The 121,970-nt window shown below is 38.4% G+C and overlaps 1 protein-coding gene and 1 long non-coding RNA gene across 2 annotated transcripts; one reads left to right on the forward strand and one right to left on the reverse strand.

Annotated features, from left to right (window-relative positions):
• The first annotated feature begins 9,044 nt into the window (after positions 1 to 9,044).
• On the forward strand, positions 9,045 to 30,810 carry LOC105481538 (uncharacterized). Its single transcript, XR_987019.2, has 3 exons — positions 9,045 to 9,089; positions 17,190 to 17,260; positions 30,639 to 30,810. It is a non-coding gene; the product is annotated as an uncharacterized lncRNA (long non-coding RNA).
• A 15,375-nt stretch (positions 30,811 to 46,185) lies between these two features.
• LOC105481537 (hydroxyacid oxidase 1) lies at positions 46,186 to 102,128 on the reverse strand. The gene is made up of 8 exons (XM_011741186.2): positions 101,907 to 102,128; positions 96,204 to 96,355; positions 79,672 to 79,927; positions 71,355 to 71,530; positions 60,201 to 60,292; positions 50,502 to 50,660; positions 50,320 to 50,389; positions 46,186 to 48,449 (listed from the first exon to the last, which is right to left on the reverse strand). Exons 1-8 carry the CDS (start codon positions 102,041 to 102,043, stop codon positions 48,379 to 48,381), a joined length of 1,113 nt encoding a protein of 370 aa, XP_011739488.1. The 5' UTR covers positions 102,044 to 102,128; the 3' UTR covers positions 46,186 to 48,378.
• Between the last annotated feature and the right edge of the window lie 19,842 nt (positions 102,129 to 121,970).

Raw genomic sequence — 121,970 nt, forward strand, 5'->3', positions numbered from 1 at the left:
CCAAATGAAGCTCCATGTTTCATTCACCTTTTGAGCTTTCTTCAAATGATCAAGATATCAGAACACTTCCTACTCACCAGCCTTCCCCATAAGCAACACATTTACCACCTAAGGGCAGGAAACTTTACAAAATCGGACCATTAATTGTTTTGACCTTAGCTGCAAAATGGAATGTCTCGGAGGTCTTTTTAAAAAAATTACTGATACCTAGGTTTCGCCAGAGATTATAATATAAATTGTCTGCATGCAACCCAAGAATTAGAAAGCTGAAAAAGCTCCCCAGGTGATTCCAATGTTCAGTGACAATTGAGAACCACCAGTTAGAGGAAGACCCTTCTGAATGTTCTCTTCTGTGATTCCTCTCCTTCTTTAAGTGCTTCATCATACTTTGCAACCCTTAGTTCCCAAATTCTGGACCTTGTTTTTCAACAAAATTCCTGAGAAAACTCTTGACTTCCCACAAAAGTTGGAGAATACCTTGGTCCCTTTCAGCATCTAATTACCTCCATTAACCCAAGATGCAACTCATCCTTACAGAATCCCAAGGGGCAAAAGCTGGTTCTGGTTTTAAGACCAGAGAAGAAAGTAGAATGTTTGAATCCACTTCAGGCCTTGAATGCAGGATGCTGCAAATAATTTTCTCACTATTTACCTAAGAAATAACCACACCTTGTCAGAGGGAAAATTAATATATACCTGAAACAACACAGTCCTATTTAACATAAGAAAACAAGTTCCTCCTGTTAACGAGACCTTAACCCTGCTCCTTGTGAAATAATAAATAAATCACTTCAAGATGATGATGTTAAGGCACATCTGATCCTTTCAAGACCTGGCTTATTTTGCAAGAGAAACAACAGTAGTAGAAGAAGACTTCTATTTTAGTCATCTGGACTAGCGCTAGCAGTTCTATCTATGTGGTTTCAAACCTTCATAATCTTTGCTCTTATAAACAGAAGAGAGGTGTCTCACTTTATTACACCATCTCATCAAACAGAGACACTCCATATGTCTATCTTCATAGTTATTTATGGAAAAAAAAAGGTCTAGCTATCAGCTATTCTCACAATTTTAGCTTGTGTATGAATTACCTGGGATCTTGTGAAAATGCAAATTCTGAGTCATGAGTGGAATCAAATTCTAAATTTTTAACAAGCTCTGGGAGACATCACGTTGCCAGTTCACAGACCACACTCAAGTATCAAGGATCTAGATATTATAGATAAATAAGAATAATGACTACAAAGCACTTTTCATCTCTTCCCTTTGATCTCATGCTTGTCCACAGAATTAAAATGGTTTTATTTCATTTTTCCTCCCACTTTTTTATTCACAAAATCTATAATATTTAGAGAATTCTATTACTCTTATACTTTTCATTTCATCTTTTTTTTGTTATGGCAAAACGTCTTCTGAACTTCTTTGTGTTATAAGAGTACAGATGAGTTCGTGAAAGAAAGACTGATAGGAAAAAAATCCAAGATCCCACAAAAAGGAATTAAATCTTTTTTACCAAAAAGACTAAATATTTCACAAATATGTGTTCTTCTAGAATTGCTATCACAAAACATACAGAACATAATACTTACAAAATGACTCATCCTGGGAATATTATGGTTACATGTTAGTCGGTAGTTTACTGGTTGTATTGTTTTGTTTTATTTTAGTAGCCAACCTATTATTCAGGTCTTTAGGATATAGGGGAAAAAAATATGCCATTAGAAACATAGTACCTCTTAGCTTTGGGGTGAGGAATCTATATGTAGTCTAATTAGCTATAGGAGATAGAAATTATATTCATTGTTCTAATATTTCTTTGAAGCATCCTTTGTCATTATGATCCTTGGCCATTCCAGTGTATTATCTTCAATGATAAAACCAACTAAAGTATCTTCTTGACCTTCTTTGTACATTAATACCAGTTCAATAAATTACTGAAATGTTTTCAATAGTAAATTATTGAGTTAATCACAAGACAGTGAATAAAATTTATACGTTTCTTTTGTCTTTTATAAGTATAAAGAAAAAGTCTACTGAAAGAAAGAGCAGAACAAAATATTGAAAACAACTGAAAAGACACAAAATATGTCTTCGTAATCTTGGCTACTTACTACAACCAGGTTAAGCTTTTTAAAAATCCACTTTTATTCCAAACTTATTTTAAGCATAAAAAGGCACTGAGCAAACATGACTCAGTATTTAACAAATTATATCATTCTTAGCACTGTTAGGTTAAAGTCACTCCAAAGCATTTCCAATTAAAGTTTCTATAATTGATTCATATTTGAGCACATAGAGAAAACTTTACCCCAAATTGCTCTAAAAGTAGTTCGCTACACAATGTATCACCCTGGAGAAAAAAAGAAAGTGACTGTTTCTTTTGCCTCCATGGTATCAGGCAGTCTAATCCTACAATATTTCCAAACCTCACCCATCCCAGAATAAATAAATGTATGAGATGACATTGCAAATTGGATGCCCAATGTTCACAAAAGCTGACTCTTTCATAAGAGTCACCCTTACCACAATCTTTACCTTGGAAATTACATCTGAAGTGGCTGGATCAATCCGTTCAAGCAGCATATGTTGAAATTTTAGTCTAACTCCATGGTAACTATAGCAATGTTTATTTCATTACAAACTACAATAATCAACATAAAGAACTTTGGACATAAATATTTGGTAACAATAGTGAAATTTCCTAAATCTGGTGACTATTGTTCTGTTGGCTCCCGGAAGGCCATGAAGAAATACAAAGAACAGGTAATGACATCCTCAGTTAGACTCCAGAATTGAAAAATGACTTAATAAGATTCTTCCCATTTGCCTAGAAGTTAGAAGATATGGACTCTTGTCCCACTTTCTCACTGACCATTCTGTTGAATTTGAGCAACACAATCAACATAAATGAGCCTTAGTAAATGTACTTATGAAATAACAAATGGTTGGTTTCAATATATCTGAAGTCCTCTACATCAAGAAAAATATAAATTGTTTAATTGCATTTTTTTTTTTTTTTTTTTTTGAGACGGAGTCTCACTCCATCATCCAGGTCGGAGTGCAGTGGTGCGATCCTGGCTCACCGCAAACTTCACTTCCCAGGTTCACACCATTCTCCTGCCTCAGTCTCCTGAGTAGCTGGGACTACAGGTGCCTACCACCATGCCTGGCTAATTTTTTGTATTTTGTTTAGTAGAGACGGGGTTTCACCATGTTAGCCAGGATGGTCTCGATCTCCTGACCTCGTGATCCGCCTGCCTCCGCCTCCCAAAGTGCTGGGATTACAGGTGTGAGCCACCGCACCCGGCCATTTAATTGTATTTTTAAAGCAAAGTTATATTGTGTGCCTTACCCATTTCCCCTTCTCCAACGATCTCATTCTTGATCTGAAGCTTTTTGGAAAATTTCAACAACTAACTCTGAATTATTAATTATACTTCTGGCCTTTTCCAGACAAGGGAATATACAATAGCCTACAAATGTGGTAAACAAATTATTAGTCAACAAATACTTATTGAGAAACTACTAGAGACAAAGTACTGTATAAAACTGATTAGTATTAGAGCCTCACTGGAACCAATTATGGGGCATAACTGGTAATATTATTAAACAGTGAAGCTCCCAGGTAATGGATTAGAATAGAGATATACACCTTAAAGAGGCAGGAGACTCTCCATCTAAGCCTCCATCTAAGCCAGAGGGACAGTGTTAGCATACTTGAGAAAGAAATGCATTTGACAGCAACAGCATTGGCCAGACTTAGAAGCACAGAGATATAACCTTAAGAACCTGTCTCTAGCACAATTTAGATCCACTAGTACCCCTTTTGAAGAGTCCTCAAGGATAAAAGAGCTATAACTATCAGGATAACTTGTAACTAGAATTTAGTTCTTCCAACTAATTCCACTTTCATGGTATCCATGCCCACTAAACTACCCTCTGATTCTAATTTGACATCCCACATATCTGTCACTGTTAAGCATGGAAAATATAATCCCCCTAGAATAAAAATAATAGATTTTTCTGCCTGGGATTAGCAGTCCTTGGTGCACTGATAAATCTGTATTCTGAGCTTCTTGAAATGTTGGCAGGAAGAAGGGGCTGTCTATAATGAACTCCTTATAATAATGCCAGACTTTCCCAAGAAAATCACACATCATAACTGGGCTTCTTTCCCCTCAAACTTCAACACATCTATTTATTCTTTATCTCTGTTCGCTCTTATTTCTTCTTATTCTTATCCTCTTCCATCTCCTTCAATTTGCCCCAACAAAGATAATGAACTGACGTGGGCTTGGGTTTTAAAAATATTTGGGATTAGATAGATGTTCGAAGAAGGCGTTTCAAAGAGAGGGGCAATTAAATTGGGTTGGCGGATTAAGTAGACCAGCCCCAGCCAGTTTAAGGAGTGATGCTAAGTGAGGTGAGACTAGAAGCTTAAGCCATGTCCAGATCATAAGGATTTCCAAATGGCATTAAGGAATCTGGCCCCAGGCAGTTGACTATGAGAGTTCTTAGGATTTCTTGAAAAATAATGACATAGACAAAAGTTGAATTTTAGGAAGATTATGTATATTAAAGACAACCATACATGAAGCAGTATGTGTGTAGTATTAACTATAAACTATACTTAACACAAAAGTACATAGGTCAGTACTTTGAACTTCAATCAAGGAGATTACACATTCCTCTTTAGTGAATGGAGGTAAGGAACTTGTAGAAAATGACTAATGTTTACTCACAAGGAGACAACTTTAAGGAGCTGGAGGGATGTGGGTATGTCCATGAGTAATGGAAGGAGGAAAGAAAAGAAAGAATAGAGATTTCTCTAATTCATCCAGTACCTTTCCTCAGGGGTAGAGTTGGCTTTCAAATGACCAGCAAGTCAACGTTGGCAGCAACTCAGCCACCAGAGCAATATCCAGGAAGCCACTGGAATCACAGAGCATTTTGAAACACATGTGTCTGGATTTCAGTGTTATTCCTGAATAAATTTGTAGTCTTCCCTCAACACCTTCTATGAGAAATGGAAACTCTGGAGACACAAGGCAAGGAGGGACAACTGGACACACCAGCTGAATCATAACATCCGGTGAAGACTTCTCTGCTATCACAGAATCTGAGAGATGGCTAATACTCAGACCAGCTCCTAAGAGTAACTTTTCTACAGGAGGGTGAAACGACCTCAGGATTTCAGCTCAGGAGAAATATGTCTGTATGAGTAGGAGAGATATGGAGTTGTGTGTAAGCATATGTGTGCGGTTTTCGAAGCAGAGGACAAACACAAAATCACATAGCATCCTGGTCTGATGGGTTTCCCTGACTTGGATGTTTCAGTGATGCAGTTTGGCCCTAGAGCCTTCATCTGAGCTAAAGTTCCCTCCCTCCCTCCCTTTTAACTTCAGCTCAGTGTTTTGCTTGAATCTGAGTCATAAGCTCCTTAAGCTGGCAGGAAGCGGATAGTTGGGCTGGCAGCTTGCTCTCCCCCAAGCAGAGGGAGTGTCTTGGCTGACACCTAAGCAACCTTTTCCATCCCCAGACTCTGTAACAGAACCAATGAGCATTAGAAGAATGGAAGGTTGGGCTATACTCTCAGAGTAGAAGAGAAAAACCATCCTATAGAAATCCAAAAGCTCAAGCTATGGTTTTAAAAAAAAAAATGGCTTACGGAATTTCCTCAGCCACTCGTGAAGTCCTTACAATATTTTGTGTTTATCCCACAAAGCTTGTCTATATACACTCTTAATCTAGTTCCCACCCCAGCTCTACAGGTCTTTATTCTCCATCCAGTTTCTGAATGATTTCCCCCCCACTTATAAACTCCATCCTTCCCTCTACTTCTCCTAAACCACAGCCCCTCTAACAGTTAAGTTCATACTCTCAAAATTTGCCCTGTAGGGACTTAGAACAGAAAACTACCAAGTATGACGCCTTGGCATGCTCAGTACTTTGAAATGGCGGAGATAGAAAAGGCCTCTGCAACAAGGTCTCTCCAACCTTTTCCCTCTTCCTTCTCTCGCCTAAGACATGTCATAGAAACCAGATTCCTCTCCCAAAGGTGGGTCATAGAAATTAGAACTCCTCTACCTCAAAGCAAACCATAAAACTTAGAAAGGCCACTCTCTGACTTACCTCCCCTGAAAGTAGGCCATAAGACCTTCATTCCAGAGGGTCCTACCCCATATCCAGGGGGAAATAATGCTACACAGAGAGAAGAATTGCTCTGGAGGAATCTGAACAAATAGGTCTTGCTAGGGTATCCTCTTTCCTCAAGTTTATTACCATTAGATCATACCTGTTTTGTCCAATCGTGTTTCTCTACAACTATCCACTTCTTTCATTAGACTTAGCATAATAACACACAGCTTTCTCTGGGTCTTCAGCTCTTCATTTCTGGAGGCTCCTATGTCATGTATAACTTTGTTAAATAAATATGTGATGTGTTGCTCTTGCTAACTGGTCTCCTGTTATAGGAGTGTTAATCATGACCCTTGTGATGGATGAGGGAAAGGTACTTTTTTTAATCCTTTCAGGCCCCATTCATGGGCAAAGTAATAAGCTGCAATCTGAAGGAATTAAGGAAAGGCCTCTCTCCTGCCCAGTTCCAGAATTCCCGCTTTACTGCATGATGAAGAGTACAGATGTGATCAGAGAGGAAGGAAACACTGAGACATTATCACTCATAGATACTCCAACTCCCATCAGTTGTCAAATTAACTTCAACAAAGATCAAGGGCACAAGCAAAGAAGGAACCAGATTTTGGGGAAGCAGAAAAACTAGGAGAGAAAAGTCTGGCATATGAAGATTATCATACCTAATGATTACTGCAATGTGGGTGACCTTGGAAGCTGTAGTTCAGGAAAAGGGAGGGTGGGGGTCTGAACACCTGGATGGAGAGAATCTGCCAAAAGAGCCAAGGGGTGTTGAAAAGTCATGGCAGAATGTTGGCAGCAATCCTTACCTCCTTCATAGTTTTTCCTTCCACCAATCTGGTTCCTTAAGTTTAGGACTGAGACTTGGCAGGCTCTTTGCATGCAGACCCCAATAGAAAGTCTGTCTCACCCAAGACAATTCCAACACTCTGTATGCCCCTTTCCCAACTCCTTCTGACTCCCTTGCAACCTCCCACCATCATATGCCTTTCCCTGGCCCTCATCCTAGCCTACTCAGACCTCACTTCTAACATGGGGTAAGACTTTAAGCCCAGGGCCCCTGGCCTTTTTTCTACCTGATGATTCTCTGCTTCTTCCTGTCTACACCATCACCTGATACCTTCTGATTGCTCAGACCAGAGCTCTACTGTCAATCAAGTCGTTGACCTCCAGAAGGCAGTCTTCAGTCTTTGGCTTTCCAATTTAAGGAAAGTAAAAACAAAACAGGACAAAAAAAATCCCTAAAATATTTGAAACAGGTTCTGTTTGGAAAGTTACAGCTGGTGAATGCTGAATGTGTAAAATAACGTCCCTCACTGTCCTGGAGAGAACTTTGCAAAGCAGCTATAGTTCCTATATTAGAAATATATGCAGTTTTGTTATGAATTGAGCTCTTTCTTTTTACAGACACTGGCTCTTTGTTTATTTCAGATATGAGCAGCTACACAGCTGCTCCCCCGTTCAATATTTGCAGCATATTAGTTATGAGAGATAACATTGAATTATTAATATAAATAATGTGTTAATACTGACCCACCTGTATGTGAAAAGAGTCTTGGAAAATAGTTTCATGCTTATTTAAAAATGATATTCAGAATGAGATTTTCACAGGGGAGAAGAGGACACATTCATAAGCACCAGGTTCAAGAAAGTCCATCTCTTTTTTTCAAATTTGTTCAGATGAGATGTGCTCTTCAGTCTTTCCCCACATGTCCATTCTGAACATTTGAATGCCAATCTCCTTGCAGACAGATTGATCTTAAAGGAACTCAACCAAACTAAGTTTTGTGGCTTGGTGTTGGAGCATTGCAGACCTTATCTGACAGTCTGGGTTTAGAAATATAAGGAATAGAAGCAATCAATCAGAGAGCAAGAAACTTAATAACAAAGTCTGGTAGGAAACAGAAGTGATTGCAGGAAAACTTCATTCGTTCAAAGAGTTGAAGAAAGACTAAAATGATGAAATGTGACTTACAGAGGAAAGAGTTACATGAGAATCTAAATTCTTACAATAATTCTGTCTCTAATGAGATATGTCACCTGAAGCAGAACTATTTATTTCTAAAGTCTCATAATATAATATCCCATGGATGATGTACTGTTCTATGTTCTTTTCTGAGTTCAGCCTCAGAGAGGTGATGCAGTCAAAGGGACGTCGTTTATACAAAAATAAGACTCCTCAAAATAAATTCTTTATTTGCATTTTTGTGAAATTCTTGAAGAGAACAGAGAATCTCCAGTAATACTTTTTTTAAAATCCTCTTTACTTTTATCCACTGAAAGACATAGAAGAGACTTCCAAGATACTTTCTTCAAAACAGCAAAAGAATATTTCCCTCTAAACCTCCTGCCTTCCAAAAATTGACTCCTACTTTTGGCTCTTCACCACTTCACCACTTTATTATGACAATTGGTTGGCTGCTTTTTGCTAATCCTTTCCCCTTCTCCTCTCACCTCTCAGATCCCATCCTTTTATGGTCATGCTCTGGTTCTGCATCGCAAATGCCAGAAGGACTGGGCAGACCCTCCTTAGGTGACAGAACCGAAGGGGGCCAGAGTCCTATTTGTCCTGCAGTGGATGTGAGAGAGTGAACATGCATAGAGCAATGCTTTGTATTGGCATGCCAGACCTCTATTGCTTCCAATAGGGATGGCACCATGTATGAGAGGCTGAAGAAAAGACCGAGTCAGAAATTGAGACATAGAGTTTACTAGGGGAACTTCCATACAGAGACAGTCCAGTGGCAATTGCTGGACAAGAGAACTGCTATCATTTGTAAAAAGCATGCAGGTTGTATAGCATTTTCACATAGCAACTTCTGCCTAGCAACCTCCATTTAAGCCAAACAAAGGCCCTCTGTTCCCTGTATGGCCTGCATTCCAAGGGATGGATTGGAGATTCAGATGTCCTTCATAGATAAGGAGTGGATCTTCAGGTTGGCCATTGCTGGGTTCCCTAGTCTGGGACTCTGAACACACTTTCTTCTTAGACCATAGGGTCGTTCTCCTAAGCAGGACTCCTAAGAATATGCTTAAGTTATTGCTGTCAGGTGCATCTGTCATTCACATGTCTGTTTTGACAATGGCTCATGCATGATCTTAAACGGAAATGATATTTTAAAATATATAGTATATTCCAAAGGATTTTCCAAATAGAAACCCTAAACTTCGATGAGTTATTGTCAAGTATTCTATCTTGAAGTAGACTATATGGCATTCAATGAAAATTAATGCATTAGAGCAACGTGCATTTGTGTGTATGATTCTCATGCATATCTTCCTCTCCTCCAATACTCTGTTCTTTCAATACCTTGGTTTCCCCAGACTTTCAGCTATCTCTCCTCTACCCAAGTTGCCCACCAACCCCTGCCTTAAGGTTCTCTCCTCGTGAGCCTGGAAACTTTCTCAAGGCAGTAAGCTGTGGCAATTATAGGACTTCCCACATTTTAATTTGCTATCGCTCAAGAATCATTGTTCTGTGGCACTTGGTGACCAATGTCTTAAACACTTTTTTACCCAAATATTTTGTCTGATTGTTTGTTTGTTTGTTTTTGAGATGGAGTTTCACTCTGTTGCCCAGGCTGGAGTGTAGTGGCATGATCTCAGCTCACTGCAACCTCTGCCTTCTGGGTTCAAGCAATTCTTCTGCCTCAGACTCCTGAGTAGCTGGGATTACAGGAGTGCACCACCACACCAGGATAATTTTTTGTATTTTTAGTAGAGATGGGCTCTCACCAGGTTGGCCAGCCTGGTCTCGAACTCCTGACTTCAGGTGATCTGCCCGCCTCAGCTTCCCAAATTGTTGGGATTACAGGTGTGAGCCACCGTGCCTGGCTGTCTGATTGTTCTGATTATTTCAGTTAAACAGGTAAATACAGTTCTTAATCCATCTCAACCAGAAGGAAAATTCCCACCAGCTATGGATTTAGCAGAAACTCAGGCTATATTTGAACTCAATTGCTAAAGATCCACAGGTTCAGATACATAACAGCCCTTCTGCCACCAGAACCCGATCTCAAAGAAAATCCCATAACCTTCACTATGATTTGTGCTTTCATCACAGTGTACAGTCTTGCTCAGGGAGAGTGACCTCGTCGTGGGTGTGTTAGTTTCCAAGGACTGCTATCACAAATTTCCAGAAACAACAAAATTTCATTCTTTCACAGTTCTGAAGGCTAGACGTCCAAAAGTATGGTGTCAATTTATAATTACCTGGAGGCAATTCGAATGTCTTCATTTTATTCTAACACACAGCATCCAGCATTGTACTTTGCTCCTCAAATAAGCTCTACAGCGTTTATATAATGTTTAATTTAATTGTAACAGCTAAAAGGCTTTTCTATGAAGGTGATTTCAGCCTCCAGTCTTCAATTTAGGAATTCCTAAAAAATAGCACCAGTTGTACCATTCTAACATGCCTGTAAGGAACACCTGACTAGGGAACAAACTATTTTTCCCACCTGTGTGGAAGTTACTGGAATGCTAAGCTGGAGAAATTTCACTATCTTGTAAGCCACAGAGAAAGAAAAAGTGGTCTGTATAAAACTATTAGCTAAAGCTAAGACAGAGTCAATCATAAAATGCATTCCTGACTTCAAAGATAATTAAAAAGTGAAAGACAGTGGATTCAGATTCAAACATATACAGTGTAGAAACATGCTTTGTTTGTGAGCAAATGGAGATTGCTATCTTGCAAGTGACTTTTCACCCTGTCCAGAAAGTTTCCCCAACTTTTTATACTATGAGATTTGCCCGTCTTCCAACCTCCTCACTCCCAGACATCCAGCTATACTACATCTCACAGGTCCAACGTAGCTTGGCCAGTCTTATTTAAAATTTAAAACAGAAATACTGAGGCTAGGATTCTTTGTAGCCAAATCACATTAATGGCAATTGTCTGACACGTGGTGCTGGGGTGTCTCATAACTTTCCTTTAGACTACTCTTTCCAAAGGCTAAGGGGTTTAATCCTCCCTTGATTCCGCAAAATACCCCAACATCATTCCAGTAAACTCTTTTTTGTGGCTTAAGTCAGCCAGAGTTTATTTTTTGTGGCCTGAAACCCAGAGAACCTTAACTAACACAACGCCCTAAGAACATTTTCAGAAAGATATGCAAGAAACTAACCTTAATTATCTCTGAGAAATGAACTAGGTGTCCTAATGGTGTAGAAGGCAACTTCTGCTGTTACTTCATAACAATGTGTATGCCTGGATGTTGCGTTGTAATGGTTTGGAGCAAAGAGTTGTCGGAGCAAAGGCTTTCCAGTTCAGAGTTTAGGAGTTTAGTCTGATTTGGGGTGTTCATTTTTACACACAGTGAGCATGTATTACTTGCATACATTTTTCAGCTAGGTTTTTTTTTTTTTGTGTGTGTGTGTGTGTGTTTGTACTGTCATATTTGAAAAGGAATAATACGATGGTAGCTTTCTGATTTTTCATGGCTCGCATTTGTTCCTATCCTGGTCCAGCTCCCTTATTTCACAGACATACAAACTGATCCTAGAGTAGTTAGGACACAGCCAACCATCTTACAGCTACCGTGAGATCATTGCTTTAGAACAGCCTAGAATTAATCTTATTGATAATGTTCCTGTCTTAAAAATAATGATATTATTTTTAAATGTAGTAGATACTAAGTGATCAAACATCTTCCTCTGAAGTTGCCTTACATGTTCTCCTTCTACGTCATACTCCAAATTTACTCAGCTTGAAGTTTTTGCTGGTTAATAATCTCCTACTTTGAAAAGAAAGTCAAGCTTAGATGGATTTGTTATTGATCACACTTGAATGTGAATTATCTTAATTGGGTTAAATGTAGGCAGACACTTGGATAAAATCCCTCTCAGTGAATGAACTGGGTGTTCTGATGGAACTATGATAAATGTAGACTATTGGACATCACGTAGGAATACTCTTGTAGCTCCCTCCTTCATCTTTCCCTGCCACTACCACCTAAAAAGAAAAAAATTAATATGGTCAGAAAAAAATTTATCCCCTGGAAGGAAATTAGCACAAGTCAAGACAAATAGACTAAATTAGCCATTTGTGGAAATAGTTCATTCTGGGAGTTGGCCTGCAAATGCCTTGTCGTTGGAGCAAAGGGTTTCCAGTTCAGAGAGGGCTCAGGAAAATTGGACAGCATGTCATAATTATAAAGCAGTAAACTCTGCAGTTGTATTTTACCTTGCTTAGGATGATGTCATGGTGCTTTAGCAACTGACTTTAAAATAAGAGAGTGTAATAGTGTATTATTGTTCGTCCAGGACTGTCTTGAGAATCAGAGAACCACCCAGGATCACTCTGATTCTACACGAGGGATCACAGTAATTTAAACAGGCAACAGGTGCTTCCTAGACCACTAAACTTAGTGGAAATGGGGTCACAATGAGAGAGAAAGGAGGGAGGGAGAAATGAGTGAAAGGATGGAAAAAGGAAGTGACAAATGAAAGGAGGGCAGAGGGGGAAAGAGTAATGGTAAAGAAATGAGGCAAAAAGGAAGGAAAATCCCCCTCTCCAAAAACAAACATAATTCTGCCCCTCAAAGTGTTAGAATGTCGGGGCAGGGTCATGATCCTCTCTTCTGGTATACTGTAATGATATTCTTAAACAAGTTTCCTGATACAAATGTACACTATTTTGTAGTGTGAATCTAAATATGGAAGTTATCAGCTCACTCCACCTTGTTTAGGACAATGGGGTTTTTTGGTTAAGTTTGCCTTCCTGTCTCAGAACTTCACTTCCCAGCCATGGCCCTTCGTGGTGCCCTGGATTTTTGTTGATATGTGCAGTATGCCTTGCTTTTTTATACCCTTGAGGCTTTTGGTACTCTATTCGCTCTAGGTAGAATGAAAAGTCTGCCTTTCAACCCCCCACAACCATCACCCCTTTTGTCTTGCTGTCTCAACCAGTGAGACACTGTTCAAACAATATTTCTTCTGTAGAATCACACACGCCTCTTCATAAGAGAATGATTCATTAAGATTCTATTGGCGTATATCAAATAAACTGTGGTTGTCTGAGTGAATCTCTCTCTCTTTGTAAATATTGAGCTCCTAAGGAACAAGCACCTTCTCATATTTACCAGCATGTATATATACCAGTCTCCCATGTACACTCATAAGTTTATCCTTAAAAGTACTTGAATTAATGAAGAAGGAAACAGAAACTATTTTCTGGAAAATGCACTCAAGACTTGAAAGTAACATAAAAAATTTCTTGGCTATTTTAAAATTATTTAGGGTGACTGTTAATTTGCAGAAAATGAATAGCAATGTGAATGATTCCTGCCCATAGCAATGCAAATGAATTACACAAATCCCTGCAAGTCAAATTTTCATTTGAACCAGTGAAGATCTTACTGGTCCGCATGGCCGGGTGGGGTGGCTCACGCCTGTAATCCCAACACTCTGGGAGGGCAAGGTGGGTGGATCATCTGAGGTCAGGAGTTCAAGACCAGCCTGGCCATGGTGAAACCTCCTCTCTACTCAAAATACAAAAAAAAATTAGCCTGGCATGGTGGTGCACGCCTGTAATCCCAGCTACCTGGGAGGTTAAGGCAGGAGAATCGCTTGAGCCCAGGAGACGGAGGTTGCAGTGAGCCGAGATCATGCCATTGTACTCCAGCCTGGGCAACAAGAGTGAAACTCCTTCTCAAAAAAAAAAAAAAAAAAGATCTTACTGGTACCCTCATTTATTAATGAGTCATATAAAATCTTTGACATGCATTCGTTTTATATTTGGATGAGAGTCATGATTTTACTATTTTTGAAAATTATGCTTTAACACTGTAATAGAACATTTTTATTGAATATGTCTGTGCATAAACTACCAGATAGCATAGGTTGAGGGTGTGTTAATAGAATATAGAGAATGTTTTCTATTAAACTTAACATAATAGCTGTAAGGCAATGTGGAAGTGAAATTAATGTATCTGTTAAAATCATAATACTACATTAGAACACCAACAGAATAATATAATAAGGTCCTTTAAAGCAAATGGTTTCCAGGTTTACATATACACATTCACACATGCACACACTACATATATACCTACAAATAAATATGTGCATGTATATGTGTTAAAATGTAACTGATACGGTGAAGTCGATATGTTTTCCATAAAGTAATTACAAGTTTATAGGTTTCTGCATCACAAGTATGTATCACACTCTATTAAACATGTGGTCATGAGAGCACAATGTTAACTCTATTGCTTAACTCTTTTAATCACTCTTACTCATACTTCCCTGTTATTTGCTTTTCCATCATTTTCCTTACTAAAGCCTATGTATCATCCTCCTGCCAGACATCCCCCTTCCACTTATTTGAGTGGAAATAGGAACTTTCCCAATAAAGGCAGCTGAACAGACGGCATTAAGCAAAAACGTTTCAAATCTAATGGCCCATTAGTCACACTCAACCGATGATCCACTGAAATGACTGACCAGGTAACTAGGTCAGCTAGCTCAAGGGAAGCATTTACCACACAGCTCTCACTTTTCCAAACCCAAGGACCACAGCTTCAGCCTCCATTCACAAAAACAGGATATGGACCCAGGAGCCATGTGGCTCATTACCTGTGTGGTGGGAGTTTCTCATGGACACAGGCATGCTTCAGAGGACTGGGAATACACCTTTCTCTAAGATTGAAGTTTAGATTCTCTCTAACTTTAAGAGAAGGGTACCGCAAGGTCAGCCTTGCAGTCTAGCACTTTTGTTTTGTTTTGTTTAAAGCACTACATCATTTCTTAAGATACATATTACATGTGATTAAAACTTTATCCTATTTTTCTCCCTCTCTTAGCTGGCATTCCTTGGGAGTGGAAAAAAAAAAATCAAAGGCATTCCCACACAAAGGTCCACATTGAAGTATGTTTAAGTGTCAGATTAAAACTAACAAAAGGCAGGAAATAAGGAGTTAGACTTTAACTCAGTCCTGAACTCACCCTATTGTGCCTAGGTACCAAGGGGTCAGGAAAGAACCTCTAGGTTCAGAATTAGCTGCTTCTGTTTCCTTTCACTGCTGAGATATTATGCTTCAAAAAAATATTAAATTGACAAGAAGCCCCCAAGTGCCTATAACCCCCACAGGGTGGTAATCTGTGCATATCTCTAGTTTTAAAAGACATGATTCAACCTTACACCTCTTCAAAAGTACAAAAACATCTGTTACCTTTGGTAAATCCCCTTTCCTATGTATCTGTTTTCTGGCTGTACTGAGTTATTTCCCTTTCAAAAAAATAAGTAAATCAGAAAAAGAAAAGATGCCAGAAGTAGGAAAAAGCAATGATTTCTTAGCAGATGGCAATCAGCAGCTTATTTATTTCTGGGTTTCTCTGCTAAGGAAAGCACTTTATTCATATTCAAACTTAATTTTCTAATCTAGGATGACGTCCAGTACCAGGTACGATTCTGACTCTTCCTGGTCATTTTTCAAATTCATCCTATGAATTTGAATAATTGCAACTGCCTACAGCTTATTCGCAGGGGGAGAGTGCACCTCCTCTGCAAATGTAGACTGCCTTTGGGACCTAGAGCATCTTTGCCTAGAGTTCTCTCAAAGAAGTACTGGCATAGACACTACTCAGGTATGCGTGTAAGTCTGCTGACTGGAACTGGGAATGCATTTTGTATTCCCAGAGTTAGCCTTCTGTGATCCACAGTATTGCTGAGGAAATTGGCAAGGGTTATTAAGACTCCAGGTACCACGAGTAGCAAAGGACATCCCTGGGGAGAAATAGTCAAGGTTCTAACAACTCAGGGTCTGTGACACTCTTGTCCTTGGATGCTCTTCATCTCATGCTCCACAACTTGAGACAGATAGATGTTCTAGCAGATTCTCTCCAGATATTGAAAACTGCAGATGACTGGAAGTTCCTGCTAGTAAAAATCTCCCAGATGAATTTGCAGAGCAAACCTGCACCTCCCACCAAAGAGGACAAGAGAACTCATCCTCTTTTCTCATCACGTCTGTCAGTTTATATCCTTCTTCAACCCCCCAAAGAAGGGAGCAAATCATCATTCTTCCTTTGACCAAGAAAAACAACGCCTTTCTTTACTTCTAATAGTAGGAGCAACATTATGAGATAAAAATGAAAAACATCCAACCAGTCACAATGTTTAAATAAGAATTGTTGATGCACTGTCTCCATCAGTTGGGTAAAAGTTTAAAATTGTTTCCTGCTTGCCGGTTCGCACCTCTCACCCCCTTTTCTCCACATGCAAACACATATCTTTCATTTTCACTTAAATCTTACAAGAGGGAAACTCAGGCATTGAGAAGACTGTTCAGTGTAAGTGCCTCCAATAAATAAATAACTCAGTACTTTCAGAGAATAATAAAGGCTATAAAAAAGGAAATAGTTAGAAGCGTCATGTAATTTATCATCCCAGCTGGTTAAGTTTTGAGAGAGACAGAGGTCAGAACAAATGCTAAACTGGACTGGGCACCAGGACAAGAGCCTCTATCTGGGGCTCTCCCAGACAAACCTGAAGGTGGGAGGTCTCTCTCCAGGTAAAGTGATAATAATTTCTGGAGTGACTTTCAGAACTTTGTACTTAGAGAGGCAGTGGGAGACAGAGGACTGAGCCCAGTCTTGCCTGGCTGAAGTGAGCTTTGGAAAGAGCCACACAAAATTCAAATGCAGGCTGGATTTGAGGGGCCAGAGAAAATAGGTAGATATTTAGTTTATTACACTAGATATTTGAGACGTAATAGAGGCTTATACTGGCTGGTACCAATAGGATGAATGTGAGGGATTATTGATGTGAAATGAATAGATCTCAAAACCTCATGTCTATAAACAGGGTGAATCAGAGGTGATTTTTCTGAGTAACTGAGTGATGTCTTTAGCAGTATTTTGGGAAAAACTAAGGCCAAAAGGTTGAGTAACATACACAATTTTGCCAACTAATAATGTGACCTCCAGATCTACTTTTTAGTAAAAAGATGACTCTATTTCAATGTGATAAGGGCCATGAAGGGGACATGAACAAGAAACTCTGAGGTCGTAAGAACTGATTCTACTTTTGCCAGGTGTGGTGAGACCCTGGACTACAATCTAAAGATGGACCCTGCTCGCTCAATCTCTAGTTTTATTACCTCTGGTGAGTACTTGCCCTTTTCTGGGCCTCAGTTATAAATTTGAAGCTCTCACATCGGTATGTTCCTTCATTGCTCCGTACCTTGGAATATGCAGCTCTCTCTAACAGAGTGCCCTTTTCCATCTTGTCTACCCGAGAAGCCCTTTGTCATGCCCAAAGTTACCACCTCTATGAGACTTTCTCTGAAAAATCATCCTTTGGAAACATAGCCTACCAATCACCTGTATGTGGATTTCTTGTGGCAGATACAATTCTGCCTTCCCAGACACCTTCCAGCCAAGGGATAGCCATGTAACACGGCTTAGCCCAATGACACATAATCAGAAATCTTTTGAAATGGGGATTCAAGAAGACCTTTTACTTCTCTGGTTAAAAGTAACAGCCATCACACTCTTTTGCCCTTTTTCCTTCTTTCTTCAAACCACCTCGAACACCATTATAATTTTGGAGATAAATCAGCCATCTGGCAACCATGTTGCTACCAATGACAGAATGAAATCCAGCAAACTAAGTTGTGGAAGATATGATCAGTAGATTCATTTATGTCATTTTGAAGCACTGAAGCAGCCCTGTACCTAATTTTATTCTTCCTATTATAAAGACAGATAAGTCCCTGCTTTCCAACCCCTGTGAGCAAGTCTTTTCTTGAAACTAAAAGCATACATAATTGACACACTATCAGTTAGCTATTGCTAGGTAACAACCCCCAAATCTGCAGGTCACCTAGGTAGTCCTGCTGATCTGGTCCATGTTTCTGTTGAGCTGTCCAAACATCTGGAGGCCACATTGCCAGGCTGGCTAGACTAGGAAGGCCTCAGCTGGGACAGCTGATCTCTACTCCATGTTCTCTGTCATCTCCCACCTGGCTAGCCTAGGCTTTCGCACATGGGAGCAGAAGAGTTTAAAGAGAATGTGGAACATGCAAGTCTCCACCATCACATCTACCATGTTATTGGCCAAAATGAGTAACTAAGCCAGCCAGATGCAAGGGGAGCCGTGGAGTATTGGAGGCATGACCGCTTGCACTCAATCTGTCAAACAATTGTAAAGTGTGAGAGTTTGAGAACAAGGATTGTGAGATATTTGTAACTCCTATATAGTAAGCCTTCCCTAACCTTATTTTTAGCCAAATGTTTGCTCTGCTTAATTCACAGGGCTATTGAAAGAACCCTTTATTTCTGAGTCCACAGTAGATCAAGTGGGAGGCCTTTTGAGATGCAAGGAAACAGATTACCACACACTGAATTACTGCTGGTATAATTAGATTTTTGAAAGTATACTTGCAGAGCAAGGTTTTCATCCATCTCCAGGGACTTTGGAAGAAGACAAAAAAGGAAATCAATACATAGAAGAGCTTTAGCTCCTGGGTGAATTTGAAAGTTGAGTTAACATAGAGTGATTATTTACCTTGCCATCCAGTTATGATTACTTGTTACCAGTGGATAGCATGTTGTACTTCAATCACCTATTTGAGATAATACTTATTTTTTTCCTGGGAGCAAACTCTCCCACCTGGTCTACACAGGATTTTTCAAGACCACTTTTAGCAAACCATCCTCATTGTTCCCCAGAATAAAGGATAAAGAAGCTTAGAAAACTTGTGAGATCATGTCTTCTACAGGAAAATTTTTGACCTCGAACAAGTTGGAAGTAGAGAACAGTGTGTCCACCATCTGGGGAATAATCAATGAACATCCTACTCCTAATATATGATGCATCAGAGGCTGGCTAAATTCTCACCAGTTTCTTAGGCACACAGCCACAATACATTCCCCTGATACTCTGCATCTGGGTGGGAACATATGACTGTTTTTTGCCAATGGAATGTGATTGGAAGACACACCTTTTGGTATAACGCAGGGGTCTGCAAACTATAGCCTACAGGGCAAATGTGGCCAATCACCTGTCTTTGTAAATAAAGTTTCATTGGAACATAGCCACCCTACTCATTTACGTATTGTCTAAGGCTCCTTTCACACTATATCGGCAGAACTATGTAGTTTTTAACAAAGATTAGGTGGCTCTCAGAGCCTAAAACATGTACTATCCTTTACAGAAAAAATTAGTTGACTCTTGGTTTAAGGCATATTAAAGTGAGTGCCTGTTCCATTTGCTCCTCTTCTGCTATCTGAAAGATGTCAGGCCAGTTTTTGAAGCCACGACTGGATCTTGCAGAGCCCCATTATGAAAATAATTGTGTCGCTGAATGGATGCACAAAGCAGAGGCTCCTGTCCAAACAACAGACCCATTCTCTTGGAATTCACATTGGACCATGATACAAGCAAAAAAATAAAACTTTATTGTGTTGAGGTACTGAGACCTGGGGATTGTGTGTTATAGCAGCAAACACTACTTACCTTGACTAATATAAATGAACAAAGCGCAATGCTCTACACAAATATGATATTTAAAAATTGAGTAATTGCAGCATGGAAAAACAAAGGCATCGGTCTAAGACCTATAGCAAAGCTTGGAAGCGACAAGAGTGGTTATCATTTCCCCCAGCATTGTGATGAATTGGCAGAGAATTACCGCAGACCAATTCTAGCACCAACCTTAAGGTCCTTCTCATGTGATGTGACTCCAGGAAAATTGAAGATTCAAACCCAAAAGAATATCTCCTTGCTGGCTTGTCACTGATACCTGCCTCATTTTTTTTTTATTATTAAAGGTTGCTTTGTTGTTGAAATGTGAACACCCCAGAAAATCATTAGCTACTCAGTATGAGAAAGGATCTCATTATACTCTTTTTAAAGGAGAGCCAGACAAATAAGCCAGAAATATATTTTTATTCTCTCAAGATAGTTAAAATCTTAGACACCTGGAAGAGAGGGCTATAAAAAGAAAGGTAGGAAGGTCTTGCAAAAATAGATGGCTGTCTAACTTTGCCCCCTTCATTGGTACAAGGCATGACTCAGGAACCTGGCAATCGTCTTGAACTCAGAGGCCAAGATGTTTTCCTAACTACAGTGCCCTATATTCCTTACCTGCTTTGTCACTTCCTCTTCAACGTGAGTCACTTCCTCTGAGAATTCTTCAGATCCATTTCAGATCTATTCTTCCTTTGTCTTTCACAACCCCTGCAATTAATAAATGCCTCGGGAAAGCACTTATTATACTATATGGCAAGTGTAATTTTACTCATCTGTCTCTCCTGCCAGACTTCAGTGCAGGGCCATTTCCTGGCATAATTTCTGGAATACAGAATATATCCCATAAATATTTGTTGAGTTAAAGATAAACTGTTCTCTAGATGAAAGGGCCTCCAGATCTGGTTAAGATTTAAAATTTCTTGAGGAATACATAAATATGGACTCCCAGACCTACTGAGTCAGGATCTAGAATTTAGACGATGAAACTGTTATTTTTCACAAAGTGATGGTGGAGCATCAAGTTTTACTCTGCAAGAATCTAGTCAAGCATTAGTCTTTCTTTGGTGGTTGGTACTTGCAAACCTCACACATACCATGAAAACAAGGTGGAGAATCCATTCATTTATGTATTGAGTCATAGTTATTGAGTGTTCCTTTTGTGTCAAGCACTCCTCTGGGCTTTGGAAGTAGAGTAATGAATAAAATAGACAAGAATCCCTGCCCTCATGAAATTTATATTCTAGAAAGTTAAGCAAAACAAATTAAGTGCAGATTATGTTGTAATAAGTGCTGAAGAAAAAATTAAGCTAGGAAAGGATCAGAAAGCATTAGAGAGGGTCCAATTTTAGGTAGAGCAGCCAGGGAAGGCCACAGTAAGAAGGTGTCATTGATTCAAGATCTGAAGGAAATGAGAGTGAGAATCATATTTGGGGGAGAAGCATTCAAAGATAAAGAACAAGTAAATAGATCCTAGGAGAGCAGCACCCCTGGAACGTCTGAGGAGGACTCAGGAGAATAGGAGTGAGTAAGAGAGGGTCAGTGATAGGAAATAGGATCCCAAAGCATGGAAGAGGTCACATCACACAGGACTGTGTAGGCCACCGTAAGGTCTTTGCAATTCCTCAATGTGAGACGAAAAGCCTTTAAAGGGTTCTGGGCCAAGACTTGGCAAGGTCCAATTTACCTATTAACAGCATTTCTATGGCTACTGTGCCTAAATTAAAGTGGGGACAGGGGCTGACGCAGGGAAATCTATTAGAAAACGTTTGTCCTAAATCATGTAAGTGATGCTAGTGGAATAGACCAGGGTGTACCCATGGAGGTGCTGAGAAGTTTTCGGATTCTAAATACATTGTATTTTAAAGGCAATTCCAATAGGTTTTGCTTGTAGCTCAGGTGTAGAATAAGAAACAGGAGAATCAAAGGCAACTCCAAAGCTTGGGGGCTGAGCAAATGAAAGGATGGCATTTTCATGTAACCCGATGGAGGAGATAGGAAATTGAGTGGCTAGGGGATGGATGTAGAAGCTCAGTTGTGTTAATTTGAAACACCCAATTGGAGACCTAAATGAGGATAGAAGTCATCAGTAACCTATGTGTTTCTTCCTCACTGATCTTCTCTGGCTTTGACCTCCAATGCCCTAATTCAAATATCTACTTTCTAAGCAAAAGCATAATTGCATATGTTGGTAAAATTGCTTTTCGAAACCATAAAGCACTATCAAATGAACATTATTATTATTTATACATGGAAATACTAGGATGATGCCATAAACCCCAAGAAGGACCTTTCATTTGGTATTTTGAAAATCAGGCTCTAAGAAACATGAGTTCACTGTACCTCAGGGTTTCTGGGCCAGAGGAATACAGACTGGATTTTTGCAGCAAATATAGTGCCCTTTATGGAAACCTTCACAGTTTGCTAAACTTTTGGAAAATTAAACACCCATCATTAAATTGTAACCTAAGGGGACATGAAGAAACAACTAACCGTGCACACCCACCTCTTCTCTCCTGGGAAGTAAAAGCATTATGTGCAACTAAAGGAACTACAAGTTCAATTGAGAATATGTAAAAACCCATGGGTTTCCTTTTTAAAGAAACCAGAGTCCATACTTGAAATCCATCTCCCACTTCCATCCCATCTCGCAACCACCAGCTCTGCCCTCATTCCCACTCGTCAAATCTTGGTAGAAACAGCTGTCACCACAAAAGTCATACTGGGCCAGGACAGACAGCTGGCTCTGTGATTCACAAACAAATTAACCTTGGGATTTTATTTTGAGCAAAGGGGCTTCCTATCCTATGTCCTTCATGGCCATCCATTTTTTTGCCTTTGGGTAAACACACACCAACTCAAATGTCACACACGGCTGAAGGACATTTGGAGTTTTCAGGGTCACTACCCACTATTGCTTTTAAAAAATATTTCTTCTTAATCAAAGGCCTTTATCTCTTGACAAATTTTCCAGTGAAGAAGTGTACCTAGTTTAAGTAGCCAGACTCATGCCTGGGGTTTCGCTTCTCAAAGAGGGATGGGTGTGAACATCGTTGTTCCATTAACAATTTAAGGATCAGTTCTCAAAGTGTAGTCATAAGGCGTAGCATTAACAGATGACATAATGTGATATTTAAAAGTTTTAAGAAACCAGCAAATATATGTCTTGCAGCACAGCACCATCTACTGACCAGACAGAGAAAGAATATGGGGGTGGGAGCAGAAAGGAGTGAGAAAGAAAGGGTGAGAAGGACTGAGAAGGCTGAGGGGAAGAGGAAAGGGAAAAGAATGGAAGAGGAAAAGAAAGAAAAAACAGGACTTTAGATTTCTGTTAATGCAATTCCACATTCCACAGATAAAGAAACAGAGCTCAGAAAGTTTAGCTGAATTCGCCAAGGATACAAAAGTCTCTCAGTTCTCCTATTTATAAGGAAAATTATTTTCACATCTTTGAGGTTTAAAAAAGAGCTATCCTGATGTAGAATTTGAGAAATTAACCAACATATATCAATGGAACTCATTAGAGAGTGCAGATATAGACCCATATGTTGAATCCATTATTTTTCTACCTTTGTACAAAGGGAATTCAATAGAGAAATGATAATCTTTACAGCAAACTTCATTGAAACAGTTTTGCAAAACACATGTAACCTCAACTCATAGTTCACATCTTGTGTGAAATTTTTATGCACCTTGTATAAAAATTCAATATGTATTATAAACCCAAACAAAAAGTATAGAACCCTAGCCAGGCGTGGTGACCCATGCCTGTAATCACAGCTACTTGGGAGCCTGAGGCAGGAGAATTGCTTGAACCCAGGAGGCAGAAGTTGCAATGGACTGAGATTGCGCCATTGCACTCCAGCTTGGGCAACAAAAGTGAAACTCCGTCTCAAAAAAAATAAAATAAAATAACCCATAGAGCTATAAAACTTCCGGTAGAAAACATAAGCGGAAAAATTCATGATCTTGAGTTAGGCAAAGAAATCTTGGATATAACATCAAAGAGAAAATCTTGGATATAACACCATTAAAGAAAACAATTATAGACACTATCAAAGATTAAGAATTTCTGCTCTTTAGCAGACACTGTGAAGAGAATGAAGACAAGCTATGAACTGGGAAAAATATTTATAAATCATGCATCTGATAAATAACTTGTATTCCCAAGATATATTCAACTTTTAAAACACAGTAATGAGAAAGTCAACAACTGCATTTAAAAATGGTTAAAAGACTTGAATAGACAAAATGTTCAATAGCGGTAGTAAAGAGGAAAGTGGAAATTAAAACCACAATGGGATACCACTACCTACCAATAAGAAGGTTTAAATGTTTAATGTCCTAACAATATTAAAGTATTCAAAGTGATTGGAAATATTTTATATTGCTGTTGGTAATAAAAAATAGCACAAACATGGAGATCATTAAAAAGCCAGGAAACAATAGATGCTGGAGAGGATGTGGAGAAATAGGAATACTTTTACACTGTTGGTGGGAGTATAAATTACTTCAATCATTATGGAAGACAGTGTGGCGACTCCTCAAGGATCTAGAACCAGAAATACCATTTGACCCAGCATTCCCATAGTAGCTCCAGTAATAAAGTTAGGAATAACCCCCTTCCACTTCCGAGTTCTGGAAGTAACTCAAGGGACTCCTCTGACATCCGGCATGCTCCTCCTCACATGACAAAAACTATTTCAATTATATATCAAAATTTTTCATCAATAAATACAAACATTCTTCTTACTCTTTCAATCCTGTTAGGAAAGGATTATAAATCCCAAAGGATTATAAATATACCCAAAGGATTATAAATCATTCTACTATAAAGACACATGCACAGGTATGTTTATTGCAGCACTGTTTACAATAGCAAAGACTTGGAACCAACCCAAAGGCCCATCAGGGTTAGATTGGATAAAGAAAATGTGGCACATATACACCATGGAATACTATGCAGCCATAAAAAAGATGAATTCATGTCCTTTGCAGGGACATGGATAAAGCTGGAAACCATCATTCTCAGCAAACTAACACAAGAACAGAAAATCAAACACCGCATGTTCTCACCCATATGTGGGGGTTGAACAATAAGAACTCATGAACACAGGGCAGGGAACATCACACACTGGGGCCTGTCGGGGGTGGGAGGCTAGGGGAGGGATAGCATTAAGAGAAATACCTAATGCACACAACGGGTTGATGGGTGAAGCAAATCACCATGGTATACATATACCTATGTAACAAACCTGCACCTTCTGCACATGTATCCCAGAACTTAAAGTATAATAAAAAAAAAAAATGGCACAACCACTTTAGAAAAGTCTGACAATTTCTTTATATAGCTAAATATACATTTACTATATGACACAGCAATCCTACTTCTAGGTATTTACACAAAAGCGATGAAAATTTATGTTTTTTTAAAAAACTCTGGGCCAAGTGGTGGCTCATACCTGTAACCCCAGCACTTTGAGAGGATGAGGCAGGAGGATTGTTTGAGCCCAAGAGTTCGAGAGCAGCCAGGGAAACATAGCAAGATCTCACTGTACAAAAAAAAAATTAAGAAATAGACAGTGGTGGTGTGCACCTGTAGTCCCAGCTACTTGGGGCACTGAGATGGGAGGATCACTTGAGCCCAGGAGGCCAAGGCTGCAGTGAGCTGTGATCGTACCACTGCACTTCAGCCTGAGCAACAGAGAGAAACCCTGTCTCAAAAAACAAAACAGAACAAAATAAAATTGTGTATGACCGTTTATAATTCCTCTAGGTGTGATCACCAAAACTTTGTCTCTCAATAAGTAAAGAGGTAGATAAACTATGGCATAAGGAATGCTACTCAACAATAAAAAATGAAGGGGCTAGTGACTCACCTAACAACATGGATGACTCTCAAAGGCACTATGATGTTACGTGAAAGAAGTCAGTCTCAAAGGGCTATATACTGTATTATCCCATTTAATGGCATTCTGGAAAGGGGACATCTTATAGGGATAAAAAACAGATCAGTGGTGGGTGGGGCTGGGGTGGGAGGAGACGTTGGCCACAAAAGGACATACGAGAATTTAGGCGACTAGGGGGTGAGAAAAACTGTTCCATATCTTGATTGAGACGATGATTACACAGCTGTAGGCATTAGAAAAAACTCTCAGAGCTGTATAACAGAAAGAGTAAATTTTGCTGTATGTAGATTATAACAAAAAAAATGTTGAAAATGGTCTGTAGTCTGGAATACATTTTTCAAAAACATGGAATTAAAAGTATATTCTACTCTCATACACTGTTTATATAAATAAATTTGTTCAAAAAAAGGAAATAAAGAAAATAAAATGAATAGTGATTCATGCCTCAAATATCCTATAGTTTTAAATAACGGAAACTTAATTGGTAAGTTTTTAGTGCAATATGCATAGTTGGTTACATTATGAATATTTTAAGAATCAAAATTTATTATAAAGAGTAAGACTAGGCACAGTGGCTTATGCCTATAATCTCACCACTTCAGGAAGCCAAGACAGGAGATTCACCTGAGGCCAGGAGTTTCAGACCAGGCTGGGCAACAAAGCGAGACCCCCATCTCTACAAAAAGTAAAAATTTTCCAGCCATGGTGGCTCATGCTTGTAGTCCCAGCTGCTGCTTGGGATGCTGAAGCAGGAGGATTGCTAGAGCCCGGTAGTTCAAGGCTGCAGGGAGCTATGACGATTCTACTGCACTCTAGGCTAGCTGACAGAGCAAGACCCTGTCTCAAAAAATTATGGATAGTGGATTGGGCTTACATTTGATGCAATCTTTGAATATGCTTTTAACATGAATTTTTATGCATATGAAATGGCTCTAAAAATTTTTTCTGGTAGCTTACCTAATACAAATAAGTGAATATACAGTTCTGAGTGCTTTCTCTTTCTTTTCAAGCTTAAAAATTACATTCCTATCAGCCTTCATGGAGCCATACATTTGTTCTTACAACCTGCATGACATCTCTGCTCCAAAGAGTTCAAATGTTGCCCCATATAGGCAGAACATTTATTGACTTTAATTTAGGATGCCAGGAGTGAGAGTAAACCGACGAGAAGTGGGAGAAAAACTGTTAAAAACTCTCACAACAATGAAAGCCAGTTTGCCACATTAATATTTATCTTATCAGTGGTTTCCTTGCTGCTTCCCAAGGTCTCTAGTCCACTATTAAAGTCTGCCTATTTGACAATTATTTTCTGCATATCTGTTATGTAAGGTATTGTGCTAAAAATAAACTCAGGATATTGTGGCGAATTGAAAGACAAAGGAACTATCCTAAAACAGCTCACCATCCTAGGGAGGATATATAAACACATACATTCAGAAAGTATGGCACAATAGTATCAGAATGATGATGGGAAGCTTCAGGAGCACAAGAGAGGAAGTCAGGGTCACCAAAGGGAGGGGTATAGAACATGGTCAGTAAGAAAAAAACAATTATGAGGGTATAAGCATTAACCTGGTTTATGTCCACTAACTATCCATTCACCAGGTTGATTGAGGAAAACGGGCAGTAAGAGAAGAAAACATGAGCAAAGACTTAAAGGCTTAGAAGTCTTTGGCTTTCTGTAATCTTGTAATTAAAGCTTTGCCACATGATAAAGATTATGCTTGGAAAACATAAAAACTCAGTAAAACTTTTAAAAAATTCAAAGCTTGGTTTAATTGATCTGTAGCTATCCATTTGAAGTCATCCAATTGGTGTTAACTGAAAACAGAGAGGCCAAGTTTATCTAGAGAAAATGCTATCCCTAAATGATATAATTACTTGGTCTTTAATTGGGGAAAATACTTTGGTATTAGAGTGACAGTCTAGAAAACTGAATTTTCACAGAATGTCGTCAGTGGAGTAAAAAGCAAAGTGTGATAGTCTTCATAACCTTTCTAGTTTTGACATTGTACATTTGAAGGTAGAATCTGACCGGACTGATTACTGATAGATGTTGTTTTAGAAATAGATAGTTACTCTCTTACTTTTCATGAATTTCCTGCAACAGAAATATCTTGAACATTTAGACATGCCATTTCTTTGCATTTAAGTTCATCATTGGTAGAAAAAATATCCATTCATTCAGCAAGTCTTTATTTACTGCCTACAATGCGCTGTAATTCAAAATCCTCATTTGTATTATGTACTTGAGTAATAACTCTCATCAGTCATATAAAGTCTTAAGATGTACACAAAATTTCTTAACCAGTAGCTTAATTGCTTAAGTAAGCTCTCCCTCAGACCTCAAAAGCTATAATAAAATGAGAACTAAAATGTCGCAAAGCTAGCCGTATTTTTGATCCATGCCATTTTTAAGATGGCGTTTCAATAAATATTATTCTTTTACCATGCCGTAAATTCACCTCTCTATAACTTTAATAGCTTAGTCATAATTTTATCGTACTCAATTTTAGTGAATTTGTATGTCTTCAACCATCAGTATTTGCCTTTCCAAAATATTCATAGTAAGTAATTCAGAAATAGAATCTTCACACCTACAATGATCTGGTCTTCAACAAACTCGACAAAAATAAACAATGGGGAAAAGGCACGTCAACAAGAAAAAAAAATCCCATTAAAAAGTGAGTTAATGCCATGAATAGACACTTCTCAAAAGAAGACATGCAAGCAGCCAAGAAACATGAAAAAAATGTTCAACATCGCTAATCATTGGAAGGATGAGAATCAAAACCACAATGGGATACCACCTCAAACCAATCAGGATGGCTATTATCAAAAAGTCAAAAAAATAACAGATGTTGGCAAGGTTGTAGAGAAAAGAGAATGCTTATATACTTGGGTGGAAATGCAAATTAGTTTATCCACTGTGGAAAGCAGCTTGGAGATTTCTGAAAGAATGAAAAATAGAATTGCTACTTGACCTAGCAATCCCACTACTGGGTACACACTGAAAAGAAAATAAATTCTTCTACCAAAAAGACAACTACACTTGCATGTTCGTCACATCTCTATTCACCATAGCAAAGACATGGAATCACCCGAGATGCCCATCAGTGGTGGATTGGACAAAAGAAATGTGTGGTATATATACACCATGGAATACTACACAGCCATAAAAAAGAACAAAATCATGTCCTTTGCACCAACGTGGATGCAGCTGGAGGCCGTTATGCTAAGTGAATTAACACGGAAACAGCCAAATACGGCAAGTTCTCACTTTTAAGTGGGCGCTAAATATTGGGTACGCAGAGGCACAAAGATGAGAACAATAAACACGGAAGATTCCAAAAGGGAGGAGGGAAAGGTGGGGAAAGAATTGAAAAGCTATGTACTGGGTACTATGTTTACTGTTTAGGCAATTCTTCTACAGCTATTTAGCTAGAAACCATTTCTTCGGTTCCTCATTTCTCCTCTGCAGTGATGCAGCATGGGGCTGTATGAGATATCCTTTCACGTGGATAATGTATTGCTTTGGGCAGAAGAAAGCACTCCTACAATAAATCCTCTATGTGAGCTGCTCCATTAGGAACTTGAAAAACTGGGCAAAACAATGCAAGAAGCAAGCATGAAACTTGAGGCCGTTATCAATGCCAACACACAGTTAAATACATGAAATCACTACCAAGTATGTCTGCCCAAGCCAGCCGATGGACCAACTTCTCACTCACTGTCTTTTATTTGTATAAGCCAAGAGGGAAACACAAGAAAAAACATCTCACCTTTACGTTTATAAGGCAAGAACAGAGGACAAGAAAAAGGTAAATTTTGACAAATATTCGCTATTTATTTTGGGTAGTTATTGTTAACTCTTAGAAGTTCAATCAAAAGACATGTGGGATTCCACCTATCTTGGGCAGGGCTAGGGAATGTTCATCCTCATTTTCATTATATCCTCTTTGAAGCTACACACCCCACGTCCTCAATTTTCATTACATATATCCAGAACTGATCCTCGCAGTAGCCAGAGAAGCAGCATGTTGCAAGAGACTCACTGATGGGCAATTGCTTCATTACCTCCTCCCCACTCAATAACTACAGAGATTTTGTTCAAGTCCACTCTGTAAATGTCATAGTTACAGACGGGTACCCAACTTAATTCAGTGCTAATGCCTTCTACAAATCTGCTTGGAAATCTTGACTAGTTCTGAACCTACATATCCTAGTCCTTAAGTCCCACTAGGACTAAGAACTTGATGTACAGAATGAAATGTATTCCTCATCTGCAACTCCTGCCCTCATTTCCACATCTACAATAGTCTCCATCGATCCCAGGTTGTTTCTTAGAAAACTGGGTAGAGGATAGTGCCTGTACAGGGAAGATGGCTGAGCTCCATTCAGAGGCTCTTGTCATGTTGTATGCCCATCCACAAGCTTCAGTGGACTTTGTTTCACATTGCTTGCACCTGTGACTCCATTCAGAAGACTGACCTTGGGCAACTGGAGCCACTTTGCTGCCCAGAAAGTCAGAAGTACCTGGGAACTTACAGCCTTCAAGGGTGACCAACAATTCTAGTTTGTTTAAGACTAAAAGATTTCTCAAGATAATTGAGTGCTGAAAGCCGGATGGTGCCAGGAAGACCGGGACAACTGGTCACCCAATGCATCCCCACACCAAACTCCAAAAATTTAGACAGCCCTTACCCTCAAATGGGGACAAACTTTTGGGCAAAACTATACCCCAGAGCTCCTTGCAGGACCCAGCTGAGGCTGGCATTTCCTTTGCTTGTCATCTTCCATTCTGTGTCTGGTTTCCTCCCTCTCACCTCCCCATGTCTGCTGGAAGTACTTCCTTCATAAGTCTTAGGCACCCATTCTCATCACAGGGGAACATTTCTGGGGATCCCCACTGAGGACACCTGCCTCTCCGTGAATGTTAGAAAATTGCATGATGTATCTACCACTGAAATCCATAAGGCAGTCACCAATTTGATTTCAGCCAGATTTTTGAGCCTCCTCTCCTGAAACAAAACTGATAATGGAAATATTGGCAAGTAGAAAAATCCCTCATCTTGTTGATTGTTTTTGTGTTGTTTCCATAGCCTCAGGTCAACCTGGATGTGGCAGTGATGGCAGCAGAGAGTGAAAGCAGTACTGATGGGCCAAGAAAAAGTAAAAGGAGGAAAACAGAATTTAAATAATAAACTCCAAGTGATCAAGACGTGATTATTTCTTCTACAGTGGGGCTTGAGGGCTGTTTTTCCTGAAATAAGACTCAAATCTAGAGTACATTAAAAAAAATTGCTTTACTATGATATGTAGTAATGTATTGATATTATTTATATAGACTTTAAAATATTTTTAGAAACTGTAACTCTGTAAAGTATTAACCTGAACTGGAATGGCCCTCTTTAAAAAATATATAATTTTTTTTTAAAACTCTCCTTCACTAACTTGCTCTTTCAATGAACCACTGAAGTCACTATATGGTGAGGAGCAATTTGCAATAATTTACCAAAATAATAATAAGGTAGCTCTATATCCTGTGTGTTTGATTTTTTTTAAAAAGGAGTTTCCCTTTCAGGACCCCATGAATGTACAAGGTTCAAACAAAGTGCGGGACGCTAATGAACAGACGGTATTTTCCTGTGCCGGGCCCCTGTACAGAATGACTTCATTCAGGGCTACTGCTCGCGCATGGAAAGTGCTGGTAAAAAATCCCACAGAGTTCAGACGACCTTTTCCTAACTTTCGTTTTTTTTTTTCCCCCTTGTTTGTCTTTCGGGCCTAAGCCAGGGAAAACATAAATATTCATCAGCTGATATTTGCAGTAGCTGTGAAGTTATGAATGAGGCCATGCGGCTTTCCTCCTATCCCATCTACAGAATGGCAGCTTCTCCACTCAGCTCCCAGCCAAACGACACTTTCCGAAATCCCCAAAGTGTACTAGAAGTCTTTTCAAATTCAGTCTTTCTTTTTTCCCTTTAATGCTCAAAGCAGAAATGCTGTCTGCTTAATGTTTACCCTAGGATTATAGAAGAAGAAAAAGAAAAACATAGCTTTGCCAAGTTTTAAACTTTCAGATGCCTTGACGTAACAGGCAAACTGCTAGCAGCTCAAAATATTGGTAGTATATATCAATGGATATGATGGTGTCAGGGATTTTTAATATCAAACACTAGAGAGATACCTGAGGCATTTATTGTGTGAAGAGCAGAGAAAAAAAAAACATTGGTTTGATCTGGTTCTACCACTTTGTTCGCTTCTGGACAGGTGTTAGAGACAGATGTTGGAAAACACTTTTGAATAAGATTTCAGATAGGTCCTCAATGACGAGATATAAAAAGAATGAAAATTGTGCCTGCCATAGGATCTGGGATGGAGCTGGTCTTTCTGTAGTCCAGATTCCTCACAAATTAATGCTTTAAAATCTGGAATCTTGTCATCTTCCAGGGTCTGTCACTCAAAACTTTAGTAGAAGGTGAATTGTGAATGGAAGAGACTGTATAACAAATGCAAATAGCCATCAGTGTCTGGGAACAAACAAAACCTGTTCTGGGCTCAGCATAACCATATGTCTTTGAGCTTCCTGGATCTGGTTCCTGTAACACAGAGGTCTGAAGAACCCCCTTCAGACAGAGGAGGCATATCTGCAAGTGTTGGTAAAGACTGTCGACAACACTTCTGAAAATAGCATTGTGCCAAGAGGCAACAAGTGATGAGTAACAGTGAGAATGCAATTGTGGAACAAATTGATTCAAATAGTACTACAGCCTCCTCTCAAGCATTCATTTCTACAGATGACTGCTGGACTGCTTGGTGAATCCACAAGTAACCAGGATTGTGGCACAACTTTTGATACCAGAAAGAAGTTTGTGATTCTAATAGAAAATGACTTTCAAATAATATTTTTAAAATGTCTAATTGTGAAATAAAAAAAGGAACAGCAAAAATGTCAACAACACAACAGCTAATTGATCAATCCCCAATTATTAGTGAACGTAAACAGTGAGACATGTTTTTATAGATGAAGAATATATGTGTCAATGTTTAATATTCTCCTTTTGACTTTGCTCATCAGTATGTTTTATTCAAAGCTCAATATTTGGTCCCTCCTTGTCTCTGTAGAAAAGTTACCTACGTGATGGGTTTATTGGGTAATTTTAGGGTTGGAAGATTATTTGTAAGAAGTGTCACTAACTACAAGGTCTTACTTGGCAAAATATTCTTAGGAATATTCTCTAGTTTTGAATTTTACTTCACTATTGCAGATCAGGATCTCTTATAATCATTGTTCTGTATTTTTTATGGGGTTAGCCATATTACCTATACCTAACAGTGGAAATAATTCTCTAAACCACCAAACCAAAGAGATGAAGAAAAGGATCTCAGGTGTTCAAATAAGCACCAGTTCCCAGACTGGCAAGAGAGCTGACTAGAACAAATGCTTGTGACTTGGTTGCTGTATCTTTCTCCATTCTGGAGAAGCCTTGCTAGTGCCAGAATGGAAGCCAGAGGCCAGTGTTCAACTGTGTTCTCCTTGGCTACAACCCTCACCAGAATAAGGCCTGATGAAGAGCTATGGGACAATGTCAAAGGCCGTGACCTTCTGCAGGAAAAACTGGGCAGCATACAGGAGTGATGGATTGTCATGCATGTCCAGAGACATTTGGGAGGCCAGCTGAGTAAGCATAGGCAGGAAAATATTTCCTCTCCCTCTATTCCTTGCCCAGGACTGAGTATTTTGAGCTAGAAGTAGCAGAGAGCAGAATTAGTTGCCCATCCTTCCCTATGAAACTCATTTTGCAAATCACATCAGATCACAATGTCAAAAAGCATTCCAGTTTGATACTCATTACACTTATGTTATCAGAGAAGAAAGTCACCTGGTTCAAAAGTGGCCCATAAAATCTTGTTTACAAGCAATTCTATGTTTTGATCTTGGACAGAAGTAAACAAAATCTCGCTTTTGGTGATTTTTCTTTGTTTTGAAAGGGATATTTACATGTTAAAGACCACTACCTACATTATATATTTTTTTCATCCTTCTGCCTTCTCTGGAAATACTGCGTTTTCCCCCATGAATACCTCCCCTGTTCAAATACACAGCTAGAGTCTTCAACAAGACAAGAGAACATTGGATACCCAGAATCAAATCATTTGATGCATACCACAAGTATAGCTCATCAATGTGGCCTATGCAATTTATAATCTAAATTGAGAGATTTTTGACAGTAAACAGCGCATTATTAATTACACTGGGAGAATGAGTATAAAACCAAGATTGTTATGAACACACAGTAACATATGACCATCCTACACATGGAATCTTCTTGCTGATTCTCTCTACTTTTATCTTCAGTTGCCACTTTTGCTATCTAGATAATATGTTGCTTTTCTATGAGGAGATTTATTAACACCTTATTTGGCTGCGTGATCACAGCTATACCAAGTCATCATCAATATGCTTCACTTAGCCTGCATCTTCCTGAGATTGTATGGGAAACGTTATCTTACTTCTGTCTTCTCCTCAATGATTTTAGTGATTTCAAAAGCATATCACATAGCATATCACATAGACAGTTGTGTGTTCTGCCTATGTGTAGAGCTGACACTAACTCAAGAAAAGTAGATTGTTTATTTCCATTGCTTCGGAGAGACTACTCGGTGGATTCAGGGTACAGTGTTGGCTCTCTATACTGAAGTATGCTTGGCTCCTGATAGAATCAAGATGATTAGCAAGATACAAAAGGGTCTCAGATCATTTCCATGGGGTCAATGTTTACACCTGTTAGAAAAGGGCACCTTTGTAGAACCACCACTTTAACACATTGGGTTTGGATTTGAGGGTTCCATGATGCCTGAGGATTTCCAACTCCTCTGTGGTGAATTCCTTTTACTGTGTGTTGATCTTGAAGTGTCCCACTGTACTTTTTTGCCTTATATAGTTCCTTCTGTAATGTAACGTGGAAAACAAAATTATGCCACTTCAAAGTTGATAGTTTTTTGAAGTAATAATTGACTGAAAGTCTACAGTCAATTTAAACTGATTAAGATAATTCTAACAGGAATTTGCATAAACAAACTTTTACTTTTCTTACCATTAAACCTTGATGAATTGTTATTAAAACTTTATCAATTATCTCCAGTTCTGTGACCATTAGTTGACTGGCCTGGGGTAAGTCATAACCTTTCTGGTCAGTTCCCCAAACTACAGATGAAAGGGCTGGATTTTTAACATTTCTCACACAGCTTTCCACAGAAGTCTAGTTATTTCCCATATTAATTGTACACATTCACAAAGGACTAATGGGAAATCCCTGGTTTAACAAATTAGATTTTCTTACTATAAGACTTAAGACATGCTAATGGACAGAGTGTCTTTTCAAACCACAAGACTCAACTTTAAGTTTACATGATTAATTTATGCACTTCAATAATAAAGTAACCAAGAAGTTAAATTTCCAAGAATAAACACATTAACTTTAGAATAACATGTTAAATTCCCATCAAACATTCTTGGTCTCAAACTGACATTATGGTTCTGGATCACTGATAGGTGGTTAAGCAAACAAAATAAGACACTACTCATAGTGGGTCTCCAGGCCATTTCTTCCGAAGCATGTAACTTCCCAGTTGCAATGTGATGCTGTATCCATCAGGTGTTATAAGACTAAGGTCAAAGAATATACAGGGTGCCAAGTACATTTAAATTATAGAAAAACAGGTAATGTTTTGGTTTTTTTTTGAGACAGAGTCTCGCTCTGTTGCCCAGGCTGGAGTGCAATAGTGTGATCTCAGCTCACTGCAACCTCCTCCTCCCAGTTTCAAGCAATTCTCTTGCCTCAGTCTCCTGAGTAGCTGGGACTACAGGCGCACACCACCATACCTGGCTAATTTTTGTATTTTTAGTAGAGACGGGGTTTCACCATGTTGGCCAGGATGGTCTTAATCTCCTGACCTTGTGATCCACCTGCCTGGTCTCCCATAGAGCTGGGATTACAGGCGTGAGTCACTGCACCCGGTGAAAAAGAGATACTCTTTTAGGCAAGTATGTCCAAAATCTTGCCAATGTCCAAAATATTTTATACTAAAAATTATTTGTTGTTTCTGTGGGAAACACATATTGTTCTGTTTCCAATAAAGCTTTCCTACTCTGGGAAAAATGGTACCGCTTCTCTTCCCTCTTCTCCACACTACAACATTTAGAACTCATAGTAGCCCCCAATTCATATAGTGCCCTTTCTTCCTGACCAAGTTTGATTGGTCAAGAGATGGGCAAGAAACTCAATTAGCGTTCTGCTCTCAGATAATATTGAACTGGAGCTGGAACAAGAGAGTGAATTATTCCTTGTGGCAGAACCAAGAGATAGGAATCTGGGGAGTTGCAGACGGCCATGTGCTTCACTAGGAGGAGGATGCCAACCTAGTGTGGAAAAGTATAAAGCCTACATTCTGAGGGAACTAACCTGGAGAAAAGCAAAAATAGTCCTTGTTGCTTTCAAACCCATGGTCCCAAGTTTCCCTGGGCCCAATCACATCCACGCTTTTCCTGTGCCTTGGTATTTCAACACTTCTTGTGATTGAGACACTAAACACTCCTCCTTTTCCTTCACCTGGTTCAAGTTGCATTTTGTTCTTTCCAACAAAAGATCATGAGTTATGAAATTGTAGTTGAACATTGTTTAGGATGCTTAGATAAAAATTAGCTTTATCATAAAGACTAAAGGAGTGTTAATTACTCACCACTTTTTAGGAACTAACTCTTGCACAGTTGAGATGCAGCATGTACCTTCATCCAACTGATGTGCCCACAGAATTCTTTTCTCAAAGACTGGATTGTAAGACTGCTTCATGGAATACACATGAGTAACTTCTAGTCACATAATCTGACATATTTTAACTAACTTTAAAATTCTATGACTTTGTGACATTTCAATTATTTATTAATCTCAATTTGATAGTTATTTGCTATGAGAATAGAATCAAATAAGTATTTAAATGCTGAAATCTATACTTGAGAAAATCATACTTTCATATTATAATATTCCCTGTTTATTTCTGTTATGAAAATTAAGCACATTTTTACAATAGCAGTTTATGACCATGAAAAATTCTTATAAAATCGGTGTTCTTAAAATTTCCCATTAAATATTGTGATTTTACATTTTCTCAATGGCATACTTCTAAGTCTTTGCTGTACTTGATTCTAAGCATAGAATGTTAGAGTTAGTTCTTTAAAAAGTCAATAATATCCATGACAAATGTTTATTAGTTAAGTTAACAAATATTTACGGAGGCCGGGCGCAGCACGGTGGCTCAAGCCTGTAATCCCAGCACTTTGGGAGGCCGAGACGGGCGGATCACGAGGTCAAAAAATCGAGGCCATCCTGGCTAACAAGGTGAAACCCCATCTCTACTAAAAAATACAAAAAAACTAGCCGGGTGAGGTGGCGGGCGCCTGTAGTTCCAGCTACTCGGGAGGCTGAGGCAGGAGAATGGCGTAAACCCGGGAGGCGGAGCTTGCAGTGAGCTGAGATCCGGCCACTGCACTCCAGCCTGGGCGACAGAGCGAGACTCCGTCTCCAAAAAACAAACAAACAAAAACAAATATTTACTGATACCTATAATTTTTATGCAAGGTATTGGTAAGACAGCAAAAAATATACATTTCCTCCCTTCGTGAAAATGACAGTCTAGTTTCTAGCACTATTTCCTCGTCTTTTTTCTATATTGATGCTTCTTCCGTTCTTAGGACAACGTTAAGTTTACTCATATGTCTACTTAAGAGCATGTAAGGAAGTAAAGATCATCACATGTCCACCCCAAGACTAGGATGCATTCTACAAGCATGACTTGATTTCCAGGCATCTTTCCCACATGCTTTCTCACCCCTGAAAGCTTTCAGTGTGGCCAGAATTGGAGGCAATGCCACATAAGCAGACAGACCGCCACTGAAGGATGGTCTTTCTATTGTTCCAGACGCTGTGTTTCTGTTACCAAAGTGCAGAGCAGAAAGCAATGTGCCCTGACAGGAAGAGCTCTTTGTCAGGAGTCCAAAGACTTGGAAGGCAGCTCTTACCCCAACACTCATCAGGGAATGACCTCAGTGCTCAGAGAAATATCTAATGGCATCTGGACAACCTCTAGAAAATTATAGGTTGTGTCCAAAAACTTCCACCCTTGCAAACTTTCCTGTCACTCTCTATATGAACCTGCCTACAAGTTTTTAAAAACAGTATATTGCTTTAACAATTGACATCCTATCACGCGACAGCAGAGGACAGGCATAATTATTGATTTTAGTAAATGCTTTAACAGTGTAGACAAATTCTGATTATGAACATTTTCTGATATGGGCCAATATTTCTGAGTTTCAAATGAATCTAGACTGGAAAATAATGTTGGCTTTTATATTGAATAGACTACTAAGAATACCTGATTTATGCTTTATTCCTGAACAAGAGTCAAAAAGACAGAATGGTCAGGAGTACATAAAATAAATTATAATTGATAGGAGAGTTAGATTCTTGCAGGATGTGAGTCCTATTTTGTTGTTATTTTTGTTGCAGCTGTATCATCTCTCATTTCCCCTTCTATTGGGCAAGGTAGAAAACATTAGAGGATCATGTAAACCTTCATCGTCAGGAAGGTTTGAATAAGCAATAGGAATGTAAATATTTGTGAAAACAACTAGAGACTGAATAGTTGTAACTGATTCATCATATATAATTTTACTTAACATTTAAAATATATGTTGTTATTTTATTAACCTGAAGCCTTGAAGAATTTTGGAAGTAGGAGTGTTAACAAAGAGGACGTTTAGTAGAGGAGGGAGAGATTCTCATTCCTGAACTTCTGGAAAAAAGACATCTCTCCAATGGGGAGGCAGTTAGACATTAACCTCCCATGTCCTTTTAACCACTCCCTTCCAGAGAAAGGCCCAAAACTGTGGGGAGTGCTCTGCTTTCTGCAGACTTTCTTTATGTGTTTATTTGCTTGCACTTGCATCATTTTCTCCATCATTTGCCTGCCCAATAAAGGATGGACAAGAGATGGCAAAAGAGTTCAAAGCCAAACAAATAATTCTGGATAAATTGTTAACAGACCTGGAATAAGATGAGCCAAGAAAAATTTAGCTAAAATAAGATTTGGGGGGAAAATCTGTGTATTTCATTTAGATTGTGTTTACATGACAACAACATATCAGATTAACTCAGTGGAAAGCAGGCAAATTGTTTATGCAGTTATGTAGACACAACAGTTGCGTCAGTGATTACCTTTTCAAGTTGTGGATTCTGGCTTTCTAATACACTGCCCTGCCCATAATGATGAATTTATAATAACTGCATAAACTAAATTTTTTGATAGATTCACATTTTACTAATTTCTGAGCCTTCCAATATTTTTTGTGGTTTTGTCCAGTTGGTGGTGGTGGTGCTTATTTATTTATTTATTTATTTAGTCATATATGTGGCTGGGAATCTTGGAAACAGTGAATGTTAGCTTTATTAAGTCAAATAATTGAAGAATTTTTAAAAAGAGTTTCTTCCTGACTACTTTTGTGGTGTATTAATACCAAGATATTACTACTTAAAACAGGGATGTTCACACCATGACACATATTATATAAAATTACTATTATTCAGAAATTCTCAAAAAAAAAGCTTGAAAGATATTGCTCTTTAGTATTTCAACTAGATACAATGGTTATAGTATCAAATAATGTTCAAACTAAAATTCAAACCAACCCCTCTGTTGGGTATTGATATGGTTTGACTGTGTCCCCACCCAAATCTCATCTTGAATTCCCACATGTTGTGGGGGACCCAGTGGGGGGCAATTGAATCATGGGGGTGGGTCTTTCCCATGCTGTTCTCATGATAGCCAGTAAGTCTCATGAGATCTGACAGTATTATAAGGGGGAGTTTCCCTGCCCAATCTCCCTCTTTGCCTGTGCCATCCACATAAGACATGACTTGCTCCTCCTTGCTTTCCGCCATGAGTGTGAGGCTTCCCCAGCCACGTGGAACTGTAAGTCCAATTAAACCTCTCTCTTTTGTAAATTGCCAAGTCTCAGGTATGTCTTTATCAGCAGCGTGAAAACGGACTAATACAGGTATATACCCAAAAGAAAGGAAACCAGTACATCGAAGAGATAGCTGCACTCCCAGGTTTGTTGCTGCACTGTTCACAATAGCCAAGATTTGGAAGCAACCAAAGTGTCCATCAACAGATGGATGGATAAAGAAAATGTGGTACATATATACAATGGAGTACTGTGCAACCTTAAAAACAATGAGATCCTGTCATTTGGAACAACATGGATAGGACTGGAGGATCATTATGTTAAGTGAAATAGCCAGGCACAGAAAGATGAGCATTACATGTTCTCATGTATCTGTGGGATGCAAAAATGAAAACAATTGAACTCATGGACATAGAGCATAGTATATTGTGTACCAGAGGCTGGGAGGAGTAGTAGGGGATGAAAGGGGAGTTGGGAATGTGTAATGGGTACCAAAAGAGTAGAAAAAATGAATAAGACCTAGTATTTGATAGCACAACAGGATGACTATAGTCGATAATAACTTAATTGCACATTTTAAAATAACTAAAAGAGTGTAATTGTATTGTTTTCAACACCAAGGATAAATGCTTAAAGGGATTACAAAATGAAACAAAATTCAAATCAAAACTATATTTTTGTATATGGGATAGCTATCGTCTACTATTATTCAGAATATTTTTAAAAAACTGAGTGGTTTGCACATTAATAATAAAACTAAATAACATAATATTAAAAAATAAAGAAAACTCAGAGCTGAAATATGTTATTGACTTTGGCAATGCTATTTGTTCATATGATAAAGAAACCTGTGCTCTTATGTCAAGGAGATGCCAACATTTCTTGAGAAAGACTTCTTATTGGTGCCAGTTTGCTGTTTAGGATACAGGGTTTCATCCACTCTGCTGGAAATATTCATTATATCTAAATGTTTTGTTCATTCTTTGCAGATTTCCAAGATATAAGTCATTACATTACATGCCAAATATTACAAGTGCATTATTTTTACTGTTTGAAACCATATCACTACTTGTTATTACATCTTACTGATTAGCTATATTGCTATTCCACCTAAAGGATGAAATGTAACATTCAAGATTATTTTCTCAAGATTTGTCAAGTTTGACTTGAGATTTCTCAAGTTTGTCCATTCAATAGCTGGGCTGTGCCATGAACTCTAAACTTTAGACAACATTATTGTGTTTTTCTAGGTTATCCTTACCAACAAGGTAATGGTAAACTGAATGGAAAGATTAATAAGAAAAACAAGCCAAAAATAATTCCACAAAGCAGCTTTAGATAAATATAGCATTTATCCAAATAATTTTACAATTTTATTACATTTGTTATTGCAATTAATTTACATGCTATACAGAATAACATAAATTGTATTACATTTATCATTGCAGTTTATATGTTTACCATAAGGGTAAAATTTTATTTTTTTAATTGGAAAGCTACATCAAAAAGACTTTATATGACTTCCCCAGGATAATCATGTAGCAGGGCTCGTCAACTTAAAGTAGTCTTGAGTCTATTAGATTAAGTTTCCCCAGTACCAAATTTTATTCATAACATCTAGATCTGTGCTATTCAATACACACCCACTAGGCACATATGACTATTTAAATTTAAATTAATTAAAATTAAATAAAAAGAAGCATTTGAAACTAGACACATTTCAAGCACCCAATAGCCACATGTAACTGATGGCTCCTATATTGGCAGTGCAAGTAACATTTTCATCATTATAGCACATTCACCAGACAGCACTGGTCTGGATAACAAAAACCTCTAAGGAAGTTTGTTGTCAAGGAAAAACTGTTCAATAATTTATAATATGATAACCATTGCTGTTAATGTCATTATAATGTGGTTGGTAAGGATAACATAAAAAAGCGAGAACAATGTTGTAAAAATAAATGTCAATAATTGATATGAGACTTATGCTGGTTGTTTTTTGTATATTCAAATTTAAAATAAAATACAATGGGTTAGGCATAGCTCTGCGTCACAATGGTAAGTCATGTGACATTTAGCTTTAACTTAGCTTAAGGCATTGAAATTCAAAGATAAAGAAATAATTTTTAGACATTGGGTTTGGGAAGTGGATGTGGGGAGATTATGTTAAAACATCACGAGCAAAAGAGTAAGCCAGTTTTTGTTTCTTCACATAAAATTCAATGCCAGAAAGCAATCCAAAATGTCTACAAACAGAAAACGTGACCCCAAAGTAGTATACCTATCCATGGTGTCGTTCAAATACAAAAACATCAAGTAGATTTTTAAACACGCACAAACTGAAGGAACACCAGCTATTTTTGAAATTACAGTTGGCCAATGAAATCTAGGGAACCAAGAGGTGAATCAAAGTTAAGAACCAGAGAATGGAGAAGCTATGAGAATTATAAGTACCAAGCCCATTTAAATGAAAACCAGTATTAAACAATTTTGGAAATCAGTGATAGAGAAGACAATGATTTATACTTTGATAATTTAAAAAGAATATATTAATGGCCAGGTGCGGTGGCTCATTCCTGTAATCTCAGCACTTTGGGAGGCCGAGGTGGAGGGATCACCTAAGGTTAGGAGTTCAAGACCAGACTGGCCAACATGGTAAAACTCCTTCTCTACTAAAAATACAAAAATTAGCTGGACATGGTGGTACATGTCTGTAATCTCAGCTACTCAGGAGGCTGAGGCAGGAATATCACTTGAACTCGGGACGTGGAAGTTACAGTGAGCCAAGATCATACCACTGTACTCCAGCCTGGATGACAGAGTGAGACTTCATCTCAAAAATAAAAAAAAGTATATATATATGCACACACACACACACACACATATATATATACACACACATATATATATACACACACATATATATATATATATACACACTAAAGGGGAAGAGAAGAGGAAAAAAGGAGAGTAGATGTAAGAGACTAATTACTTCATGTCATTACTAATTACTAACGAGTTAACTGGTGCTAAAATTAAAGCACGTGTATGCCATAAATCAAAAATTACTTTAATCTTTTAAGTTTTCATAATTTTCCAAATACATTGTGCAGGCATTCTTAATCTACAATATCTCTTTTTGAAAAAAAAAACCTTAATTTTAAATGTTTCCAACTTTACTTTTCCTTCTACAAATTCATGTAAAAATAAATTGAATATCTTACTTAAATATAACATTTATTGTATAGGCCTATTTTAGTAAAGCTGTAACCATCCAAGAGGTTCATTTTGCCCACTGTACAGATGGAGCCAAATTTTCAATACACAAATTGGCAATACAAAAAGAGTTTAATACACACAGAGCCATCTAAACAGGAGACCAGAGCTTTATTATTACTCAAATCAACTTCCTTGAAAATCCAGAGGCTAGGATTTTTCAAGGGTAGTTTGGCAGGCTGGGGAATGGGTAATGCTGACTGGCTAAGGATGTAATTATAGGACTGTGGAAAATGGTCCTTGTGCACTGAGTCTGCTTCTGGGTGGGGGCCACAGGACCAGCTGAGTCAAGAGTCATGGATCATTGTGGGGCCGCCCAGTCCTCAGAAATGCCAAAGCCTGAAAAGACATCTCAAAAGGTCAATCTTAGGGTATACAATGGTGATGTTATCTTCAGGAGTAATTGGGGAAGTTCCAAATTTTGTGACCCCCAGCCCCAGAATAAAGGCTGATCATCCTTTAGGCCTACATCTTAGCAGAATTTAGGCTCCTCTCATCCTCCTAACGTGGTGATCCTGCATTAGCTTTACAAGGGCTGTTTAGTTTTTAAGAAGGGCTGTTATCATTTAAACTATAAACTAAATATCCCCAATGTTAGCTTGGCCCAAGCCCAGGGATGACCATGGACAGTTAGGAGGTTAAAGGTAAGATGGAGGTTGATTAGATCAGGTCTTTTTCACTGTCATAATTTTCTCATTGTTACAATTTTTGCAAAGGTGACTTCAAAACCACTTATATCTTTCCAGTTGCTACTGATTATTCACACACAGCAAAGTCTGAGATGATATTCACCCAATATAAATAACAGTTATCTCTCTGTGGTAAAATCTTTGGTGATGTTTATTTTACTCTGTAAAATATTTAACTTTTCTCTAAATAAATGCTATAAAATAAAAGACTTTTTGGGATGTCTTTTATTCTCTTTCCTGATAATAATCATTATTAAAATATTAATATAAAATAATATTTTCCTTTGACTGTTGATTTACAGTTCATGATAAATTCTCACATATTTCACCATGCTATGTTCGTAATGACCTGGAGAGGTAAGCAAATGCTGCCAGCCTAATTTCTCAGCTGAGCATCTGAGGGTCCTCAGATTAAATAACAGTTCACATTGCTAATCATTCAGATTCTCAGGATTCTAATCCAGTGCTTTTGAGCAGGTTAGTCTTGATCTTCATCGAGTATGTTTAGTAAGAAAGCTCTAATATACAATGTAAAGAATCTTACCATAAAAGACTCTATCAATAAGAAGATTCCACTGTTAGAAACAGACTCAGGATGTTGACTGTAATTGAAAATAAATGAGCGTTAAAGACAGATGATCTAACCAGAAAAGATAGAAACCAAGCAAGGCTCTTCTCCCCCGTGATGCTAAATCAAAAGAACAAAATCAAGCCTATTGCTCACTTGAATTCCAGTTCTTCTTTTGGCATCATTCAGGGTAACACAATTCTTAATTTTTAGAAGGTCCTGGAAAACTTTCAATAGAACTTATACTCATTATCTAAGAGCAGAAAAGTGTCAGTGGAGAAGCAAATAGATAACTGGATTTAAAATAAAAAAGCATCTTTTTATTTCCTCCAACAATGGGCAACCACATTAGGGAGGAAAGAAGACACCTATTGCTCAAGTTTGATTTGGGTAAGGACAGGAAATTGCATCTTTTAGAATAGATGAGATTTCCCATCACATAAACATATAATAATAGCCTTCTATCATTTGGGCTAACATTTACATTACCTAAAATAAACTCTCATCCTGATGTTGTTCTATAATTGGCTTGTGACAGAATGCACGCTGAGGCAAATATAAGTTCAGAAAGCATCCTCCGTCTTTATGTTAAAAGAAATATTTGGACTTTCCTAAACAGACAAACTTTATTTTGTTGCTATGCAACTGACATACAACATAGTCCATCAGACAGTAAATAAGTTATGAATTTTACAATGAAGAGAAAAGTCTTTTCTCTCTGTTTGAGAACAAGCCACAACTTCCTTTCATGCTTTCCTAATCCACCACAGCCCTCTAAAGCTGTTTCACAAACGCCAGTGTTTTGGCAAGATAAACAAGCAAATGAATAACACAGCAATGACCCAAATGCAGTCTGCAAACATCACGCTAAGAAGCATCAATACCATTCAATTCATTCCTACAGACCTGGGAACCTGGGCTTCCCAAGCATCATAAAGAGAAGAAAGTTTATTTCACACCCACATTCTTCCAGGTAGCTGAATATAAATAAGCTTAAACAAAGGAGATTCTGGCAATTTCTGTTGGCAGGCACCCATCACTGCTACAGGTCTCAGGCATGATTTTGTGTCAGGGCATAAGAGTGATTTCAGCCATGAGGAAAACATCTGTGAGGAAAAAAATGTTTCAGGGTTGAGACTTGTGGCTTGTGGGCCATGTCCATGTTTAACACGACCTGCTCAGTGTTCAAAATGTTAAATATTGTCCAACATTTAAAATTTTTTACATAAAAATCTAAATGTCTTGCGTTTCTTGAAAAATTATAAAATAACAGTTAATTTGCATTTTTGCAAAAATCAGTTAGAATCAACTTCCAGCAGAAAAGGAGAAGAGATAGATAAACTGTGGTACATTCCTACAATGAATTACTACAGAGCAATAATCAGAACTAAGTGCTGATACACTCAGCAACATGAATGGACTTCACGTATGCCAAGCAAAAGAAACTAAACACAAAAGTGCACACTGCATGGTTCCACTTATGTAAAGTTTAAGGCCAGTGAAAATCAATCAATGGCAACGGAAATCAGCATAGGTTTATCTCTGGCGGAAGGAATACGTTTGGAGATGATGGAAACGTTCTATATTTTGATCGGGGAGGTAGGCATATAGGTGTAAATGTAGTGTAGCCACCGATACACTCAGGTTTCAGCACCTTACACACCTCGCTGTATGAATTTCATATGTCAATAAGAAATAAAATTTAATGAAAAAGTGTCAGTTGGCTAAGGAACAGCTGGCCTTTAAGGTGAGGCTTGCCCTCTCTGCGTGGAGCCCACACCCAATAGCTGGCTCACTTAGATGGCTGCAACAGAATCTATGGTGTGGGGCCCAGCAATCTGTTTCAACGAGCCCCGAAGTTGATTCTGAGGCACTATTAAAGCTTGAGAAACTGCTCTAGAACACTATATACATAAAATAACATACATGAAAGGCAGAGGCGGCCCTTATGAAGCCCTGTTACCCCTCCCCCCAACATATTTCAAGAAACCTAGAAGAGAGGACTTTGTTGGCTTCCTCAAAGAACTCTATCTATCAAGACTAAGTTTCAAAACTCTTGGAAGGGATTGTACAACCAACACACACCATTCCTCTTTTAACCATTAGACACTTTTTATTTCAGCACTGTTACAATTGGGTCCATATCACTCATTAAAAAAAAGTAAAAGCAAACAGCTGTATATCTTTGATTATGAAAAGATTATCAAACAAAAAGCGTTCAGATACATTCCAAATTTGAAAAAATAAATGAAAATCTACATTCAAGGAGTTATTGTGGCTCAGGGAATCTTAAAAATTACGAGAAACTCACGAATTAAGACAAGTAATCCCCATTCTCACCGTTACTTGCATAAATCTTACATAAAACACTACTTGGAGATCTCTATTTTCTGGGAAGTTATCAACTTTTAAGCAAGCGCCCACACAACCACACAGTGTGATGCAGTCAAACTGGAAATTCTGTGCCAACAGAGAAGGCATTTTGAATCTGTCGAGGGAATCAGAGGTGCTTATTATACACTTTTTCATTGATTAATATTAATTGGAAAAGCATAAAACAATGACATGATATGATAGAAATACTTATTCTGTGTATTTTGCGAAAAAGTTAAGGGATAACTTTTCTTTTTCATAAAGTTAAGTGATTATTTTTTACCAGAATGGCATATAATTTCAGAAAACAGTTTTTTGTGTGTTCATGCTAATATTTAGGAATGTCCTAGCATTTAGAAGGAGAAAGGGAGAGAGAAAGAGTTCTGGGAATAATAAAGCATAATAATAATAACAAAACATAATATAATAATTCTATTTTCAGGTGGTGATTCTCTGAATTGTTTCATTCAGTACCTCACAGTGGTTGAACAACCAGAGAGATGATGAAAAACCAACTTCAAAATTACTTTGGCTACCTAGTTCACCTCCAATTTGTCAAATACTTGGTTTGGGAATGAATCTAAAAGTCACGTGATCAGGGCTTCATGGGTGTGCTCCTAGTGCGGTGGACAGGGCTCCATGCTTAGAAAAGGGACTCGGGCTTAGGGCTTGATGCTCTGTGGTTATTGGCTTGAAATACTTAATAATGTAATCATTCAATTTGTGTTTTATAAGTGAAGCATGATGCAACAATGGAACTTGTGCTGGGGACACTGAGAACCTAGCATCATACATTGTTCCATCTCCTGCCACCTCCCCATGTCTGCTAAGTGAGTTCTTGGTTGCTGGCTCAGGCATTCTGCTTAGTATTTTTGCCCTTCAGTCCCAGCAGGGTTCTGGGCATGGGCACAGGTAAGATCAAGGCAAGTTACAAGGCAATACCCCAGGCACCTGGAAGGCTCTACTACTTGCCATGTGGGTATCCCCAATCCCAAGGAAGCATGACATGAAACAGCAAACGTCTCCATGACAGCTTAAGAGAAAAACTGTGGAAGGAAGGAAAAGGTTTTTGTCTTGCTTTTTGAACAAGGGGCCCCATTTTAATGTGGCATAGTCCTCACACATTATGTAGCAACCCTTGCACATGGCTATCAATGGTAAAGAATCAAAAGAGTAAAGAAAGGGAAGTAGGAGGTACAGAAGAACCAATAAGGTATGCAGAAAGGAAACGAGATAATTAGGGCTCAGAAAATAAAATTAAAATTTCATATTGTTACAAATGGACTAGATATATCCTTCCCAAAAAATGCTTTATTTCTCTCTGATTAAGAAGTAACATATATCCTAAAACATTTGGATATATTCAGACACTAAAGATGTGATTGGAAAGCTGCATTCAAAGAAGTATCACCAGTTACTGCCATCCATTCCAATTCTATCCAGGGCTACCTTCTCAATGTTGTCAATCAGGCATTTCCAATGCTTTGAACCTGAGCTTACAATTTAAGAACCACTGTTTTAAAGACATCTAAACAGAATACAGGTTAATAAACAATGAGATCATTATCTTTTCACCTTAGTGTTTGCTACCTCCAATTTTACTAAAGGATACAGTACTTTAGCCTGCCAGAGGATGACGTTGTCTAAACACATTTTCAATGTTTTCTTTTTAACAGTTAATATATTTCCAGGATGAAAGTCCATTTCTTTCTAAAAGGTTCCTAGGACACCCATTGAAAAGTCAAAAGCAATGAACTAAAAGGGATTGCTATTTTGTTGGAAAAGAACGACACCCTTTGTATTGAAGTGGGGAATTACAGACTGTGGTCACTCTCTGCACAGTGTCTCTTTGTCAAGTAATACATGCTGAAAAAAAAATAATACAGATGGGAAAATATTGTGCACTGTCAGATCTTGGAAACGGCCAAAGGATTTTTCCTCACCAATGTCTTGTCGATGACTTTCACATTCTGGCACCCTGAAAAAAATAATGCATACATTTAATATGAACTGAATGCAATAATAATCAGGCAGGTAATCGTTTTCCCAAGGAATGTAAAATTTGACAAATGTAAGGTTTATGATTCAAGGTAGGCTTGCCAAATCTTATGTGGCATGAGACCATTTTTTATTACCTAAACAGTCCTTAACACAAAATGACTGGCACATATTTTTATTAACACAAAGAGTATATTCTTTCTGCCACATTTAATAGAGAGTCAGTGACTGAAAGCTCTCTTTTAGGATATGTCTGTAGCAAATTAAAATGCGTAGTGAGGATTCACAGAATGGCATTCTTCTTGTTGAGGCTCTGTCTGCAGACTGAGTACAGTAGTGAGTAGACCATTTATCTGGGGAGTTCTATCTATGGGGACAATCCAGATCATATGGATTACAGAAAAGGAAATCCTCTTTGCCTTCAAACATGGGGTAGCTGATAATTTACTCCCGGCCATTCTTTCTAGCTACAGGTTCTTTCTGAGCCAAATTTGAAATAGTCACTAGTAATATTTTAATGCTTATTTGTTTATTTATTTATTCATTCTTTCAGCAAACATGTATTGTTTGTGTGCCAGGCACTGCTCTATGCACTGAAAATACTGCAGTCAAGACAACAAAGCACACTGCCTCATGCATCTTCTGTTCTAAAGGGGAAGCAGACAATATATAACACATATAATTTTAAAAGGAAATTCTATGATAGATGATATATAGGTGACAATAGGTGCTATGGAAAAAGCATGAAATAAAACTGGAAAAGAAAACTGAAAGTTGAATAGATCGGTGGAGGGTAAATTGCTATGTTAAACACAGTAATCAGGATAGGCACCTTTAAGAAAGTGTAATTTATATGAACACACGAAAGATGAGAGGAAGTTTTTCATGTAACTATCTGGAGGAAGAGCATCCAGGCAGAGGGAACAATCGTTGCAAATACCCCAAGGCTAAAACATATCTCACACAGTCAAGGGACATCATGGAGGCAAATGTCACATGGGTAGAATAAGTAAGGGTGACATTATTAGAAGTTGGGATCAGAAAGATGACGGGAGTCAAACCATAAGAGGCCTTGTAAACCACTACAAGGACTTTGGCATTTACTCTGAGTAAACCAGGAGCCATTGGGGGTTTTCTGATCAGAAAAGTAAGATGATCTCAATTAATGTTTAAAAGAACCGTTCTGGCTGCCATGATCAGAATAGACTGGGAGAGGGGAGGTACAGGAGGATAGACCTGCCCACTCGCAATGTCCACGGGATGAGACACAATGATGGCTCCAGCCAGGGCGGTGGCAGTAGAGATGACAGGGAGGTCAGAATCCGATTATATTTTGAAGATCGAGCCCCTGTGAGTAAGAAGGTGTGAGAGAAAAGAAGAGGCAAGAATGACTGAAGATTTTTGGACTCAGCAACTGAAACTATGGGATTAACATGAACTGATGGAGAAACTGCAGGTGGAGCAGGTTTAATGTGGAATGTTAGCAGCTTAGTTTTGGACAGGAAAGAGTTTGGGATGCCACTTAGATATCCAAAGGGAGCTGTTGACTATCCAGGTAGATGTATGTGTTCATGTGTTATGAGATGAGGAAGAGTATGATGTTGCAACCACCTTTAAGTAGTCGTACTCACCAAAATATTCCTAATAAAGCTGTGAAATATAGAGGTTAAGTAATTACTAGAGACTATGCACATGCAGAGCTCCTCAAAACTGTAGATATGGAGTCAACGTCAAATTTAATATACTCAATGATCCCACACTCTTCTCTTTCAAATTCACTTCCCTCCACCAAGGACCCTGACTTACAGATCATAAAAGACAAGAAAGTTGTAAACAAGAATGAGTCTTACCACTCAAAGCCATGGCCAAGCGGAATTCTTCCTTTAGTATCTCAAGGACATCTTGAACACCTTTCTCCCCCTAACCGAGTGAAAAAATACAGAACTATTGTGTAAATCAGTCTGACTTGTTTTATTCATTTGTTTTACTGTCAAATTGTCTATTTTATATATTTATTTCTTTGTCCAATTACCTGGAAAGCTAAGCCCCAAATGATTGGTCTCCCCACAAACACAGCCTTGGCGCCAAGAGCCAGAGCTTTCAGAACATCAGTGCCTTTCCGCACACCCCCGTCCAGGAAGACTTCCACCTTCCCTTCCACGGCCTCCACAATTTCTGGCAGAACATCAATCTGGGGAAAGAAAAGTTCAATAATGTCACTCTATTAACACTGAATTGTTATTCAACTCCACCTCCAAAAACCATGGACACATCCAGCTAGGGCTTAGAGTGAAAGAAGCCAAGTAGGTTTGGGGTCAACGGTAAAATTATTTCCTCCTGAAAGAAGAGAGGTACAAATGCTAGTAACTAAAACACCAACTAAATTTGGAAATGAGTAGCTTATTTTTATTTTAAAGTGCAAGGTTTTCTTTTTTTCTGTTTCTTATATTCAAAGATTGTCATCAAAAAATTATAAACACAAAACACTTGATCTTCCATAACTTTTTTTGTTCATTTTTGAGACAGGGTCTTGCTCTGTCACCCAGGCTGGAGTGCAGTTTCATGATCTCGGCTCACTGCAGCCTCCATATTGAGAGTTCAAGTGATTCTCCTGCCTCAGTCTCCCAAGTAGCTAGAAATACAGGTGCCCACCACCGTGCCTGGCTAATTTTTGTATTTTTAGTAGAGATGGGGTTTCATCATGTTGGCCAGACTGATCTCAAACTCCTGACCTCAAGTGATCTGCCTGCCTCAGCCTCCCAAAGTGCTGGGATTATAAAATGTATAAAAGTAAATGAAGTATTTTATTGACATAAATTATTCATTGCAAGTCAATTGTTAAAATTCATGCTCAGATAATAGTGCAAACAGTGTGTAAAATGCAAACGCAACTAATAATAAAACAACTTAGTCTCTTATTTTCTCATCCAACATATTTTGCATCCAGCTGTATATTAAAGAACAATCTGTGAAAACATTTTTCTTGCTTTTAAGGAATATGACCACTTGCACCATGAAGATCTTGGTCTTGATTGGCAATTGGTGATGATGGACATAGGTTGGCATCAAAGTGCACTTGCCTGCACCTTAGCCTTGGCCACTTTGGCCGATAACATGTGAGCAGAGCTGGCAGAATGTCATTTCTGAGCATAGGCCTTAAGCAACCTCATGTATTCCCACTTACTTTTTTGCACCTTGTCATTTACCATGAGAAGACCATCCACCAGGTATTATTTCCCCCTCATCTTTGGCCCCAGGATAAATATTCAGGAAGCAGAGCCAGCACACCAAGCCCAGCTGGAGCTGACAATTGGATACCAGCCACCTAGCTAGTACCAAGCCTAGATCGGTAGACACTAGTCAACACAAACTTTCATGGAAATAAGTGATTGCTGATTTAAATCACTGAGTTTGGGATTGTTCATTTTATAGTGTCACATGGCAGTAGCTAACTAATACAATCGGCTACTTTAATGTGAATCTGCATTTGAGAATGAAAACAATTTACAAGGTGAGCTAGAGATCGAAATCTGTAGAAATCATCCACATTCATCCCAAAATGTAAAAATCTAAATTAAGTATAGTTCCTATTTAAAATGTATGCTGAAGAAGCTGCCATACACTCAAGTCCACCTTTTCCAGAAATAATTGTGCTGAAATCACTCAAAGGTTATCCCATTTCTACCCTAAAATTTTAGAGGCTAAAGAGAGTTTTATATATGAGGCTGAAGACCAAATAGGGCTACAGATTGGAAGGAAGTGAAGGTAACTCTTGGCATGTGGCCCCTAAATGTTTGGCACGTAATGTGATTTTCCTCTTTTCCTTTTGGCTTTTCTGCCTTGCCAAACATGCTTTGGATCTATTTACATATGTCCCTTTTCCTATACATAGTCCTCTTTTTGCATTCAGGCAAGTTACATCAACATATAAATGCTACAATTTCCAAGCGATGATGCAAGCTATAATTAAGCATATTTCCCCATTTGAAACCAGAACCAAAGAAAAATATTAGCTAGCTTGGGTTCAATACACATTTTCAAAGTCAGTCAAATCAAGTGTGTTTAGGTAATTTCCAATGCCTACCCTGGCCTAAAAGTAAACTAATAAAGATACTTAAAAATGCGAATCCTGGGTTAAAAAACAGAGCCCAGATTGGTGTTTCATGTGTCTGTGAACAACAATGTTCCATCTATTGCTAGGCATTTCAATCCTCCCCTTTTTCTTTCAATAGCTGCAGTTTTACTAGGTGTATATTACACAAAATAATTCAGATCAAACAGATTAGATAAATAAATACAGTAGACAGACTCACTATGTTATGGCCCTGTTTATGTTTCCCTCTTTTCAGCTTTCTATACATCTGTGAGATCATTCATTTTAGCTTTTTCCTTAGTGCTTCTTCGGGCAACTAATTGTGGGCTTAACTCCACTGGAGTTAATCTCCAGGAAAATATGGTAAGATCCCTGTATACTGTTACTCATTCATCCCTCTATTCGCTGTTTTATCAAACACTTTATAAAGGACCTGGTATATTTAAGGCACTAATGTCAGGCAGAGTAGGGGATGTAGAAAGAAACCCACAGGGATCTGACTCGCAAAGAGAGTCCTCTTTCTCATTTGTGTTCGAGTCACACTCTTCCAGAATGCTCCCTGCACAACTTGCTCCCCTAACCCCTCCCCCAAACACAACTTCTACTGGCAAGGAGCTCTCACCTTTCCATCCTCTATTGCATCCATTGTTATACTCTTGATTTCTGACATTTTAGGTATGGAAACCTTTGTTCAAATCAAAATAGTTTAAAATAAATAAAAGCAGATGGAACCAGAGGTGCTTAGTTAAACGCAAAGGAGACAGAGTCCAAGTCACTGCCCATAACCTAAGCACACTTACAAAATCACTGGTCTGTATACATTTTGCTGATTGTTTGCAACTGCAAAAATGGCTACAATGATTTCCTCTTCTTCATTTCCTTGCAATATTATGGGAGAGAGGGAAAGGAAGGAGGGTTCTGTTCCCCCACACCTTAGATCTGAATTGAACTTGTGATTTACTTTCACCAGTGGAATATGAGAAGTGACAGGATGCCCATTCCAAGCCTAGATCTCAGGAGGCCTTGCATGCTTACACACACTCTCTAGGAGACCTGCCACTTCATGAGAATGCTGGAAGATGTGAGACAATGCAGAGCCATCCCTGCAGAGCTCATCCTATGACAGCCTCCTAGTAGGCCTAGTAGCTGGCCACGGACACATGTGACTGAGTCCAGCCAAGACCAGAGAAACACTCAGCAGATCTCAACACAAATTGCCAACCCACAAAATTGTAGATTGTAATAATGATGATTCTGATTTATCCAGTAAGTTTCAGAGTGACTGGTTATGCAGCAAAAGCCAGCTGATACATTAAATGTTTCTCCAAGATAGAATTGCATGGACTGTTTATATAGAAGAAAATTTAAATCCCTTGTAGTACTTCACAGAACATCCCCAAGAACTTAACAACCCAAATGCTTATTCTATAAAAATGTTTTGCTGTTGATAATTTTCACTGTGAAAGAAAGTCATATTTCTAAGCTTGAAGTAGTTTGTGTCCAGATAGCATCAAAATGAAAATGCAAAATTGAAAAAAAATGCTCTTAGGATTCAAATATTCCAGAGAATCTTAATTTGAGAAGATCTAATGCTGGCCGGGCACGGTGGCTCAAGCCTGCAATCCCAGCACTTTGGGAGGCCGAGACGGGCGGATCACAAGGTCAGGAGATCGAGACCATCCTGGCTAACACAGTGAAACCCCGTCTCTACTAAAAATACAAAAACTTAGCCGGGCGAGGTGGCAGGCGCCTGTAGTCCCAGCTACTCGGGAGGCTGAGGCAGGAGAATGGCGTAAACCCGGGAGGCGGGGCTTGCAGTGAGCTGAGATCCGGCCATTGCACTCCAGCCTGGGTGACAGAGTGAGACTCCGTCTCAAAAAAAAAAAAAAAAAAAAAAAAAAAAAGATCGAATGCTATGTATTTTAGAACTCAATTTGATTCCATCCTGTTATTCTCTAACTACTTCAAAGCCAATCTGGATCACATTATAACCATGAGGTGACAAGTGTATTTTTAATACGATCTTATTTTTTAGTTTTTCTGGGGTGTAGCAGAGGCCTGACAACTCTTCTCAGAAGCAACATATTAAGATGAACTGAAGTTAAATTACTGTTCTAGGACTCCTAGTGATAATAAGTATTTCTCCATATAAGCAAATTCTGTGATTTATATTAGCCTGGTGCAAAAGTAATTGCAGTTTTTGCCATTAAAAGTAATGGTGAAATGACTTTTGCACCAACCTAACAGAAATGTAGAATTCATATTGTTGTCCACTTTCTTTTTGTAAGTAACACAATACTGTGAAGATGTTTGGGCTAAAAGTCTCAGTGACTTACTCACCTAGCTCTTATCCCCTAAGAGGTGAGACAAGACTCCATTTCAGTACTCTTCCCATGACATCATGCTGCCTCCATGGCTCTGACTTATGACATAACAAAATCTGCAGTACAGCAAGTTCTTCTGTGCAAGTACTGAGACCTGGACACCACAGCCTCCCCCAAGCCTTTTGTCACTCACCGCAAAACCCACACACTGAGAGAACTTTGTACTGTGCCATACACCGAATCCTTCCTCACATTTCTCTCATCATTATGAGCCTCAAATTTGCTCTAAAGTGTGAGGCAAAACTCAAGCAAGCATCCCTCTTAAGTATATGACATGCAAAGAGGAGGGTTATGGTTTGTTTTGTTTTGTTTTTGAGATGGAGTCTTGCTCTTGCTGCCCAGGCTGGAGTAAGTACAATGGTGCAATCTTGGCTCACTGCAACCTCCGTCTCCCAGGTTCAAGTAATTCTCCTGCCTCAACCTCCCAAGTAGCTGGGATTACAGGTGCCTGCTACCACACCTGGCTAATTTTTGTATTTTTAGTAGAAGCAGAGTTTCACCATGTTGGCCAGACTTGTCTCAAACTCCTGACCTCAGGTGATCTGCCCACCTCGGCCACCCAAAGTGCTGGGATTACAGGCATGAGCCACCGCACCCAGCTGGTTATTGGTTTTTGTTTGTTTTGTTTTTAATTTTAATTTTTTATTTTATTTTCCATAAGTTATTGGGGTACAGGTGGTATTTGGTTACATGAGTAAGTTCTTTAATAGTGATTTTTGAGATTTTGGTGCACCCATCACCTGAGCAGTATACACTGCACCATATTTGTTGTCTTTTATCCCTTGCCCACTCCCCCACTCTTTCCCCCAAGTCCCCAATGTCCATTATATCATTCTTATGCCTTTGCGACCTCATAGCTTAGCTCCCACATATCAGTGAGAACATACGATGTTTTCCATTCCTGAGTTACTTCACTTAGAATAATAGTCTCCAATGTCATCCAGGTCACTGCAAATGCTGTTAATTCATTCCTTTTATGACTGAGTAGTATTCCATCATATATATGTACCACAGTTTCTTTGTCCAGTCATTGATTGATGGGCATGTGGGTTGGTTCCACGATTTTGCAATTGTGAATTGTGCTTCTATAAACAGGCCTGCGCAAGTATCTTTTTCGAATAATGACTTATTTTCCTCTGGGTAGATATCCAGTAGTGGGATTGCTGGATCAAATGGTAGCTCTACTTTTAGTTCTTTAAGGAATCTCTGCGTGGTTTTCCATAGTGTCTGTACTAGTTTACATTCCCATCAGCAGTGTAGAAGTATTCTCTAATCACTGCATCCACACCAACATCTACTGTTTTTTGATTTTTTTATTATGGTCATTCTTGCAGGAGTAAGGTGGTATCACATTGTGGTTTTGATTTGCATTTCCCTGATCATTAGTGATGCTGAGCATTTTTTCCTATGTTTGTTGGCCATTTGTATATCTTCTTTTGAGAATTGTCTATTCATGTTCTTAGCCCACTTTTTGATCAAATTGTTTGTTTTTTTCTTATTTATTTGAGTTCTTTGTAGATTCTGTATATTAGTTTTTTATCAGATGTATAGATTGTGAAGATTTTCTCCCATTCTGTGGATTGTCTGTTTACTCTGCTGACTATTCATTTTGCTGTGCAAAAGCTCTTTAGTTTAATTAACTCCCAGCTACTTCTCTTTGTTTTTATTGCATTTGCTTTTGGGTTCTTGGTCATGAAATCCTTCCCTAAGCCAACGTCTAGAAGGGTTTTTCCAATGTTATCTTCCAGAATTTTTATAGTTCCAGGTCCTAGGTACAGTTATTGTTTTTTAAAAAACAGTCTCAAGGAACACAACTCAAAAACCCTTCTAGATGTGTCTATATTCTCTCAGCGAGAGGGAAACAAGCAACACCATTTGGCTATTTTTCCCTTAAAATCTAGTTAGATTTGATTTCAGTAGATTTATATTTTATTTTTAGAAAACAATTTGGCCCACTACTAAGTCTGCATATCCATACACAAGTGAGTCATAAACCTGAGAAAAAGCCTTGTGCTGTGACCGACCTCTCCACCCTACAAGGAGGAGGTCTTCACTTTCCACCTCTGTTTACCTGCAGCCAACATTTGATATCACCTAAAATGGTGTGTCTCTGGGAGCAAAACTGAGTTGCAAAGAGCTGACAACTTCCAGTTTCATTACTTTTCATCTTTTGTGTGTTTGTTTTGTTTTTTGAGACAGAGCCTCACTCTGTCGCCCAGGTTTGAGTGCAGTGGCATGGATCTCAGCTCACTGAAACCTCCACCTCCCTGGTTCAAGCAATTCTCCTGCCTCAGCCTCTCAAGTAGCTGGGATTACAGGTGTACACCACCATGCCCTGCTAATTTTTGCATTTTTAGTAGAGACGGGGTTTCACACATTGGCCAGGCTGCTCTTGAAATCCTAGCTTCGAGTGATCCCCTTGCCTTGGGCTCCCAAAGTGCTGGGATTACAGGCGTGAGCCACCACTTGACTGTATAATCCTACAATGTACAAAGACTTGCTTGGTTCCTACCATTAGTGCTTTAGGAAAAACTCAGTGCAATATGCACACCCAATATTCCCTGCCATCATTTACTCCGCCATCACAGCCACACAATTGGTCTATGAATGTCACTAAATCAACCTGCTAGTTCAATGAAACAACAGACCACTACTAGTTGACTAAAGTATTTGTTCTACTCTTCTTCTGGTTGTGTGGATAAATTCAAATGGTCATCTCAATTCCAACAATCTATATAATAACTACCACTGAAGGGTTCCGATAAAAGGGAAAATATTTATATAAGAATCCAGTTCTGAGAGAGGTGGTAGTCTGGAAAGTTGACCCACATTACCTAGTAAATACAGATAGATAGATAGATAGATAGATAGATAGATAGATAGATAGATAGATAGATAGACAGATAGATAGATAGGAAATATATATATATATTTAGTAAATATATTTAGATATATAAAGTTTTGTTATATGATGCTAGTTACTTTGCCTATGTAAATCACATTATAAAACATTACAGTTTAAAGGTTTAAATTTTAAAAGATGAGGAAACCAAGGTAGGGAGCAGAAGGCAATTCCCTCTGTCCCTCTGCAGTTCAGGCCCTCCTTCTCTCTTTCCTTGGCTATAGTAATTGTAAAGGCCACCTCATTGGCCTTTCTGCTTCTTGTCATGACAAAATCCACTTTAGAAGACTCATTGCTGCTAAGCCAAGGCTCTTCTAGTGCACACCCAATGACTCATAATAGTCAAGGATCTCCTTCCTTATCTATCCAGGCAGATGCATTTCCCAGAACTCTCCCACTCCCCCTGGAACCGCCTTTGCAGAACTTATAACTGAGAAAATTATGTCAGTGAAAGAGATCTCACCTAACTGACTCTATCTTGATTCTAACTGCCAAGCTTTCCTTGTTCATTCCTGAGTGTAGGCCAAACTAACTTTGGGAGAAGCTTAGTTCATACTTTAATTTTGAAACAGAGATGATAACAGCCCTTTCCCAAAGCAAACTCCCTGCCTGCCTGGTGACTAGGCTGCCTTTGCAGGACTAACAAATTAGTCACAAGAATAGAAATTATGGTTTAGGAGTCATGCAGCTGTAGGCTGCAAGATTCTGAACCTCCCCAAATTGCTCCTGGGGATAGCATCACCTTTGTAAAACCGAAAATCAATGCCTGAGATATTTTGCAGACCCTGTACCTGGATCAGTTGGCACCACCCAGACTGATAAACTGGCTCATCTGGTGTTGTGGCCTCCAACGAAGAACTGACTCAGAGCAAGAGGACAATTCGACTCTCTGTGATTTTATCTCCGACCTGACCAATCAGCACTCCCCACTTTCCGACTCCTTCCCCACCAAATTATCCTTAAAAACCCTGAACCCCAGGTTTTCAGAGGGACTGATTTTAGTAATAATAAAACTCCAGGCTCCCAGTACAGCTGGCTCTGCGTGAATTAAACTCTTCCTCTATTGCAATTCCCCTGTCTTGATAAATCGGCTCTGTCTATACGGTGGACAAGGAGAGCCGGTTGGGCGGTTACAGCATCAGACACTGCAAACAAGATGGATTATTTAGTATTCCCTGAGCACATCTCACCCTTTGCCATTTTACACTTACGCTTATCACACTGCAAAGAGGGGGCCACATGGGGCCAGAGCAGAAGCAAAAAGGATCTGCAATATCATTGCCCCATCTACAAGAGGCTTGGCCAAATCCCCACAAGTGGACAGCACCTAAGGGAACTGCTTGATAGCACCCCACCAATGGCTCCTGGCCCCCATTCTGGATCACGGATCCATAAAATCCACCCCAGGAAATGTGTCCATCTCCATGGTTTTGCATCCATTTCTGGACTCCCAGTCCCTGATCTTAAAATCTGCTCTAAGTGTCTGTTGGTTTTCATGGTTTTAGGATCTTCAGGTTCTAATTGTTCTTTGATACAGTTCCATTCAGTCCCATACCTTTCAGGCCAGTTTGGCTCATTTTTATACTTAGATTTTGGACTCTGATTTGCCTACTCCAGTGCATAAAAACCAAAGATGCACGTTGAAATCTCCTGATAGCTTTAAAAAAATACTAGCGCCTATACACTCCCAAGCCCCAACCAGAGATTCTGATAAATAGACCTGGGGAGGAGATCAGGAGTCTTTAAAGTTCCCAGATGATTCCAATATGCAGCCAAGGTGGTTCACAACCCAGCCAGAGTAGCCTACTTACAGCTCACTTCCCCTTGCCTGGGCCTAAGCTTTTTTTCTCCTTTTCCCAACTCGTCACCGTTTCTCTGCAGCTTTTCAACCGCCACCCCACAGGAAATTCCAATATGTCCCTCCTCCTGATTTCTTGTCTCAGTTGTACCAATGATCTCAGATTCTACCACAGTCTTTGAATTCCCACAATTCTCTGCTAGTTCATGTCTTTGGACATTCATGGCGTAATCCTTTCTTTCACACTCGTTTACATACTTATTGGTGTATCTGTGAATTCCAGAATAATCCTTGCCCACAAATGTCTTTATTATTTAACAGAGACTTTCATAGGTTACAAATAAATGCACTGGGCTAATTAAACATAAATATATTTGTTAATTTGGGTAGTTATGTGCCACTAAACTTAAAATCCAAGATCTCACATATTTGCACGTATTTCACCTTGACTGATCACACAAACTACACACAAAGAGGAGGCAGACATAGAGATAGTAACACAGTGATGGAAATGGGAACTCCAAAAGGAAATTGCAGCGTTTGCCAAAACTCACAGTGGCTGGCACCCCATCGAGTTGTCGAGCCCCATGATTCGACACCAAGATCCCATTCAAGCCATGTTTAACAGCCTCCCTGGCATCATCACCTGGAGAGAGTAAAACAAGCATCTTAAGGAAACTGTAACTTAACATGCGGCTTGGGTTTAGAGGCCTCCACATTCCAGTCAAATGGAGGCTGACTCCCACCTGCATACCTGGGTCAATAATCTTAGCATAAAAGTGTACCCTAGGGTTAGCACTAGAATAGTAGTGGTAGTTTTCTAGGCCAACAACAACAACAAAATGTTACCACTGATGGCAATTTAATTGTAAAATACATAAAAGTATCTATAGATAATACATTGACATAAAACGTATTTATCTTTATAAGGGTGTACTCTTGCTAAGTATTTTCAATAAATAAGATTATATCATTTTATCATTTAGCAAAATTATTCCTCAACAATTTGGATAGCAAAAAAAGCACATAAAAATGGCAAGCACTGTTAATGTAACAGACAGTGGACAAACCTATTTCAAAAAACAATCTTTAATACAAAGTCGTAATAGCTTTAGTAACTATTTTAAGTAATATTGTTCTATAATTAAATATATGTTTGCTCATTGAAATGTATAAAAAATTGGCCAGGCGGAGTGGCTCATGCCTGTAATCACAGCACTTTGGGAGGCCAAGGCGGGTGGATCATGAGGTCAGGAGTTCAAGACCAGCCTGACCAACATGGTGAAACCCTATCTCTACTAAAAATACAAAAAAAAAAAAAAAAAAATTAACCAGGCTTGGTAGCAGGTGCCTGTAGTCCCAGCTACTCAGGAGTCTGAGGCAGGAGAATCGTTTGAACCTGGGAGGCGGAAGTTGCAGTGAGCCAAGATCACACCACTGCACTCCAGCCTGGAAGACAGATAAAGACTCCATCTCAAAAACAAAAAAGAAAGAAAGATATAAAAAATGTAATATTAAATCTCTAATCATATTTTAAAATATATTAATTTCTGAAAGTTCAGTTTAAAATAGATTACTGTTCTCTTAAATCTATTTGCAACATTTAAAAACATATTTTATATTCTAAACTATTATTTTTAGCATGTCCTAGTAACAAACCATTTGCTAAAAGAATCATGAAAACAACACTGGTTCTCAGGTTTAACATTCAAAATGCAATACTAAGCAAAACCAATCGGTTCAAGAGTGTAGTAAAAATCAGGCCTTGGAAATTTAAGCAAATGGATATAGGTCATTGGTAATCTGTACAAATTCAGCAATGGAGATAATGAGCAGACTTGACTAAGAACTATTTTAAAAGATAAGATAATTATTTTTTTAATTATATGCTATCATTTTCCAAACTTTGTTTTATACAAGGCTATTTTTCAACTATTCTTACTTTTTTCAAATGATGATAGTGATATTTTTCTTCTAAAATTATAGGTATAGGAAACTGTTAAGCCTATATGTTATAGACTAAATATTTAAATCCTCTCAAAATTTACATGTTGAAGCCCTTATCACCAATGTGACGGCACTTGGAGATGGGGTCTTTGGGAGGTGATTAGGATTAGATTAGATTTCTAATTGCCTTTCTTTTCTTTTTTCCATTTACGTCAGACTTCAGAATATTATCAAGTTCTTCAAAATTTCAATTATTTGATCTGACCTATTAGGTCACTTTATTCTCCCCCTGGAGATAACCCCTGGAGCCCTCTGCCTTCCTGATCCATTCTGTTGTGGTTACTCACAAGACATAATGTCTGCCTTCCGCTTTGAATTTGCTCTTATTCGCTCTGAGTTGAATATCTTGCTGTCTGAGTATGCCCTCATTTGGTTTATATTCTCATTTGTTTGTTGTAGATTCCTTTGTAACTTTCTTAAAAAGGACCCAAGGGAGGTAAACTTACAGACCACCTAAATAGCTTCTCTTGTGTGTGAATGACAATTAGATTGGGTATAATAATCTAGGTGGAAAAACCATTTTCCTCAGAACCTTAAAGACATCAGTCCATTGTCTTCTAGTACCCATTGCTGATGCAAGGACCGATGCCAGTTTGATTTGAATTATTTTATAAGTAAACAGTTTTATGTTTAGTTTATCTATACACATTATTTTTCTGAAATTTCATAAGGAACGTGAGAAGTTGTGATTTGTTTTCTCACTCTAATGACTTACAACAACAGCATTCAGAAATTGTTGGTCTTTAATAAATTCCTCTAGGCCTCTTTCTTTTACTTTTCTACCCGAAACTCCTATCAGTTGGATATTGTACATTTTAAAGTGGTCTTCATGTACATTCATGTAATACTTTTTTCTTTCTATTTATCTTATTGTTCTCATTGTTGTTTTACCCTTTGGGAAATGTCATTGACTTTATTGCTCAGCCTTTCAGTCATTTCAGCAATCATGTTTTTAATCTTTGAGAGCTCTTTTTTATATTCAATTTTCCCTTTTTTAAAAAAAAATCAGAAGTCATTTTTCTAATCATTGGGAACTCTTCTTTATGCTCTAATTTTCTTTTCATGGCAGACTCTTCCTATTTATATATATATTTTCAACTTTTTTGAGTGTCTCATTTGGATGTTTTAAAGTTCCTTTTCTTGTTTCATCTCTTTTTCCTGGGATAAGCTTTTCTATAGATTCATCTTGATTTTTTATGTTTTGGTGTTTCTGATATGCCTAGTGATGCTAAATTTTCCATTTGTATTTAAGGAAGAAAGATTGAGGAACTGCCCTGTTTTGTAAATTAGTTTCATTCTTGCCAAGTCCTTGGCTGGAGTGGAAATTCTTTCTTGGAACTCTATGTAAGAAAACGCAGGGAATGTCAACTAAGAGGCAATTAGACTGTGAGTTCCTCAAGTGTCAGAATGAGGACAGCATCATGTCATATTGGAAATGTCACCCGCCCATATTTCATCCCAGTCATTCATTCATTTCTTTAGAAAGGATCAGCTACTTTATTATTGAGAAGTCAGTGCCAAGTGTCCATTGTTGCATAAGAAGTAGACTGGGAGCAGGATTGCTGGCAGGCATGATCGCTTCCTATATTGATCTTCAGTCAGTCCCCTTGCATTTAGTCTTCACTACCCTCTCTGCCATCCTTGCAGACTATATACCTACAGCCTCTCAAGCATTCTATTACATAATCAACCCCTACGTCCTCTAGGATTTCCTGAAAGCCTATCTCAAGGTACAGTTTTCTGTATGTTTTCCTGCTATCAACATGCTTTCAAAAGTTTCCTAAAATTTCTCTGCTGTTTCTGTCCCTCATCCTCCTTTGCTTTGCTGTCATTAGTGTATACATATTTGCATTTCTGTACTTTAATTTCAATGGGGTCTTGGCTTTAATGAGAGGATTCATATGTACTCAGGCCATCATTTGAAACCAGAAGCCCAATACATTTTCATCTCAGACATATTTCATAAATGATTCCCTAAAGATAGGGCCTCAATGAACTACCATAGAACTTTCTGTGATAGTAAAAATGTTCTAGATCTGTGCACTTCCACCATACAGTACCACTAGTCATGTAGACACTGACCAACTGAAATGCGGCAGTGTGACTAAGAAACTGGAATTTTGCCTTTATTTCATTTTAATTAACTTATATAGCCACATGCGGCTAGTGGCTGCCGTATTGCACAGCTCACCTTCAATGTTCCCATAAGCTTACCTATCCTAATAGATATAGCATGGTATTTATTTTAAAAACCTAGGTGTAGTCATAAATAACCTTAGTAAACAGTGTAAAATTATATTCTGAATTGCTATAGTTTGCTCTGGTTATCTAGTTATGTACATGATACTAAACTTCAAGTCAAATGTAAAAAAAAAAAAAAACACTTGAAAAACATAGACAATGGTATTTTTTCAAACCTCATAATTGAGCATGTGTATAGTTCTCCAGATTATATGCCTATGTCTGCCACCATGTAGCTACAACCTGCATTATGAGAAGTCAAATATTACCAGTAAACAGATCCTGTACAGGAGGAAGAAGTGATTCACTGTTTAGACTAAGTCATCGGACCACCTGGACTTAAAGCCCACATCTGCTGCTTGCTTGCTGTGTAAGTGGCAAGTTACTTAACTTCTCTGTGCATTATGGTCCTAAGCCACAAAATGAGGATAGCGATCCATATATGATGAGCTTGTGGATTTAATGAGTTGAATGTGTGTTTCGAAAGTGCCCGACACATGTCGAACACTCAGATAAATATTAACTATTATTACTCTTTTCCTCTCATGGTGCAGGGAGTATAAACTAAGACAATGAGTAGGTGGAGAAAGATTTATTTGCAGGATGCATTTGGCAACTCTATTTGAGTTGTGTTTATAACAGTTTCATCCTAGTTGGGATTACAATGATAAAGTGCCTCCCATTTGAACTAAATGTTTCTTAAGTAAGTCTGTTATCTGCCATCATTTCAAGTGGTTTTTTATATTCTGCAGGTAGTATTGGGAATATAGGGAGAAATGACAGAATGATTTGCTCAGAGGATAAGACTGTGAATTTTTAGAGAAGCAAAGACAATAAGGATAATTTATAACCAGACATAAGTCCCTTTTATTAGCTGCTTATGCAGCCTTGTCCACAGTTTTACGTTTTATTTTAACACAGAGAGAAAAGCAATTTTGCCTTAATGAAAGGGCCAAAATATTCCCACTTAGCAAAATGTTCGTGAATCTTGGATATTTTTATTAATTCTTAGAACTTAAGAGCGTGGCATTCCATATTTGTGAATTTGCCATTAAGTACATTGATTGAGAAACACAGTCATCAATGGGCAGTGGCACTGTTTGCTATCTTACTAATATTTTATTTCCATATTTAATTTAACATATAAAAGTGAAATGTAAGTACTCAAGATCTGAGCTCAGCCTTCAAACTCTTGGAGCTTTTGGTCTAGGAATCTGTTCTGACTTAGAGGAGAGTAGTAACTAAATCCCAGACATATGACAGCAATTTTAAACACAATCCAGGAACATTAAATGAATTTTTTTTAGAGTATCTTGAACAATGTATACAGGCATACCTTGTTTTATTGCACTTTGCTTTATAGCAATTTGCAGCTACTAAGTTTTCTAGAAATTGAAAATCACCACCCTGATCAGTTAGCAGCCATCAACATCTAGGAAAGACCCTCCACCAGCAAAAAGACGACAACTCACTGAAGGCTCAGATAATAATTAGCACTTTTTAGGAGTAAGGTATTTTTAATTAAGGTATATACAATGCTCTAGTGGCATTGTGGCAACCCTGCAACAAGCAAGTGTACCAGCACTATTTTTCTAACAGCATGTGCTTGCTTTGTATCCCTGTGTCACAGTTTGGTCATTCTCACCCTATTTCACACTTTTTCATTATTGTTACATCTGTTGCAGTGATCTGTGATTAGTGATCTTTGATGTTACTATTGTAATTGTTTGGGAGTACCATGAACCATCGCCTTTAAAATGTGGAACTCAATAAATAGGTGTGTTCTGACTGCTCCACTCACTGGCCATTCGCCCATCTCTCTCCCTGTCCCCAGGCCTCGCTATTCCCTGAGAAGCAACAATATTGAAATCAGGCCAATTAATAACTCTACAATGGCTTCTAAGTGCTCAAGGAAGAGTCACATACCTCTCACTTTAAATTAAAAACCAGAAATTATTAAGCTTAGTGAGAAAGGAATGTGAAAGGCCAAGACAGGACAAAAGCTAGGCTCCTTGTGCCAAACAGCTAAGTTGTGAATGCAAAGCAAAAGTTCTTAAAGGAAATTAAAGCTACTATGCTAATGAACACAGGAATGATAAGAAAGCAAAGCAGCCTTATTGCTAATAGGGAGAAAGTTTGAGTGGTCCGGATAGATGATCAAACCAGCCACCACACTCCCTTAAACCAAAGCCTAATCCAGAGCAACACCCTAACTCTCTTCAATTCTATAAAGACTGCGAGAGGTGAGGAACCTGCAGAAAAAAAGTTTGAAGCCAGCAGAGGTTGATTTCTGAGGTTTAAAGAAAGGAGCCATCTCTATAACATAAAAGTGCAAGATGAAGCAGCTGAGTGCTGATGGAAAAGCTGCAGCAAGTTATCCAGGAGATCTAGCTAGGAAAATTGATGGAGATGGCTACGTTGAACAATATATTTTCAATGTGGATGAAACAGGCTGTATGGCATCTTCTTCCAAACAAGCCTTCCTCATACTGGAAGAAGATGCCATCTAGGACTTTCATAGCTAGAGAGGAGAAGTCAATGCATGGCTTCAAAGTATAATCCAAAAATTTTACCAAATCTACTCTGCCTGTGCTCTATAAATAAAACAACAAAGTCTGGATGACTGCACATCTGTTTACAGCATGGTTAACTAAATATGTTAAACCCACTGTCGAGACCTGCTGCTCAGAAAAAAAAAAAAGATTTCTTTCAAAATATCACTGCTCACTGACAATGCACCTAGTGACTCATGAGCTCTGGTGGAAAAACACAAAAAGATTAATGTTTTTATGCCTGTTAACACAACCTGCACTCCATAGCCCATGGATCAAGGAGTAATTTTGACTTTCAAGTCTTATTAGTTAAGAAATATATTTCATAAGATTATAGATACTATAGTTAATGATTCCTCTGATGAATCTGAGCAACATTAATTGAAAACTTTTTGGAAAGGATTCATCATCCTAGATGCCATTAAGAACATTTGTGATTTGTGGGAGGAGGTCAAAATATCAACATTAACAGGAATTTGGACGATGTTGATTCCAGCCCTCATGGATGACTTTGAGGAACTCAAGACTACGGTGAAGAAAGTCACTGCTGATGTGGCAGAAACAGTAACAGAACTGAATTAGATGTGGAGCCTGAAGCTGTGACTAAATTGCTGCAATCATGTGATAAAACTTAAATGAATGAAGAGTTTCTTCTTATCGATGAGCAAAGAAAGTGGTTTCTTGGGATGGAATCAACTCCTGGTGAAGATGCTGTGAACATTGCTGAAATAACAACAAAGGATTTAGAATATTACATAAACTTCACATATAAAGCAGCGGCAGTTTGAGAGGACTGACTCCAATGTTGAAAAAGTTGTACTGTGGGTAAAATGCTATCAAATAGCTTCTCATGATACGGAGAAATCTTTCCTAAAAGTAAAAGTTAATCAATGCATCAAACTTCCTTGACTTATTTTAAGAAGTCACCACAGCCACCCTAAACCTTCAGCAACCCCCACCCTGTTCAGTCAGCAGCCATCGACACCCAGAAAAGACCCTCCACCAGCAAAAAGACTACAACTTGCTGAAGGCTCAGATGATGATTAGCATTTTTTAGGAGTAACTTATTTTTTAAGTAAGGTATATTGTTTTTTAGGCATAACGCTATTGCACAAAATAGATTACAGTATAGCAAAAACATAACTTTCATAGGCACTGGGAAGACAAAAAATTTATGTGACTTGTTTTACCGTGGTGGTCTGGAACTGAATCCACAATGTCTCTGAGGTATGCCTGTATAAGAAGAGCTGACTAGAGAAAAGTTTCTCAGAAACACAAAACCACAATGGAAGTGAGACAGCCTAATTCAAAAAAAATTAAAAGAAAAAGAAAAAAACTCTAAAAAGCACTATGCTTTTGCTCAAAAAAGCCATTTGTTTGCTAGTGTGACTGACAAAGACCAAATCCTGTCTCAAGTACATGTTAGGAGCTTGCGTTGACATTCTCTAAGGTCAGTTAAACCACACACAGTAAGAGATTACATCTTCCATTCCAATTTGCATTCATTAAAATATAATTCTTAAAATGGTGGGACAGTCAGATGTTTGGTCTAGATCTTCACAGTTGCTCATGGCTTCATGTTCCTGCAAATATAATCTGCACATTTCTGAAAAAGGAAAATGAAAGAGGATGGGTGACTCTTAGTCAACCCATGTGATTTCTGGATGAGGACCTGTGAAATGGAGAAAATTGGATTTCCCAGAACTGGTCCTGCCACCGCTCCCTTCCGATCCAAATTGAGCATATGTGTTACTTGGTGCAATTGTTGTCATAGAGATGATTCTTGTTTGTTAAATAAAAGAACCAAATGGTTACAGAAAACTAGACAATGTAAACTGTACATGTATAAATAAGTTATTTCCCTTTAAATGTCAAATGTCCCATCTCTCCTTATCCTTTTTTTTTTTAGCTTTCTCTAATTAGATAGACTCATAGTTTTCATCAAGAAGTTCAGTAAATAAATATTTGGACTATCTACTATGTGTAAAATGTCACAAAAACATTTAGAAACAAGCAAGAAATCCATATGGATGAGAAGAAAAGAGAGGTGGTGATGATGGTGGTAGTGGTGGTGATGGTGGTAGTGGTAGTGGTGGTCATGGTGGTGATGGGAGTGGTAGTGGTGGTAGTGGTGATAGTGGTGGTGGTGGTGCAGGTGGTGGTGGTTGTCTTGGTAATGGTGGTGTTGATGGTGGTTGTGGTTATGGTGCTGGTCGTGGTGGTGGTCATGGTGGTGATGGGAGTAGTGGTGGTGGTGGTGGTGATAGTGTTGGTGGTAGAATGGTGGTTCCTGATAACGGTGGTGTTGATGGTGACTGTGGTCATGATGATAATGGGATTGGTGGTGGTGGTAGTGGTGGTGGTTGTCCTGGTAATGGTGGTGTTGATGGTAGTTGTGGTTATGGTAGTGGTGGTGATGGTGGCAGTGGTGGTGGTTGTTCCCGGTAATGGTGGTGTTGACGGAGGTTGTGGTTATGGTGGTGGTGGTGGTGGTGGTGGTGGTGGTCATGGTGGTAATGGGAGTGGTGATGGTGGTGATGGGAGTGGTAATGGTGATAGCAGTGGTGGTGGTGGCAGTGGTGGTGGTTGTCCTGGTAATGGAGGTTGTGGTAGTGGTGGTGGTGGTGATGGTAGTGGCAGTGGTCCTAGCTAAAGTGATAACAGAATGAAGTTCTAGAAACCAAAATATTTTTCAACATAACATGTGATAGTAAATCTAATTCAATTGATTTGCATCATATCTTAGGGGACAAAGTTGTAGAAAATGATATACACTGGAAATCCTAAATTGAAAAGGTAGTTAAAAAATAAAATGCCCTTTGTTCCTTATTCGAAACAATTATGGAACAAGACTAAAATTTTATTCTTCCCTAGTGTTTTAAAGCCAGATCCCCTGGGCCATCTCTGTGATTAACTGTCTTAATTTTCTAATTTAATTATACCTTCTCAGTCCCCTCCCTGCTATTACTCTAGGTCATCTCTACAATTATCTCTTTTCTGGGCAACAACAGTTCCTAAATGTCTTCCCTGACCACAATTTTGCCACCTCCATCCATTAGGTCCATTGTGCAAAGCATTATTTCTGTAAAATGCTTATTTGATGAGGTTGCTTCTCTGATCAAGACACTTCAGTGGTTCTCAGCCACTTTAAGGCCTATATTCTCTAAATGGCTTACATGTTTTATAAATTGTTATGCATAATTGCTTTATTCTGCCAGTACTTCAGTCTGAAATAGAGTCTATTGGCTTGCATGGCAAAACTCAACATCATCTTTCATTCTGAAAAGTGTTTTCTAACTCACTCTTATATTATTGTCCATATTCTTTCTTAAGCCATGCCCTTACACTGCACAGATTTCTATATAACATTTTATTGCACCCAAAATGCTTGCTTATATATCTGTCTCCTACAAGAATAGACTGTCTTTTCATCCAAGGATCTAAGATTGTTTTATTTTATAAAAATATTTTAGCACACAGTAATTATGATATTTATGGAATGAATCAGTGAGTGAATAAGAGAATGGATGAATGAATACATAAATGAATGGTACAGAACCTTCAGGTTAATATTATTTAGTCCCCACAGTTGAATGCGGCCACAGTAAGTAGCACTAGTAATCATGGATGACAACACGGATGCAAGTAAAGGAAGTGAAACCATTGTTTAAAGGTGTCTGTAAACCAAACCAATACATATTCATTGAAGTATAATCCACAGAAATTTTGAACTAGTACAATGATCAGTAGGAAACAGTGAACAATTTTTTTTAGAAGTACAGAATAATGTTTGAGATGATGGATATGCTAATTACCTGATTACTATACATTACAGGTATTGAAACATCACTATATGCTCTATGCATATGTACAACTATTATATATCGATTTTAAAAACTACTTTAATTTGTTTAAGCACAGAATAAGAACATCTGGATTTAAACATATCTCCACTACTTAAATGTTGCACTGGGCTTATTTCTTTTACTTTTATAAGCTCATTTCTTCAGACATAAAATTAAATAGTCAAAGTAGGTAGAACTTTATAAATAGGGACCACATGACTCAGACACGTTCAAGTAAAATCTATGAAAAAGTTTTGATTCAAAGTCATTTAATAGACATACACTAACGGACAGACTCTCATCCCAAAGTCACTTACTCAAACATTTCAGTTAAAAAAAAAGAAAAAAGAAAAAAGTTTTTGGCAGTTATCTATATAACCACACTAAAAAAAAAAAAAATGTTTTCAAAGGCAAGAAAACATTTTTGTGGATAAACACATTTACACTCCAAAATTATTATAGTCATTGGTACCTCCCTGTGGGATCTGAATATATGGGGATGCTGGAGGAAATAGTTAAGTTTCTTGTTACCCATGGCTTGATAATTGAGCATTTGACCATACTAGTCAGCCATTCTCTTCAGAGAGGTGATGTGGGTTTGACCACACTCAAAAATTAGTCCTAGCCATTTGTACTGGAGGGAACACAAGGAAAAGAGGGAAAGCTCTTAAAACAAGTCTGTCTGTCATAATATCTCCTTGGGGTTTCTCTTTGGTCCGAGAGCAGCTGTTGTAGCTTTCAGGTAAAGCAATGAACTCGTGATGTTCTACCAAGATCTTGCCAGGCTTCATGATTCAGTAACGGCTCTGAAATAAGGCAATGGCATCCCAATTCTTTGAAAAGGCTAACTTTCTACTTCATGAGAGTTTAGCTCTACTTCAGAATATTACCTAAGAATGAAGAAATATTTACTCAATGACATGAAAAGAGAGAATTGAGAGTTGGAATATCTCTCTCAATTTCCATGTTAATATTTCCTTGTTATTTTCCTTTAAGAATATGAAGACCATATCCACAAAGGATCATAAAATCTGTATGAATTCAAGTAGAGAAATAAACGAACCTCTCAAAATGCCCTTTGCAACAATTGGCAATGACGTCAGTCTTCTCAGCCATTTGATATCTTCCCAGCTGATAGATGGGTCTATCGCTTTAGCCACATATGCAGCAAGTCCACTGTCATCTCCAAAATTTTCCTCAGGAGAAAATGATAAAGTACTGGTTTCAAAATTTTTCATCCTAAAATAAGAAATGCATAAAACAAGAAATTTGCCAAAGTTAGAAATATCTTTCCAATGATTCATTCAATGAAAAATGTTACCCTTTTCAAATCAATTGGCTGTTCACTCCTCATTCATCTATAAGTCAATTAAGTCAATTGCATGCATATTTTCCATATTTTAATGTAGGACTCTAGACTAAATGTTATACACTAGTGGTCTTAATCAGTGACCTAAATTTTATTTTACATCTTAGGCTATGTTTATACAAACAAATGTGTTTCAAGGAAAAAAAATGTGTTCATATTCAAATATCCCTTTTTAAGCCAGTTTATAGGTATAGGAAATAGAGTTGACACTATTTTTAGCCAGCAATGCAAATTAATCACAATTTTAAAAACATTTTTATGGTGCACTATAATTTACAAAGGGTTTTGTATGCCAAAATTATCACGATTTTTCCTTAAAAGACTCTTCGAAAGTAACACTGATACTCTATGATTCCCATAGAAAATAAAAACAGAGGTACAAAATGAATTGCCTCAAATTAGAACTAGCTAATAGCAGTATTTGAGTTCCAATCTGGGTCCCTTGACTTTATTCCTAATTATATTCTCTTTGCTCAGATCTCAGTTTCCTCCTGGCTATTGCACCTGACCTCATGAAACCTTCCAATGCCCTTGTAGAAAATTCTAGAAGAGGTTGCAACTGCAGTAACAAGTGTTAACATGACTGTTGCCCCTGTAGACTCCTTCTTGCCCTGCTATTGCAGTATTGATGGTGGTGGTGGGCATGGGAGAAGTGGGAAGTGTTTCCCAGCAGATAAGTTGTCACCTCTTGCCTTTCCCTCCCCCTTTTAGTTGTTCTCTCTGAACCTCTCGGTCTGCTGACTCAAAACAAGTTTGACAAGGACATGAACTTTTCAATTATCAATACCTTCATTTCTCTGACAGTGGTTTTTTCTTGGTCCTGGGCCTGAGTCACCACCCACACAGCAGACTGGAAGGATTAGGGATGTTGAAGTGTAAATACCCCAGCTCCCTCACCCCTAGGTAGACTAACTCTGAGATAAATTCTGCCTAAGCTCCCAGAATTTTCCAGCAGGGTTAAGCTTCAGTTGCCCACAACTGTAGCTGTCTTGGTATTATGCCCTTTGTTCAATGCCTTCCCTCCTTTGCCTCACTTTCCTACTCCTCTAGCAGTATTCCCTTCACCTTCCCTATAAACTACTTGCACTGAAATCACAGGCTCACAGCCTGCTTCTAGGAGAACCCAAACTGAGACAAAGTACCACTGAGTTGCTTCCTTCCCGTATGTCTATTTTTGTTGACCCAGCTTAGCCCAGTATTTCTCTAACTCACCTCTAAGATTCTGCAGCTGGCTTCCCCTGTGCCTGAGGTCTTTTCTCTTGACCTAATATCCTGGCTAGACTTTGGCAGTTCCCCACTCTAGGGGCAATGTCTTTTCAGCCTGCAGCTGTGACTGCTAGCTGGATGGATGACTTCAGGATACACAATAGAATCATTCCTGTGACTTATCTGCCCACCGCCCCAAATCCAGTTGTAAAATTCTTCTCCTGAAAGATTGTTTTTGAATAATGACAGTGACCGGACTCACCTTGCTCTTCTGCATACTATTAATTCCCCTACCAGTCAATCTCCTTTTTTTGGGGGTCAAAGTATAGTGGTATGTATATCGATCTCTGGCTTAGTCCTATCTCTTTCTTCCCCTCCACCAGTTCTGTCATTAAATGTAGAGAAGATCATGGAGCCATATAAAAATTTATATATCGGCCAGGCGCAGTGGCTCATGCCTGTAGTCCCAGCACTTTGGGAGGCCAAGGTGGGCAGATCATCTGAGGTCAGGAGTTCAAGACCAGCCTGGACAACATGGTGAAACCCAGTCTCTACTAAAATTTCAGAAAAATTAGCCAGGTGTAGTGGTGGGCGCCTGTAATCCCAGCTACTTGGGAGACTGAGGCGTGAGAATCGCTTGAACTCAGGAGGGGGAGGTTGCAGTGAGCCGACATCATGCCACTGCACTCCAGATTAGGCGACAAAGTGAGACTCCGTCACCAAAAAAAAAAAAAAAAAAAAAAAAAAAAAAAAAATTGTATATCATACTAGAAGAATCTAGGCACAATCATGACTTCCTTTAATAGAAAACTATGATTTTTTACACTTTAGTGTATTTTAGCTAACATAACTGGTTATGTAGCTTGGGTGGCATATATTATCACAAAGATATGAACATTCATATCCCATATAACTCAATTCAAGCTATTAACAAAGTTTTCTCAATAAGGATTGAATAGTTAGTCCTATAGTTTCACGGACTCAGATGGCCATTGAAGATCATAGAAAATTTCAGTGAGTCATATGGATGCCCATCTAGTTGTTGGCCTTTGGTGGGGATTTTAGCTGAAATGCCTGGACTTCCTTTTTATTTAAATCAAACCACTTAGGGTTGTACATTATATCATAGTCCTTGGTCTTCTGTGGTCACCCTAATTTGAATAAAGCTAACCGCTGGTCAATAAACATATCATGGAGACCTACTTCATTACTTACAAATGATTAAATGATAATAAATTCCAAACCTTTAATAATATTGTTAATAAGAAAAAGTCTGATCTGTCTATCCCATAGCAAGACCAGGAAAAGAAAAAGAAAAACATCTGTATGTGTATATAGTCTGCATGGCACCCCACCCCCATCCCAAACAAGCTCCAGTGTTTCAGCAGGGGTGGGGTGAAAGGGTGAAATGGATAGGAAAAAACAGAAACATGGATAAAATTATATAAATAACTGTTGTTATTCTTGGATGGTGAAATGCGGATCAACACTTGAATGAATGTTGCCTTACAGAAATTTCAGTGCACAATGAAGCCTTGTTGTTACTCTGAAACTTTGTTCAAAGTCAGAAGCCAAGAAAAAGTTTTCAGATATCTTGACAGAGACCCACGATGGAGTGTTTTACCAAGAGCTCCGAAAGAAACCTCCATGAATGCTATTTTTATTCGGATTATGACATACATATATAAATGCTTAAAGTGGCTTCTGATAACCAAAGTATTCCATTTTGTAAGGAAAAAAGGGGCGAAATCAAAATAATAACATGATTACTTAGGGCTTAATTCTCCAAATCCTGATCTGTTTAATGACGCAAAGGTAAGAAACAAGATTTCTTCTTTGTAAGGTACTCATTATCTCTTGAGTGACACTCAAATATACTTTTTAATATAGAAGTTGTTTTAGCTGTTAGTAATTTAGCATCATAAAAATAGTAACAACTGCTAATGTAAGTTAAACATTATTAAATAACCAATAGTAACACTAATAATCACGAATATTGATTAATACATAATATTATGTATTATAAGTATTGATAATGCAGCATTAAAGATAAAGCCACATAATTCTGTCTTGGGAAATGAAAAAATAAAATGACCAATAGAGGCTACAGTATCAACACAATATGAAAAGAAAGAGATTGAAAGAGGGGCTCATAAATACAGACACTGATACATGGGCCACCAGCCTTTAATTCTGTGGTTAGGAGAATACTTGTGTTGAGAACACAGCCCTGGTAATTGCTTCCTCAATGTGGCCGCTAGAAGAAGGTTCAGGGAATGAATTTTGAGTTCAAATCCTGGTTCAGCCTCTTGCTAGTTATGTTACATTGGGAAAATCTTGTATGCTCTAGTACATTTTGTTGATTGAGTCAACAATTACTTATTGAGCATCAACTATGTGCCAGTGTTTTCAATGTTTAAGATATATCAATAAATATCAAAACAGTTGAGAATCCCTGCCCATGATAAACATCATCAATAAGTAAATTACAAAGTGTATCAGAACACAAGCACTATACAAAGTCAAGAAAAAAGTAAAGCAGATTAAGAGGGATGTGAGTTGTCAGAGACTCAAAATCAAACTTTAAGTATGTTTGGTAACCAGTATTGGCAAAATTGAGAAGCTACCTTGAGGAGGAAATTAGTAGAACTGTGTTTGTGGTTATTTGTTACAACAGCAATAAGAATAACATGAAGGCATTATATTACAGTTCCAAATGTCAGAAGTCTAAAATGAGTCTCACTGGACCAAACTCAAGATATCAATAGGGCTGCATTTCTTCCAGAGAATCTAGGGGAAGCCCTATTCCCATGTCTTTTCCAGCTTCTAGATACCCCCTGCTTTCCCTGGCTCCTGACCACATCATTCCAACCTCTACATCTGTCATTTCGTCTCTTTCTCTGACTCTGACACTCTTGCTTCCTTCCCTCTTATAAGGACCCTTTTAATGACATCAAGCCTACTGAGATAAAACAGGAAAAATCCTCCCACCTCAAGCCCCTTAAGTTAATCACATCTGCAAAGTCCATTTTGCCACGTAAAGGAACAGGTTCCAGGGATTCATTTTCCTGCTATACTTATGGATGTGAATGATTTCCTAACCAAAAATTTAAGAGGCTATTATGCCATTTAAGAGGCTATTGTGCCAAGTCTTCCACTGACCTCTCTCCCTGCCCCTCCCCCCACCCTGTTATTCTGCTCATATTTGCATCTCTACCATCAGTTTTTATTGTGGCTTCCCAATATAGAGACATGTATACCCATTCCTAACGTCAAGACTCAATGGAAGCGAGGCTATCAGTCATGCGTGGATTCTGGGAATTACTGTTACAGGCAGAGGGAACAGCCAGGGCAAAGGCCCCGGGGTTCCAGCATGCCTGGCATATTGAAGGAACAGCAGGGAAGCCAGAGTGGAAGAGTAGGTGAGGATGTGAGTGCTAGGCAGTGAGGCAGAGGTCATGGAGACCTATTCACATTGAGTCTACTTTAAGGCAGGCCACTTTCATCATGAGAGACCTGAGAAGACAGTGGCAGGCCAATCTATTTCAGTATGATATATTCTGGCTACTGTGATCAATAAATCACTTCTGGACACCGGGCGCGGTGGCTCACACCTGTAATCCCAGCACTTTGGGAGGCCGAGGCAGGCGGATCACGAGGTCAGGAGATCGAGGCCATCCTGGCTAACACGGTGAAACCCCGTCTCTACTAAAAATACAAAAAAATTAGCCGGGCGTGGTGGCGGGCGCCTGTAGTCCCAGCTACTCGGGAGGCTGAGGCAGGAGAATGGCGTGAACCCGGGAGGCGGAGCTTGCAGTGAGCTGAGATCCGGCCACTGCACTCCAGCCTGGGCGACAGAGCGAGACTCTGTCTTAAATAAATAAATAAATAAATAAATAAATAAATAAATAAATCACTTCTGGGCTTAAGAAAACATGTCACTGGGCAAATCGTAGAAAGGGTAAGTGTCATGATTTACCTTGATCTTAGTCAATGATCAGAAATTACTTTTCTTCTCTATAAACTGCCTTGGCACTGCACTGAAGGGCCAAATCTTAATTCAGGGTAAATGAACCATCTCCGTGGGGATATGGAGAAAGAAAACGTTTCTGCCCCAAAGCCTCAGGAATCAGTCTACTGAACTGGTTTCATTTCTTGCTTCTTCCAAGAGCAGATGAGAAGTCTCCTTACTCCCTCTCAGTTTCAGGAACCCCCGTGCCATTAATAATGTATACACATGCATGTGTTTTGCATATGGACCAAGCAGAGACTACCAAACCTCTGAACCCTTGCTGGGCCCAGATGCCAAGAGTCGGGACCCTCCCCCACACCCGGGCAGAGGAAGTAACAAGGGCTGGAAGGAGCCATGCTTTACAGGCTCATTCTCCTCTGGATTTCCTGCCTCCCTTGCCTGCCAAACCTCACTTATGAAAAGCCAGGCTTCACCTTCTGTGAGTCAGGTCAGTTGCGGAAAGAAACCGATTTCATATCAGGCTATAACAGATGAGCTTTTCGGGTGTATGTGGCCTCAGGCGGAAGCCTGGACCTCCCATTAGCGTGCTCTGCCTTTGAGAGCTGAATGTGGACCACTGAGGAACTGACCAGAAGGCACTGGCCTACTCCGAAGTCCACTAGGACAAACAACACCAATGTGCACTCTGAGGGGCTGGGGTACACCCAGCTGTGGGGTGTTTCCCGTGTTCCCTATAACCTGGATGTGTTGCTCATTATTTGATCATCTTCAGACCGGAGATGTGACAAGCTAGGAAGCCGCAGCCAGTTCCATGCACACCGACAGCTGAAAAGGGTCTTTGTTTCATGGCCCTTCACGTCATCTGGGAAGGAACCCAGGAGCAAAAGAAAAGGGGGGAAAGCAAATCAACCTTCCCGCCACTCACGGGGTAGCCCCAGCCGTGAAGAAGCAAGAGGTACCAGCCAGAATTAACAACTGTGTCATCCCCACCCCATCTAAGTAGATGCCTCTGTGAAACACATTTTGCTATCCAGAGCAAGAAAGCATGTCTTAAGTTAAAAACAAAACAAAAAACCGTAGTGTACTTATTATTGTTGTTACTATTGTTAGTAGTAGTAGTATTAAGAGATGGAGGAAAAGGAAGAACAAATTCCTTTTCAAATGGCCAAGGGGAAATAATGAGGAATGTTTCCTGTCAGAAACCTCGATAGCGGGAAACTATTTAGAAAGTCTTTAAAAAAAAAAAAAAAAGTAATCAAAATAGAGAAATAATGTAAATATGGGTTTCATATTGGGGGAATTTGAATCCCTCAGCTTTCTGATGAATTTGGCAAGGAATAAGACTATGTCAGAGGCTTTTGTTTTTGTTCTCTTTAAACACGGGGTGTTTAGGTAACCCTGAGTCTGGGATATGTGGAACAGTTTTATTGGCAAGTTTGGCAGGGAGAGCACTTTCTTTTTCTGTCATTGGCCTAATCCTGGCGCCACATACAGAAATAATATCCTAAACTGGCCTGGTAGTAACAGGGAGGTAACATCACACAGCTAATTCACACATGGCTCAACAGCAAGATTTTATGCACAGTTGTTTATTCTCACATAGGCACATACACAGTAAAACTATGTGAAACTTACACAAGGCCATGCTCCAACTTCCATGGTGAGATACACTCTGCAGTCACTGTAATAGATATGAAATTCCAGGCGAATATGAATTTGATTTTGGATCTTTTCATTTTTGAATATTTTGGAAGAGCAAACACAGTAAACCTGTGGCTTCTTTCGTCTTTTATCTTTTTTCAATCTTGCTAGCCCTAGGTTGTTTTTTCTTTTTCTTTTTTTTCAAATACAATTCAAACATAGACAGAATAAGTAAGGGCCTCTGTGGCATGAGATCTGGGAACCCAGAAAGATATTCCTCATAATCTTACATATTCTGATGGATGCTGTAGGAGTCCATCATAAAAATGTCCTCCATTAAAACTAAGATTTTGATCCATTTTCAAATACTTATAGGGCTGAGGGACATAATACATCCATGTGAAAAATCCAAGAGCACATTTTGGTGGAAACTAAAGGAAGGAAAACATGATGGGGAAAAGAGGTGTATAGCTTAAGGAGGTTTGGGTCTTTCCCAGAGACTTCCGCTTAGTTTCCAGCTTTGACTCAAGATGATTGTAATCCCAAAATACTACCAGGAAAGAGATAATAATTCACTGATTGTGAACAGGGTGAATTAATGACCTGATGAAACCATTATAGTTCAACATCAGATTATGTGATACATTGTTTTTGCTAAGATGAATGATTTGAGTGAATGAATGAATGAATCTTGACCTATGGACAAACCACAGTGAAAGGAATATTGCTGAAAGAAGAAGTAGACAATGAGGGATCAAAGATGTGGCTTTTTTTAATCTCCATTATTTTTTCTTTCTTTAATCTTCTTATCCTTAGCTGTTCCATGTACAATTAAAAATAAAATGTAAAGGTGGCTCTTTGACTTTAACAGAGAAATAGGGCACCAGGATGATCTTAATAAACTGTTGCTTGGGCAAAATTAAGTGTCTTCCATCTGTAGAGCAATTCATACTTCCTAAAGCGAAAGGCCTTAATGCACTCTAGTCTGAAAACTTATTTTGACTTTTGTAAGTATAGAGGCCATTTCTGTTTCTATTGTGTAGCTCAAAAAAGTGACATCTACAAAAGGGATTTGATTAGCTGAAGATTAACCAGATATTTAGCAATGATGGTATCAGTAGAATCCAGACCCTATCATTCCCAGACAAGATCCCTTTCAGCTCAGTTCAGGGCCCACATATTCATGTTTACCTGAGTTGTGGTGGCAGCTTGAATCTGTTACGTACATCATCAAGACGGTTGCCCAGGTAAGGTGTGTCCACTGTCACAAATATGGCCTTGTAGCCCGTCTTCTCTGCCTGCTGCACCAGCTTCTTGGTGACTTCTCGGTCCTTATAGATATACAGTTGCAACCAACGAAGTGCCTCAGGACCAGCTTCTGCCACTTCTTCAATTGAGGAGGTGGCCCAGGAACTCAACATCATGCCCGTTCCCAGGGACTGACAGGCTGAGAAAGAAAGGGGATAATCAAGCCAGGCCTGGCATTGCTCATCCAAGCCTTTGAATTGCAGTTGGATGGAGTAAAGACATCTAGAAGGGCAATTTGGCAATATGAAGTCAAATCTTTTAAAGAGAGAAGCAAGTTCAGTCCATACCATCTATTTCCTGATTCTACCTCCTCTGGAACAAATGGCTACTGGAGTTATTGCTGCTCAGTGTTTATTTTCCAATGATTAGAAATACACATTTCTTTCCACACTTTGTATATTGTTCCTGAAGAACAAAATGAGTCCAATAGTCAAAGGTGCCTGTAAATACAGGCAAAAAATATTAAGAACCTGAATGTCCAGCACTAGGGAATTGGTTAAACTATAGTTCATACACCATCAAGTAAACACAGATCTTGTATGAAATCCCAGGACTCTCTTATCTTACTTTTACTCACTGACTCTTTTCATTGTCTTTAAGATACATCTTCAAAGATAGACACCTACACTTTTAATGTTACAGATATACTCAGACTTTATTCGTATGTTTGGCATTTATTTCTCTTCTTTAATTAAACAGTTATACATTATGCCATTGCTATAAGGAAATTGCATATGACACACACACACACATACAATCACTAAAAGGGACATTGGTCAGGTCTCAGATATTGAAGCATCAAAGATAAGGCTACGTATATAAGCTGGGAGATAAAACTTCCATTTCAGAACAATAACAGGGTAGAATGGATTGAGAGCCTGTCCTACAGTCCCAGTCTTGCCATCCATGAAGCACATTCTCTCTGCGCAATGGCTATAGCCACAGCTGTTCTGCCCACTTCATTGCATTGCAAGATCATCAACTGGGGCAATGTTTGTGAACGTTTTCTGTGTAATCCCCGAAGCCATGCAATTGTAAAGGGCTAGGTGAGAGGATGCCTAATGAATTTGGAAAAATAAGTCCTGGATAGCTTTGTATATTTTTCTAATTTCGCCAAGGACCTGGATTTCTTAATGTCATTATTTATTAATCTTCTCTTTGCCAGACTCCTTTGTGCATTCACACTCTGCACCTCCAGTATACGGAGGACCTTCCCACCGGACTCTAAGATTCCATGCCTTCCCAATGCATGGCAGTGTCTCTCATGCACATGGCAAACCTACCCTCTTGGATGTCATTGCCCTGAAATATTGAGGGAGTCTATTTATCTATGCTTGGTACCAGGGAGTCATTTAGGCATGCAGGGAGTCTAGAAAGATCATTGCCCTGGGAGAGTGGTGAGTTCCATGCTGAGTTCTCCTACTTTGTTGCTCATCTCTGTGTGACCTTAGGTAACATCCTCTTCAGGACATTTTTTTTTTTCTTTTTTGAGACAGGGAGTCTCACTCTGTCACTCAGGCTGGAGTGCAGTGATGTGATCTTGGCTCACTGCAACCTCTGCCTCCTGGTTTCAAGCAATCCTAGTGCTTCAGTCTCCTGAGTAACTGGGATTACAGGCATGTGCCACCACACCCAGCTAATATTTGTATTTTTAGTAGATACAGGGTTTTACCATGTTGATCAGGCTTGTCTTAAACTCCTGACTTCAAGTAATCTGCCTACCTTGGCCTCCCACCAAAGCCAGCTTTCCTTTGCAATTATTTTTAATCTATTTATATGTATTTTTAATTGAAAAATAGTAATTGGACATGTTTATGGGGTAAAATGTGATGTTTTGATCTATGTATACATTGTGGACAAATTTAGACAAGCTAATGACCATATTCATCACCTCACCAACTGGTAAGGTTTGGCTCTGTGTCCCCACCCAAATCTTACTCAAATTGTAATCCCACATGTCGAGGGAGGGAACTGTAATCCCCATGTGTTGAGGGCAAAAGGTGTTTGGACCATAAGGGTGATTTCCTCCATGCTGTTTTCATGCTAGCGAGTGAGCTCACACAAGATCTGATGGTTTTATAAGGGGCTTTTCTCCCTTCACTTCACACACAGGCTCTCTTACCTGCCACCATGTAAGACATACCTGCTTTTCCTTTCACCATGATTGTAAGCTTCCTGTGGCCTCCCCATCCATGCAGAACGGTGAGCCATTAAACCTCTTTTCTTTATAAATTACTTGGGCAGTTCCTTATAGCAGTGTGAAAGTGGACTAATACACCAACTTACCGTTTTTTTTGTAGGGAGAACATTAAATATCTATTCTTTCAGTAATTTTAAAATATAAAATACATTACTATTAACTGTGATCACCATTCTGTACGATAGATCACTAAAACCTATTACTCCAGTTGCATTGAAACTTTGTACAACCTTGATCAATATATCACTTTCCTCATTCTTTTCCTTCCTCTCCCAGCCTCTAGTAGCCACCTTTTTACAATCTGTTTCTGTGAGACCTACCTTTTTAGATTCCACATATAAGTGAGATCATATAGTATTTGTCTATCTGTTCCTGGCTTATTTCACTCAGCATAGTATCTTCCAGATTAATCCATGTTGTTACAAATAACAGAATTTTCCACTTTTTAAAGACTGAATAGTATTCCTTTGTGTACATACACCTCATTCTTTATCCATTCATCTGTCAATGGATACTTAGCTTGACGCCATATCTTGACTATTGTGAATAATGCTATAATGAACATAGAAGTGCAGATACCTCTTCAACATACTGATTTCAACACCTTTCAATAAATATCCAGAAGTAGAATTGCTGGATCATATGGCAATTCGATTTTTAGTTTTTTGAGGAATTGTATGAAACTAAAAATTTCTGCACAGCAAAGAAAACAAACAATTAACAGAATCAAGAGACAACCCAGAGATTGGGAGAAAATATTTGTAAAGCGTATATCTAACGAGTGCTAATATCCAAAAAAATATATGGAACTCAAACAACTCAATAGCAAGAAAAAAATAACCCAAATAAAAAATGTACAAAGCACAGGAAGAGAAACAATCAAAGGAATAAACAGGCAACCTACAAAATTGGAGAAAATATTTGCACACTATGCATCCAACAAAGGTCTAATATCCAGAATCTATAAGAAACTTACAAATCAACAAGAAAAAAACAGATAACCCCATTAAAAAGTGGGCAAAGGACATAAGCAGACACTTCTCAAAGACATACAAGAGGCTGATAAATATATGAAAAAATGTTCATCATCTCTAAGGATCAAAGAAATGCAAATCAAAACCACAAGATATGCCATCTCATACCAGCCAGAATTGCTTTTGTTAAAAAATCAAAACATACTATATTGGTGAGACTGTGAAGAAAAGAGAAGGCTGATATACTGCCATAGGGAATGTAAATTAAATAAGCCACTGTGGAGAGCAGTTTGGAAATTTCACAAAGAACTGAGAATTATTCTACCATTCGACCCAGCAGTCCCACTAACTGGGTGTATTCCCAAAGGACAATAAATCATTCTACCAAAGAGACACATGCACCTGCATGTTCCTCACAGTACTATTCACAATAGCAAAGACATGGAATCAATCCAGGTGCCCATCAATGGTGGACTGAACTTTTTAAATGTGGTACATATACACCATGGAATACTATGTAGCCATAGAAAAGAACAAAATCATCTCCTTTGCACCAACATGGATGCAGCTGGAAATCATTATCCTAAGTGAATTAATGTAGTAACCAAATACCACATGTTGTCACTTATAAATGGAAGCTGAACATTGGATACACATGGTCATAAAAATGGGAACAATAGATGCTGGGGAATACAACAGTGGGGTTGGGAGGGGGAAAAGGGCTGAAAAAAACTACCTGTTGGGAACTATGCTCACTACCTAGGTGATGGATTCATTTGCACTCCAAACCTCAGCATCATGCAATATACCTTTGTAACAAACCCACACATGTACTCCCTAATTCTAAAATAAAAGTTGAAAAAAGAAAAAAAAAATGGGCAAAGGATCTGAACAGACATTTCTCAAAAGAAGAGATATAAATGGCCAATAGACATAATGAAAGAAGCTTAGTATCACTAATCATCAGGGAAATTTAAATTAAAATCATAATGAAGTATCACCTCCAACTGTTAGAATGGTTACTATCAAAAACACCAATGATAACAAGTGTTGGTGAGGATGCAAAGAAAAGGGAACCCTTGTGGAGAAAAGGGAACCTACAGATGACAGGAAAGTAAATTAGTACAGCCATTTTGAAAAACAGTATGGAGATTCTTCTACAATGATTTTGATGCTCAAGAGACACATTCCTCTTTTCCCTTGCAAATATAGTGTCCAGTGCTCAATACCTTTATGGAGAAAGCTCCTAAAGGAGAGTAGAATCTTCTCCAGGCCCAAGAACTCCCTGTGGGGACCTATATAGGGAGAGAATATCTAAGCAGATAATTTCTGCATTCCCACGGTACACATTACTTTGGAGAGCCTGGAACAAATAATCCAAGAAGTGCAAAAAGAACAAACTTTTCCCTATCCCCACCCTAACCTGTTTACAAATTTCTGTGGGGGGAACTGCAGAGTGAGTCTAAGGGGCTGGCAGCACTTGCATAATCCAAACATCAATCAATAATACTTGGAAGAAAAATTGTAAAGTTCTCAGTATATGTTTTTAGTTTCTCTACTCTTCCATTTGCAATGTAACTATAAATATAATAATATAAAAATAAGTGAGATTAATATCATTGTTTACTATCACCTATTCCCCCTACTCCATCTCAAAAAATGAGCTACGGCCAGTGGAATGATTTCTGTTTAACAGAATAAAAGTTAATCTCAGACCCACCCATAATGAAGATTCCTATTAGAGTTAAATCACATGTCCTAGGGTGGAAAAATGCCACAAGGGTCTGCAATAACCTGATGTAAGGTAAGTGTAGATCGACCTTTCTAAACTGCCATTCAATAGAGGGTTGGAAAATTTCCTATACTATGGAACCTATAATCAACTGCTAAGATTAAAAAGAACTCATCAGGTATGAATGCAGCTACCTCTGGAGTTGACACAAATCCTAAACTCCAATGTACAGTGATTTAAATGAGCTAGGACAGGTAAATAGCTTTGGAAAACAGCATAAACTGGCAGTGTTCTCCCTGTGGCTGAGAAATGCAATTGTTCTTCTAGAGCTTGGCAGAGTTTTGTTTTGTTTGTTTGTCACATCAAGCCTTAACGAAAACATTTATTTCTGATCCAGGTAATCTGGATGTGAAGAAGCAAAAATAGGAAATCCATTGTATACATAAATTTTAGGGGCCTGGATACTAAGCCTGCCCATCCCAGGTTTTTATCAAAGACTACTGTGAACACATCTCTCAGTTATCTAGAGTCTCCTTGTGACTTCTCACTCATTTCAGGCAGTCATTCTCAACTTGACAGGCTCTCAAAAGACCTTGAGGGTCTTCAGAAGGGAACAATATCCATCTACATCTAATACTGTTCATGTTTGAAGAGCTGAACTATGCCTTTGACTTGGAACCAACAGGAACTTTCATCCCAGGCTCTGACCAGGGCTTCTCAAGCTTTGAGGTGTATAGGAATCACACAGGTATGTTAACAAAATTCAGATTCTGACTCCGTAGGTCTGTAGTGGGACCTAAGATATGCATTTCTAACAAGCTCCAGAGTCCTGCTGACGCTATTGTTCCAAGGACTATGCTTTGAGAACCTTGAGGTAGATATTTTCTTTCAAAAGGACTCATCCAAATTAGTAGAATATGTGTGATGTCCTGAGCAAAGTTGGGGCTCATTGAAAATGGGAGGGAAAGATGGAGCAATGGCAGTGAAGCTGGCAGTGGTTGTCACATGGTTTGCCAATAGCCAGCCATGCCTTGCTGATAAATCGCCTTTCTTCTCTGCTGGCACCCTCTGGTGAGGGGCACAGGTACATGTGCCACATTTTTTAGTGCATTCTTCTCTTACTAGTTTTAAAGCCAAGGAATTAAACTGTGTTCGCATGATGGCCCCTCAGTACACTTAACCATTATCCCATGATTTTGGTTTGTTTGTTTGTTTGTTTTAGCTTGCTTATCTGGGATTTGTCCAGCTTCCTAGATCTCAGATCAGAAGTGGAAGTGAATGGCAAATAAAAATAAAATGGTATAAGATGAAGAAGACGAGAGCGCTTACTCAAAGCTGAGAAAACACAATTTACCAATTATAAAATAGTTTCCAAATGTTTAATGTCAGGTTCAACAATCTTACACACAGAAATAAGATGATGAACCATCAAGCAAAACTAAAGCTTATCATGCTGGGCTTGATGAGGAAGGGAATTATAATATATTTGAGAATGATGCTCATCCGCAGCCACCACCACCACCACAAAACAACAATGGAGGGAAATAGAAAATATTAGTTATCGATGAGAGTTAATTATTCGGAAAATTAATTCATGTGGGACTAATCATATACCTAGATTCAAACAGAACAATTAAGCAACATGTTACTTTAGATCCAAATAATTTCTCTGAAAATAACTCTCTTTCATGGGAAGGCAGAGGAGAGTTTCCAAAATTATGGTTTTAAGAAAAAAGAAGAAAGAGGAAGCAAAAAAGGGTAATATGTTCAAAGGGCCTAAAGTGTTGGGGTTTTCTTAGGTGCATTTGATTAAAAAGCTCCTACAAAATTTAGTCATCAAAACAGCTGCACTGAAAATAATTTTGTTGAGAAAACGCATTTTGTCATCTGCACAGGAAGTCATTACGTAATGGGGAAAATATGCAATGACCAAGTACCAAGCAGTTGTGTGGTTCTAAACTCAGGGCCTGTCATAGTGAAGTGTTTGTATAACTGTGCACCATAATGTCCATTGAGTGTGTCATCCTGTCTTCACAGGGGAGCTACCATCATATAGGTCTTCACAGAGGATCTACCATGGTATAGACGCAATCAACACTGTTTTATGAATGTCTAAAATTACAATTGAGATTAACCAGAAAAATAAAGTTCTGAAGTCAGTGATCTAAAAGAAGAACAAACCTTCAACTACAATTATGCTTGAAATACTTAAAAGTTGTCAAACAAATCTTAATTTACAATTTATGGAGCTGAACCAATTTAAACATGCCAAGAAAGACCAGGAAACCAGACTTAATCTTTCCAGTGCTTTCATCATGGTCCATTGAACGAATCTGGAGCTATATAATCTTGAGTGATCACACTGCCACTATACCTCTAGATCTCTTTTTTACTGTATGAAAATATTTGCAAGGAACAATTAGTACCAGTGACATCTTAGCTCTCCCTTCCTTGTTTTCACTGTATTTCTAGAGCAGAACTCTGCAATAGATTAAAACATTAACTCTACTGTAGTGATTCCTGTGTTATTATTCTGTCATTTTACTGAATTGTCAAGTCTTGGCATAAATGGCAGATCATATGTAGACCACAACACAGTGATAGGCCCTTTAATAATGGTTTTAAGGAGTACTGAGTTTGTGCACAACAAATTCAACCAACCTCGCAGTGTTTAACAATTTCAGTGTTGGGATACACATGTGAGCCTCTGACTTTTTTCGCTGTCACATTTTAATGTCATCAGGTACATTAATAATTCCAAGAAGAAGCAATCTCATGATCTCAACAAAACCACCCAATAACTTAAATTTTGGTGCAAAATCCTAGAAATCATGCCATTTGATGACTGTCTTTAATATGGCTAGATTCTAATTTTTAATAGGTGTTTCAATTAACAATCTTGTTTCCTTGCAAAGTGATTTTAACACTGAAGTCATTGTTTACATGAAAATACTTTATACAATGAAGTATACATTTTACAATGAATTAGACAATGAAAATACAATGAATTACACATTTTAGTATATGTATATATATCAAATGTCCATAATCTTTTAATACATATATAAGCATATGTAATATGGATGTGTGTTTGTGTGTGTGTGTGTGTGCTTACACATAGAAAGAGCATGTCACTGACTTTTTATTGTTAGAAAAGCAAGTCTAAATCACAAAATTTGGTTACACTTTAGAGTGAAACAGACTTAGATTCAAACCCCATCACCAACATTACTGGCACTAGGCCTTGGTCAAGGGCTTCCTTCTTCTCTACTGTCAAACAGAATGAGAATTACTTCACAGGCCTATGGTAAGGATTAATCACAAGAACATAAAGTCCAAGCATTGCACCTGATACATGACAGGCACTCCACTTCAGAAAGAGTAAAAATTTTCCTTAAAGCAAGTCCAGTGCTCTGCCTGGATTAGGTAAAATTGAGAATAATGGGGATATTTTCCTAGTAGGTATGCTGAAACATATATCTAGTCGGTCACCTAGCACAACACATAAATATATAAATCAATAAAGCTTTCAAAAAATACATCGTTTGGGTTTGGAGCAAAGGAAATGACAATTTTTCCTGTTGAATGGTCTTTCACTCAATGTTAAGGTTGATCACTTAATCTTGGAAAATCCAGAAAATTCAACAGCTAAAACTCTCACCTACACCCTAATGCAGTCATTTGGGGTCTGTGTGGCTCTTTGTATTACTCTGCAATCTGTTCCACCTGCATCTTAATAGGTGGTCAAGTCATAGCTGAGTCCCAAAACTTCACTTTGGAATGTTCTGGCCTTTTAGGCTCAAAAAAAAAGTGTTTAGATTTAATGGTTTTATGGCCCATCAAATCCTGTGTGGTAGCCTCTAATTGCATCCAGGGGCTGGAATTTCTTTTAAAACCCTTTTTTTTTTTTTTTTTTTGACAGTTTAATAAGAATTTGCTAATATGCTGAGCATTCCTGGAACGCATTAGGTAGGTTTTAATTTTTCTTGATATGAGGTCCCAGCACTCCCTCATGTGGCACTTGCCCACATGACAAGTCAGAAGCAAAAGGATAAATGAATATTTAATCATTTTTTCTCTTTCTTTTTGATTTCTCATGTTTAAAAGGAGAAAAAACCATCTCAAGTAGCTCCATGAAACATGAAGGAAAATATTATTATAGCTACTGTTCATAAAACCTGAGAGGTTTCCATGATAATGTTCTTAAAGCACCAAGTGGTATAGTAAGCATTTTATTAATTGGCTATTTGAGAAGTCAGAGATTTCAGAGATGATCTACGTATCCTGGAAGACAAAAATTTAGCCTAATGATACTACCTATTTTATATGTGTTAGCATTTATGTTTATTATTGCTATTTCCTTCAATATGTTAAATATTCATAGAAATAATTCTTCTTTAAAGAATATAAAGAAAAAAATTCAAAAACATAAATAAAAATTATCTGCTAGAGTTTCAAATGGATGTGCCATTATAAGTAGAGGCACTTATAAAACATCTTAAATATTATAACATTTACAACTATTAAAAGGTTGATTAATCTATTGAATCCAAATTTTTTATTCGTAACACAGTACATGAAAAACTGCCCTCCATTCAGTATTTTTCAGATATTTTCCTTCCACTTTAAAAGACTTAGAATTTTATTTTTTGTTCGATTGTACTTCATGACCCATTGTTTATGCTCCCAAATTTTGCAAAAAGCGAGTATTTCCTAATTAATTTCACTTTCTGTGGCTTGCTTTATCTTCTCAAAGTTAAAAAGATAAAACAATTAAAATATAGGATGTTTGCAGTAAATATTTTAAGATGATAACATGGTGCTTGCCTTAGGATTCTTGCTATAGTTAATGATATTTGAAAATACCAGTAACGGAGCAGGATGTTATAGGTAGCACTGCCTAAGTGATTAATAACCGTAGCAAGGCATTTAACCTTTCTAAGCATTGATTTCCACATCCACAGGAGTTGGAGAAAGTTTCTTAGGGTTTTGCACTCACACATTTTAAGATGGTGGTAAGGATAGATGAATAAACAATAAAGTCAAATTACGTGGGACATACTAATTGCTCTATAAATGCTGGTGATCATTTTTCACAAGACTTTGAAGTATCACTTTCAGAGTTTATGCAACATTTATTAAACACATGTTTATGTTATTAGCAATATTCAGAGATAGTTACATATCTTGTTCCTCTCCTATAGACCAAGAATGTACTTTGAGAAAAGGACATCAAATGCACTCAAATGCTCACTGCCTCATCTAAACCCTCCAGGGCTGACACAGCTCTGTGGAAAGAAGTGGCCTGACATAAAGTGCATCTAAAACCTCAAGGATTGACATAAAGTGTAAATTTCAGAAGTGTTAGAAAAGGTAGCTCTATACTTTCAATTGTCTCTCTTTTTGCATTTGATAAAATTTTAAATGGGATCAAAATCACTTATTTGTATACTGAAAATATTGCAAAGATCATCCACTTCTATGTCAATTTTCGGGGTTTTTGTTTTTGGAGATTTTTGTTGTGAACGTTTTTTCTTGTGTGTGTTTCTTTCTTTCTTTCTTTCTTTTTTTTTTTTTTTTTTTTGTCTAACCAGCAGAACTATTTAAAGAACTTTTCTTTTGAATGCCAAAATGCAACACAAGTAGCTGCATGCTCAGTGTCACACCTAAGTTCTGTAAGATCCCTGGGAACAACCCCAGCCTCCTTGGGACGTGGCATTCAAACCACTGGTCTTGCTCAAGCAGCTCACTTTATCAATGAAGAAACATAATCCTAGAGAGTGAAAATGACCTGCCACAGAAATAAAACTAGTTCGTGGTAAATTTCCACATAAATCAGATGTCCCAGATGGACAGCCCAGGAGACACTTGTAGCCCACAAAAGTATTTACTTTGGCCCACATATTGTTGCCCCAAACAGTGTTTTAGGGAATTTTGATTTATTTGCCCACATTTAAAAACCAGGAGATTGCACGTAGAAATCAAGATTTCTGGCTTCCCTTAAAATTTTGGAAGATTTGGCAGCCCCACATCCCTGCTCCCTTGGGTCATCAAGAGCTAAGATGTGGCTGCCCCCTTCTGATGGAACATGAAATCTCAGATTCGCTGCAGTCTCCACCCAGGAGCTTGCACTGTTGTTTCGTTTGTTTGTGTGTTTGTTTGTTTGTTTCACTTTCATCTTTTTTTGGACATTTACATTACAAGCCTGGCTCCTAAAGGTACCTTTTTCCCCCAAGGTTTCTGCATAAAGCTTAAAATAAAAATATTTTTAGCAAAGAAAAAGAACAATTTTTATTTCCACTAAGATGTAAATGGAATATTCTTTACTGAAACTGAGTTTTTGTGTGTGAAAGATAAAGATTTTGGGGACTTTGGGCTCTGGGGGGCAAGTAAAGATCGTATATAAGCATTTCTAGCATTTATTTCATGAATCCTCACAAGAACTCCTACAGGTGAGAGCTCTGATTGAGCAAACATACAGGACATCTATGATTTGTTGTTTATCTGAAATTCAAACATAATGGGCCCTCTGTGTTTTATTTGGTAACCTTGTATTCATCATCATTTTGAAAATGAAAAAAGTATAGCTTCATTGGTCACTCTACAACCATGCAGCAGTGTAAAAGAGTAGAGTTTAGGCCGGGCGCAGTGGCTCACGCGTGTAATCCCAGCACTTTGGGAGGCAGATCACGAGGTCAGGAGATCAAGACCATCCTGGCCAACATGGTGAAACCCTGTCTCTACTAAAATACAAAAAATTAGCCAGCTGTGATGGTGTGCGCCTGTAGTCCCAGCTACCCAGGAGACTGAGGCAGGGGAATCGCTTGAACCTGGGACCCAGAGGTTGCAGTGAGCCGAGATAGCACCACTGCACTCCAGCCTGGTGATAGAGCAAGACTCCATCTCAAAAAAAAAAAAAAAAAGAGTCAAGTTCAGTCCTCAGTCCCAGTTAATAAGGTGGATGTGCCCCACAGTTGTGAGAGGAAGGGCAGAAAGGACCTCGAAGTTGAACTCTGAATAAATCTGGAGAGTCAACTGGGAAAATGAGACTATGGCACCATAGCAATTCCCAGAACTTTCTGGAGGCCCATTCTAATTACTCAAGCCAGACCATTGCCTGTGGACACCAATGGGTTTCACTTACTCTCACTAACCATGCTGAGGGGGACACTTCAGAGAGATTGATAACTAACCCCTGCTTTCTGAACCTGGCCCCAACTTCTCTTCCTTGCTAGGGTCTAAGTCCTTGGAGACAGGAATGCTTAGGGGCCAGATATTTAGGAGGGTAACAAAAAAAATACTCCACAACAAGTTCCATGGATTTCACCATATTCCCAAGGATTGACTTGCTTGAGAGGATTTCCATATTCCTTCTGGGAATGATGGAATAAATCCAATAATAACTTCATAATTCCATGTAAATTTTCTCAGTTTTCATAAATAAATCTCTGCCAAGTATGAATATTCTTACACTGTTACTTAAATTTGCCTATGGCTATCTATAGCCTTCAGTTAGCTATTATCCTGGTTTGCATACTTCCAGAAGCCAAAAATTACACAGAGATGTGAGAGCAAGTCATCTTATTTGGAAATGATCTCAGTGAATTGAAGGAATGGGGAAGTGAGAGAAGAATGGGAAGGAAGCCAGTAAAAGAGGGTATGTTCATGGGTAGGCAACTACTGTGGACAATGTGATTCAATCCTTCCAAGGATCAGTGGGTGACCGTATTAGAAAATGCTTCCATTACCCTGATCAAAGAGAGCTGGGGTGTATATCCACCTACTGCTGTACATCATTAGCTAGGGAACCCTCTCTCCCATTCCCCTACTTCAAACACACCTATCCATGGGCTCATGTTGCAAGAGATAATGTCAGGCAAAAAGTGGTAGGTCTGATGGAAATGGGAAGTAAGACGGGAATACATCCAGAGTGCAAGCACCATCTACTCCAGGCATTCATTCTTTCCTTGCAAGTAACCCTCTGTCCCACAACCAAAACACACCTGCCAAAGAGCACTCTACTATTAGCTGATGACCGTCAGCTTTCTGGATACACCTAAATATTAAATAGACTAATAACCTAATGGTCTTTGAAACATAGGATAAAACTTAGAAACCCTGGAGAAAGGTTTCTAGTACAAATACAGAATAGAAACTCTGATGTTGCTTCCCTGATAGGAACCCAATGGAGGATCCTAGATTTTTGAGGGCAGCATGTGCACACTTCCATGGCCTTCTCCAGTTCCTCTGTGATCTCGATGTCACCACCCTCTCTTTGTTCTGCTGGATCCACCTTATCCAAATGTCTATTGTGTAACTTATTCTGCCGAGGGGCCTGTTTTGCATGATTCTAAAACTATAATTACTTCTAGGGGATCATAATGGGCTTCTCCTCATGACACTTCATAGGACTTTCTGAAATTAAAGCTCTTGCAAAGTGGTAAGGAGCCCAGATTCTGGAGACAGAATACCTCTATGTGAATCCCATCTCTATCACTTATGAATTGTGCATCCCTAGACAAGGTCATTCATCTGGTGTGTGCCTCAGTTTCTCCTGTGTAAAATAGGTTTAATAATATGACCTATTTATTTGGGCTGCTCTGAGGCTTCAATGCTATAATACTCATAATATACTTAAAATAGTGTCTGGAACACGATAGTTGCTTTATAAGTGTGAAATAAATCTAAGGGAATAAGACTGTAATAAGCATTTAATATCCTCTTATGGTTACTTCTGAAGGAAATAGTCCTACTTACACTGTCAAATCATAGTTTCTAAAGAAGCTTTCTTTTCTGCTTTCTTCTCCTCTTTCTTCTCAGCTCAACTCCACCAAGAATAAAGACTGGTCTTGGAACCATCAGAAGTGACTTGGAGAATAAATCTGTCATTGACGAGCTATGAAAAACTGTTTTCTCTGTAACTCTAGCTACTTGCCCACAAAATGGGGACAGAAACACCTGGCAAATATCAAATAAAGTAACATGTGTTGGTATGGTTAGGCTTTGTTTCTCCACCCAAATCTCATCTTGAATTGTAATCCCAGGTGTTGAGGGAGAGACCTAGTGGGAGGTGATTGGATCGTGGGGGTGGTTTCACCCATGCTGTTCTCATGGTAGTGGGTGAGTTCTCATGAGATCAGATGGTTTTATAAGTATCTGGCATTTCCCTGCTTGCACTTCTCTCTCCTGCCGCCATGGGAAGAAGGTCGTTCCTTCCCCTTTGCCTTCTGCCATTGTGGTAAGTTTCCTGAGGCCTCCCCAGCCATGTGGAACTGTGAGTCAGTTAAACCTCTTTCCTTAATAAATTACCCAGTCTCAAAGAGTATCTTTAAATCAGTATGAGACGGAACTAATACATGTGGTAAAAATAATCTGCTGGTTCCAGGGTGCCTTACTAAGTGAGCTCTGCTTTTTGCCTTCTCTGCTTCCTTTCTTCATTTCCATTCTCTTCATGGTCCCTTGTTCCTTTATCTCTACTCTTTCAAATCTAATTTTTATCATTTCCTCCTTACAAAATAATTCAAAGAAGAGTTTATAAGATTGAGCCAAAAATCAGAAGAGTATAAAGTCAGGAGTAATCTCATCACTTATAAATAAACATTTGTAAATTGCGATATTTGAAACTAAATGTATTTTAGGACCTGACTCTTGTTTGCAACTGATTTCTTACAATTTTAAATTAAAATATCATTCTATGTTATTGCACTCTTCCTATAGTATAATTTTTTAATTTGATGCCATTTTTATGCATCATATTTTTTGCAAACTATCTCTAATTATGAGATGTTTGGGTATTTTTTTCTAGTTATTCTCCTGCTAAAAATAAGAAGCATGAAAATCCTTGCAGAAATGATTTTTTTCCTCAAAAATCATAATTATTTCCTTGGAATTCCTAGAAGAGAATTTTTAGCATCACATGGAATTTACATTTTTAGAGCTTCAATATACAGTGCCAGATTATTTTCTAGGAAGATTATTTCACTTTACACTTCTCTCAACACTGTTTGAAAATGCACATTTTCTCCCTAACCTAATCATACTGCCTGATCTTAAAATAAAAATTCGATATCCAGAAAATAAAACAGATGGTCATAATTTACATGTCTTTGCTTATTAATGAAATTGAATATTTTTCATATGTTTATTGGTTACTTTTATGTCTCCATTTGTAAATTTCCTATTTATATCTTTTGTTCATGTATTTCTCTTTGTCCCTTCGAGCAATATATTATTTTCTTCTTCAAATATAAGGGCTTTTTAAGTGGAAAGGACTTTAACCCTTTACAGTCTCATATTTTGTTTTCCATTTATTTCAGTTTACCATTTACTTTTTATTTTCGTTGAGATTTAAGAACACTAAAGTCTTAGTTTTTTGGTGTTCATTTGTTTTCTTTTGTTCTAAGGTTGTTGCCTATAGTTTCAAGCCTGAAAGGGCCTTTATGATCTTGATTTTGTATAGATATTAACCCATTTAGTATTTTCCTTTTTTTTCTTCTCTCTACTTATGTTTCAGGATTACCATAGACAAAAGGCTGGGGCCCCAAAGCCACTTATTTGTGTGTGGTCCTAGAATTAAGAAAGCTGCTAAGTCTGTCCAGCAAAACCTCATTGTGCCATTCTGATATCCCTGACAGAATTTTATGTCAGACATTTCAAGAAGGGAGGTGAATTCATAAGATCCTTAATTCTTAAAACTAAAATGTTTGAAAATATTATGTAGTCGTGTTATTTTTCTGCCCTGCTTAGCATCAAAAGAATTCATTTCCAACTTTTGTATGAGTTTCTGAAGCAGAATTTGGGGAGATTTTTTACTCTCCACAGCCTTTCAAATGTTCACAGTTGCTAGAGAACTGGAAATTAATACATTAGCCCTAATAAGAGATTTCTTTACATCTTATTTGATTTTCTCATCGCTCCCTCCTAAGGCAGCTGGAACTGCTCTACTGGGAATATAACTCATCCATAACAAAGAATCATGATCCAAAACCATGGAAGAAAACACAACCAACCGCGTTGCTCCATGTACTCTTTGGCTGTGAGAACAACTTTGATTTGGGGGAAGCAGGAGGGTTTTGAGATAGGGTAGCCACAGGGCTGAATTCCAATTCCGTAACTACCTAGCTGTGACCTTGGGCGAGTCTACATGTCAGAGATCCATTTCCTGAGACAGTACTATTAATACCCATAATATAACCAACAGTTACTGAGCCAGAACTTTGTATACCTGAACTCATTCAATCCTCACCATAACCCAATGAGGCAGGTACCGTTTTTGTCCTCATTTTACAGCCAAGGAAACCAATGCAGAGAGAGGGTATCTTGCCCAGTCACACAGCTGGAAAGAAGAGGAGCAGGACATGCAAGAACAAGCATTTTGATGATAGAGTCTACGAGCTTAATGTTTCTGCGTGTAAAAACATCAAGGAACACGTTTGCTTGGTGCATTCAGAGAAGGAAGTTGATAAACGTTAGCCCCCTTCTGTCCCTGTGGTGACAGTCTTCCTCCTACCTCGCACAGTGGCAAGCTCGCCATCCACATGAGCCATGCGCTGCATGGCCGTGGCCCCCACGCATATTGGCATGCTGACCCTCTGTCCTAAAACAGAAGTCGACAGATCTGTTTCAGCAACATTCCGGAGCATCCTTGGATACAGCTTCCATCTAGAATTTAAAAATAAATAAATAACATAAAAGGCTTTAGAGTTTCAAAAATATAACCAAAACTTTGACATTACATTTTAGTTAAAAAGAAAAAATATGATTGGATTTTTTCCCAACAAGCAAATGACTTTACAAAGCTAATGGAAAAGAGGCAATTTTACTGTTAGGATAGAAAGTTAACAGAGGGTAATTAATTTCCCAAGCAATTATTTAAGTATAATTAATATATAATAGTATTCACTCATTTTAGTCTGTACTTTTGTGAATTTTGACAAATGCATACAAATGCATGGTGTAACTACCATCACAATCAAGATCTAGAAAAGTTCAATCATTCCCAAAAATGTCTCCATTTTCTTTTGTAGTGAAACTCTCCCCAATTCAATCCCCTAACAACCACAGATGTATTTTGTTTTTGTCTCAATAATTTTGCTTTGCGAGAATATCATGTAAACAAAATCATACAGTGTGTCGCCTTTTGAGTTTGGCTTCTTTCACTTAACATAATGCATTAGAGATTTTCTCATGTTGTTGTATGTATCAATAGTTTGTTCCTTTTGGTTGATGAATAGTATTCCATTGTACAGGGGCACCATCATTTGTTCAATCATTCCCAAGCTAAAAGACATTTGGAATACCTCCAGTTTGGGGCAAAATTCTAAATAAAGCCACTACAAACATTCATGTATAGGTTCTTGTGTGAAGGTAGTTTTCATTACACTTCCCCAATCTTGAAAATCAAGATGGTATACAAATGCGTGGAGTTTAGATTAGAGTTTAAGAAGATACGCTATGTCTAGTTTGTCTCCTTTTTATGTGATCAACAGCAGCTTCAGGCAATTACTTTTAAAATTATAATTTGATTTCTTCAAAATTATTAAGCTATATGCTGTATTCATTAAAGTCTAATGAAGAGGGAAGGTTTTTTTATTAGTTTAACTTAACACTTTTCTCAAAAATGTTATTTGACAAAAACTGAAATTTGGGGGTTAAAAAGGTTTTGACTCCTGAAAATTATTTTAAATGACTGTTTCTGTGCTGCTTCTGTGTTGGAATGAAAATTACCAATAAACCAGCAACCAAAAATTCACCAGTAAGATTTACAGGAGAACTAGTTCTCTTTCCTCCTGTTAAAATATATATCTCCTGTTTGTTTTGATTTATTATTCTCCTCATTACTGCTGATTAAAATTGAAGAAAATACAGCCCTATTTCTAATATGCATCAGTATAATAAACATGTTGTTCAGGCACACATATATATCTAACCAGCATTCACCTAGTATTACCTAGATTTAACTCTGCTTCCACAAACAGCATGACTTTTTAGTAAATATAGTGAGGTACGATATAGTAATGCAGTAACTTGAAAACAAAAAAAAAAGAAGAAGAAAAAGAAAAAGCCCTTAATTGAAGTGTACTTCCTGTAGCGGAAGAAGAAATTCTGCCTTATGGTGCTTTGTGGAATAGCTAAGGGTCTGTAATCTAACCCCTCCTCACATAATAAAGTAAAAACATCCAGTCCCTGAAAAGCATAATAAAGAAGTTTTACTGTGATTTCTATGCTATTCCTTTGAACATCATAATTGTCATTATTTTATGTCACACCACATGCTCTGTTGCTGAAAATCTTTTCTTCTTGACGGACCCTCACAGCATGATTCTTTGATCTCCATTTTGAAGGGGGAGAAGCAGAAGCCTTGAAGAGAGTTTTTATTACCAATCATCTCTAAGTGTGTTATTAGAATGAGAGAAAACGATCTTAATAGCAGCCATTGGCAAGCCAGCCTTGGAAGGCATTAATATTTACTTAGAGCTAGAGAAACAATGAAAGCTTTATGAAAAGAACACACAACGCTGCAGGGCAGCAGCTCTGTGTGTGTGTGTGTGTGTGTGTGTGTGTGTGTGTGTGTGTGTGTGTGCCAAAAGGGACATTTTTAAAGGTCAAATTCCCATTTATAAAGCAAGGCTAAATCCTTCCATCTCCAGACAGTGGCTTTATGCTTGTCCACTTGGTGGCGCAGTCACTTTAATAACTGTGGGCTCTTACTTTCCCTTAAACAGTATTTTCTGTTCTGAGGATGTTACAGAGGTTTGTCAACCAATGCACAAAACATAATTCCTACGTAAAATTAGATAAAATCAATGGAATGGGAACATGAACGTTATCTAAAGAGTCCTCCATGTTTTGATATTTTTCAAATAGTAATAACAGCAACTATGTCAGATAGCTCACTAGCTTTCCAAGCCTTGCCCAACCCCACCCCAAATTTAAGTAACTTTCCCACAATCATATATAAAATAGCACCTCACCATATTCTCAGACTGTGCTCTCCTGGGCCTCCACTTTGGAAAAAGAATTGGTTCAACTTTTTGCCAGGGCCTCAAATTTAACTTATAAAAAATCAAATGATATACACACTCCTCACAAAGTAGCTGCCCTGTTGAAGGAAGACACGCATGCCTCACCCAGCTTTATAACTGTATGCTGTTTCTGAATCACACCAACTGAACATTGTGGGTTCATGTTTTATAAGGTGTGTAATACTATAATATTGCATTCCAATTTTCTCCACATTAATTTTTTACTCTAAGCAGTTAAAATATATAAAGCAAAAACACCTTATTCATCTGTTGTGGATACTAGATAAATGATTTTGTGACATTTATGCCCATGAGAACACAATGTCACTGGTAAGTTTACATCACTTCTCAAATATTAAAGTGAGAGAATGACATCACTTTTACCTATCTGTTATTTAAAAGAAAATGACGCAATCTTCAGTATCAATAGGTGACGCAGCAGCAAAGAGTTTCCTTTTCTGAAATTATGCAGGCCTCTAAGTGTCCAAATGGTTGAATTATCTTCCATCAATGATAATTTCAGAAAAAAAAGCTATGACACATGTGAAGACCATTGTTGAGAAGGCTACTTTGAATAAATGTGTAAGAGAAACAAATTACTGTTCTTCCTTGAATTAATCCCAATCAATTCCAGCCATGCAAAATGTAGCAAGTTGACATTTGCCCTGTTTTGTTATAACTGCAATAAGAAATTTTGTTCTTCTGGGTGGTTCCATTTATTTGTCCTTTTTAACATTTTTTTTCTATTGCCACAGTAATATTAAAGTCTCAAGTCTTACCGAAAAATATCTCCAAGCAACTGTTGGGTGACACGAGTGGCCCATGTCCCCAGAACTCGAAAATGTGGTTATCAGAGATGAGTACAGAGAAATAAAAGCTGTCACTGTGAATGACCTTTTGTTGTACTTGTGAGACGGGGAGGTGTATAAATTTTGTAAATGTGTTTGAAATACTCTGACCTGTATCACAACGGGTTATCTGAGGTTTGATTGTTTTGCACTTTTCATTAGAATCAGAATGTGAAATTTCAGGTTGTTTTCCTTCATGCCACCAACCCAAAGTCTCCACAACCCTGGCAGAAATTCTACTCTTGGTTTCACATGACCAGCTACATGATGCAGTGTGAGGAATCAAGGGTCACCTAGCAAGTCACAAAGCAAAAGAGGAATTGAGATATTAGCTAGGTAACAACCCCTAAAATGTGTTGCAATAAAAACTCAAGTAGTTGATAATAAAATAGCATCAGCTGTCCTCCAAAGAAAGTTGATCAATACTTTTTTTTTTTATTTAAAGCTGAACAAAAGAGAATGATCAAGGTTCATGGAAAAGGTGGCACTGCAAATTCATTTTCATTGTCTGTGTCCTATCCCTAAGTTACTCGGTACACACATAGGATGGGAATACTCACTGGAATACCATGTAATTCACATAAGGCATGAAGCACTTTTCCAGTTCACAACTTAGAAGTCACCAAACTTTCTACGTCTCCCAAAGTTCCTACAATTTATAGGGTTGCATAGGTGATCCATCTGCCTTGGGGCGTCCCTTTGCATCCTCTCTGAGACCTCCACTTGGCCAACTATTTGGGGCCCATTTTGCATCAATTCAATCCAACAGTATACTGGAGGTTGATAGGCATCCGGTGGAACGTAAGCTCCTATGGACAGGAACTTTGTCTGGCTCACTGCTTTTTCCTCAGTATGTAGTACACAGTGTAGCTCACGGAGACTCCTAATTAGCCCTAGTTAATTAGCTAGCATGGGACAAAGGGAATTAAGAAGTGAGGAAGGCTGTGTATACATGAAATAATCACTTGAGCATTGGAGGCCTAGCAATGCTGAGACACTAACCATATAAATCTGTCAAGGGTCTGAAATTTCCTTGGTTGTAATAACCTATTTGGATTAAGGTGTTTTCAAGAGACCACTCATAGGCAAATTTTGGTGGACAAAGTTAATGTTGGCCCAAGAAGGGGCATCTGCCAAGAGCAGAAACTTTTAAATGAGTCCAAAATAGTAAATAATGGTGCAGAATTTTAAGCCCCTCTACTCTCAGTCAACTTCCCCTCCCCTGACTTCCCTGGCGTTTGTTGAGCTCATTTGGGTCCCAGGCAAAACTTGAGACAAAGTCAAGGCTTGAAAGGATTGGGGAGAGGCCCTGTCCTTCACCCCATCACCATTTTTAGTCTCTACATGAATTTGTGGGTGAATCAGTGCTGCCTACCAGAGGCTACCTTGGCCGGGATGATTTTATTTCTCCTAATTTAAATATAGAAGACTGATTTTGAGTGATTTTGTTGTAGACTAAAGAAGAAATCACGGAGGAAAGCTGATTGTCTCCCCACTGCATATTTTCTGCCTTTTTGTCTTTAATTTATCACCATCAGTGAGTACCCACAATACTGAGTGCCTTTACTAAGAGCCATAATGTTAGATGGATGAGACTGAGTGGAGTGTAGTGAAGGCTCTCCTGTCTTGCTCCAGCAAATAAACCATTTTTTATAACTCAAAAAAAAAAAAAAAAAAAACTTTGAAATGATTTTATTTCTTGTTTTTATTACAAACAGAAAACATAAACCATGTCGCCCACCACCTTGTGCTTTGAAATATGAAAGTCAAGGGAAAACTAATTTGGGAAGAGAGATGAAGTGCTTTGAAGGAGAGATGAAACAGCAAGGTTGAAAGATTAATGCTACATAGACAAATTGAAATCTAAAGTGAAAGTTTAGACAACAGTAATCAAAATGAATGATAACACGAAAAGCCAGCAGGAAAAGAACATTTGAGCCAACAATCCAATCTGGTTCATCCGGATAAGATGGTTATCTAGCATTTAATGCTGTTTCCTACACCATGAACATAAGCACTTACTGTCATACTAAGAAAAAGAAAAGTCATCCGAATTTATCGCTATTTTTATATGTAGTTAAATTAATTGTTATCATACTTCCAAGTGAAGTTAACATAGGGTTGGCTCTTGCAGTCAGTTGTTCAAGATTCACAGGCTTGGAATATTTTTTAACAATTTAAAGGCCCAAGATTTCTTACAGCCCCAAGAACTTTCCCCTCTCTACCAAGCCTAAATCTGAACAAGTAATTACACACCACCAACGTAAAACTAGGAGATCTTATTTTGGTACAGTCTTCGTGTAATTTTAAAACACAATTTAAAAAAAGAAATTTTCTTACCTGGAAAATGCTGCAACATTATCGGCCAAAGTTTCTTCATCATTTGCTCCAGACCTATAATAGTCATATATAGACTTTGGAAGTACTGATTTAGCATGTTGTTCATAATCATTGATACAAATTAGCCGGGGGAGCATTTTCACAGGTTATCGTTATCCCAGATGGAGTTTTTTGGGTTTTTTTTTTAATGTATTGCTTTCTACATCCTCACTGTTCTGTTATTTGTCAATTATTAATAGACTTTTGCCAAAGTTCAGATTTAGTTCTCTGTTGCTTACATTTAGTGAGCAAACATTATACCCTGAGCCTTTGAAATTTCATTTGTAGGCTATCTTCCAAAGAACACTGAAGTCACACTCTGCCAAAGAACCCCGAAGTTGAGGTTGGGGAGGCAGCAGAAGGTGATGATGTGTCTATCACCTTAAAAAGGGCAAAGGAATAAGTAAAAAATTAAAGACTTAGAGGAATACCTGTATGAAACCACTCTTGGTTCAGTTTTGCCTAAGGCTGCTTCTTACACATGGTCTGTGCCTGTGCTGTTTGCTTGATACCCAGAATGGACTGCCCACCCATTTTCTTTCCACATTTGGATCAAGCACAAATCATATAAACAGGAGCTTATGATCAGAATGAGACATCCATGAAATACCGGGCATCCATGAAATTCAGGACTTCTGTACAATATAATATTTAGCTGATTAAAAACATAAACATTTGGCTTTAACGTGGAACATTAAGGCCAAATTTACAGCTAATTTTTTTACTCATTCTATATATTTCAGGTTTACAACATGATGTTATGAGATACATATACATAGAAAAATGGTTACAATAGGGAGGCAAATATATCATCTCACATATTTACTTTTTTGTGTGTATGACAAGAACAGCTAAAATCAACTTATTTAACAAAAATTCCTAATATGATACAATTTTATTAACTTTAGTCCTCATGTTGCACATTAGCTCTCTAGACCAGGGGTTCCAAACCCCCCAGCACGGACTGGTACCTGTCTGTGGCCTGTTAGGAACCGAGCCGCAAAGCAGGAGGTGAGCAGCCAGTGAGCAAGCATTACGGCCTGAGCTCTGCCTCCTATAGTGAACTGCACATGCGAGGGATCTAGGTTACATCACTCCTTATAAGAATCTAATGCCTGATGATCTGAGGTGGAACACTTTCATTCCAAAACCATCCACCTACCCCCACCACCTGTGGAAAAACTGTATTCCACAAAACTGGTCCCTGGTGCCAAAAAGGTTAGGGACCTTGTTGTAGACTCATGCATTCTACATGTCTGCTATTTTGTATCCTTTGACCTGTATCACCCCATTTCCTCTTCCCTGCTTCCCACTAGTGGTATTCACTCTCTCATTCTCTAGCTCTGTGCATTTGAAGTCTTTTTAAAAACAAAATGCCACCTATAAGTGAAATAATGCAATAGTTTCCCTTTTGTGCCTGGCTTATTTCACTTAGTGTAATGTTCTCTGGGTTCTCCTGCAAATGACAGGATCCCCTTCTCCTATAAGGCTGAATAATATTTCACTGTGTATATATCTATACATTTTCCTTACCCATTTGTCTCTTAATGAGCACTTAGGTTTCCCATTAATTCCTTTTTTTTTTTTTTTTTTTTTTGAGACGGAGTCTTTCTCTGTCTCCCAGGCTGGAGTGCAGTGGTGTGATCTTGGCTCACTGCAGCCTCTACCTCCCAGGTTCAAGACATTATTCTGCCTCAGCCTCCCAAGTAACTGGGACTACAGGCATGTGCCACCATGCCCGGCTAATTTTTGTATTTTTATTTAGTAAAGACAGGGTTTCACTATGTTGGCCAGGCTGGTCTCAAACCCCTGACTTTAGATGATCCAACTGCCTTGGCCTCCCAGAGTGCTGGGATTGCAGATGTGAGCCACTGCACCTGGCCTACCACTAATTCTTAGAGTCTTATCTTGCTCTGGAGAGGGTATAGGGAAGTGCTATTCCAAAAGACCTATGGTCTCAATCTATAATGTCACTCAATCATGGAACACCTGGGGAAGATTCACATTAGTAAGACATGCTCAAGAAAGCAATGATTTTAACTACAGCTAGACCTGTGTTTCAATCTAGGAGCCTCCACTTAAAGCCGTTGCCAGCTGTTCACTATCTAAATTCCAACCACCTACAACTGTAGAACTCATTCTTGAACTTGGAGCCTGTTTTTCATAAACGTAGCCTGCCAAGTAGTATATCTCCATGCCCTGTGGAACAGCCCTCAACCACAAGCCCAAGAAAGCTGGTGCATTAAACACCCCAAATTTCTCATTCTTCTGGTGGGATTACTTCTAGGCTTATCCTTTACATTGCGGGTTTCATTTGCCCACAGTGTGAGCTGGTTGATAATCTACATAATCTATGCTGTATTGGCTACCTTCCTTTTTTTTTTTTTTTTTTTTTTTTTTTTGAGATGGAGTCTCGCTCTGTCGCTAGACTGGAGTGCAGTGGTGCGATCTCGGCTCACTGCAACCTCTGCCTCCCAGGTTCAAGCGATTCTCCTGCCTCAGCCTCCAGAGTAGCTGGGATTACAGGTACATGCCACCACACCAAGCTGATTTTTGTGTTTTTAGTAGGGATGGGGTTTCACCATGTTGGCCAGGATGGTCTCCATCTCTTGACCTCGTGATATACCTGCCTCAACCTCCCAAAGTGCTGGGATTACAGGCATGAGCCACTGCGCCCTGCCTGGCTGCCTTCCCTTCCAATCAGACTTTCTTACTCCTCATTGGTGCTTCCTTCACCTCCCAGATAAACTCCTTGTGTTTGAATGCTTGCCTCTCAGTCTCCTTTTGGTGAAACTTAAACCAAGACAAAGAGAAATAGTCATCCCTACCCTGAGGAGTGACTGTGAGGACAAAGGATATATCGTTGATGAAACACTTGGCATACAGTAGGCACAGCTGACCTTTGAACAAAAAAAAGAGTCCACTTATATGTAGATTTTCCTTAGATTCTTCCACCCCTGAGATGGCAAAAACAACTTCTTTTCTTCCTCTGGCTCCTCATTCTACACAATGTGAAGATGACAAGGATGAAGAGTTTTGATGTTCCACTTACACTTTATGAATAGTAAATATATTTTCCCTTCCTTATGATTTTCTTAATAACATTTTCTTTTCTCTAGCTTGCTTTAGTGTGAGCATACAGTACATAACACATGTAACATACAAAGTATGTGTAAGTTGATTTTGTTATTGGTAAGGCTTCCAGTCAGGAGTAGGCTACTAGTTGTTAAGTTTTGGGGGAGCTGAAAGTTATACACAGTGGGTCGGTACCTCTAACCCCCATATTGTTCAATGGCAAACTGTATTTCATTAATAGTACTCACCCTCATCTTCTCAATATACTTTACCAACACATTTTTCCAAAAGACATTTGTTTAATGTCAATTATATAAGGACAATTCCCTAATGTATAAGAAATTGGACAAAGGGATTCTTGGGCTTCTGGAAGGCCATTGCCATTTTTCTTAAGTAAGTTAATCCCTTGGAGTATTTCTTTTTTCTTTTTCTTTCTTTTTTTTTTTTTTTTTTGAGACAGAATCTCCCTCTGTCGCCCAGGCTGGAGTGCAGTGGTGCTATCTCGGCTCACTGCAAACTCTGCCTACCGGGTTCACGCCATTCTCCTACCTCAGCCTCCCGAGTAGCTGGGACTACAGGCACCCACCACCATGCCTGGCTAATGTTTTTTGTATTTTTAGTAGAGACAGGGTTTCACTGTGTTAGCCAGGATGGTCTCGATCTCCTGACCTCCAGATCTGCCTGCCTCGGCCTCCCAAAGCGCTGGGATTACAGGCATGAGCCACCGCGCCCGGCCTCCCTTCGAGTATTTCTTTGCTAGATTTGCAATTAGTCCAATTTATTTTCTACACCCTCAAGAGAAGTGCCTTTCATAAATAATGTATATTGATATAATCAGACCTTTTTGAAAATTGCCTTATCCCATGCTTCAGGAGGCTTTATATGGTAGAAAGGATAGGGTGTAAAATCATATCTTACAGTGGGTAAGTACCCTTTGAGTTTATTTAGGAGAAGGAAAATCATCTAAGATGAAGAACAATACTAAGGGGTTCAGTATGTAATCTGTGAGTTAGTTTTGACCTGTGGCCACAGAGTGAACACAGAGCACAGTCACCTGTTATATGAAATTCCCATGCTGTGGGTCATCAAAAGGAGCAGGAGAGAGGATATGGATTAAATCTGTTTTTCCTACTGACAAAGCAACAAGAAACGAAAGATGCAGACTCCATAGCAGCCTATTGGGCAAACTGGGAATGAAACTAGAACCAAAAATATAAGCCATTAGGTCTTTCCCAGCTGTAATGATAGATATAGTATATAAAAAATAAAGGGTTTAAATTAACCAAATGGTCATATGCTGTTAAAATTGACATTGAATTTTATAGTACATAGGTTTATTCTCAAAGTTCACAAATGCTTACTTTTTGCATCAGTGTAGTGACAGATAAAATGACATATTAAAATTGCTATTAGGATGTGGAAAATCTGCTAATAGCATAAGCAAGTTCTAAATAACTCAGTCTCATAGTTAACAAAATTATTATGAAAATGTGGTCAAAGGGATCTTAATTATGGCTTATAACTGATTCAAAATTTAAAGATTAAGGCATGACCTTTTATTTGCATATTTATGTGCAAATTTAGCATTTATTAAAACAATTAGCATCCTGCAACTAATGTAATTAGAATGAAGAGGCAATCTAATATTCTTTATCAGGTCAAGTCCTGGTGAAACTAAAGAAGACACATAAGGGCCAGTGGTTCTCCAAGTGTGGCTTTGAACCAGCAGTATCAGTATCACCTAGGAAGTTATTAGAAATGCAAATTCCAGGTGTCATCCTAGTCCTACTGAATCAGAGACTCTACAGCTATTTGTGCTGTAACAAGCCTTCCAGGTGATATGATGCCAAATATTGTTTGAGGACCATGGTTTATGCGAGACGGAATGTAAAGGGGGATTTTTTTCTTAAGAGGCTTATTCATTTTTATAATTTCAACTTTTATCTTAGATACCGGGGTACATATACAACTTTGTTACCTGGGGATATTGCATGATGCTGAGGTTTGGGGTACAAATCCTGTCACCTAGGTAGTGATCACAGTACTCGATAAGTAGTTTTTCAATCCATGCTCCCTTCCCTCCCTCCCCACTGTAGTAGCCTGCAGTGTCTGTTGTTCTCATATTATGTCCATGTGTACTCAATGTTTAGCTTCCACTTCTAAGTGAGAACATGCAGTATTTGGTGTTCTACTCCTGGATTAATTCACTTAGGATTATGGCCTCCAATAATCCATGTTGGATTGTTGCTGTGAAGGACATTGTTCCATTCTTTTTTATGGCTGTACAGCATTCCATGGTATATATGTACCACATTTTCTTTATCCAATCTACCATTGAAGAGCACCTGGGATGATTCCATGTATTTGCTATTGTGAATACTGCAGCAGTGAACATATGAGTGTATGTGTCCTTTTGGTAGAATGATTTATTTTCCCTTGGGTATATACCAGTAATGATATTTCTGGGTGGAATGGCAGCTCTATCTAAGTCCTTTGAGAAATCTCCAGACTGCTTTCCACAGTGGCTGTACTAATTTACATTCCCACCAACAATGTATAAACATTCTCTTTTCTTCACAGACTCTCAAACATCTGTTGCTTTTTTGACCTTTTAATAATAGCCATTCTGACTGGTATAAAATGGTATCTCATTGTGATTTTGATTTGCATTTTTCTGATGATTAGTGATGCTGATAATTTTTTTATGTTTCTTGGCTGCTTGTCTGTCTTCTTTTGAGAAGTGTCTGCTCATATCCTTTGCCCATTTTTTAATGAGGTTATTTGTTTCTTGCTTGTTGATTTGTTTATATCCCCTATAAATTCTGGATATTAGGCCTTTATTGGATGCATAATTTGCAAATATCTTCTCCCATTCTGTAGATTGTCTGTTTACCCTGTTAATAGTTTCTTTTGCTGTGCAGAAGCTTTTTGGTTTAATTAGGTCCCACTTTACTATTTTTGTTTTTATTGAAATTGATTTGGGAACTTAGCCAAAAATTCCTTGCCAGGGCCAATGTCAAGAAGAGTGTTTCCTAGGTTGTCTTCTAGTCATTTTATAGTTTGAGGTCTTACATTTAAATCTGCGATCCATGTTTAGTTAATTTTTGTATATGGTGAAAGGGGTCCAGCTTCAGTCTTTGGCATATGACTGGCCAGCTATCCCAGGACAATCTATTAAATAGAGAGTCTTTTCCCCATTGCTTGTTTTTGTCAGCCTTGCCAAGGGTCAAATGGTTGTAGGTATGTGGCATATTTCTGAGTTTTCTTTTCTGTTCCATTGGTCTATGTATCTGTTTTTGTACTAGTACCGTATTATTTTGATTACTGTAGCTTTATAGTATAGTTTGAAGTTGGGTGGTGTGATGCGTCCAGCTTCGTTCTTTTTGCTTAGGATTGCTTTGGCTATTTGAGCTCCTTTTGGTTCCATGTGAATTTTAGTTCTTTTTGTTGTGGTGGTTGCTGTTGTTTTTTCTAATTCTGTGAAGCATGACATTGGTAGTTTGATAGGAATAGTGTTGAATTTGTAGATTGCTTTTGGCAGTATGGCTGTTTTTATGATGTTAATTCTTCTAATCTATGAGCATGGAATGTTTTTCCATCTTTGATTTCCTTCAGCAGGGTTTATAGTTTCCTTGTAGAGCAATTTCACCTCCCTGATTAGCTGTGTTACTAAGTATTTCATTTCTTTTGTGGCTGTTGTAAGTTGAATTGTGTTCTTGCTTTCACTGTCATCCTAGACATTGTTGATGTATAGAAATGTGACTTATTTTTATACATTGATTTTGTATCCTGAAACCTTGCTGAAGTCACTTATGAGTTCTAGGAGACTTTTGGCACAGCTTATAGGATTTTCTAGGCATAAAATTATATCATCAGTGAACAGAGATAGTTTGACTACTTCTTTTCCTATTTGGATGCCTTTTAGTTTTTTTCTCTTGTTTGATTCCTCTGGCTAGGACTTCCAATCTATGTTAAATAGACAAGATGAGAGTGCAGAATCTTTGTCTTGTTCCAGGTTTCATGGGGAATGGTTTGAACTTTTGCCCATTCAGTATAAGGTTGGCTGTGTGTTTGTCATAGATGGCTGTTACTATTTTGAGGTATGTTCCTTCAATACCCAATCTGTTAAGGGTTTTTGTCATAAAGAGATGTTACATTTTATCTCATGCTTTTCTACATCTATTGAGATAATCATATAGATTTTGCTTTTAATTGTATTTATTAAAATTAGAATGTGGTGAATAATTTAATTTAATTTAATTTAATTTATTAAAATAATAAATGTGGTGAATCACATTTATTGATTTTGCATGTATTTCCTACTTGATTGTGGTGTATGAACTTTTCAATGTGCTGTTGGGTATAGTTTGCTAAAATTTCGTTGAGAATTTTCACATCTATGTTCATCAGTAATATTGGCCTGAAGCTTTTTTTTTTTCTCTGTTGTGACTCCCCAGATTTTGGTATCAGGCTGATTGTGGCTTCATACAACGAGTGAGGAGCCCCTCCTCAATTTTTTTTTGAATAGTTTCAGTAGGATTGGTATCAGTTCTTCTTTGCACATCTGGCAGAATTTGGCTGTGAAACCATCTGGTTCAGGTCTTTTTTTTTCTTGGTATGTTGTTTATTACTCATTCAGTTTCAGAAGTTGATATTGGTCTGCTCAGGGTTTCCGTATCTTCCTAATTCAATCTCAGGAAATTGTGCACTTTCACGAATTTATCCATTTCCTTTAGATTTTCTAATTTGTATCCCAGAGTTGTTCCTAGTAGTCTCTGAGGATCTTTTGTATCTCTGTATTTTTGTATTTTGTATTTCTGTAGTTGTAATATTGCCTGTTATTTCTGGTTATGCTTATTTGGATCTTCTCTTTTTCTTTGTTGGTCTAGCCAGTAGTTTATCAATCTTTTTTTTAATTCGTTTTATTTTATTTTTTTTGAATAACCAACTCTTGGTTTCATTGATGTTTGTTTGTATTTTTGCAGCTCGATTTCATTAAGCTCTTCTCTAATTTAGCTCTTCTTTTCTTCTGCTAGATTTGAGGCTAGTTCATTCTCTTTTTTTCTAGTTCCTTTAGGTGTAGAGCTAGTCTGTTAATTTGAAATCTTTCTAACTTCTTGATGAAGGCACTTAGAGCTATAAACTTTCCTTTTAACAATGCGTTGGCTGCACCCCAGAGATTTTGCTAAGTGGTGTCCCTATTTTCATTAATTTCAAATAATTTTTTATTTCTGCCTTAATTTCAGTGTTTACTCAGGAGTTTTTCAGGAGCAAGTTGTTTAACCTCCACGTATTTGGGTGGTTTTGAGAGATTATTTTGATTTTGATTTCCGTTTTTATTGCACTGTGGTCTGAGAGTGTGCATGGTATGATTTCAATTCTTTCAATTTATTGAGACTGGCTTTATGACTGAGCATGTGGTCAACCTTAGATCATGTTCTGTGTGCAGATGAGAAAAATATATATTCTGTGGTTGTTGGGTGGAGTGTTCTGTAGATGTCTATTAGGTCCAACTGGTGAAGAGTTGACTTCTTCCAGAGTTTCTTTGTTGGTTTTCTCCCTTGATAATCTGTCTAACACTCTCAGTGGGGTATTGAATTCTCCCTATTAGTGTGGGGTTGGTAAATCTTTTCTTAGGCCAAGAAGAACTTGCTTAATTAAACCGGGGACTCCAGACTGGGTGCTTATATATGTATGTAGTTAAGGCTTCTTATTGGATTGTGTAATGTTCTTCACTGTCCTTAATATTTATTGGAATAATGTTTGTTTTATCTGATATAAGAATAGTGAATCCCACTCTTTTTTTTTTTTTTTTTTTTTTTTTTTTTTTTTTTTTGAGACGGAGTCTTGCTCTGTCGCCCAGGCTGGAGTGCAGTGGCGCAATCTCAGCTCACTGCAAGCTCCGCCTCCCAGGTTCACGCCATTCTCCTGCCTCAGCCTCCCGAGTAGCTGGGACTACAGGCACCCGCCACCTCGCCCGGCTAGTTTTTGTATTTTTTAGTAGAGACGGGGTTTCACCAGGTTAGCCAGGATGGTCTCGATCTCCTGACCTCGTGATCCGCTCGCCTCGGCCTCCCAAAGTGCTGGGATTACAGACTTGAGCCACCGCGCCCGGCCAATCCCACTCTTTTTTGTTTTCCATTTGCATGGTAAACATTTCTTCTTCCTTTTATTTTGAGTCATTGGTGTCATTACATGTGCAATGGGTCTCTTAAAGGACAACAGATGATTAGGTCTTATCTTTTTATCCAGCCTAGCACTCTATGTATTTTAAGTGGGGCATTTGGCACGTTTGCATTTAAGGTTAGTATTGATACGTGTGGTTTTAATCCTGTCATCATGTTGTTAGCGGGTTGTTACATAGACTTAATTGTACAGTCATTTTATAGTGTCTGTGGGCTATGTGCTTACACATGTTTTTGTGGCAGCAGGTGTCATTCTTTTGATTCCATGTTTTGCACTCCGTAAGGGCCTCTTGTAAGACTGCTCTAATGAAATGTACTCCTTCAGCATTTGCTTATCTAAGAAGTATTTTATTTTTCCTTCATTTATGAAGCTTAGCTTGGTTGGATATGAAATTCTTGTTTGAAATGTCTTTTCTTTTAGGGCACTGAAAATAGATCCCTAACCTCTTCTGGGTGGTAAGGTTTCTTCTGAGAGGCCTGCTTCTAGCCTGATGGGGTCCCTTTCATAAGTGACCTGCCCCTTCTCCCAGTTGCCTTTAAGATTTTTTTCTTTTGCATTGGCATTGGTGAATCTGATGACTGTGTGCCTTGGGGATGGTCATCTTGAATAGTATCTAGCTGGGGTTCTCTGTATTTCTTGGATTTGCATGTCAGCTTCTTTAGAGAGATTAGGAACATTTTCACGAATTCTCTCTTCATTAAATGTATTTTCCAGGTTATTCATTTCCTCTCTTTCTCTCTCAGGAATGCTAACGAGCTGTAGATTTGGTCTCTTTACATAATCCCGTATTTCTTGGAGGTTTTGTTCATCTTTCTTATTTCCTTTTTCTTTATTTTTTTGTCTGACTGAGTTGATTTCAAGAACTGGTCTTTGAGCTCTGAGATTCTTTCCTCATCTTGTTCTTTTCTGCTGTTAATACTTGACAACTGTTTTATGAATTCTTGTAGTGAATTTTGCAGTTCAAGGAATTTAGTTTAGGTCTTTCTCAAAATGGCTACTTTGTCTTTCAACTCCTGAATCATTTTACTGGATTGCTTGGTTTCCTTGGATTGAGTTTTAACTTATTCCTGGATCTCAATGAGTTCCCTTGCCATCCAGATTCTGAATTCTATGTCTGTCTTTTCAGACTTTCACACTGGTTAAGAACCATTGCTGGAAAGCTAGTGGGCTCATTTAAACACTGGCTTTTTTAACTGCCAGAGTTCTTACACTGATTCTTTTGTATCTTGGAGAGTTGATGTTCCTTTGACTGTGTTATGCATTGAGTATAGTCCATTGGCTTCATTTCTGGAAGTTTTCAGAGGGCTAATGCTCTGTATAGGGTCTTGTTGAATTATTGTAAATAATATAGCTTCGATGAATGGAGGAACAACAGGTTTTTTGTCTTGAGTTGAATTAGATAAGACACGTACACACATAAGAAGATTAAATTTTTTTTAAAAATCCACTTTTTTTTTTGTACTACTGCAGCCCAACAGTTGATTTGGAGTACCATCTTAGTAGGTAAATTCTGAAATGCAGTCCCCACATTGCTTAATCTCTTGGTGAATAGAATGAAAAGCAGTGGTTGGAGATTAGAACAGCTTTTGTTAATTTGCAATGAGTGCATTGTTAAAATATCTTATATTCTTTCAGAGACAATACATTCTTTAAAACTTCTCTCCAGGTCTCCTGTGAAGTCAGATGCTAAAAGAGGCACAGCACAGCAAAACAAGTTCAGGTCTTGTTCAAGATGCTAAATGTTATATTTGCACACCCATCACCCCCAGCCTCCCCGCAAGTTTGGGAATCAGAATGGTAAACACCAATGCAAATGGAATCTGCTGGGTTCAGGCCCCCTCCTTCACTGTGGCCAGAAGAATAGGCTTTGGTGTTTTTTTGTGTTTTCTTGCCACTGGACTTAATAAAAATCTTAACCTCCAATCCCCCTTAATATCCCAATAAAATCTGCAGAATAGTCCAGGCTTGGTGGCTTATGCCTGTAATCCCAGCACATTGGGAGGCTGAGGCAGGCGGATCATCTGAGGTCAGGAGTTCGAGACCAGCCTGACCAACATGGCGAAATCTTGTCTCCACTAAAATTTAAAAAAAAAAAAAATTATTTGGGTGTGGCATCATATACCTGTAATCCCAGCTACTCAGGAGACTGAGGCAGGAGAATTGCTTGAACCTGGGAGGCGGAAGTTGTGGTGAACCAAGACAGCACGATTGCACTCCAGTCTGTGCAACAGGAGTGAAACCCCGTCTCAAAAAAAAAAAAAACAAAAATCTGCAGAATAGTGTCCTGACATCTCCACAACCTTTGGATATTTTCCAAACCACAGGGTCATCTTGAGGAACTCTCTCCTGTTCCTTTCTCTCAAGGGTAACTAATCACAACCTAGAAGGAAGCAATAAGTACTTCTCAAATGGAATTTTTTCATTATTTGTCATAGATGTAATTTAGACTATTACATCTATTACTATTACATTGTTTGGAGAAATGTCATATTTCCTGTTTTTATCCTTTTAAGAGGCATTTTATTTTAAATGAGGAATAGAGTTTGGTTGAGTCTTAGATATTTCCATCCTTCTGGACATTAGAAGAGGTTAGGTTGTCTCAAGCACTAATGGCTTGAGAGAAACGGGTATCCTGGACAGCTGGAAAGAGTGCCCCTTACAAGTATAAAAACTATTTCGTTGTGGTTTTACTTTATATATTTTTATGTGTTTATTGACTTTTTGTTGTTATTGATTGGTTGGCTTTCTTTATGCTTTTTTGAACATAGATCCTTGAGATTATATGTGTATGAGTTACATTTTTCCTAAGTTTACTTGTTTTCACACATAAATAATGCCAATGTCAGCCACAAACCTGCATAATTGAGAGCATGTGGTGGGATACTCTGGTTTTTTTCTCTTTTTTCCTCTCTCCCTCCCTTCCTTCCTTTCTATTTTTTTCTTTCCTTAGTTTTTCTCTCCTTGTTTCATATTTACTTATTCACTAATTTAATTTTAAAGACAGGGTCTCACACTGTCACCCAGGCGGGAGTGCAGTGGCACAATCAGAGCTCACTACAGCCTCAAACTCCTTTGTTCAAGCCACTCTCCCACCTCAGCCTCCTGAGTAGCTAGGACTAAAGGCACAGGCCACCACACTTGGCTTTAATTTTGTTTTTTTGGTTTTTTTTGTAGACACAGGGCCTTGCTATGCTACCTAGCCAACCTGGTCTCAAACTCTTGGCCTCAAGAGATCTTCCCACCTCTGCCTCCCAAAGTACTGGGATTACAAGCATGTACCACTGTGCCCCCTACTCTTCATCTGTAACTTAATGTTGTCTTCTTTTCTCTCTTCTTCCCTTTTCTCTGCCTCCTCATCTTTACTTTCTTTTTTTTTTTTTGAGACGGAGTCTTGCTTTGTCGCCCGGGCTGGAGTGCAGTGGCCGGATCTCAGCTCACTGCAAGCTCCGCCTCCCGGGTTACGCCATTCTCCTGCCTCAGCCTCCCGAGTAGCTGGGACTACAGGCATCTGCCACCTCGCCCGGCTAGATTTTTGTATTTTTTAGTAGAGACGGGGTTTCACCGTGTTAGCCAGGATGGTCTTGATCTCCTGACCTCGTGATCCGCCCGTCTCGGCCTCCCAAAGTGCTGGGATTACAGGCTTGAGCCACCGCGCCCGGCCTATTTTCTTCTTCTTTTTCTTCTTTCTCTATCACTCTGTCTTTCCATGTTGCAATTATAACCTAGTCCTAGATAGGCAAGTTGCCTTTAGCTAGATTTTTTAGGGCTTTGTTTTTGTTTTGTTTTGTTTTGTTTTTCTGGTTCACCCTCTAAATGTGGTCCCTTTGAGGTCCTGGCTTTAAGCTAGGCTGAATAGGTATGCCAGTGGTGATAAGCTTCTGGGAAAGACCTCCCTCTTTCATACTCTATAACAACAATATAACCTGGCAAGCTGTTGCCTGGGGGTGGAGTGAAGATAGAAGTAAGAGAAAGAAGTGGTTGCAGGTATTGCTCCATTAGCTCTAGTTAACAACCTTTTCAGTACTCACCTTTAAAGTAATGTGGTTTGCCTGCACTTCCCCCAACAACCATGAGGCCATTAAAAATAGAGCTCTAATGCAGGATTGGGTTCAGCACATGCCCTTGGGGGAAAAGCAGCTTTAGGATTCTGCTTTCTTCTCCAGGTTCTTATTCTCACAGATTTTGGTCTGTTTATTCATTATTATTTTATGAGCATTTTGATATCTTCAGAAATGTAATATGTTATATCTAAAATAACTAGTGTTTTTAGCAGGATGATTGAACTGGTATATTTTAGATCAATCAGTATGAATATGGGAAACAAATCATTTGACTACTAACTACTGGTCATAAATTATTAGTTTAGTTTTGTTTTAGTCCATTATCCCATACCCAGTATGGAAATTTTCTCTTGGATCGCCACCTGCATTGAAGCATTTTCCCCTACTATCCTTCCACTGAGGATGTCGTCTTCCAGGTTTCCATCTTTATATGGTAGTCTCTATGCCTTAGTCTCCGCATCCACATGTAGCTACACACAGGTGCTCTATAAGGGCTTATTAGATGACCTTGAGGAAATCTTATGCTTCAGTGCCATTTACCTGCCTGATGAGGTTTTACTTGCTTTTGGTAGTTCTTTTTGTTTTTTTTTATATTTGGGTTCTTGAGAATATCCATTACTTTCTTGCCATTTCAGCCACACATTGTAAAATATGCTTATAACATTTTATCTCACATCTGTAGGTGTTTTATGAAAGACTTTACTTCAGGAAAACTAGTCCACATATTTCTAAACATTATAATTATGGTTTTAATTATGAACCTGTTGTACAGAAATGTAAGTGTTTATTTTAGTCAAAGATATCAATAGTGCTGCTGAGGATCTGGGCTTTTTAGTCTTGTTTGGAAAATCCTTCTGCAGTCTTAAAAACATTTTCTCATGTTTTCTTCCATCTGGAGCTGATCTTTGTGCACTGTGTAATCACTATTTTATTTCTGTTAGCAAAGTGGGCCAAATATTTGATTTAACAAATATATCCAGCTCTTTCCTTCAAGGCACATAGTGAAATTGCATGTTCTGGTTTCCTTGTGGATAGGGCCATGTTGGTTCTGGGCCATATGACCAGTTCTGGCCAATGAATTGTTAATGTCTGATGATCATCAAATTGGGGTTGAAGCATTTAATTGCCAGTGCAATACCTGTCTTAGCTCTCTTTTCCTTGGCAGATCAGCGAGCTCTATTCTAATGGTAGCTGCTTTGTCAACCTGGGTGAAAATGAGAAGAGCCCCAGGCAACACACGACTGGCAAATAGTATGTGACTTTGAATGCCAAAAATTATATCTTTGGCATCCAAAGTCACATAGTGTATCCTAGTCTTACCAATATACATAAGGCCCAAGATAAGAATGAATTTATTTTTCCAAATAAGTAACCAATTATCTCACCCTCACTGAGTGAACAGCCCATCTTTCTCCATTCATTTAATGTTACTTGTTAAGACAGAATATTTCATACCATGAATATAACCAAAAACATTAGTTTTTGGTTAATCAAAAAAACATTTCCCATGTAGACATAAACACATTTTCAAGATTAATGATGAAATAAGATGGATAATGGATGTTAGAAATTATGCTTTCTGTAAGCAGCATGCAGAAATCTCCAAAGGAGGCTATTTCTAAAACACAGTTGTAATTGGAACCAGTGAGTGAGAGTAGGCTGCTAATGGGATGTCATGCTTTAATTTTAGAGATGAGGAATCCAAATTGAAATGACCTTAAACAGTACAGTTTTGTTTAAACTGTAGTCTTCTGCTAGGAGGAAAAGTTCCCAATATTTAAAATGGGATAATTTCTTCAGGTAGATAATTTGAATTTAGAGAGGAAGGGTAGTTTTACCTGAAAGGCGATGCTGAAAGGAAGTCACTGCAATTGGAGGCTCATCCTGGAATAGGTTCTCATCCTGCAGGCTGCTTGTCTTAGAGGATGAGACACAGATGTGTGTGGTCTTCCTACAAGTATTGAATTATTTAACCCTTTTACGAATTTTATTGATGACTCTTTTTGTTGTTGTTGTTTTTTTTTTTTTTGAGACGGAGTCTCACTCTGTCATCTAAGCTGGAGTACAGTGGTATGATCATAGCTAACAGCCTTGAACTCCTGGGCTCAAGTGATCCTCCAGCCTCAGCCTCCGGAGTAGCTAGGACCACATCACACCCCTGCCCTGCCACATGCCCACTGTCCAGCTAATTAAAAAAAAAATTGTAGAGACTGAGATTGGGTCTCACTATGTTGCCCGGGCTGGTCTGGAACTCCTGGCCTCAAGCAGTCCTCTCACCTCAGCCTTTATGGATGACTATTAATAGCATATTTATAAATATAACATTTTAAAATATTTGTAAATTATTTCTGATAACTAAATGCTGACAGTCATACTGAAGCATATTAGAAAATTAGAAAATCATTAGGACCAATTTCTTTTGGAAATTACTAAAAAAGAGTATAGAACTTCATGACTAAAACACCAAAGGCAATGGCAACAAAAGCCAAAATTGACAAATGGGATCTAATTAAACTAAAGAGCTTCTGCACAGCAAAAGAAACTACCATCAGAGTGAACAGGCAACCTACAGAATGGGAGAAAATTTTTACAATCTACCCATCTGACAAAGGGCTAATATCCAGAACCTACAAAGAACTTAAACAAATTTAAAAGAAAAAAAATCAAACAACCCCATCAAAAAGTGGGCAAAGGATATGGACAGACACTTCTCAAAAGAAGACATTTATGCAGCCAATAGACACATGAAAAAAATGCTCATCATCACTGGCCCTCAGATAAATGAAAATCAAAACTACAATGAGATACCATCTCACACCAGTTAGAATGGCAATCATTAAAAAGTCAGGAAACAACAGGTGCTGGAGAGGATGTAGAGAAATAGGAACACTTTTATACTGTTGGTTGGACTGTAAACTAGTTCAGACATTGTGGAAGACAGTGTGGTGATTCCTCAAGGATCTAGAACTAGAAATACCATTTGACCCAGCCATCCCACTACTGGGCATATTCCCAAAGGATTATAAATCATGCTGCTATAAAGACATATGCACACGTATGTTTATTACAGCACTATTCACAATAGAAGACTTGGAACCAACCCAAATGTCCATCAGTGATAGACTGGATTAAGAAAATGTGGCACATATACACCATGAAATACTATGCAGCCATAAAAAAGGATGAGTTCATGTCCTTTATAGGAACATGGATGAAGCTGGAAACCATCATTCTGAGCAAACTATCACAAGGACAGCAAACCAAACACCGCATGTTCTCACTCATAGGTGGGAATCGAACAATGAGAACACATGGACACAGGGTGGGGAACATCACACACCCAGGCCTGCTGGGCGGTGGGGGGAGAGGGGAGGGATAGCATTAGGAGATATACCTAACGTAAATGACAAGTTAACGGGTGCAGCACACCAACATGGCACATGTATACATATGTAACAAACCTGCACGTTGTGCACATGTACCCTAGAACTTAGAGTAAAATTTAAAAAAAAAAAGAGTATATTGTTATGTGAAATAGGTGTGGGAGCCATACAAATGTATTATAAGCAAATGGACACGGGAAAAGGAGCACACTGAATGAATTTTTACCCCTCCTCTCCTCATTTTGTCGATAAATGTAAAAAATAAAAAAACTCAGTCTTTTAAGATACGTAAAATAGTTTCAAAAACATTCTGATACTTCAGCTCAATTGCTGGAAATATCCTTTGTGGTAAGCAAAGATAGTTGCCTATTCACAAAGAATAGCATAATAAGAAAATAATATTTGGCCAGGTGTGGTGGCTCATGCCTGTAATCCCAGCACTTTGGGAGGCCGAAGCTGGTGAATCACCTGAGGTCAGGAGTTTGAAACCAGCCTTGCCAACATGGTGAAACCCCATCTCTACTAAAAATAAAAAAAATTAGCTGGACATGGTGGTGGGTGCCTATAATCCCAGCTACTCGGGAGGCTGAGGCTGGAGAATCGCTTGAACCAGGAGGCAGAGATCATGCCATTGCACTCCAGCCTGGGCAACAGAGTGAGACTCTGTCTCAAAAAAAAAAAAAAAGGAAAACAATGTTTATCTTCTACTTTATTATTACGGAGGGATTGTTTGGCAGAACCGTTTCTTTTATCTGCTTTGGGGCCATTAGTAGCAAATGTTCAGTGTGACCAACATAAGTTAATGATGTGAGGACTGATACTAATAATTTTTGAAAACTCTCAGTGGAAATCATGAGTTTACCCAGCATTAGGTTTCATAAGTTACAATAATATAGTCTCTTTGCTTTTCACTGTAAATATATTCATTGAATATAATATTATATTGGTATATATTATATCATATGATTATGCATAATACATCATTACAATATATAAAATTAATATGTAAACTCACTCAACGAAAGATATACAGATCTTAGGCTAAGACAAAATTGGAAAACATTAATTCTTCTTATGAAAGCAATTTCTGTGGTTGTCCCTTCTTTAGAAACCTTGGGTCCAGTGGTATGAAGGGTGATGGAAATAATAAATGAAGGCTTCATTCCTCAGTGGCAAACACTGGAACTACCACCCTGATCTATGCAGAGAATGTTTCAGCATCATTCTCTGCCAGTTAACTCCAGTATTAGTATACTACCAAGTGTTATTTTTTTGTGAACTCATATTAAATATAGGTACATCAAGTATCTTCCAAATTTTATATTGTCAGGTCCTAAGAAACAGAAACAATGGTTAAATCTCATATTAGTACACTAGGCTGCCCAACTGGCATGCGTTTTATTTGTTAATAAATACAATTTTAAAAATGCTCTCCACCTTCCACTGGTCCCCTTGCCACTCCCCTAAATAACTTAAGGGGGCTGGCTTGGCTGAGAGGCCCACTCTTTGCCCTTGCCATCTTCTTCCCTCTTTCTGTTCAGAATGCAGAAAGATCCAGCAGCATCTTGGGATGGTGAGATGCCACGAGAGTGGGGGCCAGAGACAAAGGTGACAGGGCAGAAAGAGACAGGATCCTGGGTCCTGAGGCCCACAAAGATGCCATACAAACCCTCAACAGCTTGCCTCCTGACTTCTTTCACACAGCAGAACATGACCTCCCATGTGATTTAAGTTCTTATGTTTGGAGTGTCTTTTTATTTTTGAGAGTCTCACTCTGTCGCCCAGGCTGGAGTGCAGTGGTGCGATCTCAGCTCACTGCAAGCTCCTCCTCCTGGGTTCACGCCATTCTCCTGCCTCAGCCTCCTGAATAGCTGGGACTTACAGGCGCCCGCCACTGCGCCTGGCTAATTTTTTGTATTTTTAGTACAGACGGGGTTTCACCGTGTTAGCCAGGATGGTCTCGATCTTCTGATCTCACCCTCCTCGGCCTCCCAAAGTGCTGGGATTACAAACATGAGCCATCACACCAGGCCTGGAATGTCTTTTACTAGCATCCAAACACAGCTCCGCAGGGACCCAGATCGCAATTCACTGCGATGCCAAAGACGGGATGTAATAAGGTTAACAGCAAGATATGTATTTTATATATACACATAGATACATGCAAATATACTATACACATAATGTTTTATATATACAAATAAATGAAATTGCAGCTTACCTTACCTATAAGCTAAGCTGCAATTTATGGTTAACTGAAAGTCAATTGTAGCAATAGTATAATATAGTATATGTAAGACCAGTGATACTATAAGTCATTGAAATTAGTGTCATGGAGTAAAATCCCAGAAATACTCATTAAAAGCAATTCTTGTTTTGTTTTCTGTAGCATGGGTATGTGTGTATGTGTGCATATTCTGTGATTTTTATACTCAATATTATAAGAAAAATCTTGATTTAACAATTCTGTTCTGGCTCTTATCAACTGAAATATTTTCTCAAACTCCTGGCCTCAAGCAATCTTCTTGCCTCAGCCTCCCAAAGTGCTAGGATTACAGGCATGAGCCACCGAGCCCAGCCTCAAGTGAAATTTTCTCAATTAATCAAACACTGTCAGCCAGGGCAGAACAGAAACTCTGAGAATATTCGAAGTGCCCCAGAATGTAGCTTCTGATGCCACAGGAGTAGAATGATGGATTCCCCTCCAGTTTCCTTGTAAAATCCTGTTATAAAACCATGTGCCAAAAAAATGGAGGACCTCATAGTTTGTAACATTAGAAAGAGATAAAATATCTAACCAATTGCTAAGACAGGTCACTTTGCATTTTGAAATCCTAACTGAAGAAGTTATCTGCTCTATACAAAAAGATAGATACAAGACAAATATTCTAACCTTGAACCCTAGCATCTAGGTGGATATTAACCCTAACAGTTGTGTCAGGATACTGCCAATGGGATTATGTCCTGAGTAATGGGCCTTTTTTCTTAATGAACCCATTTAACAGCTGTCAAGTTCAAAGAAAGACTCAATGTGTTAGATGAGATCATCACTATCCCAGATCTCTCCTGGATAATAAAAAACAAAAGAATGTTCCTAAGGTTCTGTAAGCTCTTATGAATTTACCTTATGTGAATAGCCTCATTATAATAAGGAAAACAAAGACTGCTTGTCAACTTCTATGCAGCACCTAGGGAAGTATACCTATTTTCATTATAGAAAATACAAACAGACCATTTTTCAGGTGTTCCATTTTTTATGTATCTGTAAAGCCCCAGCAATGGGTAACTCAGGAGCACATCATAGGTTTTTCCGTGGTTGA

Source organism: Macaca nemestrina, chromosome 15 (genome assembly GCF_043159975.1).
Source record: "Macaca nemestrina isolate mMacNem1 chromosome 15, mMacNem.hap1, whole genome shotgun sequence".
In the NCBI taxonomy this organism is placed as follows: domain Eukaryota; kingdom Metazoa; phylum Chordata; class Mammalia; order Primates; family Cercopithecidae; genus Macaca; species Macaca nemestrina.

Excerpts from the sequence above, each read along its gene's own strand:
- LOC105481537 (XM_011741186.2), bottom strand. The coding sequence starts at position 102,043 with ATGCTCCCCCGGCTAATTTGTATCAATGATTATGAACAACATGCTAAA. Across the intron at positions 71,531-79,671 it reads AAGCTGCCACCACAACTCAG|GATGAAAAATTTTGAAACCA; the intron begins GTAAACATGAAT and ends TTCTTATTTTAG. Across the intron at positions 50,661-60,200 it reads TCGATGGGGTGCCAGCCACT|ATTGATGTTCTGCCAGAAAT; the intron begins GTGAGTTTTGGC and ends TTCTTTCCCCAG.